Genomic DNA, 144,179 nt, shown 5'->3' with positions numbered 1-144,179 from the left:
TTTAAATCCTATGGCATTCAGAAAAGATACTGGCATGGATAGAGAAATGGCTGACAGCCAGGAGGCAGTGAGGAAGAATAAACGGGGCATTTTCTGGTTGGCTGCCAGTGATTAGTGGTGTTCCTCAGGGGTCAGAATTGGGACCACTATCTTTCACATTGTTTATCAATTATTTGGATAATGGAATTGATGGCTTTGTGGCAAAGTTTATGGATGATACAAAGATAGGTGGAGGGGTAGGTAGTGCTGAGAAAGCAATGCAATGCAGCAGGACTTAAGGCAAATTGGAAGAATGAGCAAAAAAATGGCAGATGGAATCGTGTTGGGAAATGTATGATGATGCATTTTGGTAAAAGGAATAATACTGCAAACTATTATCTAAACAGAGAGAAGGTTCAAACATCAGAGATGCAGAGGGACTTAGGAGTCCTCATGCAAGACTCCCAGAAGGCTAATTTACAGGTTCAGTCTATGACAAAGGTGGCAATTATAATGCTGGCATTTATTTCAGGAGGAACAGAATATAAACGCAAGGAGATGATGCTAAGCCTTTATAAGCCACAAGTCAGGCCACACTTGAAGTACAGTCAACAGTTTTGGACCTCATATCCCAAAGGATATGTTGTCATTGAAGAGAATCACAAGGATAATTTCAGGAATGAAGGGATTAACATATGAGGAGTGTTTGGCAGCTTTGAGCCTGTGCTCACTGAAATTTAGAAGAATGCCGGGGCATCTCATTGAAACCTACCAAATGTTGAAAGGATTAGATAGGGTGGACGTGGAGAGGATGTTTCTGATGTTGGGTATATCCAAAAATTGAGGGACAACCTTATAGAACAGAGACAAGGTAGAATTTTTTTTAGCCAGAGAGTAATGGATCTGGAATGTTCTGCCATAGACTGCGGTGGAGGCTAAGTCCGTGGGTATATTTAAGGTGGATGTTGACAGTTTCCTGATCAGTCAGGGGATCAAAGGATATGCCAAGAAGGCAGGTGTATGGAGTTGAGTAGGATCCAGGATCAATCATGATAGAATGGAAGAACAGACTTGATGGGTTGAATAGCCTAATATTGCTCTCATGTCTTGTGGTCTAAAATGCTATTTTGGCCTTTACTATCAAAGAAAATGAGTCCCTCCATTTATATTGGGCTTTGGTGAGAGCATGGCTGAATATTCGTGTAGATGTCTAGTTATACTTGCAATGAAAATACATTAGATTAATTCATGGGCTGGTGAGTTTGTCATGAGCGGTGCTCAAGCAGTTTGGATCTTTACTCAAGTTTTATGGAGCTCATTGAAACATTTAACTTTTCAACTGAGCTAGATAAGATCGAGTCAGGTGATATTTCTCGTAACTGGGCTGTCTTGGACCCAGTGATGCAATCTGAAAATGAGGCAATGACTATCCAGGATTGAAATGAGAAATTCCTTCACCCGAAGCACATGAATCTTTGCAAGTCTTATTTCAGACATAGGTTATGGACCAATTGCTAATAAATGGGAATAGCATTGGGATATTTGATAATCAGCATGGACAGGATAAACCAAAGGGCCCATTTCTATGCTGATTGCCTACTTCTCAGTGCCATCATCAGGCTCACTTTTTTCCCTTACTATTTCAACTTCCATTTTACATCTTTATCATTCAAAAGAAACATCTTCTTTTCCCCTCTTCCTGAAACACTGCATTTCATTGTGATGCCTTGGTTTACTTATCCACTACACTTACATCTTCCTGTGCAAGGACGAAAGATGCAACATCTTCTGGTATCATCCAGGTTGTAAAATACTTCCCATTGTAAACTTCTAAAGATACTCAAAGAAAACTTGAAACAATTTAACAGATTACCACTATCCCAAGCACTGAAAACTTTAGTTCCAAATTTCAACCTCTTTCCTTTGCAGCAAAAAAAAATCTTGGTGATATTTCATAAAGGAAGGATAGTGGCAATTAAATTGATGAGCATCCTTATTCATTTGCTTCACATTTAATTACAAGGATAACTTGCAGACTTTGAAAATTACTTTTATTATCCTAAGCTATTCATGCTTCTTACCCACTTTGAAAATCCATTTTCATTATGTAGACACCATTCCTCATGACTGTCCTCTGCGACTTAATAAAAATTACTTCATGTACCTTCCCCTCCTACTTTGCTCCAATTTAAAATTATGACTATGAAACATTAAATTGAACTAATTTCAAACACGAGTTCAGCTTGAAACAAGTGTCTATTAACTAAAGATGAAAGTCCTGAATTTCCATTCAGCCAATTCTTGACTGTGGGGCACCTGCATTCTCCCTGGACTCATGGAATTCAATTCTTAACAGATTTTCCACCACTTAAACTGGGAAATCACCCCAATTAACTGAATTAATCCTATGCAAGCTCAGGAGGCCCATTGATTGCAATGGAAAGAAGTACCCGAGGAAAAAAAGACAATTACAAGCTTATTTCCTTCATGATTGCACTGATATGGATGTACAAATGCCTTTGTGTTTTTACAGATTTTTTTTTAATAAGGTTCAAGTATTCTTCCACATTTATTCAAGTCAAAGACATCTCAATCTAATAAGCCTATGTGTCAGCAACTGTTAAGGCAATCCAGGTGTGCACGTATTAAATTTAAACAATGTCTGATGAAAAATATTGAATATTAAATGTTTCTCTTCCACAGATCCCATATGACCAGCTGATATTGTATAAAAATGCACTAAAATAAAGTTACTTTTCTTAGAGTCTAATTGATTGCTTTAAACTCATGACACTCAGTGACCAGATTCTGCAATAACTCAATTTGCCTAGTGCCATAGTATGAAGGCAACTTCTTCCTCAATGTTAGCAAAATGAAGGAGCTGGTCATTGACTTCAGGAAGGTGGGTGCAGTTCACACCCTAAGGTGGATTTGGTTGAGAGTATCAGGTTCTGAAGTGCAAATATCACCAATGTGCCCTGGTCCAGCCACAAGGCCATTATGGTTAAGAAATCACACCTGGACTTATTTCCTCAGAGGTCTAAAACAACTCAGCATGTCCCTGATGACTCGCCAATTTTTACAGATGCACTGTAGAACACATCCTATCTAGATAAATCACAGCTTGGCACAGCAGCTGCTCTGGCCAATACAATAAATTGTAGAGATTTGGGAATTCAGTCTATTCCATCACACAAACCAGCCCCCCTCCCCTTTCATTCACCCTGGTTACAGCTCTTGTCGCTTCAGAAAGCACCGTAATCAAGAACACCATCCCACTATGTAGCTCATAAAAAGCCCTTGTTAAAGTCCATACCTGCCTATCCAACCTTGTCATTACTTTAATGCAGTTAGACTCTGTCTCTCAAACCCTCTCCAATAGCCTTTCTAACAACAATCTAAGGATCACCATCTTCTGCTTCCCTCATTTATCCAGGCAGCCCTTAGCAGGATTTACAAACATGAGAAAAAGCCAAGAACAAATCAAAGCTAGTGGGACACTCACTTGAAATGAAAAGAAACAATTACAGACAAGGTTTAAGACTCTGGCTTTAAAACTAGTACGGAAAGTAAGGAATCACAACTATTATCCCATTCACTTTCCGACAGTACAAGGAATTTGATGAGGGTGATGCTCAAACTATGAAATAAGCTGCAGACAAGTTGAGAAGGACAAGGAAGAATTGATATATTTGTTAAACAATCAAGAGACCAACAGCAACTTTAAGTCTGCTTCTGTGCCATGGCATTGAGAAAGTTGAATTGAAAGGATTCAAGTAGAGCCTCGCACAAGAATCTAGAATAATTACAGTAAATACGGAAGCCATTCACTCCATTGGATCACTACCAGATCACTCTAGTTCCATCCAGGTGCCCTTTCTCCACAATTAGTTGCACTGCAAATAATTTTCACACCAGATGTTTTTATCCAGTTCCCTTTGAAGGTCAAGATAGGCAGAAATGTCTTTGCTTATGTCACATTTCACATCAGAAATAAAAATGGAGAAATTCAAAACAGGTTTCTGGTATAAGAGACCTGGAAATTTCACAAAAAACAAGGTAAGTCAGTCAGGTGAAGGTGAAGGTAAAAGGAAACTAGTTTCAATGCAGGACAATTTTGGAATATTGTGAATGTTTGGTTAATGACAAGAATATTTTGTGTGGTCCAGTCAAACCTGATTTGGATGATGAGCCAAGGACAGTTGTAGAGGGAAAGTGATATTGGGAACTTGGGTGACAATACGAATTGGATTTTGTCATTAGCTGCAAAAATGTGGTGAATGAAGAGTAAAAATTAGATAACTGAAATTCCACAAGATGCTGAGCCTGGGAAATGTAAACAGTATACTTTTTTTTTAAAGCATAAGAACTGATGCCATACATGCAGTGGGGCTCCACTTGTGTTCAATAACTTGCTTCAACTCAGTGGGCTGTTCAATTTTTTTAGATTGGTTATTGCACATACATTTGTACTCAGCAGCTGCAATTCAAGCAAGATACTGTAGATAAGTAACTTCCTGAATTCAAAATAAAGAGGTGATTCTAAAATATTTCATTATATCTATATAAAGAACACCCATATTGTTCAAAAGCATGAACACAAACCCAGAAACTCATCAACATTTAGGCTTTTAAAAGCAACTGGTTATTTTGATCAGACTAGGAGGCACTGAAACAGTTTATCGGTATATCTATCCAAACCCTACAAAATTTGAAACTGTATACACGCTTATAAGCATACAGATGTGCAATTAAATTCTTTAACTTGGGAGAAACATTGTTTTTCCTCTTACTTAGTGTACATTGGATAAGCAAAGAGAAAATAAAAGCTCTCAGCGCTAATAGAACACTAAAATAGCAAAAAAGATTATTCTTTGCAATACTGGAATTTAATCGTTTAATTGGAAATTAGCAATCGGTATCTTAAGCAAAATTTCCTTTTCAGTTGAAGAACCCTGCTATGGAACTTCATATTTTAAGCAATTATCGGGTTGAGTCTATCTCCATCACTCCGCCATGGACGACCCCAAGCTCAGCTGTGCAAAGAGAACTGGGCATGGGGCAGAAATGCCAATAGAAGTTCCAAAGTCCTCAACCCTAGGAGAAAAAGGAGAAATGCACTACACCTGGGATAACTTGAAAAACTGGGCCACGACAGAGGATTCTGGCGAGCTGCTGTCAGCGGCCTATGCCCCAGTCGGGATTAAAGTGATTGCATTAGACATATTGGCGATCAAAGAGTCACGAAGCTTCGAAGTTTAACGCACACGAATCACAGTGACATTAAACACAACTCACCTCGTTTATTCACTGGCATCTTTCCCCCTCGGAGTGCGGAGTTAGTTTTTTTATTGACACTAATTTTCTCCAGTTGTCGAGATGCTGAGACCCAACACAGTTCGTTTATTCCTCTTCTCACTCCCATCAAATTGCAGTCACATCACCGTCATAGTTAAACCAACTTCGTAACGAAAGCCCAATGACCACGTACTAATTAATCGAAACACGCCTCTCTCTCAAACACACACACATACATACATCCAGAAAATCCCGACCAAAACTTCAAAAAGACACTATTTAAAAATTTGAAAGAAACAATTTCCAGGTGCTTATATTATGATAATTCATTCCAGTCCAAACTCAGTAGGATTTCGCACTTCGTTTTCCTAAAGAGAAAGGCAGTCTTCGCAATATTTAACATCCAAATCGATATGTTCAAAGATCACACAATGTAATTCCCTTCCAGACAAGAGAAAGTACTTCTTTTAACAGCGTGTTACGGTTTGCAGGCGGGTGGTGAAGCGCTGAGACACAGAGCCAGGAGTGAAGATGTATGTACCGGAGGAAACAGCGACTCGAACCAGCCCGCGCCAAGCACCCCAATATCCAAAGTGATACATCTTGTATTCTTTTCGCATCAATTTCTCATTCCTGGACGGAGCTGTTCCTGGCGACTGTTGCCCACCATCCTGTGCAACTGTTTGGAAGACGTTTTAAAAATGAATCAAACAATAAATAAATATTTCCGAAAAACATAGATAAGGGGCTGAAAACACGAGAACTATCTTCACAAATGATTACTACTATCGTAAGACGCTAGAAAATCGGGAGTAACTCAGCGATGAATCCCATTTCAGAATTATTCTACAAATAACGAAGGCCAATTCCCATCGAAGATTATAACAGGTAACATATTCAAAAGCAATACACGCGAAGAAGGTGGTGGTGGTGGTGGGGAGATAAATTCCAGTTCAGATCAGGTGTTTTGAGGTCCCGGTTCAACGGGTGTAGGTTCAACACCAGCCTCGTACTCAAGGGCCAAAATATAGGCAGTGCGACACCTGCCGAGTATGTTTATTCATGATTATATTTTCCCTTCAGCTTCAGTAGGTATAATACATTGAATGATTTTTAAACGCACCTCTCAGTGAAAAATACTACTCTAATAAATCGGCCAAAGCTTGTACAAGGGGCTTTGCCGGCTCCCCGCTCTTCCCCCGCCTCCGGTTTCCACCTAATTCTCGCGCAGTGGCCCCACAATTGCCTCGGTAACGGAAAAAGCTTGCGCCGCCGTTGAGTAGCATTTGAACCTACCATTCAAATGCCAGAACTGGCAGGGTGCGCAGACTCCGCCAATTGGAGGCGCGGAAGGGGGCGGGTCTTCCGTTGTCATTGCTCGGGAAGGCGGGAGCGAAAGGAGAAAGTAAATCGGTCAGGTGATCAATATGTCTGCGCCCAGGGTTGTTGGGCTAATAGCAAACAAACGTTTTTAGATAGTTTATCTTATGTTTTGATATCAAACAACAGTGAAGTTCTTCAGCAAATGTCCACTTCTTCGCAGTCGAAGTTAGAGGATCTTACTCAGGTATTTTACAAATGATATTATGATGTTGCTAATTCATGAAACTGTGGCACTTTTACTATTTGGATATATTTGATAAATATGTTGCTGTTACTCTGTCGCTGTATATGTTTGTACATTGCATACGGGATGCTTTGCAGTCTGACGCCATTTTGAATAGATAAAGATACATTTCTAATTTTAAGTCATAAAAAATTGTAGGCGGCGAGAATGGCAAACAGCGGTACGTTGTTTACACAAGATAATCAAAATAAGAATCCCAGCTTAAATGTGATGGAAATGCTCCTTGAACGGTTTGAGCGCCTTCCAGAATTGGACAGGTGAGTAGCTTATCCCTATCCACCAAAATGTTTAACGGTGAGTGATGTAATAACAATTGTCTCACTATAATGGTGTTAAATGTTTTTTTAATACAAAATGGTGGTTGATTTACCTTTTCTAATAGTATATATGTAGCTTGTGACTTGAGTAATCTTTTTGTTTGAGGAAAGACACCTTAACTAGCCTTCCTTTGTACTAAAAAGTTAGTCCTTTCCTGGGCAGCAGTGTCTTAAGTCTCAATGCTGAAGCCTCCACTCCACCTGCATGAATTATGCTTCCTCTAATTTAGTATGATATTTTTGATTGAATTCATTCCTGAAATGCAGATGAATCATTTTTCCTTGGACATTGTACCAATTGGAGTTAGTGATGGTGGGCCAAATATGAGAGATTTCTGCAGTTTCGCCAGAGAGCGTTTCTCATCTTTACACTAGATAAGCAATTTCAAGGAATGATGGATAGGTAACTTTTCTGTATCTCAAGAAGACAGAAAGCATGGTCATCTCCAGAAAGACAAACATCCCACAATGTGTGATCAAGATCGGAAATACGAACATCAAACAAATTAACAAATTCAGATATCTTGGCAGTCAAAAAACAAGTGATGGCAGGTGCAACACAGATATCAAATACAGAATAACAATGGCGAAAGAAGCTTTCCAGAAAATGAAGACTATGTTAACAGACAGAAAGATGAGCATGTAAACTAAAAACAGAATACTGCAGTGCTCCATTTATTCTATCCTGACTTATGGAAGTGAACGCTAGACTGTTTCCCCAGCAATGAAAAAGAGACTAGAAGCAGCTGAATTTTGGTTCTACAGGAGAATGTTAAAAATATCATGGACCACACACACATCAAATGAAGAAGTTCTCAGAAGAGCCCAAGCAGTTAGATCTCTAATACCAACAATAAGAGAAAGACAACTCAGATTCCTAGGACACATCATACGGAAAGATGAACTAGAAAAACTCATACTCTCTGGAAAGATCGAGGGGAGCAAACCTAGAGGAAGACCTTGGCTTATGTACATCAAAAGCCTAGCCAGGTGGCTACACATTGAGGAAATGGAAGTCATCCAAAGAACAAGAGATAGATCTGTATGGAAAACCGTGGTCACTAATGTCCGCATTGGATATGGTACCTAGACAGACAGACAGCTACTCTTCCAAAAAATTTGGCGGTACAATAAAGAGTTACAAGGACACTCTCTTTCCTTACAATTCAAGATTGACCATTAAACTTTACAAAATAATTCTGACAAATAAGCAATGTCATACCTAATATTCTTGATTACTGAATGAAGCAATTGAGTCATCAAAGAATTTTATCACAGTTTCCTGAAAGCCATCTGACTTCTGAGTGCAACAGCAAGCATTCAGACTGTACATCGTTCTCAGTATGAAGCTCTCGAAATAGTCAAGAATTGAGAACATGGGACTTGATTTTATTCACGACTGTGATTTGTGCAACTGCTGACTTGGGTTATTTTGCGACATGATGTTATCTGTGAATTATACAGTGAATGGTAAATATGTTAGGTATAGCATTTTTCGAGAAAGTAGCAACTTCCTGGTGGCATGCTATCATTGATGATGCCTCATCTGTTACACAAGCAAGAATGTTGGTGATCGGAATGTCCTTCTCTGAAAAATTGCCCGAAATATTGACTCCCCCTTCGTTATCTTTCGAGTCCCCTTATAAATAACAACTCTTAACCTGTGCTTTTATATTTCATGAAGCCAACTAAGCAGCAGAGGTTCATTGCCTGGCAAAGTTGGCTCATTCAACTGCAGAGCAGATTTTATTGTCCAAAGTATGCTGCATAGATCCTAAGAATCTACCATTCTCAGACCCTATCTATTCACCCATGAACAGAATTGTCGCTGAGCAGAATTGTTTTAATTATTTGATCTGAAGACTTGTATGAAACCATACTCAGAACTTTTTGTTTACCTGGGTCTGAGTCAGTTCTTCTCCAATTGTATGGGGCTGTCCAGATTTGTCATTGAGCAATGAAATGTTGTATGAAGCATGCAAACATAACTGTTTTGTTGCAAAATCTGTCAAGCATGTCTTGAAGTGTTTTTTATCTTTGAAGGCTTTCACAAAGTAATTGAAAATAAGCCAGCTTCTTGGTTGCTTTATTTGAGTGTATTCTCTTCAAGTGTTCATAGAGCTTGGATGTCATTACTTCATTTGGAAAAGCATTTTCACACAACAGGGGAAAATGTCTACATTTTGTTTGTTCAGTTTGCTTCTGCCATTTTGCTATGGAATGATAACTACGGTCAATTGGCTATTGTTTAAGTCCAACATTAAGTGCTGTGATCAATAAAGGGGTAAGTTACGACATCATCATAGTTCAGGCAAAACCTGCCTCTGCTGGGGCAGCAATATCTAAGTTGGGCCATGAGCTAGAGAAATGTGATCAAGGCCACATGAAAGATTCTGAGCTGTATCTCGTTAAACACCGTATCGTAATTCACAAGAGTTGCATCACTGTGTAATTAGTGTACAGGAATCGTACTTGCAAACACTGCACTACAATAGTGAACGGCAATAATGAATGGACTGGGCCCAGAAATAACACTTATTTCTTCAGTCCAGATTTCTCATGAAATGCCAAGTACAGCAGTTTCACATTGCTTTTCAACAGCCATAATGCACTTCAATCAAAGTCTAAGAGAGCGCTGGATTAGCAAGAGATGAGGTGATTACACATTCATTGTAATCAACACAAAGGCTGTGTACAAGAAGGGCCAGAGTTGCCTCTACTTCCTGAGGAGACTGAGGTCCTTTGGAGTATGCAAGCCTCTTCTTCACATGTTCTACCTGTCCTTTGTTGCCTGTATAATCTTCTGTACAGTGGTGTTCAATGACATCAACACGGGTGATGCCAACAGGCTCAATAAACTGATTAGAAAGGCTGGTTCTGTTATAGGAATCAAACTGGACACACTGGAGGCTGTGGTAGAACAAAGGACCCTATGGAAAATCCTGGCAATTCTGGAAAATGTTTCTAGCCCTCTGCATGTCACCTTGACGGAACAGAGGATCACTTTTAGTAATAGACCAAAACAACTGCGCTGCTCCAAAGAGCGCTGTATGAGGTCATTCTTGCCCATGGCCATTAGGCTCTATAATGAGTCTAGGGAATATCCAGGAATGAATGACACCACCCTCCCCCTGTTACACAGTTTGAGGTAACTTTTTTATTTCTTATTGTGACTCTGTAATTTCCTTTTGGATCAATAAAGTATCGAATCAATTATGAGATTCAAATGCTTATAATAAGTAATTCATTTCTTAAATTAAGCCTACAGTCCCTCAATTCCACCCCCTCCCCCCGCCATTGCTACTGAACGCTTCCTACCGCCTGTTGGGTCAGGGGCAATATCGTCCACTTTGGGAACCACTGTACTATGTGGTAAGGTTTGGGAAATTGTAGAGGAATAAATAGATAGACTTGTGAGTATAAATCTACAGATCATTTAAAGAGCCATATACGGGAGACAGATTTGGAGAAGAACTGACTTACATAGTAAAAAGATTAAAATGCTTTTGGTGGGGGGGAATACTTCCTTGGAAAAGGGGATCTTTCTGCCTGAAAAAGTGGCAGAAAAATCTCACCACATTCTTAAAAAATTCATGATGTGGATTTCAAGTGCTTTTATCTTCTAAGGGTCAAAGAGTCATAGAAAAGTGCATCTGCTTTCATTTTCTGCTGAAAAATACCTACAAAAGTATGGAAATTGGTCCATGTTTTTCAGTGTCTGTGAAGTTTTATCATTAGGGCCACAGCCAAGTTGGTAGTAGAACTTCATTTTGCTCAGTCTCTCTGCTACAGACGATGAGTCAATAATGACTTGGACTTGGCAGCAGTATGCACAACTGCAAGCATTGCTTACGAACTACAGTTCCATGACTGAGATTGAAGTGACTTTGTTTCTAGAACTGAAGCAACAGATGTTGAACTACTTCCCACTAAGAGTAGTCAAATTCGAGAAAAATTCTCATAATTTCCCTTCAAAAGACAAAGGCTTCTGTTACATTGAAAAAAGGCTGTGTTGATGCTGCTCTCTCCATTTTACTTGGTGGTCTTGCTTGCAAAAATCATATCTACTGCGATTCATGGAATAATCCTTGAAATCAATTTTTCTGCAGCAGATAGCAAGTAGACCTCTCTGTAATTAACACATTTGCCTCCTTTCCTGAAGGAAAAGAAAATCACAGTTATTGCTTCTGAGGTACATGATGTTCCCAGATGTGATAGATGAGGCTATAGTTGTATGCTTGAAGCCTCCCCAGGAATGTTATCTGCTCCTGGAGTCTGTTTGATTTCCAGCTGACATGGGATCTTTTCAACTCTTGTCCACACCTTAGACTGACAAGATTAAACTAGTTAGTGCTGTGGGGTGGAGTAAAGACGCTGCTTTGACAGTCTTTATTACACCTTGCAGTGGATGTTAACGGAATTTATTTATTTAGAGATACGGCGCTGAATAGGTCCTTCCGGCCCTTTGAGCGACGCTGCCCAGCAACCTTTGACAATGCCGATTTAACCCTAACCCAAACACAGGACAATGGACAATGACTAGTTAACCTACCAGATACATCTTTGGACTATGGGAGGAAACCAGAGCACCCGGAGAAAACCCGTACATTCCACTGAAAGACGTACAGAGCTATAATAGCGTTGCACTAACTCTTAAGCTATGGTGGCATTAACTGGCCTTGTGTTCTTGATTTTTGGCTCACGATGGTGTAATCCCTTGAGAATTTGGCTATAGCTGGTCTTGACAACTTAAGAAACCTTACAAGTTGTAATAATCCACAGGTTGCTGGATCTCCTATGCTTTTTCAGCTACCACTTTTTCTTTAGCCTGTGTCTTTCTATAATTCAGAGACTTCCAACCGGTTTTAAAAGAACAAAAAAGCTTTCCAGTTGGTTCTTTGCCTTTCTCACGTCCAACAAGAATTGGAAGACCACCTGTCTACAGACTACTGAACCTGCCATCTCCAACGCCAGCAGGCACAGATGCTCCCAGACCACAATCCCTGCTGCCAACCTCAATGGTTCTAACTATCCTGAGCAGGTTCAGAATCTGGACTCCACTGCCATGATTGCAGGTTCTAACAACTCTGGGCACTTTCAAAGTGCCTATTCTATAACCTCCAACTCTGACTCCAGCCTGGATCTTGACCGACAGCACCTCCAGGCTGGGCCGGGATCCCATGTCTCCCCTTCCCCCACTACCACCCCGCAGTCCCATGTTTCTCAGGGTCCCACCATCAGATCTTGGGTCCTCGGAGACTCCATCTTCTTCCCACCCCACCTTCCCTGAAAACCCCAACCCTTCCCTCTCCTCAGACACTACCAAACCTCTTTTTCCCTTTGACCTTCCCCTCTCTGAGGCAGAACTTTCTGTCCTCAGGGCCTCACCTTTGCCCCCCTGCACCCACACCTCAGTAAGTTCCACTCCTGCCATGACGATGAGCTCTTCATTTGCCTTCTCCGTCTCCATGTCTACTTCTTTGGCAAGGACTCTCCAGCTGGCACTGATGACCCCTTCTGCCATCTTCAACCCTGCTCCTCTTCCTGGACACCCTGCTCTGCTCTGCTCTGCTGCCTGCTCTGGATCTTTTCATTGCTAACTGCTGACGAGACATCAACTGTCTCGACTTTACCACTCCTCTCTCCTGGATTTTTCCATCCAATGGTACTGTGGGGGTACCTTCACTGGACTGCAGACATTCAATAATGCAGCTTTCCAACAAGTTCCAAGGGTAATTGAGAATTAGTATGCACTCAATGGCTATTTTATTTGGTACAGGAGGTATGTTCATAAACTTCTGCTGCTGTAGCCTATCCACTTCAAGCCTCAACATGTGCATTAAGAGATGACCTTCTGCACACTACGCATGATTATTTCAGTTATTTTCGCCTTTCTGTCAACTTGAACCGGTCTGGCCGTTCTCTTCTGACCCCTCTCATTAACAAGGCATTTTCACCCACAGAACTGCCACTCACTGGATGTGGTTTTTTTTTCCTTTGCAGCGTTCTCTGTAAACTCTAGAGACTGTTGTGAGTAAAAAGCCTCAGGACATCAGCAATTTCTGAGGTACTCAAACCATGCCATCTAGCACCAAAAATCACTCTATGGTCAGAGTTGCTTAAGTCACATTTCTTCCACATTCTGAGGTTTGGTCTGAACAACAACTGAATCTCTTGACCATGTCTGCATGTTTTTATGTATTGAGTTGCTGCCACATGATTGTGTGTTTGGAAATTTGCATTAATGAGCAGGTTTACTTAATAAAGTGGCCACTGAGTGTACATTGACTATTCCAATGACATTTGACTCTTGTACATTAATAGAAGAAAATCAGTTATGTCCTGATTGAGCCTACAGAATGTTCTCCCTATAAATGAAAAGAACTCAAGCCTGAAAGAAGCAGCAAAGACAAATTCTGGTAGAATCCACAGATCTCCAGCCACAACATAGGACTACTTGCCCGTACCCATTCCTGAAACATAATGTTGTAAAGCTTTTTGTGTATTAATTGCCATGAGAAGAAATTCATAAAGTCACGAACTTCAGATTAATGATGCTTCTGCCACAGTTGATTTATCAGTTAGTTTCTGCTAATTGTTGATGCCCCAGAAGCAATTTCTTTCATAGTAGCTCCATCTGGACAGTCCTTCCAGGTGAGCAACACACATAGAAAGCTGGAGGAACTCAGTAAGTGAGGCAGCATTTATGCAGAGGAATAAACAGCATTTCGGACCAAGACACTTCATCAGGACTGGAAAGATTCCTGAGGCCATGGATTGGCACGTCAGAATGGAAATTGGAATTAAAATGTTTGGCCACCAGGAAGCACTGCTTGTGGCAGATGGTACAAGAGGTGCTCGTTGAAGCAGTCCCCCAATTTACGACATGTCTCACCAATGTAAAGGAGGCTGCATCAGGAGCACTGGACACAATATATGACCTCAGCAGATTTGCAGGTGAAGTGTTGCATCACCTGGAAGGACTGTTTGGGGTCCCAAATGGAGGTGAGGGAGGAGGTGTATGGGCAGATGCAGCACGTAGACTGCTAGTGAGGAAGGACAAATGGACAAGGAAATCATGGAGGGAGCAATCCCTGCAGAAAATGGGGGGTGGGGGGTGGCGTTAAAGCTATGTTTAGTGGTAGCGGAGACAGCAGAATTTGAGGAGGAAAATGTGTTTGTTGCAGAGGCTGCTGGTGTGGTAGGTGAGGACAAGGGACTCTATTACATCAGTGAGATGATGGAGTGAGCGCGGGTCATCAAGGGCCCCACTATCCAGGCCATGTTGTGTTCTTGCTGCTGCCATCAGGAAGGAGGTACATGAGCGTTGGTTCCCACACCACCAGATTCAAGAACAGTTATTACCCTTCAACCATCAGGCCTCTGAACCACTATGGATACCTTCACTCACCTCAACGCTGAACTGATTCCATAACCTATGATCTCACTTTCAACGACTCAACAACTCATGTTCTCAGTATTATTTATTTATCGGAATCACTGGCATGTGATTTGTTAACTTAGTAGCAGCAGTTCAATGCAATACATAAAATTGAAGAAAAATTAAAATAATGATAAATAAGTAAATCTTATTCAGTATTCTTTATACAGTATACGTATATTGAATAGATGAAAATTGTGCAAAATGCAGAAATACTATATATTTAAAAAGCGAGGTAGTGCCCAAGGATTCAATGTCCATTTAGGAATCGGATGGCAGAGGAGAAGCTGTTCCTGAATCGCTGAGTGTGTGCCTTCAGGCTTCTGTACCTCCTGCCTGATGGTAACAGTGAGAAAAGGCGCAAGCCCTGGGTGCTGGAGGTCCTTAATAATGGATACTGCCTTTCTGAGACACTGCTCCTTGAAGATGTCCTGGGTACTTTGTAGGTTAGTACCCAAGATGGAGCTGACTAAATTTACAACCCTCTGCAGCTTCTTTATTTACTGATTTATTTAATTTATTTTTTTTGTATTTACACATTTTATTATCTTTTGCACTTTGATTGTTAGTCTTTGTAGTTTTTCCATTGATTCAATTTCATTTTTTGTTCTACTGCAACAAACCTAATTTCAGGGTAGTGACATATATGTACTTTGACCATAAATTTACTTTGAACTTTTGGAGGAGCAACATCTCATATAGTGCCATGGTAATCTCCAACCTAATGGCAGTAAGATTGATTTCTCTGACTTCCAGTAACTCTACCCTCTGTTCTTCTCTCAACCCCCCCCCCCCCTCCCCTTTGTTATTCCTTATCCCTCTGGCCTTTCTCTTTCCCCTTGCTTGTCCTCGGGGGATCTGCCCATCACCTTTACCTTCCTCTGATTCTGCACCTCTTTCCATTTAGTTATGGTTTATTGTCCCCTCCTATCAGATTCCTTCTTCAGCATTTTACCTCTTCACCAATGACCTGTCAGCTTCTCACATCACCTAATTGTTCTTTCAGTGAAAGCATTCCATTATTTAGGGTATAGGGAGGTCCTTGGACCAAATTTATTCTGCACTGCACAAGCCATATGAAGACATTCTTTAGAAGATAGCCAACCACAACTATACATCAATATATTAATAACCAGTTTTGATAATAAATGCACAACTCAATGAAACTTGAATTTTACAAGAAGACAGTTGATCATTTATGATACTGTATGTTAGGTCTGTTTATACTGATGTTGGCTAAACTGCTGGACATTTGCAAGAAATTTTTATTCCAAATTTTATTCTGAAAGAAAATACATTTAGCAGAGTAATATTAAGTGAAAATTAACAGAAGGAATTGAATAATCCTTTAGACTTATTTTAATTAAATTATATATTGGATTTCAAGCAATTAAAGTTCTTGAATAATATCTGGAAAAAAATAGTTGATTTAGACATAAAAATTAGCTGAAAGAATGTTACAGAACTGGTTGAACCGAAATGTGAAAATGAAGGCAACAAAATAAACTTCATTTGTAACAATTTATTTAATGGAGATAGGGATAACAATCCACTTTTTAAAATAATGTGGCATTCAGTGACTTCTCTGAACTCTATATTGGCAGGGACCACCCCTTAACAGAACTGCACTGAATTGTTCCCACAACCTATGGACTCACTTACGAGGTCTCTTCATCTCATGTTCTCAATATTTATTATTATTATTTTCTTTTTGTATTGGCACGGATTGCCTATTGTACACTGGTACAATCTTTCATCGATTCTATTATGGTTCTTAGATCTATTGAGAATGCCTGCTAGAAAATGAATCTCAAGATTGTATATGGTGACATATATGTACTTTGAAAATAAATTTACTTTGAACTTGATAGAAGTGATACAGAATCAGTTTCACCTATTGTCCAGTAGTTTCCCCAATAATGTCAATTCACATCTATTTTTGAATCATAATCAGGTTTATTATCACTTGTTTCATAGCAGCGGTACAATGCAAGACATAATACAATAAAAATAAATAGTGCAAAAAAGAAGTAGCAAGGTACTTCTATCTTTATGGCTTAAGATCAGTAACAGAAACTGAATTGGGCTTTAAAAGGGGAGGGGTTACATTTCTAGTCAGAGAAAATGCCACAGCAGTGCTCAGACTGGCGGGCTCATCTACTGAGGTTGTACAAGTGGAGCTGGGGTTATAAAGGGATGACATGTTAATTATATTATATTATAGACCACCCAATAATCCCCAGCATTTAGACAGCTGCAAGAAAAATAACCTGACAGCAGGTGATTTTAACTTTCCACACACTGACTGAGTTCCCATACAGTAAAAAGGATGGACGATATAGAGTTTGTCAAGTCTGCTTAGGAAAGTTTCCTTAATCAATATATATATATATAGAGGTTCCAACAGAGAGAGCACAATATTGGATCTCCTATTAGGAATAAGACAGGGCAGGTGGCAGAAGTATCTGTAGAGGAACACTTTAGATCTGGTGATCATAATTCCATCAGTTTCAAGATAACTATGGAGAAGGATAGGTCTAGCCCTCAGTTGAGATTCTAAATTGGAGTTAATAACTCATCTGGGGTGATTGATAAGTTTGTGGCCTAAGGTAGAAGGCGATGAGTTATTAACTTCAAACTTTCTGCATCATCACTCAAAGAGTTGACCTGCATGTGCATGTAATGAGAACTGTATAACTCGTCTCCTTCTACCTTAGGTCACGAACTTATCAATTACCCATCTGTGGACACTTCCTGGAGGGCCGAAATCCGTATGCTCTACGACCGCTGGACTAAGTGTGTAAATGTAGGAGGGGACTATGTTGAAAAATAAATGTGCTAGGTTTTCTAAAATTGACTCCTTCTATCTTAGGCCACAAACTTATCAATCACCCCTCATATGTGGTACCTTGTCAAAGACCTTCTGACATCCACTGACTCTCTTTTGTCTGCCCTGCCTGTTATTTCCTCAAATAATTCAAACAGATTCAACAGGAAAGATTTCCCCTTAAGGAAACCATGTTCACTTTGCCAATTTTATCATGTGCCTCCAAGTACCCAAAACCTCATACTTAATAATGGACTCCCAACATCTTACCAGCCACTGAATTCAGGCTTATTGGCCTGTAACTTCCTGTCTTTTCCCTTCCTCCCTTTTTAAAGAGTGGAGTGACATTTGCAATTTTCCAGTCAACCGGATCGACTTAGGAATCTAGTGATTCTTGGAAGATCACTACTATTGACTCCACAATCGCTTCAGCTACTTCTTTCAGAACACTGGAATGTAGTTCATCTGGTCTTGGTGAATTATCAACTTTCAGCTTTCCAAACATCATCTTAGTAATATCAACTACACTCATTTCGGCCCCTGACACTCTCGAATTTCATACTGCTGGTGTCTTCCACAGTGAAGATTGACTCAAAATAAGTTTGTCTGCCATTTCTTTGTCACCCATTACTACCTCACTAGTTCTACTTTGCAGTGGTCTGATATCCATTTTTGCCTCTCTTTTACACTTTATGCTGGATATCTGAAAAGACCTTTTGGTAATGAATTAATTTATATGAACAGTATGCAAGACAGGTTTTTCATTGTATATTGGTACATGTGACAATAATAAACCAACTTACCTATTTTCTCAGAAATATTAATCATTAGTGTGAGACGTGATACATTTTGACTTTTTTCAAAGTTGAAACTTGTAAATGAAAAAAAGGTTTATTCTTTTTCCCTCATCTACAGAACATTTTTTGTCTATGGACCTTTCTACCTTGGGATAAATTCAGCACTTGCTGGTTTAATTGCCAACAGTTTCTTTCGGAGAGCTCTCAATATTGCACAGGCTCGTTTTGCATCTAGTTTGCCTATGGCAGTCCTTCCATTCCTGTCAACTGTAGCTGGGTATAATGCTGTTGTATCAAAACCTTTGCTTTCAGGTTAGTAAAGACTGTTGTTTATTTAAAATTACTAAAAGATATTTTCAAAATAAACTTTATTCTGAGATATTCCTATTTTTAGTGCAGGGGTATTTTTATCAGTCTTGTGCGAATATAATTTTGATTCACATTTGTGCTTTGAATAAAGGAAAAAACTGCCATTTCTAACCAATATACACATTTGCACTATGTTACAGATTTCCCGTAATACAATGTCCCTTTTTTTTTGTGTGGGCTAAGAGGGGTGGATAAAGAAAGGAAACAAAGGAGAAAACTAGCAACTTTGGGAATGGGGACGGGGGGGCATCATTTAAAGAATGATATATATTGCCTGCATCAGTTGAGCAACTGCTTCAAAATAATGCCGAGATCGTTGCTGTAAACCACCCTATTTTGCAATTAAGTTGAAACGGTTACTAATTTATTTGTTTAGGTGATCTAAACTGTCCCACATGTGCTCTAGTTAGAGGAGGATTAGTGGCATCTTTTGGTGGAGGCTTATATCCTGTTCTGTTGGCCTTGCCTATAAATGCTGGACTTGCAACAAGGTAAGGACAACCATACCATTATAAAACCTTTCTTTCTGTAATAACTGATTTGATTCTGTAGTTACCTCCTCTGCCTACATGCAAAGGATGTGTTTGATTGCAATATTTTTCAGTCCAATATCAAAATTAACTTGCTATATTGCAAATAAGCATTTCAATCATTCATTATGGAAAAGAAACATGCTCCTGTACAACATCCTATTAGTTGAATCGAATTAAGGTATCTTTGACCACCCCCTCCCAACTCACTATATAGAAAGTGAGATTCCTTCTGCTGTTGTTAGATGATCTCAGGATGGTTTATCATCCAAGTAGGATTTCCCTGGAAATAAAAAAAATCAGCAAAATCACCTCTTCAAAGCTGGATTTTTTTTTTGTAGTCCTATGGTATTTCTGTGGTGCAGGACTATTTGTTTCTCTGTAAATTGAAGTTCCATTGTAATTGAAATACTGTTTTCCAGGCTATAGAAAATAATAAGCAAGTGTGAACTCAAGCATCCACAAATCAAAAGCACAGAAGGAAATGGGAGCAGGAATAGTCATCTGGCCCTTCTATCCTCCTTTACCATTCAGTATGATCAGAGCTGATTTATACTGGCCTCAGTTCTTTCCTGATTGTGCCAGATTCCCACAGCCACAGGTCCCCCAATTTTTCAAAATAATCTCTCCATTTCAATTATTTGTAATTAATAAATTTTAATAAATAGTTATTTTTACCAGCCTCCACAACTTTCTGGAGCAAGAATTCCAAAAATTCACCACTCACTATGAGAAAAACATTCAATGTACCTCCATTTTAAATGACTGGCTCCTGATCTTGAAAGTATATCCCATTGTTTGAGAATATGCCACTAGTCAAAGTAGTCAGGAAACATGCTGGGTAAATGAGCAAAAGTGTTAATTATGTGAAGGCTAATATAAGCACTGTTTAAGCCAACCGTGACATAATAACCAAACAAAATAACCATTATTGGATAAAATGCAAGAAATGTATTATGCTTGCAACAGAACAGGAGCTACCATCATGACCTGAGAAAAGCTTGAAAGTAACTTGCCTCTTGGGCTGTAGATGGGGAAGACAAAGTAGAAGAGACTATATTTAAGTATTTACATAGACACTGGGACTAGCATTTGGCAGATGTTGCAACATTTTCGTTCACTTCTTTAGCTCCTATTTGCAGAAGATTGGGCTTCCCTGTATTTATTTGTTAAACCAGACTTAGGAATATTTTTCTTCTCTAAATTGAAATGTACACGTGTTCAGTAGCTTATTTTCTTAATCCATTTTGTTTTTGTTCCAGGTACAATACAAGCCCTATGCCAGAAAAAGGAAATATAATAAGATTCTGGATTGCTCTTTGTCAGCCATTTAAGAGAAAAATAAGCTATGTGATAATCCTTCAGACTCTCTTTGGATTCTTCCTAAGTTCCAAGCACTATGCAATTTACGTGAAAATGCTTGAACTTCCTCCATCCCACATAGATTCCGAACATTAAAGGAGGAAAATATTTAACTTGAATATTTGATAGCATATTATCATGCATTATTCAGTTCTCACCTGGTGTTTAATAAATTTTAATGATTTGAGTAATAACAGTACAATCAATTAAATTCTTATCAAAAGACAAGAAGCAATCTTTTATACTCCATGGTTTCAAGGCGACTAAATGCTATATCAGTGACAAAGGAAGTAACTTCGACGTTCTGCTACCCACAAAAGGTGAACATGTAATATAATAAAATCTTGGTTGTGAACCAAAGCCTGCATTGTTAGTACAATCATCAAAAAATTCAAAGAAGCAATGCTGGTTTCCTTGCTGGAATGGAGAAATAAATTTCTAAATTTGTAATATAATAAATTTAGTAACACAAACATTTCTGTTGTAATGTGATATTCACTTTGAGTTTCCCTTTAGCTAAGAGGGAGACTTGTTCTGCAGATCCCATTTGTCAATGCAATACAGTCCCTATCCCTTGCTTTCTATTCAGTCTCAGTTAAATCTTTACCAAACCAATTGGTGTTGAATTGTTAACAGGGGAGCTTCCAGTGTTATAAAAATTACTGTCATTAATTCCTTATTTTTTCCTCTAATGTGACTGGCCTGCTCCAATTATTATTCAAGCAGTCAAAGAGACAGATTTAAAATTAAACCACCGACATTGGATTAAATAATTATTGCCCCCATGTCTGTGATTTTGAATTAAGATAAAAACTTTCCATAATGTTATTACCTAATTAAAGATCATTTATTTTTCTGAAGGTGATTTTCCACAGGCAGCCTTAACAGTAACTATCTATTTAAAAATAAAATACGGAACTAAATATGGCACTGGTGCATGTTCTGAAACTTGGAGTAAAAGATTTTATATCACACTTTTAACGTCTGTTAATGCAAGCAAATATTGGAAGATTTAATTTATAATGTAGTCATGTCCACGAATAACATGGATAAATAATAATATTGAAATCTTTATGGATAAATAATAATATTGAAATCTTTTCAATACTGCATCAGCCAAGTTTTAAGAAAAATGCCAACAACTAAGGTAAAGATGCCAGAACTCAATGGCCAAAAGATGTAAAATGCCTAGTAGATATTTGTCTTCTTCTTTGTATCAGTAATTCCAATGTTACTTGTATAGGTGTGAACAACAAAAGTTAATGCAACTTATTAAGAACATTAAAATAATTAATATAATTGTTCACATTTCCAGGTTGAGTATGGATTCAATCTGGAAAATTAAATATTTTGAGTAACCAGTACCATTCTCTTCCTGCTGGTTGGTTATGAAATGAAAAGTTAAAAGAATTCTTCATATTCTTCATTCTGTTAAAAAGTATCTTTCTGCATTTCTTCTAGCTCCACTCACAACAGCACATTAATGCAATCTACACAAGCAAAGTGATAAACATTTTGCATTTAATATACATGTGTGTGAACATCTATTAATTCTAAACAAGTTCCAAGTTGCATAGTACATTAAAATATGTTTATGCTGTCTTTAATACAAAGAAGGAATGGAGTTAACAGCTAGTTATGGCAGAACAAAAACAAAAAGCTGGAAGAACTCACTGGTCAAGTAGCATCTTTGGAGATGAGCAGTGTATGTCAATGTTTCTGGTCAAGACCCTGCATAAAGACTAGGAAGTAAAGCATGAAGCAACATGGGAACAGGATAATGGGAAGATGGAAGCAGAGGATGTGTTGGGACAGAGATTGGTAGGTGATAGGTGAAACAAGACAGCGATAGTGTGGTTACCCAAAAATGGAAAAATCATTATTCATAACACTGGATTGTAAGCTTCCAAAATAGGATGTGTATTGTCTTATAAATTTATGTTTGGCCTATCTTTAACAATGGAGAAGGCAAAGATGGGAGAGGTCAGTGTGAGAGTAAGAAAGAGAGTTGAAATGACGTGTCTGGAAGCTCAAAATGCCCATTGAAAAGAGCGCAGGTGATCTGTAAAAGTCATCTATTGAACACTTGATTTTACTGATGTATGAGAAGCCACATCACGAACACCCAATGGAAGAGGTGCAAGTGAACTTCTACCTCAAATGGAAGAACTGTTTCGTTTCCTGATTGGTGGTAAAGAGACAGGTGTGTTACCCCATCTGCAGTTGCTAGAGGATGGGGAAGGTGGATAGGGAGTGATGAGAAGAGTCCTGAGGAAAGCAGAAAGGGAGGGAAATAGTGGAAGATGTGATTGTGGTGGAATAGTGTTGAAACCCTCAGAAATGAAGAAAGAGATGTGTTGGATGCTGAGGCTGGTGGGGTGAAACTTGAAGGAGGAGGACGTTGCAGAAGCAGAATGCCTCATCTTGAAATCTGATGCAGCGGAGACTGAGAAAAAAGGATGACATTTTTACTGGAATCAGGCCGGAGGAGGTATCATTGCGATAACTGTGGAAGCTGATGGGTTTATAGATGAGACCAATGACAAGTCTACCTCCATAGGTGGAGACAGAGATCCAGAAAAGAAAAAGTGTCAGATCAACCAGGTGATATTGAGTGCAGGGTCGCAGTTGATAGTGAAGGTTTTGAAATTGACAAATTGTGTACAAGTGCTGGTACCATCACTCCAACTTCCAGAAAAGCATCCACTTATGTAAAAGACAAACATGGTACTAAATATAATGTTTTCTATTAATATTTCTCAAACACCAACATGATCTATAACATATCTAAATAATGTTACCTAAAATCATATTACCTTACAAATGCAACCCAAAGATGGATGTGAAATTGATTGATATTGTGTTATTGTATAGCTGCTCCCACAAGGATATTAAATACCAGACTAGATGTGGCACAGCTAGTATACTCATCTCCTCAGCCCAATGACCTGGGTTAAATCCTGACATCAGATGTTCTCTGTCAACATCTCCCAGGTTCTAGTTTCCTACTATCTCTCTAAAACATGCAGTTTGGGAGGCTAATGGATAATTATAAATAGTCCATAGTTAAGTGGCAGAATCTGGAAGGAGTTTTTGGGAAAGTGGGAAGATTAAAGTGGGATTGGGGTAGGATTAGTGGTCCAAGAAAGGAAAAGGAATGGCAGCAACTTTACCCTATATTTTGTGCAATGAAGGTACTCTTAGTACACATCAGAAGATTAAGTCACTTTTTTCTCTCCTCCTAATCCACCTAGTTCTAAACCCAACCATATTCCCGATGCATCCTATTATCCTGTTTCTTTCCCTTCCTCCACCCACGGCCAACTGCCTACCACCAACACAGTTCTCCAACTCAGTTTCCTCCACTTCCCACTATTCCCATCTGCCCACCTCACCTCCCTTATTTGTTCTGTGCTCTCCTTTCTCATTAAAGTCCATCATCTGCAGCCCTTTATCGCTTCCAATCACCTCCCAGCCTATTACACTGTTTCAACTCTCCCCTCCCGATCCATCACTCATTTTCGCCCTGATCTATGTAACACTTCTCAGCTCAGGAATAAATTTTGATAATGTGTTTTTGGGCTGACTGAGTGATCTGGCACTTTTGTCATTTCCAAGGGAACTCAGAATGGTTGGGAGTGGAGTATGTGGCCTAATTGTTGAGCTTGAACCCACGATCAGCTCCATTATTCACTGATTAAGGCGTCAAGCAAGATAGATATCAACGAGGATGAGAGTGGAAGTCAAGTGGGTGTTTAGAGTCGTTTGACCAGACTGCCTCCCCCTCTCGCTCGCTGCTGCCAGAGGAAGGTGCAGGAGTCTTGGGTCTTGGAAAGGTTTGATCGGCGCAGTTTGTGGATTGGACTTGTCTTTAGAGGACTCTGCAATTTATGTGTTATGTGTTTTTGGTTACTCCATTTTTATATTGCTAATTTGCACAGTTTTGATCGCGGCATTTCGATGTGGACTGGTTCTGCGGCCTGCAGTCAACGAACAACACAGCGCTGAATTGAACTGAATTGAACTACACTGCACATTCCTAGTCTGTTTCAAGGACTCTGCAGTTTGCTGTTTAATATTTTGTGTGTTATGTACTTGTTTTTTTTTGCAGTTTGCTCTATTTGTTTTGTTTTGGATGTTAGGTGTTTGATATTTTCTTTGAACAGATTCCACAGTTTCTTTGCTTCATGGCCGCCTGGAGGAAGATGAATCTCAGGATTGTATACTGCATGCAACTTTTGATAATAAATGTACTTTGAATCTTTGAATTTTGTTTCATTACTTCTCCTCACCTCTGTACTATTTCCCCTGCATCTTTCTGTCTAGATGAAGGGTCTCAATCCAAAATGTCAACAATCCATTCCCCTCCACTGATGCTGCCTGACCTGCTGAATTCCTCCAGCACTTTGTTTCTTTTTTGCTCTAGATACCAATATTTACAGTCTCTTGTGTGTTCATGCTAGCCTAGCTTCTCACTGCCCAGCACCTGACACCGCTGTGACAATGTGTACTGAGTCACAGTAAAGCTCAACACAGCCCATAAATGGCGACATCTCCCAGCAGGCTGCCTGCATACAGCTCCAAGTCCGTCTTGTAATTCATCTTCACTCCACCTAAATGGGTCACCACGGTTTTCAATACTGACTCATTGTCAGTTCCTCTGCAACACACACAAAATGCAGGAGGAACTAAGCAGGTCAGGCAGCATCTATGGAAATGAATAAAAAATTGCTGTTTCAGGCCAAGACCCTTCATCAGGATTGGAAAAGAAGGGAAAGTAGTGGTAGGCAGCCGTTGATCCCAGGGGAATCATGGGTTTGCACCTCTGGTTGACTGTGTCCTCTCTAGGGTGCAAGCCTGGGCAGGAAAATTTGAAGAACTGGCAGCGGGATCCCCCTCTCCGCATCACTGATGTAGTCCAAGGGAAGAGCACGCACCGATACAGCTAGGCACTAGTATTGTCACAGAAGTTGCCAGAGTGAAGTTATAAACAACATTGAACTGCCTTAGGGACCCCGGTTCTAGATTTCTTCCTCAGGGTTTACTAGCGAAGCCTTTCCCATGGGTGGGTATGGCTGCAAGGCAATGTAAGTTTAAAATCAGAGTTTTCCTTCTAGGCAGACTGTGTCCAAGGCTGGCAAGTCCCACCTGCTTGAAGAAAGACTATTTATAGGAAAAACGTAAGTAAACTTTGAGAGATTGACCTGATTTGTAAATTTTGCACAGAAACGTAAAGTTTTCTACCACTGATATTAATGAAACAGATAGACAGCTGAATAAGAAGATGGGGGGAGGGAAATGATGTAAGAAGCTAGGAGCTGATAGGTGGGATGAGTAGAGGGTTAGGGATAGGAGAGCAGAGTTAACTGTGGGAGAAACTGAAGGAGGAGGGGGCACCAGGGGGAGGTGAGAAGAAGAGGAGTTAAGTGTGGGGCCAGGGTGGGAAATTGGGGAAGGAGAAAGGGGAAAAATTACCAGAGGATGGAGAAATTTATATTTATGTTTTCAGGCTGGAAGCTACCCAGATGCAATATGTGGTGTTCCAATCTGAGAGTCGCCTCATCTGGTCAGCAGAGGAGGCCATGGAGTGACATATCAGAATGTGAATGGGGATTGAAATTAAATGGTCGGCCACCAGGAAATCTGTTTTTGTGGATGGAACAAAGGTGCTCGACAAAGTGGTCACCCAATTTATGTCAGGTCTCACTGATGTAGAGAAAGCTGCAACCAGAAGCACCAGAAACAGCAGACAAGCCAACAGATTCGCAAGTGAAGTGTTTCCTCATCTGGAAGGACGTTTTTTAGAAAATTAGTAAGTTTTTCACAAGAACAGGTCATAATAAAGCTTGCCAAATTCCTGTTCACGTAGTGTGCTGAAATAACTTGAGCTTAGATTTGAAAGTCTCTTAGGCATTACTCTCAACTACACAACTAGGTAGTTTGTTCCTTGTGTCAAACTCACTGTGTAAAGAAATGCTTCTTGATGTTAGTCTGAAATCTCTCTTTAACCGGTCTCCAACTATGACCCCGTGTCCTTGATGATGGATTAATTTTAAAGTAACAGCTTACTTATACCCTTAATCATTTTGAACATTTCTATCATATCTCCTCTCATTCTACATCTACTTAGACTAAAAAGATGTAATTTTTTCAATCTTCCTTCATAGTTCATACCCTGCAGACCTGTGATGAGTATAGTCGCTCTTTTCTGAACTGTCTCCAATGCCTTCATCTCCCTCATAAAATATGGAGACCAAAATTATACTCAGTACTCAAGGTGTGGCCTCACAAACACATTATATAGCTTAGGGAGAACTTCTCTAGACTTGAACTCCACTGAGCACATAATATAGCCCAACTTTCTATTAATCTTCCTAATTGCTTCTGTGCATTGTCTAGATGTTGAGAGTGATGAGTCTACCAGGATGCCTAAATCCTTCTCATACAGTGCAACTTCTAACTCAAGACCCCCCACTGTACATTAATATCTAATATTTCTACTTCCTATATGTAATATTTTGCATTTACTTACATTAAGTTTCATCTGCCATTTATCTGCCCACATCTGGATATTGTTTGGATCTAATTGTATTTATTCTGCTACCTTAATGTTATCAGCCCGTCCTTCTAATTTTGTGTCATAAAAACATAGAAAATCTACAGCACAATACAGGCCCTTCAGCCCACAAAGTTGTGCTATACATGTCCCTACCTTAGAAATTACTAGGCTTACCTATTTTACTCTATTTAAATATTAAATAGCCCTTTATTAGAGGGCTCTATAAAGCCACTCTCTGAGTAAAAAACTTACCCCTGATATCTCCTCTGTACCTGCTCCCCAGTACCTTAAACCTGTGTCCTCTGCAAACTTTACTAGTTTACTTGTTATATGCTTATCCAAATCATTAATGTAAATTAGAAACTGCAGCAGCCACATATCTGATCCCTGCGGAACCCCACTTCTAACATCTTCTGGGTGTGAAAATGATCCTCTCACCGTAACTCATTGTTTTCTGTTTTTGAGCCAGTTTTGCACCCATTTGCATGCCTTACCATGAATCCCTACCTCCTGTAATTTGATTGTTAACCTCTTCTTGGCTACCTTGTCAAATGCCTTCTGGATGTCTAAGTAAGTGACATCAACTGCTCTATTTTTATCATAAATTTTATTTGCCTCTTCATAGAACTCCAGCATACACATTTCCCCTGCTATCCGAAGGTAGAGCATTCCAATGAAATGTTTCGTAAGCCAGAATGTCATGAAGTGAAGAAGCAATCACCATTTATTTATATGGGAAAAAATTGTGAGCGTTCGCAGACCCAAAAAAATAACCTACCAAATCATGCCAAATAACACATAAAACCTAAAATAATAGTAAGATACAGTATAGTAAAAGCAGGAATGATCTGATAAATACACAGCCTATATAAAGTAGAAATAATGTACGTACAGTGTAGTTCCACTTACCGGAATTGGGAAGACAGCGAGCACACTGATGATGGTGTGTTAGGCTGAGTCATTGGAGATTGGGATGGTGGGAGACTGGGGTGTCATCTCGTCGTCGTCTGTTTCCATCAGGGCAGGAAGGTCATCTTCTTCTATGTCTGCCTGCCCCGATGTCCAAGGTCGAGGTTCATTGTCTGCTGTGGCTGATGTGGAAGGCTTGACAAACATCTATAGATGCACAGTGCTGGCTTTCTGCTAATATGCCTGTTCTTATCAACTGTTTTTCCACCTCATTATTAGTAGTTCCATTATCTTACCTCCGATACACATTAAACTTACTGGTCTTAAGTTACCAGGGTCAGTGCGATCACTCTTCTTATGTATCAGGAAAATATTAGCCCATTTCCAGTCCTTGGGGATTTCACCAGTCTTAACTGACTTTTGATTTCTAAGATCTCTAAGTCACTTAAAACAACCTTGTTTTCTCTACACTTACTGGCATATTCACCTGCAAAGATGTTAGCAATATGCCAGTAAGTGTAGAGAAAACAAGACCGTTTTAAGTGACTTAGAGATCTTAGAAAATGAAGTCCTGCTTCAGCTGAAAAGGCTGAAAGTTAATAAATCTCTGGAGCCAGACAACATATCCAAGGGTACCTAAAAGAGGTCTGTGATTACATATACAAAGACCTAACATGTATTTTTCAAAAGTCAGTAAAGACTGGTGAAATCCCCAAGGTCTGGAAATGGGCTAACATGGGTTCAAAGGATGTTCACGAAAATGACCCAGGGATTGAAAGGCTTTTCATATGTGGGGGGGGGGGGTATCTCATTCAAACCTGTTGAATGCTGAAAGGCCTAGATAGAGTGGATGTGGAGAGGAGTTTCCTATAGTGGGAAAGTCTAGAGGGCGCAACCTCAGAAGAATGGGACTTCCATTTAGAATGGAGATGAGGAGGAATTTTTCTAGCCACAGTGTCATGAATCTGTGGACTTCATTGCCACATGCAGTTATGGAGATTAGGTAATTGAGTGTACTTAAAGTGGAGGTTGATAGATTCTTCATAAGTCAGGGTGTGAAAGGTTAAGGGGAAATGCTGCAGAATGGAACTGGATCAGCCCTGATCAAATGCTGGAGCAAACCGATGGGCTGAATGTCCTAATTCTGCTCCTCCTATTTCTTATGGTTTAATATGCTCAGGATGAATGCAAGAGATTCGGATATGCTGTGGAGTCTCCTCTTCACCCTTTCTAATACCATCACATCCTTTCTAATGGATGGAAATCAGAACACCACAAGGTGGGGCCCAACCAATGTTTCATATGGCTGTCGCATGGCATCCTTGTTCTTACATTGTGTCATAGTCGATGAAGAGAAGCATTTCACATAATTCCTTCAACACATTATATATGTGTACTGTCACTTTTGGGGATCACCACTATGTGCCCCATTAGTCCCTCTGTCACCAGAGCTCCTTACCACTTATGTCCTGGTCATAATTGAACTTCCAAAATGCGTAACTTTATATTATTGCTCCCAACTTACCAGCTGATTAATAAAACATTGCAGCCAAAAACAATCCTCCACACTATCAGTCAAATTGATGTTGAAACAATGGCACTGTAGCCTGAAGGCCAGCAGATATTTGCAATTGTCCATCCAAGCTCTTGGGAAAATGCCTGATGAGGAAGTTCAGAGTCTAATGCTAATCTCCCAGTATATCCACACAGGCATCACCTTCAACAATGTCACACACCCAGCTACACCAGAGAGGTCTTTTAATTGTAGCTATAACTTCTCAGACTAATGAAGGTTTACTGTATTCATAAACAAGAAATTTATAAATTCAGTTTTTTGGTACACTAAATGGGTGCTACATTCATTGTTTTTGTTAAAACCATAATTTTGTTTTTTTTTAAATATTAACTCGCATGTAATAGTGGCCTGATGGGACAATAAGGCATGGTTGACCAAGAGGGAAGTGATCCATAGAACCATAGAACACTACAGCACAGTACAGGCCCTTCAGCCCTCCATGTTGTGCTGACCCATATAATCCTTTTTTAAAAAAGTACTAAACCCACACTACCCCATAACCCTCTATTTTTCTTTCATCCATGTGCCTGTCCAAGAGGCTCTTAAATACCCCTAATGTTTTAACCTCCACCACCATCTCCGGCAAGTCATTCCAGGCACTCACAACCCTCTGTGTAAAAAAAACTTACCCCTGATGTCTCCCCTAAACTTCCCTCCCTTAAATTTGTACATATGCCCTCTGGTGTTTGTACATATGCCCTTGTTGCCATTGGTGCCCTGGGAAACAGGTGCCGACTATCCACCCTATCTATGCCTCTCATAATCTTGTAGACCTCCCAAGTCCCCTCTCATTCTTCTGCACTCCAAAGAGAAAAGTCTCAGCTCTGCTAACCTTGCTTCATATGACTTGTTCTCCAAACCAGGCAACATCCTGGTAAATCTCCTCTGCACCCTCTCCATAGCTTACATGCTACCCTCTACAAGTCTTACATGCAACCCTGACAGTGATGCTTGTGGATAAAGGTGGAGCTCAGAAAGATATGCCTTTCAGAAACCGTGGGCAAAGAGAAAATAAAATCAGTAACTCAACAGGGATTTTTTTATTCACTTTTCTTTCTGGACACTGTGAGGTTTGTCCATTTACACTTTCAAGATCTGATATTTCCCCCCCATTGATCTGAGAAATTATATCAATAGGTAAACATCCCACATCAGGAAAAACACCAGAGGTTCCAGCACAGGCTTGCAAATAACTTCCTGATGCATGAGACTTCAACAAGAAATGGTCACTAGTGAAATACAGCCTATGGAAAGCACATTTTCAACATAGTATAAATTATAAAGAAATGGTGATATCTGCATCAGAATTAAAAGTTTAAAGAAAATATATTCTATACTCGTAAAAGTCAATTTCATTACTAGAAAGTTCACTGTTTGCTTTTAAGAGTTAAGTTGTTGCTTAAAAAACTCACTTATTCTTGAGTGGCCCCATTCTATGGGGAAGTAGGGCAATCTTGACAGTTTTCCGATTTCTATGACAAACTATGTACGCGTATACACTGAAAATTAATGTTGCAAGTGCCAATTTCCTCATTGTTAATCTTAATATAAAATCTGGGTTAATAAATCCCAATCTAGTTTATGTCATCAGTTTTGAGTTACAAGAGGAAACTAGATAGGTTGGGACATATTCACCCTTTGCACTTAGGTGATTTTATAGGAGGTATAGAAAATAATAAGGTGCATATATTAGGGATTATTCTGGAGCTATGATTTTATGGATAACAGATAATAGTCAAAATGAAAACCTGTTGACACTTTAACATTGATTGATAAGGCTAGTGAAATGAATCTCTGTATGGGACCTTCTGATTTCTCCCACTGAAACTATAAAGGGGAAAGACAGTGGATGAATGTTCAAGTTAATTGGCAGTCAATGACATACTGTAATAGAAAATCAGAAACACCAAAGTTAGCCAAATATTGGAAATAAATCATTTAAGAAATAAAATTGCAGAGTGAAAATAGCATAGGAGATGATAATCCAATCCAGTGCTTCCCAAGCTATACATAATCTGGCTGACAGAATTCAGAGCTCAACGCCATCCTGCCATGCATTGTTCTTTAGGTTGCAAGGTTGTCGAAATGTATCCGTAAACAATTCTGCCACTGGGAGTATCCACCTCCAACTGACACATACAAAGAGCAAAACAGAGCACAGAGATGACACATGCCAAACCAACATCTATGCAAATTCACACCACATAAAAATGATATGACATAAACGGGATATTGACTTTGATTACAAAATGAAAATTTGCCAAACTGCTCTTTCACAGTGTAGGTGGAGTAAACCTGCTGAACTAGCCATGCATCTTAACCTCAACCCCAAGTAAATTATTAAGAGAAAAACTCATTGGTAGCTTGAGTCTTTATTATGAATATGCTTGTCTGTAGTGTTACAGTGCCAACCATACATGAGCAAAAATATTTAAAATCTTTTATTTGTCATTGACACTTGCCCAACTTTGAAAAAAAATCTCACCTATTAGAAAGACATTTGGGTGGAAGTTAATCTTTGGTTAGCAGTGATAAACAGACATATAAAGTGACAGGCACACATTGTACTCACTGTTTTAAGTGCTACAAAATGTACAAATTATTGCATAATTTCCATTATATTGGAACTCATCTTCATACAGTTTATAAACAAAATAATGATAGGTTTTTACAAGCTAAAATATTGCAGTATCAATAATGAACCAACATTGGAACGAAATAAGTTTATTGTAATCATTTAAATGTTAATGGCAGCGAATTATAATACTTCAGCTTTGTAAAATGTATTTTAATATAGCAACATGTAGCTTTAGCTTTTCTTACATTTTAAGTGAACATAGGATTTTCAGTCCAATGCAAGTTATCATTGAAAACATTTTCCCCATATTATCACATCTGATGTTCAGCCACAAAAATATTTTGTGATATTGGTTTGTAAAAAGACCTCTCCCAGATTTGTAAAATTTGTATTTAGTACTTGAGTTCAGTTTGTGGTACTTTTGCTGAGCATCAGCATTCTCAAAGGAAGCACATTCTCTACCCATATATTTGGATGAGTGATCATTTTATTCCAAACTTGTTTTTCCTCTTCTGTGGAATCCATCCAGTCTACTGCCAATCCATAGCTTTTACCTGTCCAATAACAGAAGTGGTCAATAAAGAAAGAATAAGAGGTTTCAACCTCAGTTTATAAATGCACAATATACTAGAGATTACAAAAAGCATCAGTTAATTAATTGTCTTTCCTTGTAACATAATGATAAACTACATTCCTACAGTGCTGTTATTCCCTATATCCTCTTACAATTTACAGTGAAATTATGTTGCTTGAAACTCTTACCTATACCAATCTAATTTCAAATGAATTCCCTACCACTACTCCAAACTCTTTTTTAAAACAAATTACAAATTGAAATCCCTGATGTGTACATTTAACAAGGCCTACAACTGAAGGCAGTTAAGAGTGATAACAGAATAATTATGATAGTTGCAGTGGATAATGATGAAATTCAAACGATTTAACATCTTAGAAGCCATTACCTGTGCCAAGGCCAATCCTTATTCCTCCAAGGAAATGATTCACCAGTTTATCATGGTCCCAGACTGAAAGTTCAACACATGCATCTTTGAGGTCTTCAGGCTCAAAACCATCATAAACCATAGTGTGATTGAAATTGGGATTTCTGCTTTTCTTTACAACCCGAGTCTTCTGTCGGCTTTTTCTGGTCGTGTCTGGAAGAATGAAACTTGTAGAGAGGAAAAGTCAATTTGATTAAATTAAAGTGTTCATCCAAACTCAAACATATTGGTTTACTCTCAAAAAGGAATTGCCTTTGGCATAAGCACTCAAAAATTACGAAAAGTGTAAAGTACATAACTGCAATGATGCTTGGTTAACCATGGAAACCTGCTCTCAGCCAGTTAAGAATCAATTGTAGCCTAGATTTTGTAGAAAGACATTAGCAACTTCCTACATAATGATGAGCATTTCCCCTCATAAATACCAACAACAGGATTTCTGTGCGGACGTGGCAGTTCCAAAATAGCAGCCTCTATTCACTATTTATTTTTCTAAAATTACAATTATTATGCATCAAACTGTTTATTACCAAAAAGCTAAGTGCTCTGCAATTCCCTCACTATTTCCAAATATAATGCATTTTCACATATGTAACAACCTGGGAAAGGTTTCACTGTTAATGTAATGGTCTTTCTGTAGACGCAGTGTTTGGGTTACGGTTAGAGATAATGGGTGCTTTGAAATATGAGCCATCCAATGAGGGGATTGTATTTTTCTGCTGTGTGCCTGACACCGAGGTGGTCTGGGGCTTTTGTCCGGTGGGACATGGAGAGAGAAAATGCCAGAAAGGAGAGGTCATAGACACTTGGAACGAGTGGACGTGGAGTGGGGCAGGGAGTCGACAAGGCTCAGGGAACTCAATGGAAGATTGGTGAAAGGGGAACTGTGAGCTCCAACTTGTATACATTAGTCTGTTTCATTAAAATGGGCTCTTTTCTTTTTGTTTTTTCTTTACTAACCCTTTAGTCAAATTAAGAATTATAAAGCTAAATAATTTAATTGCATATGGTGTACCGTCTGTTATTTCGTGGTACTGCTTTGCAACAAATCACACAGCATCCACACAAACAGGGGGTTTTGCACCTCACAGGGCCAGAGATAGTCTTCCCTGGACTTACACAGCTGACAGAACCTGAGGGCTACACATAAAAATGCTAATTCGATTTTTCCTAGCAGGAAACTTAATTTTTTTCCCCAATTGCTTTCTACCACCTCTGCATAATATGTTTTAATTTTTTTTGCTGTCTGCAAAAATTTAAGTGAAAATAGTTAATTATAAATTGGGCTTTTTCCTAGTTTGCCTGAGAATATTTTCATATCATAGGCAGTTCAGCCAATCTGTTAAGATTCTCACTGTTGGATAACAACAATCACTTTGAATGTGCCCAAGAGAAACTAATTACCCCTTCAGAGATGATTATTTCCTTCCCGTCAATGGCAAATGTTCTCAGTTTGTTATTAGCACAAATTCAAGCTCCTTGGAAATAAATCTCATATATACAATTATAATCATTCTTTGTAAAATAATGTATTAGATGGAAAAGCTTTATAATAATTTAATGTAGAATACAAAAATAATCTTATTACCATTTTACAAATGGATCCAAACGATGTGCCCTAATTTGCGGTAAATTAGTGGCTTCCTTCACCCAAATCTGAACTTCACCTGTTTTTTTCCCTATGGCCAAAAATATCAGTATTTATATTTAATGCAAATGAAAATAACCATGCATTATCAGATATGAAGGATAAAATACCTTTGTGTCCCTGTGGAATATAACGGAAAGCCACTCTTAGGGTACCTTTGTTATCACTTGTATAAGAGGTAATTGTCTGCAAAGAATTATGAACAAGAGGATCATTTGGTCAAAATAATTGAAATTATATTTTTCCATGACATAGCAAAACCTATGTACAACATATATAAGAATGCACTGATCAAAGTACTCTTCTAAAAAAGTGGTTTAACTTAATGAGGAAAGTAACAAAAGTATAGAATTGCTTTTTTTTTTAATATAAACTTAGAAAGCTATGTTAAAAACAGCTAGTTAGCCGATCTCAACAATGTGATTCTGCAGATACACAATGACTCATCTATCTGCATTTTGTTTCTTCGCTATCATGAAGTTGAAGCAGATAGACTCTAGTCATCTATCCTACCACTCCTAGAGCACATCTTGTTCATGCTTTCTTTCCCAATTCTGAAATTACCCTAGAAGTCCCTCAAGGGTTTATTCCTTTTCTTTGTTACAGTGTTTTACTTTATTAGCATTCTTTGGAAAATACAGTTTTACAGAAAGCTTGCAGAAAATCTAAAAACTGACTGAAGAGAAAACAATTAGTGAAGAAAATGTAGATAGCCTTTATTTGGAAGCAAGACATTTACAGGGAACAGTAAATACATACTTAGGTTTTATATTCACGAAGGGGATATAACTAGTTCCCCAACATTTTGAAGAGATTAAGTTAAATCTACATCAGTCGAGAAATAGTGTTAGGAAAACTGAATACTCCAAGATCTGATAGTTTGCAACCCAGAGAACTTAAGGAAATGTCCCAAGAAATAGTAGATGCATTGGTGGTTATTTTCCATCATACTTCAAACTTTGAAATAGTTCTAATTTATTAGAGAATAGCTAATGTGACCTCAACATGTAAAATAGGCAGAGAAAAAATAAGGAATTATATAGCTGGTTTGGATTACTAAAAATTATATGATTATACAGAATGGGAGAGCAGGCTCAAGGGACCAAATCACCAACCTGTGTTCCCATTTTCCAAGTTTCTGTTAAGCAATGTGACTCTGTAATTCAGCTAATCTGTGCCACTTGACTGCATAAAATTAATGATAACAACCAACTGGCTTTCCAATACCACTCTCAAGCCTATAATTCCTTCCATGGTGTCTGCTTGCTTGTCAAACGTTTGGACATACAGGCAGTCTCCAGTTCACAGAAAGGTTGCATTCACAAGAAATGTATGTAAGTCACTATCTTTACAAGTCAGTAGTCTATTTTCCATAACAACCCATATTATATTGCTCTATATACACTACTTATGTTTCATTTTATTGAATAACAACCCTAACAGTATCAATATTTAAGTTAATGGAACATATAGTGTATCCAGTCATTACCGAATATCATGTAATATTTTATTATTACAGCTTAAAATGGAGTACTTGCATGGTCAGATTTCTATAAATCAGGTCATTCACTCAATCATAACTTGGAGCCCATGTAATTGAACTTTTTCTCATTGTCCTGGGCCAAACTACTGGAATTCTTTTTTTAAAATAAATTTTTTTAACTGAATTTTCAAATGGTTACAGAAGGAAAAAAAATTATCAACCCTTCCCCCCTCCCCCCTAACATATCCCTGTAGAAAGAGAAAGAAAAGAGAGAAGAAAAAAGAAAGAAAGAAAGAAAGAAAGAAAGAATGCCTGGATATCAGAAGATCCCCACATGCTCTATGGAGTTCATAATAGCTTTAGTATATATATTTATTTCTTTCCCCAAATAACCAATAATTTTATCTTCGGAGAACCTATATATTTAATCCTATCTTTTGTAAATAAAGGCACCAAGTTTTCAGAAATATTTCATATTTATCTCTTAAATTATTAGTAATTTTTTCAAGTGGAATGCAGCTGAAAATTTCATTCTTCCAACGATCTATACTTAAGTATGAATCCGATTTCCAAGTAACTGCAATAGCCTTTTTGGCTACTACCAACGCAATTTTTATGAATTCTTTCTGATATTTATTCAGTTTGGATTTCGGTTTTATCCCTTCAATATCACCTAGTAAAAATAATGTTGGATTATGTGGAAGTTGTGTTCCAATAATTTGTTCCAATAAAACTCTTAAATTTGTCCAAAAAGGCTGAATTTTAAAACAAGACCAAGTAGAGTTTAAAAAAGTACCAATTTCTTGATTACATTGGAAACATTGATCATATAAATTTGGGTTTCATTTATTTATTTTTTGTGGTGTCATATATAATTGATGTAAAAAATTATATTGCACTAATCTTAGCCAGACATTTGTTGTATTTGTCATACTGTCAAGACATAGTCTTGACCAATTTGTTTCTTCAATTTTAATATTCAAATCAGTTTCCCATTTTTGTCTTGACTTACGAATTCCTTGTTTAATTGCCTGTTTTTGAATCAAACTATACATACAAGAAATAATTTTTTTAATTTTTCCTTTTTGAATTAAAGTTTCTATTTCATTAGGTTTTGGCAATAACATTGTTTGACCCTATTTATCTCTTAAATAAGCCCTTAATTGGAAATAACAAAAAAGTGTTGTTTGATATTTTGTATTTATTCTTTAATTGATCAAATGACATTAATATACCTCCTTCAAAACAATCTCCTATATATCTAATCCCTTTTTGAAACCAATTGTATAAAAGTTGGTTATCCATTGTAAAAGGAATAAGTTTATTTTGAATTAAAGGTCTCTTTGCTAATAAAGATTTCTTTATCTCATCATCAACATTTATCTTATCCCATAAATCAATCAAATGTTTTAATATAGGAGATTATTTCTTTTCCCAAATCCACTTAGATTCCCACTTATATATAAAATCTTCTGGTATATTTTCTCCTATTTTATCTAATTCTATTCTAATCCATGCCAGTTTATCTTCATCAAAAAAAGATGCAATAAATCTAAGTTGATTTGCTTTATAATAATTCTTAAAGTTTGGAAGTTGCAACCTTCCTAGGTCAAATTTCCATGTCAATTTTTCCAACGATATTCTTGACATCTTGCCTTTCCAAAGGAACTTCCTCACACATTTATTTAACTCTTGAAAAAACTTCTGCGGTAATTGTATTGGTAGTGTTTGGAATAAATATTGTAATCTAGGGAATATATTCATTTTTACAGCATTTACTCTGCCCACTAATGTTATTGGTAACCTCATCCATTTATCAAGATCTTCTTGAACTTTTTTCAATAATGGCAAATAATTTAATCTATACAAATTCTTTATATCATTATCAACTCTTATACCTAAATATTTTATACCATTTATCGGCCATCTAAATTGAGTTATTAGTCGACATTGACTATAATCTCCTTTAGTAAGGGGTAGAATTTCACTTTTATCCCAATTTATTTTGTAGCCTGATATTTTCCCATATTCTTCCAATCTAGAAGATAATTTACACAGTGAATACAATGGGTTTGTTAAATAAAGCAAAACATCGTCAGCAAATAAATTAATCTTATACTCCTCCTGGTTAACTCTGAAACCCATAATATCTGGGTCCGTTCTAATTAATTCAGCTAATGGTTCTATCGCCAACACAAATAAAGCAGGTGATAATGGACAATCTTGTCTAGTTGACCTTGTTAACTGAAATGATGTTGAAATTTAACCATTTGTCACTACTTTAGCTTTGGGATTAGTATTTAAGGTTTTAATCCATTTTATAAAAGATACTCCTAATCCATATTTTTCCAATACCTTAAATAAAAAATCCTATTCCAATCTATCAAATGCTTTTTCTGCATCTAAAGCAACTGCCACACTCATTTCCTCCCTCTTTTGTGCCAAATGAATTATGCTAAGTAATCGAGTTACATTATCTGCCGATTGTCTATTTTTGATAAATCCTGTTTGATCCGTATGCATTAATTTTGGTAAGTATTTAGATAATCTATTAGATAAAGTTTTTGCTATTATTTTATAGTCGGTATTCAACAAAGAAATAGGTCTATATGATGTTGGCTTTAAAAGATCTCTATCTTTTTTTGGCAATACTATTAAAATAGCTGTCGAAAAAGATTCTGGAAGTTTATGCGTTCTTTCCGCTTGGTATATTAACTCCATAAAAGGAGGAATTAGTAAATCTTTAAACTTTTTATAAAATTCGGGTAGAAAACCATCTTCTCCTGTGGATTTATTACTCTGAAGTGATCCTAGAGCTTTTTCGACCTCTTTTAATGTAAAAGGCATATCTAATCCCTTCTGTTCTTCCGAATTCAATTTTGGAAGAGTTATTTGTGATAAAAACCTTTCTATCTCGATATTATCATTTTGTGATTCTGATTGATACAGTTCAGAATAAAAATTCTTAAAAGTTTCATTAATTTCTAAAGGTTTATAAGTAATTTTATTTACACTTGTTCTAATTGCATTTATCGTTTTGGAAATCTGGTCTGTTTTTAACTGCCAAGCAAGAATCTTGTGTGATCTTTCACCTAGTTCGTAATATCTCTGTTTAGTTCTCATAATTGCATTTTCTGTTCGGTATGTCTGAAGTGTATTATATTGTAACTTCTTGTTAACAAGTTGTCTACGTTTTTCTTCTGTCATATATCTTTGAGATTCTTTTTCTAATTTTGTAATCTCTTTTTCCAATTGATCTATTTCTACCATATATTCATTCTTAATTTTAGAAGTATAACTTATTATCTGGCCTCTCAAATATGCCTTCATTGTTTCCCATACTATAAATTTATCATCAACTGAATGTAAATTTATATCTTAAAAAAACTGAATCTGCTTTTTCATGAAATCACAAAAATCTTGATGTTTTAATAATATTGAATTAAATCTCCATCTGTAAATCAATTCCTCTTTAGTCATCATTATCATTGTCAAGGGGGAATGATCTGACAATATTCTTGCTTTATATTCCATATTTTTCACTGTCTTGAATATTCGTTGATAATAGGAAAAAAATCTATCCTTGAATAAGTTTTATGTCTATTTGAATAAAATGAGTAATCTCTTTCTTTTGGATTAATTCTTCTCCATATATCAATCAAATTTAAATGTTTCATCAATGATAAAGTTAATTTTGCTACTTTTGATTTTGTAACAATCTTTGTTGATCTATCTAAAACTGGGTCTAGACAAAAATTAAAATCTCCACCTATTAATGTTTTGTCATATGCGTCAGCCAAATTCAAAAAAGCCTCTTGTATAAATTTTACATCATTTTCATTTGGTGCATAAATATTCATAAGAGTCCATAGTTCTGAAAAAATTTGACAATGTATAATTACATATCTCCCCGCAGAATCAATTAATACATTTTGTATTTTAATTGGTAAAGTTTTATTAACCAAAATTGCAACTCCCCTCGCCTTTGAATTAAATTAAGCTGCAATAACATTTCCAACCCAATCTCTCTTTAATTTCTGATGTTCTATCTCTGTTAAGTGTGTTTCTTGTAAAAAAGCTGTATCTATTTTCATTTTCTTAATGTATGTTAAAATTCTTTTTCTTTTCACCGGTCCATTAAGCCCATTAACATTAAAACTTTAAAAATTCAGTAAATTAGTCATTATTTTAAACAGGGTTACTCCAGTCTATAGTAATACCTGACTTTTCAACTTTCGTAGTACCTTGGGGAATCTTTTTAAGATTCTTCGTGTTGCTATGTGTCTCCCCCCCCCCCCTCCCCCCCGATTGTCCAGGCAAAGAAAGAAAGATTAAAGAAAAATAGATTATAAAGAAAAAAATAACAAAATACCCCCCTACTAATGTTGTGAATTAAAAAAAACACAACATTACCCCCCTCCGTTGTACGGGTCATGGCAATTGCCATGATTACACATGTGAATCCCATAGCAATCGATCCGAAGTTCCCCCAGCTCCCCCATAACATAAAAAAGTATATATAAGAGAAGAAAAAGTATCACTACTCTCAATTAATATTTCTCAAATTTTTACCTTTCTCCCCCTGTATCATATAATTAAGAATATATTTAAGTATTCTTCTGTCCTTAAACATTAATCCGTTTCACTTTTAAATCTTTGGCTGTGGTTAGCGAATATTTGGGAGTTCTTGTGCAAATTCTTCTGCATCCCGATAACCAGTAAAAAATCTTCTTAAATAGAACTGTGAAAATGCATATCCTATGTAAGTACAGAAGGACTGATTCAAAATTGCACACCAACTCCAAATGGAATTAATTGATTCCAGTAAAAGTGAGGTGTGTTTCAATGATTGGGAGCAAGGCCACTGCCTTCTATCTGCAAGACTGATAAAATTTTCAGAGGCAAGCACTTAGCTGGAGCACTTCGACTGGGGGCTGCAAATATAGAGGAATGTGCGTAGTTTTCAGCAGCAGGCATAAAGTTAGCAAGGACACTTGTAAATCTCACACTCCATTTCAATGATGGAGAGTTTGTGTGGTGAGGACAATAATTCCAACATGATTGCTTTGGCAGTTTTCCACATGCCAAAGGAAATGAAGCCCCATATACTTGATTGGAGGTTAAAAATGACGCTAATGCAGTAATCTGTTGACAGGGTCACAGAGTTATAATCACACCAAAAAAAGGCCCATCTTGCATATGCCAAGCATTTGATCTTACACTCACTTTCAGGGAGGATGCATATTAGGAGCCCCATTGTCCTATTTGCCTGCACTGAGCAAACATCACAACATTCTAAGGACTGATTCAAAATTGCACACCAACTCCAAATGGAATTAATTGATTCCAGTAAAAGTGAGGTGTGTTTCAATGATTGGGAGCAAGGCCACTGCCTTCTATCTGCAAGACTGATAAAATTTTCAGAGGCAAGCACTTAGCTGGAGCACTTCGACTGGGGGCTGCAAATATAGAGGAATGTGCGTAGTTTTCAGCAGCAGGCATAAAGTTAGCAAGGACACTTGTAAATCTCACACTCCATTTCAATGATGGAGAGTTTGTGTGGTGAGGACAATAATTCCAACATGATTGCTTTGGCAGTTTTCCACATGCCAAAGGAAATGAAGCCCCATATACTTGATTGGAGGTTAAAAATGACGCTAATGCAGTAATCTGTTGACAGGGTCACAGAGTTATAATCACACCAAAAAAAGGCCCATCTTGCATATGCCAAGCATTTGATCTTACACTCACTTTCAGGGAGGATGCATATTAGGAGCCCCATTGTCCTATTTGCCTGCACTGAGCAAACATCACAACATTCTAAACTTTTCTTATCTATGAACCTGTCCAACTGTCTTTTTGACATACTTTTAACCATTTAAACCTGACCCTGATTACTCTGATGACTCACTCCATATACCCACCATCCTTTGCATTAGAATCTTCCTCAGGTCAACTCCAAATCTTTCCCCTCTAGTTTTAGACACTCCTGCCTTGGGAGAGAGACTGCGACCATCCACCTTCACAATGCCCATCGCAATTTAATAAACCTCTACAAGTTCACCCCTCAGCCTTCTTTACTACAGAGAAATAGTCCCAGCCCATCCATTCTCTCCTCATGTCTCAGCAACATCCTACTGAATCTTTCCTGCATCTCTCTAGCTTACTTACATCCTTCCTATAGAATGGCAACCACTACTGCACAAAATATTCAAGGTTCAGTCTCACCAACATCTTATCCTATTGTAACATGACATCACAACTCTTGCGCTCTGTTGTGAAGAGTTAATCATCACTACTTGAACTAACCTACTGGCTAAGTTCAGGGTGATAGTAAAAATCACTTCTACAACATGGCTGCAGTTCTGCCTGTAAAGGTCGACAGATCTCTGTCACTTTTGGTTTAAAAGCTTTATTCTCTGGTTATGATGTTCATCAGAAAACAGGAGCTCTGGGTGTGACCTCCAATAAATACCTTGGAGATGCACTCTCCTGGCAAGAATCCATTCACTCCTCCTTTGAGATCCTCTGGCAAATCTGGTTTACCTTCTTTTGCTCCTGTGAAATGCTGCATACTCTGAAGGCTGTCCTCGAAGGCATTCAACATGAAGAGGGCATAGTCTTAAGGTGCTTGGAAGTAGGTACAAGGGGGATGTCAGAGGCAAGTTTTTCCACACAGAGAATGGTGGGTGCGAGGAAAGCACTGTGAGTGAAGGTGGTAGAGGTGGATACAATAGGGTCTTTTAAGAGACATGGAGCTTAGAGAAATAGAGGGCTATGCAGTAGAGAAATTCTAGGCAGCTTCTATAGTAGATTACATAGTCGGCACGGCATTGTGGGCTGAAGGGCTTGTAATGTGCTGTAGATTTTCTATGTTTTGTTTAAGGTAATGGATCATGTGTTCTTACTAGATCCACACTAGATCCACTCATGATTCCAGCCAACAGTAGCCTGATCTTTTGGTTGATATTTGGAGATCTGCGGCTCATAATCTGGTAAGCTGAAGGTATCTGAAAAACTTGTGTAGCTGCTGTTAAAATTTTCTTTAATATGCTTAATCCACATACTGATAAGCACATAATCATGACATAATTTCATACTGAGCCTCTAAATGACCATGGTGATTAATAACATCCTGTATGTAATGGATCAGGTAAAACAGGTGATAAAGGTTATCAAAAAAAACATTATCTGTGGAAAATACTACTCCACTTGTTTGCAGTAAAGTACAGGTTGTTCAAAGGTAATAAATAAGTTCTGTTTTTACAGAAGACCATACATTGATTGTGTTCATGTCAAAAAATATACAAAAATCAATATGGTAACCAAACCCCACATTGTAATGAAAGGTACAAAAACACATATAGTAGATTTATGAGAAAGAACAATTATTACAAGTGGAAAGAGAAACTAGTTTTACTGTTTGTAGGGATGAACACATGTCAGGCTTATGAATTTAAAAATATTATGGGAGCTCATTAATACGTAGGGATGCCCATAATCAGGTGTTCGTAGCCCAGGGCCAGCCTGTGATGGGTAATGTTAAATGCTTTATTAATTCAGTGATGGAATATTATTTACTTTGTATCATTAACATGCTTATGTAACTGAGTTTCTATTTCTGATAGAAGTTACATAACTGGAAAATATGTTTTAAAATTGAAGGTGACCAATATTTTAAGCATTCTGAATTAATATTTAACATTACAAAAGTGCATTGTTTTGAATTGTCTTGTATATTTTAAATTATTTCACTATAAATTACCCTTGGTTTCAGGTTGTACCATTCCATTTGCTTGCTACTCCAATCCCACTTTTCCAGTTCTATGTCTACTTCACCCAAAAAATTATTTCGTCCAAATGTGTCATTGTGCCACACAGAAAGGTTCAGAGTTTGAGCCAGCAGGACATTCTTTTCAACTTTATACTGTAATACAAGAGAAACAGAACACAGTTAGAATGGAAACAAATAAAAATAAACATTTATTGTCACTAGTTTTATTGCTTATCAGCAGCTTATTCTTAGATACTTGTTAACCACTAAACAATTATACATCAAATGAAAATATACATCAAATATTCTTCAAAACCCACGCATGTTTAGTGCCAATTAATTTGTATCAGTTTGTCTCAAATTTGTTAAACAGAAAATACTACATTAACTGCAACTTTAAAAAATAATAATCATGAGTTCAGAAAGAGTCACAGCAAATACTGTGCTCCAGGAGTTATTACATAATAGCAATAACATGTGGACCAATTATTCACAGTTATGAATTTTAAAAGCTCCTTATATCTTTTTAGATCTCATGAAACAATTTATGCTGGATTTCTGGATATGTAGCAGTAAAATGAATCTTTTCTTAGCCTTCTTCATCTCATCATCTTTGTTTCCCTTAGTGATAAACGGACATTTAGGAAGTAAATGAAAATAACTCAGGGCAAATCTCCTCCATTCAAAATTATAATGCCATCATGCTTTCCAACACACTTTGTATGTGTGCACAAGTAACATCCGTCTTCAACTCATCATAATTTGCCTGCAAGAGCACAGAACATCAAACAAAAACTGGACTACAAACAGGTTTCTTGTTTACAGACATCCATAAGTTGATCATACGAGCTGAAAAAAATAACTTGCTCTTTATGGTAACCATACCTCCACAGTATGAATGGCATGAAAGTTTTTAATATTTATTAATATAATTATGGAAGTTCATTTGTATTAAGTTTGGCATGTGTAACTTGGAATGTAAAACATTCAGCCTCTGAATTCTGGTCCACCATATTATTAGTTCATCATTAAACTGGTATCTTCAGTTATGTATCTTGTTTTCTTTCGTATATCTTGACACTCCAGCTTTGCAAAAAATTCAGCTAATTTAAGGTCCTTCTGTGGGTGATAGCTCCACAATCACTCACGAGAAAATCACTTAAAAATTGAGGATGTAGATTGTGTAGCATCAATAAAGAAAAAGTTGACCTTTCATTTCAATATTCTGATGAAAGTTCATTGATTTGGAATGTTCCTCCTTTCACAGCTGTTATCTGATCCTTTGGGTACTCCCTACATTTTTGTTTATAGTGAGGTTTCTCACAATCATAGAATTTTGCCTTCTCAAAGAGAGCTACCCAATTTCACATCGAAAGAACGCAAATTTAAAGTATCTCAGATTATGCCCTTTGGCTCTCGGATCTCCAGCCTGATGTTACAGTACAGAAACTCAAAAACAGTATAACTGGTCTTATGATTAATCAAGCCTAGTCTGAGATTCAATAAGATCAGAAATTATTTTTTATATCATCTTCCTGACCCATATCTATATTCCTTTATTATCTTCCATGGTCTCTGGCCCTTAGTTTTGAATGAGCTAACTGGCCAAACAGCCACTTTTCTGTGGGGCAGAGCATTCCAAAGATTCATGATCTATCTGATTGTGGTCAGAGTCTAAGACAGAAAGTTCTAACTCCTGAGAATGCTTTGCAAAAGGAACAGCATCTCAGCACCAAGCACACTTCAGAATTTTAAGCATTTCAATGAGATTATGTCCAATGATTCAAAGTATATGAATCTTTCCTGCCTTAATTTTTCCACATGACATCTTACAAATCAAAAGAGTGAACTTTGGCTACACCACAATCTCATAACAAATATCATTCCTTTCAAAGTTCAAAATAAATTTATTATCAAACTACATACGTTATCGTATACTACCTTGAGAAACATTTTTGCAGGCATTTTACAGGAATATAAAGAAACACAATAGAAATTACAAATAATAAAATACACCCACCACATCTATATGGAGCCCTCACACATTAAAGTAACATCCATCACCAAGATCCCATCATCCAGGTCATGTTCTCTTCTCACTGCTGCCATTAGAGTGGTACAGGAGTCTCAGGACTCACACCACCAGGTACAGGAACAGTTATTAACCCTCAACCATCAAGCTCTTGAGGGGATAACTTCACTTGCCCAATCACTGATGTATTCCCACAACCTATGGACCCATCTTCAAGGATTCTTCATCTCATGTTCTCAATCCTTGTTGCTTATTTATTGATTATTATTATTATTATTATATTTCTCCCTCCCCCTTTCTTTCTGTACTTGCACAGCTTTTTTTTGCACGTTGGGTGTTGTCCATCCTGTTGGGTGCAGTCTTCCATTGATTCTATTGGTGTTTCCCAAAAGAAAATTAATCTCAGGGTTGTACATGGTGACATATATGTACTTTGATAATATAGTTACTTTTAAGTAACTTTTAACTTTGAACAAAGAACCAACGTGCAAAAACCAGATTTTGCAAATGAGGCTTCGGTAACTCCTGCCCAATGGTTGTAGTGAGAAGAGAGCATGGCTTAGATGGGTGAGGATCTTTGACGATGGGTGCTACTTTCATGTGGCAGTGTACCATGTAAATGTGCTTTGCTTGTGAAGGACTAGGCTATATCCACCACTCGCTATAGACTATTCCATTCTTGGGCATGGGTGTTTTCATACCAGGTCATGATGCAACCAGTTAAAATACTGTGTATCTATAGATGTTTGTCAAAGTTGTTGGCAATATGCCAAATCTACGCAAACTTATAAGAAAGTTGAGGCACTGTTGCGCCTTATTTGTGATTGCACTTATTATGTGCTGGTCCCAGTACAGATCCTTTGATAATGCCAAGTAATTAAAAGCTTGCAACCCTCTCCACCTCCAATCCCCTAATGAGGACTGGCTCGTGGACCTCTGGCTTCTTCCTCCTGTAGTTGATCATCTGCTGTTTGGTTTTGCTGACAGTGAGAGGTTGTTGTTGTGGCACCATTCAATCAGATTTTCAATCTCCCTCCTTTATGCTGATTCATCACCACCTTTGATTTGGCCAATAACAGTGGTGTAGTCAACAAACATAAATATTGGATTGGAGCTATACTTTCCCACACAGTAATAGGTATTAAGTTCATAAAGAAGGGAGCTAATCACATGGCCTTGAGGTGCACCTGTGCTGATGGTGATTGTGGAGATGTCGTTGCCAATCCATACTTACTGGGGTCACCAGTGAGGATGTCAAGGATCCAGTTGCACAGGAAGGTATTGAGGTCCAGGACTTGGAATTTAGTGATGAGTTTCATGGAGAGGATGGTGTTGAATACTAGGCTGTAGTCAATGAAGGACAAACTGATGTATGCACCTTCATTGTCCAGGTGTTCCAGAGCAAAGTGAAGGGCCAATGAAACGGCATCTGCCTTTGACCTGTTGTGATGGTAGGCAAATTGGAGCAGATCCAAGTTACTCCTCTGGCAGAAGTAGATGTGCTTCATAACCAACTTCTTCAGGTACTTCATCACAGCTGATGCAGGTGCTGCTGGATGATATTCATTGAGGCAAATTGTCATTCTATTCGTAGCAGGTGGGTACCTCAGACTGCTGAAGTGCGAGGTTGAAGACCTCAGTCAACACTCAAGCCCACATTTCTTCAGTACTCGGCCAGGTGTGCCATCTGGGCCAGAGATACTCTCCATGGATTCACCCTTCTGAAGGGTGCTCTCACATTGGCCTCAGAGACCGAGATTACAGGGTTTTCGGTGGCTGTGTGAGTTTACGTAGGTGCCCCATGTTCTGTCAGTCAAAGAGAGCATAAACTGGATTGAGCCATCAGGGAACAAAACCTTGTTCTCATTTATATTGCTTGGTTTTGCTTTCTAGGAAGTGAAGTCAGGAAAATTAATGCTTAATATAGCACCTCAGGTTCAGGCTTACCAATAATTCTGTAATTGCAACAAGAGCCACAGCGCTCTCTCTAACCAACTTGCAAAATAGGCTGAAATAATTGCTTGCTCGTCCAGTTAATTTTTCTGTAATCCCAGTTTCTTAGCATCACCAGAATTTAACTACTTCTCTAACTTCCAGAATTCAAGGGAATACAAATCCTGCTGATGAAAGCAGTGTTAAATTTTAATTCCAAGATCCAGCATTACTCTGGTAGACATGCAACATCACCCAAAAGTATAGAGACTACTTCGGAGTTGCGTCACAACCATCACACTCTGAAATTTGTCTATGATATAGCAGTAGTAATATAATTTTATATAATTCTTAAGGTTTGGGAACAGCTTCTTTCCAATTGTGATAAGACTGCTGAACGGATCCTGACCCGGATCTGGGCTGTACCTTCCAAATATCCGGACCTGACTTACACTAACCTTACTTTCACTTTTCTATTTTTTAATTATGATTTATAATTAAATTTTTTATTATATTTACTTCGATTTGTACTTCAGGGAGCGCGAAGCACAGAATCAAATATCGCTGTGATGATTGTAACAATTGTTTGGTGACAATAAAGTAAAAGTAAGTAAAGGTTCACAAGAGCACCAATACTTTCAAAGATGAAAATGTAATTACCATTATTGATATTTATAATATTTCACTTAAAATATCATCTATAGCTAAACAAAGTTGAGAAAAATGATGCCTGAACCCCTTACTCTTAGTATTTCATTGTAGACTGGACTCAAAGTTTTCTTCTTCACTGTTGTTTTCTTCTTTCCCAATTTAACTTTATCTGGAAGCAGGTAGCTTTTCACATATCTGAAAGAACCAGAGACTATTGATGAGGTAAGACTGAATAGTAGAGTTCTGTGGTTTTCTTTCTGACCTGCTTGAGTTTGCATTTTCACTTTTCTCATTCTTTAACTTAGTCACGACAGTTAGAGGATAGTGCTTAACCCATTACGTTTAATCCATCCAGTTTCATCGATTCTGCATCCAATTTTTTGACACTTGGTATTTTTGCCTCTGATGCCCATATTTTTAGAAAAATATCCCCACACCGTTCTTTAAGGTATCATTTACCAGTCTGAGTTTGTATCTCATTCATTCTATACTCAATGTATTTTTTTTAACCTTTACTATTCCTGTAGTATTTAAATACATCTATTAAATGACTTTGGTATTGATCTTTTCAGGAAAATAAAGCACATCACTCCATGCTTGTGTTGCACTTTTGCCTCCAGGTCTTCACCGGGCTCTGTCCCTGTAAAATGTCCATAGCCTAGACAGTTTGCAAGTTCGAGATGCAAACCATGGTACCTGGCAGATATCAGTAGGAGACTAGAGGATTGGAAAGCTTTAAAAACCAGAAGACAATTTTTAAAAAATATCAATAAAGGAAAAAAGATGAAATATGAATATAAGATAGCCAATAATATAAAAGATGACAAAAATGTTTTTCAGATACATGAAGAATAAGAGAAGAGTGGGCAATGTAGCACTGGAAAATGAATTTGGAGAACAGTAATGGATAACAAAGAATTGGTCAACAAACTAAATATATTTATTCAGCCTTTACTGTGAAAGACACCAAAGACATGCCAAAATTTGAATGAGTCGGGGGGGGGGGGGGGGGGTTGCAAAAGTGAGTGAAGTCACTATTATTAAGAAAAAGGTGCTTGGGAAGCTGAAAAGTCTGAAGGTGGATAAGTTAACTAAACTGAATGCCCTACACCCTAGGATTCTGAAAGAGGTCTCTGAAGAAATTGTGGAATCATTAGTAGTAATATTTAAAGAATCACTAGTCTGTAATGGTTGCAGTGGATTGGAAAATTGCAAATATCACTCCACTCTTTCTGGGGGGGGGGTGGTTTGCAAAAGACAGGAAATTGTAGGCAAGTTAGCCTGACATTGGTAGTTGATAAGATATTGTCCATTATTAAGGACTTGGGATACTTGGAAACATATGGTAATAGGCCAAAGTCAGCATGGTGTTCTTAAAGGGAGATCTTGCCTGACAAATCTGTTGGAATTCTTTGAAGTAAGTTACAAGCAGGATAGACAAAGGAAAGTTAGTGGATGGTTATTTGCATTTTCAGAAGGCCTTTGACAGCGTGCAACACAAAAGGTTGCTAAACATGGCAGGAGTTTATTGTTTTATAAACAAGCTAGAAAAAAATTGTCTGACTGGTAGAAGACAGAGTGGGAATAAGAGGACCTTTTCTGGTTGGCTGCTAGTGACTAGCAATATTCCACAAAGGTCAACATTGGGTCTGCCACTTTAACATTATATGCCAATAACCTGAATGAAGGAATTGATGATTTGTGGCCAAGTTTGTGGATGATACAAAGACAAATGGAGGGGCAGGTGGTGGTGTGGAAACATGGAGTTTGCAGAGGGACTTGGACAGATTGGGAGAATGGGCAAAGAAATGGCAGATGAATACAATACAGAGAAGTATATGGTCATACGCTTTGGTAGAAAGCTTAAAAGTATAGACTATTTACTAAATGGGGCAGAATTCAGAGGTGCAAAGTGACTTGGGAGTCCTGTAGATTAACTTGCAAGTTGAGCTGGTAGTAAGGAAGGCAAATGCAATATCGTCATTTCTTTTGAAACAAGTAGTACATAGAAGCAAGGATGTAATGCTGAGACTTTACAAGGCATTGGTCAGGCTGCATCTGGAGTACTGAGGAGTTTTGACCCCTATATCTAAAGGAGGATCTGCTGGCATTGTAGACGTTCCAGAGGAAGTTTATGAGAATGATCTTGGAGATGAAAGGGTCAACATGATTTCTTAATGGCTCTGGGCTTGTACTCACAGGAGTTTAAAATATTGAGCGAGAGATCTCATTGAAACCTACCAAATATTGAAAGGCCTGGATAGTAGACATAGAGAGTGTGTTTCCAGTAGTGGGAGAGTCTAGGACCAGGGGGGCACTGCTTCAGAATAGAAGGATGTCCCTTTAGAAAAGAGATGAGGAGGTATTTCTTGAACCAGATGATGTTGAATCTGTGGAATTCATTGCCACAGATAACCATGGGGGCCAACTCATTGGGTATCAAAGCACAGGTTGATAGATTCTTGATTGGTATGGATATCAACGGTTATGGGAAGAAGGCAAGATAATGAGGTTGAAAGGGAAAAAGAAAATCAGCCATGTTTAAATGGTGGAGCTGGTTCACTGGGCTGAATAGCCTAATTCTGCTCCCATATCTTATGGTATTATTAACTTTAATTTGGCACGTAACCTTATTATAGACATTTGTTAGGAGTCATTTGACTTTTTAAAAAAAAACATGTGGAATGTATACTATTTTTACATACTGATTTTAACATTTACCTGATACAGATTAATCTGTTTCAGATTAGCACTGTAAGTCCAATGACACTTGGACCAAAAACAATTGTCCTACTCTAGAAGAAAGGCATTGTTTATAATAATGTGGCTTAAAATGCATAAATAATTTTAAGGAACAGTTCAATATTTAGAAATCTTGATTTGCAGAAGTCTGCAAACAAACTGGTGGAAATGATCACAGACAGCCTTTGATGAGTGGCAACAATTTAGAGGAAAAATTTCCAATGATTATATACATTCCAATCACTTAGAATTTTCCACCCTGAATAAGGGCATTGAGGGTCACATTTCAGACCTATGCAAGTCTGACTAAACTATACTGTACATAGGATTCATTTTATAGACATCACCAAAAGTACCCTGACACCACATTTAAAACAGGACACATAGCACACAAATAATGTTAAAAAGAATTAATAATATTTTAAAGAAAAGAATACTAACGGATCAGATCGATTTTTCTTCTCATCAGCAGCAGCCAGGTCTGAACAACGTACAACAAATATATGGAATTCCTTCAACTTGTCTACGTAATCCAATGAAAACTGAATTTTCCCTCTGACATCAATATTTCCAAATTCATTGCTGTAGATGCTCATTATACTTCCACTAACCTGTTAGCATTAAAACAGTTGACAATTAAGTAAAGGACTATATAATAAAACATGAAAATAGTTATACAGATTGACCAAATACAGTTTCACAGATTATTCATCTATTGTTCATTTAACAATACAAAATGTGGATTTTCCTGTTGTTTGTTTTCCCTCAAACATCTTCAAATTTGTTTTTCTTTGGAATTATTTAAATACTGAATAATGAGAAAATAGCAATTTTGAACAAAGTAAAATAGCAATTGTATTCAAGGAAAAAACATTCTGCAAGAGGGAGAAAGGTAATGTAGAGATATTTTCTGCAATTGGAACAGTCTTACCACTATCTAATGACAAATCTTACCAACTCTCAGCTGCAACAATTACACTTAAATGGTCTGTCATTCTCAACTTTAACCTCTCAAACCTGTATTTGACATCTAGTTCCACATTACTTTTTTCTATGTAGACCTTTGCCAGGAAACATGGCACTTCAGTTCTGCATGGTTAGTGAACAATGCCACAAATAAGATGTATACATAACACAGTAAATTCATGCCATATTAGTGCACAAACATGAAAAGTAGTGGAATATGTGCAAGTATCGTGATGTTATATTACTGCAGTGAATTGTAATCCTTAGTAGGTGCTAAGCAGAAAGCAAACAAGGGTGGTAATCAAAGGAATAGCCACATCACAGGTCTGGCATTTTAAGTTTAACTTAAAAAATTCCATTGCTGCGGACAAGTTGATCGTTCACACACACTGCTTTAGCGCATAGCTAGTAAAAGCGGGTTACTGGTGGGAAACAGCTATCTTGTAACCACTAATCTGAAATAGTTAAAAGCTGGGTGGAAGCGAGGATGAGGTTGGTTGAATATTTCTGCTCAATTTCCTGATCAGTGAAAAGTTAATTAGTAAAAGCATTATGATGGAATACATACAGAGGATCTGGATGTCATGCCAGGTGAGCTGCTAATGTTTGTTAGAGAGCCTGTGATTGTTCCATACTTGTTCATCTGGTAGCTCCTTTCCGACATGGAGTCTGCATCACCATTCTAAGGAATTCCACAGTAAATAATTTATCAGTTGCATTTCAATACTTCTGTAAAGTGATATGCTCTACAAATTTATTACTAGAAACCTGGTAAACTCAAGGATGATATTTTAGAAGACCATTTAAAACTGATCCATTTTCCCTCTCAGCACCAATCTCCTACCTTCTCCCCATATCCCTTCATGCCCTGACTAATCAAGAATCTATCAACCTCTGCCTTAAATATAGCCAATGACTTGGCCTCCATAGCTGCCTATGGCAACAAATTCCACAGATTCACCACTTTCTGGCTAAAGAAATTCCTCATCTCCATTCTAAAAAAAAACAGCCCTCTATTCTAAGGCAGTGTCCTCTGGTCCTAGACTCGGAAACATCCTCTCCACATCCACTCTATCAAGGACTTTCAACATTTGATAGATTTCAATAAGGTCATCCCTCATTCTTCTGAATTCCAGTGAGTACAGGCACAGAACCATCAAAGACTCCTCACAGGACAAGCTGTTCAATCCTGGAATAATTTTCCTGAACCTCCTTTGAACCCTCTCCAGTTTTAGCACATCCTTTCTTAGATAAGGGGCCCAAAACTCACTCCAAGTGAGGCCTCACCAGTGTTTTATAAAACTTCAACATTACATCCTTCCTTTTATGTTCTAGTCCTCTTGAAATGAACGTGAACATCGCATTTGCCTTCCTCACCACCAACTCAACCTGCAAGTTAACCTTTAGGGAATCCTGCACAAGGACTCCCAAGTCCCTTTGCACCTCAGATTTTTGAATTTTCTCTCCATTTATGTTATTTCTTCTACCGAAGTACATGATCATTTCCCAACACTGTATTCCATCTGTCACTTCTTTGCTCATTCTCCTAATCTGTCTAGGTCCTTCTGTAGCCTCTCTACTGCCTCAAAACTATCTGCCCCTCCACCTATCTTTGTATAATTTGTAAACTTTGCCACTGCCACAGTCATATTTGCATTATCCGAGTCATTGACATATTTCAGCAAGTCATTAATTCATTTGATTATATTAGTTCTAATATTCCCATAGGAATTAAACCAACATAATCACAATTATTGGCTGAAACATAATTACATGTTCATTAAATCTCTTTAGAAAATGTTCCAAAAGCAACTGCAGTAAAATATTAAAAGGCAAACACGAGGAAATCTGCAGATGCTGGAAATTCAAGCAACACACACAAAATGCTGGTGGAACACAGCAGGCCAGGCAGCATCTATAGGGAGAAGCGCTGTCGACATTTTGGGCTAGTAAAATATTGTCAGCATGTAATAAATTTCTTAAATTGCCACTGCAGCTACAAGACAAAGCCTTTAGTAACTTCACTCTGCCCTATATAAACTGATTACTACTGTCTTTGTGCACACAAAAATAACTTTCAGACTTGTGGGTTCTAAGGTATTTGAGAAGTGTTTAGAAAATGGCTATAAGCAATTGACTTATTGAATTGAGAAAGCATTATATTACCTGAGACTATAAAGGCCCCTGCCCACTAAAAAAAAAAGGAAAATGTCATGTTTCCACTTTGGTTTCACATTTCAATATCCATTCAAAAATATACCTTAAAGTGCATTATTCATGCAAATAAGTTCCTGTTAGACCTTGTTCTTTGTGTAAATATTGAAATAATTTCTGTTCGGCACTGATATGGTTCAAGTATAATGAGGTGAAGGCAAAAAAAAAGTAGTCAACGCTGGGAATTAAATGCAAATAAGTGACATTGGCACTGAAAAGAAATTGTGATGGGGACCAAATCCAGTTGAAGAATCCTGTAAGCCACGGTTAATGTCAGGACTTGATTAGCACTGTGAATCAGAAATTTAATTTGTAAAATACCAGTAGGAAACCACAATAGGAATTCTTGGGTGGTTGAGGAATGGAGCTTATAGCCACGTGTGTAAGGGGAGGAAGTAGGTGCAGATCTCAGTCATCACTGAAGTGAATAAACATGATCTGTTTGCCGTATCTCACTAAACTAAAGCCTATTTCAGTGTGGGATAAAGACTGTGAGTAGGAGTTATGAGTGCCAAATGACTCAATAAAAGTAGCTCTTCATTTTTTCCTTACCTCAGCAAGTGCAGGTACTGACTGGCTCAACCTCTTCAACTTTTTTGAATTCAAAGGTGTGTTCTCTGGAGAAACTGGAATGTTGGAAACTAAACAGCAAGTACAAACATATCGTGCAATTATTTTTTTTATTCTGTGAAGCAATAGGAAGTAACTTCATAATGTATAATTTCTAGCACATAAAATATCTCATTAGAGTGAGTGTATTTCCAAAATATAACAGCCCCATGGTAGTACTTTGATAATCCTGCCGATTTTTCCATTCTTGAGAACAAATGATTTATGTTTCTCCAAATTTGACCTCCTTTGAATCATCTCTCTCTCCACATCAATGACAAAGCCCTAGTCTGATTAAAAACCTCTTTCTAACATATATTTAACTTGATACTTGTAAATTTTTAAAACTTACAGGTAATGACCTATGACATGTATCAGAAAATCTTAAAAGATTACACGTGTAAAGTCTATTTTAAGGTTTTTTCCTCGAATTTGAAGCAGGGTAATTGAATTCTAATACATGCTCAATTAAAAAACATTTTACATGCATTAAGAAAACAATTTAAGGTTTTTTGGCAGATTGCTACAATTGGTAATAAAAATACAAGAGGTGTAAAAACCTGCGGCATCTTTGGAGAAAGAAAGAGTTAATGGTATTCAGTGTACTCCAGTGAGAAGCAGTTTCACTTGTTTCAACTTCTGAGGAAAAAGTTGGACTATCTCAGTTTCTCCAGTGGAAATGTATAGAAAGCAGCTGGTTTTAGACATCATTGTGAGATCCTCAGTAGTAAAAGGACTATTTAAACTACCAGCAGATGCAGGCTGTGAGAGAGTGTTTAAGGGAGGACAGAACAAGTCCCACCCACAAAATAGCTAGAAAAGGGGACAACTGGCCAAGTTGCATCCCAAGCTGTCGAATATCTAAGCATTGAAAAGGTTATTAAAAAGAAAGTATTTCAAACATTTTACTGAACAAATGACAATGCTCTAAAACCAGGTGTTCCCAACTTTTCTATGCCATCGACCAATACTATTATTCAGAGGGTCTGTGGACCCCAAGTTGGGAACCTCCTGCTCTAAACCAGGCATTTCCTTTGGTCTTTCACAGGCACTCCACTCCTTTGAAATGAGTGGGAAAGCTGGCCTGCTTGTACATGCCTTGAAAATGTACTACAACTTTGCACTTCCATGCTAGAATCCATGAAAGCCCAGTTTCAGAATGCACCAACAAATCATTGAAAAGCCAACTGCAAGTTCAGAATTTGTGTTGCCAGGGAAATTTCAAAGTTGCTCTCATTTCCTGGCAAAATCTGGATCATTATTTCAAGTTAGTGAAAGGTTACTCATCCAAAACAATTAATCTGTTTCTCTCTACACTTATTTGCAGTTTAACGGCTTTTGCACAATAACTATCTGATAATTGGCAAAATATTAATGGTAACATGTATTTTAGTAGAACACTGTAAATCAGACCTTTCCCCTCAAAGGAGGATTGGGAGATGAAGAAAGACGATGAAGAGTCAAAGGAGCTGGCAAAGAGAATAGCAGAGAGAAAATAGAAAAGAGATAATGAAAGGGATGCTGGAAATCGTCAGGAAGAATTTAGAAGAAAGCAAACTTCTCCTTTTGCAGCAATAGAGCCTTGTGTTGTAAGGAATAGAGCCACTGACAAGCTAAAAGCCATATCACTACACTACCAGACTGTCAAAGAATGATTAATTCTGATCTCCAAAAGCAATGGTACAGTGCTCAAAAAACTGTCATAAATCTAAATTAACTAATACTCATTGAAATTCCTTCCAACCATTCCCCTGTATTGAAATGCATGGGGAAAATACACCTTATTCAAAGTCCAATACAGCATAGTACGTCCATGTACATTCCCAACACAAGTAGAAGGGGACCTTCACAACTCTGTCTGTGCTCCCTCACTCAACTCCATAAGGAGTTCAATGTGAGCAACAACCAACAAACTAGAACTTTATACTTGTGTATCTGTGTGTCCAGGGAGGACAAATCAACTGTACAGAGCGGAGTTACAATGCTATTCTGCACAGCTGCTGCTATTAAAATCACGCAATTGCTCTGCTAATGTATCAGTACTTTCATTAAATCCTCTCAGAATGGTTACTCGTCACAGACGCAGAAGAGATTGCTCAATAGTCTAATGACATGGGGGGGAGAGAAGGGGGGGTGGCAAGATAGAAAAAAAGATCCACAGAACCTAACCCAGCCACAGAACATAACGTGTCATTCAATAACTTATTTGTTAATTCAGAGCAACAGCACAAGCCTGATATTTAAACTTCATTAAAAATATATTTACCATCATCAGCACTGAGGACAACTTCTTTGTTCTTCGAATCCAATGTACTTGGCACTGTGAAACAAATACAATACTGCTTGCATATCATTACGGAGTCAAACAGGTAGTTTAAGCAAAATAAGTAAATATATAAATCACAACAGCCAGGTTAGCATCATATTCTTTAGTTACCTTCGGTCATAAAATAAATGTCCCATCAAAACTTAGAAACCTTTCCATCTTCACAATGTTCACCAAGTACAATAATTATTCATGTGCATTAAAATGGAAATGTCTTTTTGACGTAAGCAATTTCTAGGTACAACTTAAACTAACAATTTTAGAGTAAACATTTCACAAAATGTTAATTTAAAATGACTGAATTTGTTTTAAAAGTCAGCTCAAGGAAAACAAAGAGGTAGGTCAGCCAAAATCTGATGAGTAACTTGTAAAATTTTGCTAAGGTACAGAGTTGGGATACCCAGTTATAAACTGCATAACAATTTTGCTTGATGTGACAATTTTAACTAGTTTATTAGAGAAACTTTTTTGGAACTAATGTTAAAGAAAGTTTTGTTTAACAATTAAGTCTTGGAAGTATGATTAACAGATGTAAATAATTCATATACAAAGCTTACTTGAGTCAATGGAATTGAGATCTTCCAGACTTTTGTAAGTGTCCTTAGCTTGTGGATTTCTTCTCCTAACCACATGAGTTATTTCATCGTCACCTGTTACAAAGGAAAATGTTTAAAATATTGACAGGTTGAAAGAACCGTGTTTAAAAATTTACTTTATCATTATTGTTTAAGAAAGTATCAATTTATTTTTGCATCCATGGAGGAATTTGTAATAAAACATGTCATCAATCTGGACCCCAGGGCCCTGGTAGATCAATTACAATGCTATTGACTCTGAAGCAGCAACTGCTTTGGCAACTCCTAGAACACTATTCTCAAAAACAAATAAGACCTATATGCCCGATACCTAAAGAGATCAAATCACACTGAAGCCAATCCAGTTTACAATTGGAATCTATGATCTTTAGCAGTTTTGTGTTTTAGCAAATATAGACATTGTGTTCATGGCTCTGGGATCCAGATAGCATTCTTAGATTTCTCTTGAATAAATGAAATCCTTAGTGAAAGATCCCCATGAGACCTCGTTATATTCTCTTGAGAACAGAATACAGATCAGGTCAGAATTTTGTGTTTTGACATGCACATATTGTAACTTTCCATATTTGCTTTGCAAGTAAATTTGGAAGGTGAGGAAATATCACCTTGGGGGAAGAGGTACTGATACTTCTCCACGTGTACCAAAATGCAAGAGTTCTTGAATCTGACATCTAGAGCCATGATTGCAAGTGTAGCAAAGCTAGAATCTGTATATCCCTTGTGCAAGTACAATATAAACAGGGGGTAGACAGATGAGAGTGTGACTTGTGACAGGAAGCATTTAGCCAAATTTCCCAAGTTACATAAACAATCTAAAATGGTTATTGTGTGTCATATGGTGGGGGAGGGGTGGAGGAAATAATTGTTAATTGCATAAAACCAGCACAGTGCAATTTAACTTCCAGACCTAATTGGTGGATGCTTTTCCATATTATGATAACTTCCCTTAGGTAAAATACTATATTATCTTACTAACTCACACAATTTGTTGATGTAGAAAATTAGAGGATCACCTGTTTTTAATAAATTCATAAGAATAAATAACCCCTCTCCCTCTCTAAGCCCTAATAGTATGGCAGATTTTTAACAAACCAAACCAAAATGAAATCAAAAGAACATTCAAGTCAAGTCAGGGAAATGACAATAGAGAAGCACGAATCTGGGGAAGGGTACAAGGCCGCCTCAAAGGCATTGACCATACCTTGGAGCTCAATACAGCCCATCGTGAAAAAGCGGAAAAAATATGAAGCCACAGTCACACTACTTAGGTAAGGCAGCTTCTTTAAACTTAATCAACAGAGAAGAATTACTCTTTCAAGGCACTGTATGAACATGGTACTTGCACTATTTAATGGTCCAATGGTAAAGTCTTGTGAATGTTTTAAATTTATAGCATTAAGAAAGCAGATAAATAGAACTCATCTTTATAACCTCACTCAAGGCAAGATCTCCCATCAGTAATAAAGTGTCATTCCACTCTCACAAAGGCTTGAAAATATAATTTTTGATCAAGGAGGAATTGTACTATATCTAAATCACCCATGATATCATCCAACTTGCAACAATTGTGGAAAGTTTATTCTTAAGAATCATGGCAAATCTTTATTCTCCCATCATGCTACCATAAAAAAAGATAGGTGACTTTATTTTGGTAAATTAATAGGCAATTAAACAAGAAACATGATTTATCCCATTCTGAAATTAACCCAAGATGGAACTGAAGTATTTCTTTTCCAAGTCATTTAAACATAGCACCCTTAGCAAATCCAAAATCTACAAAAATCAAGAGATGATTGGTGGAAATTTAAGATCAGCTACATCCAAGATAAGCAAATAGAAAATGTTAACAGAGCAATTAAGAAAAAGAGAGAATAACCCATCATGCCAATAAAAATAAATGCTGTTGCTCACTGAGTGAACCTCTGGTTTGCACATTCAACTGGTTATTTTCCACTGAATGACTTGAAAGCATATTGTTAGCTTCCTGCTCAACATCATGACGATTTTTGGATCTGAGGATGTCGATGGGTATTTCATCTGAATCGCCATCACTTTTCTTGAAGGTGCTTGATCTAGTAATTCCAGATGGAAGATTCAACCTAGGCCCAAATTCATCTTGTGATTCAAAACCTTCCTTATTTTCATCCAAATTTATTTCTGAGTCTTCATTATACATAGGGCCTTCATCACTCTTAATAGGCGATATTTGCTCTTGGAAAGATACATCAGTGTTTGGATTTGATTGGATTGCGCTATATGGCAAGTCAAAATTATTAAGTTTCTCCTGAGAGATGACATTTTTCTCTGCGACCCTGGAACCTCCTGCAAACAAAGTAAGATTTTCTTCATTATCACTCAGAGCATCAGAAGTTTGTCTCATTGGTAATTTTTGATCCTGGTAAGATAGACCAAATGATTTTTGAGTGATCTGGATTCTGTTGTCCCCTCCTTTTCCAGGAATAGTTTCCTCATCATTATACTTGATTAGATTAGAAATGGCTGGTCCATCAACTGATTTGTCATCCCTGAGCATGAAGAAGTGATCCTTTGTTGGGATAATTCCTTCAACTTCATTCAGTTCTATGTCAGTTAATACTTCACTTTCATCCTTTTTCAGAAGTGGTTTTTGCAATCCAATATTTGGTTTTGGTTGATAAATGTTACTTTCTTCCCCTACCTCAGTGAAATGATCCTGAGGTATACTAGAAGTAGGGGAAAGCCCATCTTCAATTGGTGAGGTGGGTGTTTTTTTAAGTTTGCCTTGAACTTCTTTGGGTACTGTGGGAAGAACCTTGGGGAAATATTTGGTGTTTAGTTGTTTCTTTACTCCTTCAGTTTGATTTTGTTGAAGTTTTAGCATTATTTCTTTAACAGTTGGCCCACTATTGCTCTGAGGATTTGTGCATTCATTTTCTGTAGGTTCATGAAGAATTTCAAAGTTAGAAGGTTGAGTAATTTTCTGATTATGTTCAGAATTCTGTGTTCTCAGAGGCTGTGGCTCTAGTGGAAAACCTGCCTCAGTTCTTCTCGCCATTTGTGCATTCTGATGATTGTTATTCGGTGTTTTAGTCAATGTTGACTGACCACCGTCACTATTATAACTATTAACTCCCTTGTCCCAAAATTCTTTTAAGTCTGTGAAATGTGTGTTACTTAAAGAACCATCTGATGTGTCATATATTCTTTTCTTGATTGAAATTATAGTGAAAGGTTTGCCTCCTTTAGGAGTTGTATTTGTATCATTTGCCTCCAAATGGAGGTTCATCTTAGTTTTACTTTCTTCTTTGCTTGACTTTTGCTCCACCTCTGGTACATCGACATTTCTACTCCACTGTGAAGTATTGCTGTATTGCTTGTCCTGTTTGCTGGATGGCTTCGTCGTTTCAATTTTGCCAAAAGCCATGTTTTCTGCTGAAACTTCCCCAATCACAGGTTTATTTTCAACTTGCTTTTGTCTTTGTAATACTTTTTCCTCACCTATGGCAGCTCTTTGTTCTTTTTTATTTCCACTTAAATTCTGTTGGTTCAATTCAACATTAGTTTGTTCTTCCTTTGTTTTGTTCTGGTCCAATTTGTGAACTTCTTCATTGCTGAGAAATGTAGAGGGCTTAGCTTCAATGGGATTATTTCCTTTGTTTTCTAATGGTGCCAGTCTGTGATCAATTGAACACAAATCAGTCACATTTTCTTTCATGAATGACCTTCCAAACACTGCACTTGCAAAAGCATTTTTCTGGTAAGAAGTCTTGTCTTTTGGTGAAGATAATTCAACAGTGGAAGGTATAACCTTTTCATCTTTGTTTCCAATTGTTGCCAGAGTTTTAGTTTCTTCTGTGGTAAAGTTTGTTTTCTCCAAACTTGATTTGGACTGTTGTGGACTATTTTCAATAGTTGCACCAGGTAAAATGTCAATATCCTGTGACGGTGATTCAGTGTTTTCAGATTCTTTACCTGTAATTTCTTTCGTGACAACTCTCCTTTCCTCTGTGAAGGGTTTTAAAGTCAATGGTTCTTGTTCTGATTCTTCATTTTGCTTGTCGTTTAAGAACTGCTGTTTATCACTGGAATGGTGGTTCGAAATTGGAGATACTGGATAAGAAATGTCAGGAACAACTTTTGTTCCAGTTTGACTTTTCTCCTCCAAAAGCACTGATTCCTGGATTGCAGATTTATCAAAAATGTTCTTTTTTATGGGAGTCTGAACCTTTTGTAACTGAATATCATTTTCTTCTTTCTTCTCAGTTTCAAGATTTACATTTAGCAACAATTGGGGTTCTTCTGTAAACAAAGTTGATTCATTATGTGTACACTCTGCATCTGGCTCAGGAAGTACAGTCTTTAAAGGTTTCAGTTCGTTTACTACCATTGTTTCAGATGGACTTTTCTCTTCTTCAAGTGTTACAGATGGTGTTTCTTCACTCCTGGTAAACCAATCCAACACCTTTGATATAGATTCATCAGTTGCCTTTGTACGTTCACTGGTATATTTTTCAGGCATATGAGACTTTGAATAATGAGCTTTAAGTTGTTGTTCTGTTGGTGCAGTCTTGGTGGGAGGCACTGCAAAATTAACCCTCTTACCTTCGATTATTTCTGGAGGCTGCTGATCAGACACCCAGGAGGACGCAAAATCGGTGTGAGGAATCTGCTCATCTACAATGAGACAAATAGAAGAATAAATACTGTTTCATTTGCGTAGATTTCAACTGCTAGATTACTGAAACACAGAAGCAAAAGGTTGTTATTGCCTGATGAACGTTCAAAACATGCATAACTTAACCATTAAGTGACTTACTGTCTTTAAGATGCAAATACAGTACTGTGCAAAAGTCTTAGGCACATATAAAAAAAATTATGTAAAGCAAAGATGCTTTCAAAAATAATGAAATGGGAAGTTTTAAATATCAAAAAACTGACTATGAAGAGCAGAAATCAGTAAAAAAAAAACTAAATCAAATTAATATTTGGGGTGCCCACCCTTTGCCTTTAAAACTGCATCAATTTTAGGTAGAATTTGTGCATTTTTATAACAAAATCTGATGGTAGTTTGCCCTGAACATCTTGGAGAACTTGCCACAACTCTTCTGCAGACATGGCTATCTAGCTTGCTTCTGTCTCCAGGTAATCCCAGAAAAGCCTCAATAATGTTGAGATGGGGACTCTGTGGAGGCCATACCATCTGTTGCAGAATTCTTTGTTCTTTTCACTGATGGTAGTTCTTTATGACCTTGGCCATGTGTTTGGGGTCATTAATTTGCAGCAGAACGAAATTGAGGCCAATCAGACACCTCCCTGATGGCATTGCGTGATGGATGAGAATTTGCTTGTACTTCCTAGCATTGAGGATTCCATTAGTTCTGACTAGATCACCAACTCCTTTTGCAGAAGTGCAGCCCCAGACCTACAGGGAACCTCTGCCATGCTTCATTGTTGACTGCAGATACTCATTCATGTAGCACTCGCCAGCTCTTCTGTGGACAAAGTGCCTTCTGTTGGAGACAAAAACTTGAATTTTTAACTCACTGGCTCAGAGCACTTGCTGCCATTGTTCAGCACCCCAGTCCTTATGTTTTTATTCATAAGTAAGTGTCTTGGCTTTGATTCCACTTTAGAAGAATTACTTTTCGTCAGCAACTCTTCCATGAAGATCACTTCTAACAAGACTTCTCTGGACTGCAGAGGGATGTGCTTGGGTTTCAGTGAACTCAGAGCTGATAGCAGTGCTGCACCTCTTCCAATTTAGAAGGAACATCAGTTTGTGCATCTCTTGTCCACTGCACTGTTTCCATGGCCAACCACCGTGCTTCTGGTTTTCAATCCATTTCTTAGTGCTTCTCCTGAAGAGCTTGGTCAGCACATCTTGAAACTCACATCTGTTGCAAAATTTCAGGTTGGGAGAGACCTTGCTAATCCAGAATGGCCAACTTGTGTCTTATTGCTATGTTCACTCTTGCCATGGTGTAAAGATTGATGATTTGAAGGCTAAACTATCACATCTGCCACACCCTCACCCTTTAATTTGATTCCTTCTACATCTGTTTCTGTTTTAGTTAATCATTTTAGTTTATTCAGGTCATTATGTCATTGATCATCAGGACCTGGTTGTTATCAATGTTTAGTCATACACTGGGCTATATACCTACAAAGTAATCAAGTTTTTATTTGAAATTGATTTATTACTTAATATGTTACTTTCTTAAACAAAATACAAAACATTCTCTAATATTTAATTTTTTGGGAAAATTAATATTTGGAAATCTAAAATTTCTTCTCATCTACTGACATTATTACAGAAGACAGAAAATAATTATCCAAATCAAATTTTTTATTTAAAAAATCTAGGATGCCTAAGCCTTTTGCACAATATTGTAGAAGCACAAACGATAAACATTTATCTGTTAATGTTGTCAACACCCTCTTCTTGGATGGTTCTAAACAAAATACAACATTAATTCACAATTAAAATATTACAAAAAACTCATGCTCTTTTTTTAAATAGACTATATATACATTCTAAGCAATGAATCTTTGATATCAGTTAACAATCAACAAAACATTTCAACTATACAACATCTTAAATGAAGCAAAGCATTGCGTTGTTTCACAGTGACATTGTGAATTGAAAATGGCAGACTGGTAACTCATGACGATGGTAAAAGAGTTTAAATTCAGAGATGATCAAAGGGCCAGAGCTAGAATAGCATGGGTGTAGGCCAAATAAGGTAATAAAGAGGCATTTTAAAAAGAGGGTGAAAATTTTTAAAAGTTGAGGAGTTGCTCAAAAAGGAGCCAATATAGATCAGTAGACAGAGGACTTAGGGACTCAAAAGGTATAGGCACCCATATTTTGGTAAACGTCATATTACAATGGTGGAACAAGAGGTCAACTAAGTGTTGCAACAAGTCTGGGAATGCACAAGTGCTTGTGCTAGATTTTCACGGTAAAATAAGCAAGGTTTAAAAAAAAATCAGGCAAAATGACAGCAAGGTAGAAATATGCAGCTTTTTGGAACAAGCATGGACCCACTAAGATGGAAGACATTGTAGAAGAGCTGATGGGGGCTATTGAGATCAGCCATGTCAAAGCTTTTAATCTATTTGAAGTGAATGAGAGGGTACAATTTACCCACCCCTGCCACAAGATCTTTTCTTTATTACTGACAAAGGGCCATTGTAGAACAGGGACAGGGCAGAATATTGATCAGAGCAATTCAAACCAACTAGAACAGACGATGGAGGTATAGACAAAACTCAAAAATGCCAGAAGCACTCAGTTAGTCAAGCAGCATCCCTAGAGGGAGAAATAGTCAATATTTCAGGTCAATTACACTTTATAAGAATTGGAAAAGGAGATTTTTAAAAAAGTGCATCATAGCTACGCAGATTTCATGACATATCTCAGTGTTAATAAAAGGTTAAGGGTGGAGAGGACAGAAGGAATATCTGATAGGATGCAGGCCAGTTGCCAACTTATCAATTCCTTGAACTCTTGGAAGTCAGAGTCCAATTTATATTAAAAAAAACAAAATATCCATCAACATTTGCAAAGAGATGATCTTTCAAAAAAAAACTGGTTACCTGATACTATTGAATTCCATAGAGGTCCCTGGGTCTGTGATATGCCCAGCCAAAAGATAAAGTTTTGTTCCTTAAACTTGCATTATTCTGACCTCTCTACTTTTGGCAATATGAATGTTTCAACAATGTTCAACATAAAGTTGAAGAGTAGTGAATTATCTTCACTCTGGGTTTATTGCAGCCCTCATACATGATGGTTATCTGCACAACATCGGTGCACCTATCACAATCATTCTCTTTATTCTATTCACTCCTCCCTCTTTTTGCAACTTTCCTCATTCATTTAGTTTTGAGGAAGGGCCATTCACTGAAACTTTGCAGTTTCTCTCTCCACAGACGCTGCCTGACATTTTGAATGCTTTTGGCATTTACTAATTTTGTTTCAAATTAAAAGCTTCTACAATCTTATTCCACGGACTGCTAGATATTTGACTAGTTACGGCTAATATGCAATTTCTTATATAATTGTTACTTAAAGATATAATGGAACTTTTCAAATTTTATCAATGAAGACATCTGTGAATTTGATTCTGACAAAAGTAAAACGATTTCCTTATTTGAATTCTCTTTGTAACCTCTTATCACATCATAAGCAACAAAACAGATCATGAAATAGGCAAAAATTAGTTGGCAATATTATTATGCAATACCAATACATTTATAAAGACAAATAACATTACCAACTGTAATAACTTCCCAGTCTCTAAGTACATGATTTAAAGGACTTGTACTTAAACTTCAGCATAGATAGATGTTCAGTTCAATAAGAAACAGGAAAGTAAGTTACCCCAGATGTAATCAAAGAAGATTTCTTTGTCTTGCAAGGCATCAATTCATTGACATAATCATGTGGCCACATTTGCACATAATTGTACTAAAGATACTCTGGCAACATTTGTCAACCAGAAAATCTTTCCAAGCAAAGGGATCACAGTTATCACTAAAAGCTTGTTGCTCATGACTAATGGGAGACTTTAAAACTGAAATATGAAAGAGGGAACAGAATCATACAAACCCAGAAAAATGCATGAAAAAAATGCATAAAACTGTAACTCTCATTTAAGTCTGGAATTAATTTTTTTTGCCAGGTTGGTTAATTTGATTCATCAATTACTACAGTTCTGTTGCTTGTAATTTCAAGAAAAATATGGACAAGATGCATTTTTAATGCAAAACCTGGGATTCATCTAGACCTTAGCAAGACAAAGAGTTTGATTTTGTTTGAAGACACTTCTTCCCAAAATTCCACACTTATGCTTCTAGATAAGAGTTACATACCCAGAAATTTATCCCAAGTGCTAAAAATGATACAATGAATCTCCAAGACAAATGCATGTTGATATTATTTTCCGGGATAAATTTTCAAGGTAGCATTTTTTAAAAATATATATATAGACCCAACTGTTACCTCATTTGCCTCATGCTTTAGGCACACCATTTTCAAAAACAAATGTGGTGATCAATTTACAGATGTGATTGATTGCAGAATGAAGAAGTGAAATAATGATACAAAAGATAAAGCACACATGCAGGTTATCATTATAGAAAAGATGATTCAGAGAATATAATGGTGTTGGAAATAAATTGTAACTGTCCTTTTCTTTAATTTGAATTAACATTTTCCTAACGTTTCCAATAATTTCCTAGAATACATCAGTAAAGTTATAAGTTTTTGGATTTTGAGCAGATTTAATCAAATATCTAATCATACCAGTAGATTTAGGAATGATTGGCAATAGTTTCTGTAATAGATTTCTTACCAATACTGTAATGAGAGGAATTTGATGGAGAATTCGATCTTCGACTAGATTTCTTTTCCATTAGCATCTCACCTGTGTCCAGTTCATGGATTTGGTTTGTTAGCTTACTAGAACTTGAATGTGGTAAGTAACTATCTGAATAATTCTGTGGATTTGAATCTGTTGCTTGGATGGACTGGAAGTTTGTGTTTGACATAGAATTAACCTCTTGATTCAGATGCATGAAGTCTGTTTGTAACTCAAGTGGTAGATGATGTAAATCAGAAAACCCACTATCTTCTGGTAGAGTTTCATTTTCCTCCATAATGTCCACACCAGCTGTATCCTCTTCATCCATTTCTTCCATGTAATCAGTGTCTAGGATACTACCTTCACCTATTTTGGAAAGTTCATTGACATCATAATGTTCTTGTGTCTGAGATATTCTTTTCTCATCTACATTTGTTGAGAATCGAACTTGTTTTAATTTTTCAAGATTATTGCTTGCAAGAGATTCTTCATTTGCCATAGCTTCATTTAACTCTGTAACTCCTTCTGGAATGGTTTGAGAAGCAGGAACCTTGTTTCTTGAATCTTGGACACCAATCCGCAAGATTTCAGAATCATTGGAGCTTGAACTTGGGCTACGTTTCAATATGCTTTTGGGAGTTGAAGAATTGTTATATAAACCATTCCAATTTTTAGATCCTGATGCATCACTCAGGTTGTCACTGGGGACTTGCAACTTGGAAGAAATTGTTCTAGGCTTTGGCACAGGTCGCGTTTCTGAATTATTCTCTGCAGGGGAATGTTCATTTGTGGGAAAATGTAATCTGGACACATTATCCTTTGGGTGAGATAAACTCTCTGGAAGAAAAACAAGGGTATACAAGGGCAAGGATAAAGGTAACCGCAATAAGGAGTCTACAGTAATAGAAACTAACCAGGAAAGAATCATTTTATAATAGTTATAATAATTGTATATAAAGATTATAATTTAATCATTTACACACAAAAAATGCAGAACATTTATACAGCTCAAAATTGAAACAGATTTTAGAATGATGTAAAGAAACTAAATTATACAATTAAAGAGAATTATAGTTTCTACTTGATAACAAATATTACTTTTATTAGAGTTTCTAATGCATAATGGTCAAATGTGGGTGCTTGTGCAAAGCAAAATAGCACATTTCAATTAAGTTAATTAGAAAATTGGTAAAGTTATATTGAATGTAATTCACTTGTTCTTTTAAAATTCCATTTACTTGAATGGTTATGTTTATTCAGATACCTTAATTAAATTAACCACACATTTAAGAGAGAAAGCCTTGGCTAAAGACAACATTTTTCTTAGTCAACAAAATTAATGAAAATATAAAGGTGATTGCACAAATGAGCAAGGAATAGCATGTTTTTTTTAAAATCACTTTTCCATTACAGATTGCTCTCAATCATGTTTTTTTAAACCATGATTACAAAATTATTCTTTTCTGGGTGGCATGGTGGAGAGCTTGCCTGTGATTACCAGACCATCTGTGATGGAGACTGCTGTCAGCTTCAATGAAGAGGTCACACTAAAGGAAATATGTTCATATCTGTACCACCCTTGAACATTCTATTCCCCCAACCTTCATTTATTCATTTGCCTACTTCTCCTTAAATAAAACTCGTGCCTTCATTTTTCAGTTATCCAAAGGCCCCAAACACCCAGATCTCTAGTACTGAAGCAAAAAAATACGACAACCAGTTATTCAACCTGACAGTGACAGTCACAGCCACTGCCACTACCTCCTATACCAACACGCTGTACACAGTAGTGGATGACCTTCAGGCAAGATATGTACATTAGGAGTCATCTGAGACTACAGGTTTGCAGCTCAGTCACAACAAGAGTAGCTGGAACACTCTGGAGAGCAAGTTCTAACCCAATGGATTAGGGTGAGAAACCCAAAGTTGAAGCTGATACATCAGGTATTTGGACATCATCATACCTGCCCTAAATGTCCGTGTAAAACATCAAGGGAAATTCAGCTCTAATCTTACACAAGTGCTTATATAGAACCTAGGCACTAACCCTTCCAGCACAAGTGTCCAAATCCAGAAAAATTATTGTTACCCATCCATGATAGAGTATATGACAGTTGTGGTTTCAGTCTCTATTGCATAAGTGAGAGAGCTATCTAATAATGTCAGTCTCTTATAATGGGATATGAGATTGCTATGGTGCAACGTAACTTGCACATGGGGTGATGCCCCAAGTAGAAATTTTCTCAAGCTCTTGCAGCATGGAGATACTCAAACTATGACTGTATTCAGTAGAAGGACGTCCTCATATGAACCATAAGTAATGATGGAAAATCTAGAGGGATTCCTGCACAGTACCTTTTTTTCTTCCCTCTTTCTCCATCTGCTGTGTGGAAGGAAAGGACAGTGTGAGAAAGACACTGGAAGCCAAGTGCAAAAAGCATCTCCGAGTCTTTGGGGCACAACTTGCAATCACCACATACCTGAGCAATGCTCAGATTTTTGCAAGAAATCAGTGCTGAAACACGGCATCCACTCCTCCTAAAGACACTTGCATGAACGGTAACACAGAATTAATTCACACGGACCTTTCTGAATTAATGTCGCAAGTAATGAGAAGCAAGGCTATAATGTTGGGATTATAACTCATCAAAACTGCAAACCAGGATATTGAAACCACATAAATAAATTTCTAGGAAGTGTGTTCCTTCAAACATCGTAAACTTAATTCAGCAAACAGAGCATCAAGATAATTCCTAGTTGGTTTTCATTGCTGCAAAATGTTCATAAACAACCAGCTGGAGAAGTTAACAAGTAACGTGTATTTGATTTATCTTGCTTTAATTGCTTCAGCAATTTACAAAACAAACAATTTTCATGGATTGCATTTGGCCAGGACAAGACACTACTGACAATCAGTTTAACCCATCTGTCCACTGTGCACAGATATTACAGCTGGAGTAATAATGTAATTTTTTTTTGCAACAACAAAGGTCTACAAATATATACTGTTGTACAAGTTGTGCCAGAGGGTTGTTTCCATGCTGACTTACTCCATCCACAAACATAGTATCGGTGTGGATAAATTAAACCAGAAAACTATCTTGGTTGTTGCTTGATTGAAAAATAATCACTGAAGAGAAGCATGCACACCAACAGCTAGATCAACTTGAATTCATCACTAATCCATTGATTTGGGCAAAAGGAACATTTTCCATTTCCAGTAACTAGTCACGTTGATATAAAACAATACAGACATCTTTAATTGATTTTCTCGTTACTAGCATGGTGTAGTAATAACATCCAAGACTTGAAATAATTTATGCTCAACAATAATGCTACACAAAATGTATTGCTCAAAGCCAATATGATTTGCAGTGGTATTATGCAGCTAAGCAAACCAAAGCAAATATCACCTGATAAATTTGCATTGTGGATTAGTTCAGTGAATAATGGGTGATACAGTAGTATAGCAATTAGCACAACACTAAGAGCCAGCGATTCAGGTTCAATTCCAACTGCTGTCTGTTAGGAGTTTGCACGTACTCCCCCGCCCACGTGGGTTCCCTCTGGGTGCCGCAGTTTTCTCCCACATTCTAAAGACATACTGGTTAGTAAGCTAATTTGTCACATGGATGTAATTGGGCTGCACTGACTTGTTTGGCCAGAAGGGCCTGTTAGCCTGCTGTATCTCTAAAGAAAATACATTTTTAAAATAGTAAATACTTTCACACCGAACATTTCTTTTTCATCCTTCTGTTGGTTCCAGTGAAGCTACACCTAATAGGTTCCAGATGGCTGGAGCTTATCCAGATGAGTAATTTGTGAAAGCACCTTCAGCTATAATTTGTAACATTATAAACCAGGCATCAGAATAATGAGTTCCTTAATTGGTTACTAATTTTAGTCATGAATAAAATATTTTAAATGTTCACAATATTGATGAACTTGGATTGTAAAGATGTGCACCTATGGTTTCTACCTTTGTTAGAAAGGTGAACAGGATGCAGAGTAAAATCCAAAAAGATAACAGGAACTCAAAGGAAGAGAAAAAACATACAAGGATAAAATTGCATCTAAAGTAAATAAGATGCATAAGCAAATAATCAGAGAGGTAGATGGAGGAAGAAGCAGGGAGAGAGGCGGAAATAAGCAAACAGCTCAACAGAACACAAAAGACAGGTACAAGACTGAATAGAGAAAGGAAAAGATTATTAACACCGTACTACCTAGTACATTAAAGAGCTTTCACAAATCACACTTGAATGAAGATCACCTATTGTTCTAAATTCAGACCCATCAAACAACGGTGCAGCAAATTTTATTTTGAATGGGTAAGAGCACAAGCAGAAGGTTGTGGGAGGTGTCTCATGTCTAATCAGAAAACTTTACAGACTATTTTTTATTAGCCAAAGTACGATTTGCCAGAACGTAACTGTGAATAAAATGTATCTTACTTCATTAATAATGCACCTAAAGAACACAGGTACCATTATGAAAATGCTTGTAATCAAATGCAAGATGGATAGTCCTGCAAGTCAATGATTAAAAAGTATAAGGCAGTTTTAGCTCTTCAACATTGTCCAAAGTTTGTAAAAAGCTTTTCATGAATCACCAATTATTTGAAAGAAAAAAAACATTTAAAGAATTTGGTGAATGTAATTTCCTGATAATTAGCCAAGTAAAATGATCGTGTGAGTGAATGAATCTAATTATTTTTGTTCGTGCTATTCTAGTCCCACATGCTGCTTGATAATATTAAAAACACACTAAGCGATAATGTGCAGTGGAAGAGATGAGAAAATCCACTGCCTTATGCACAAAACAAGACTCATTTCAACCTAGGCATTTTGGGTCAAATTTGTTTGTTGATATGCTGGTAAGAATATATGTTTGATTAAAAGCATATGTCACAATTTCTATACTTTTGTTTGAAAGTCACTGCTCTAACACAATCTGAAGTTCAGGGTATAGATGAAAAATATGTATTAAACCATTATTTTGTACATACGTGCATGAAAATGAAATTAAATAAAATATTTCACTACGCTTGGGAACATTTAGGTTCAAGAAATTAATTAATTGTGATTTGAAACTAGCTGAAGATAACAAACGTTGAGACATTCCAATTCAAAAAAGCACCACAAAGCCACAGCCAATTCCATAGATTTTTGCCATATGCCCCATTGATCAGGAAACAGACTAGAAGGAACATGGGTCTATCAACATCGAATGCTTCTGCAAATGATCCTTGAGGAATAGATGCTGTAACTGTTTCTTACAAAGTCAGCAATTAAATTTAATGAACCAGCCAGTTTTGTGAAAGTCACTTCCCACTCAGTTTGCATGTATTGGAAGGGGGAAGGGGGTTTCTTCTCCTATTTAGTTTTAAAGGTTAGTGGTTTCATAATGGCCCCAAATTTGGGTTAGTGATAAAGCACTTACTATTTAAAATAAAGCTCTCAACAAAGATTTAATGATCACTGTAGTGGAGATTTCTAATATTCCCCCAGGAGTCCTATCAAGGGAGATTCAGAGCTGAGCAAACACAACAAAGATTCCCTCAGAATAATCACAATTTACTTTGTTTTTCAAAACTCAATAAGACCTTCCTTCTATTACTTTAATTTCTTGGTGGATTTTTTAAATTCACATCAATTCAAGTCACTTTTCACTGAGGAAGCCATTCAGCCTGGAGAGGAGCAGTGAATCACTGACAACTACTTCAGACTTCTGTAGTGACCTTCACCTGCAGAAGTCCCCAAATCAGTGCCACTTTATGGTGTGACGACATAAACACAGTTTGCATTGAGCTATTGACTTATACAAACAAACACAAATTACAAACTGTAAATATTACTCTGTTGGTTGAAAGATCTGGAGTGAAATAAACCGAACTTCTAAAATGTACAAACGTAGCTAATTGGAAATAGACATTATTATATTTTCAATTAAAAACTTGCCAATATCTGTAAACTCAGAATTATTAAGTATAGTGTTTTGATCAATTCATGACCTATTATGGGTTGCTATACATGATAATCAAAATATTTCTTTGGTTAAAAACAAGCTGAAAATGCTCTCAGCTAGATTTATACAGAACAGAGAATCATCAGTTGCATAGCACCAAAAGATTCAATATAAATTCAGGCTATGATTTATCATTTTGTGTTGTGTAGCACAAGACCATAAGATATAAGAGCAGAATTAGGTCACCCCAATTCATCAAAGCTCATTTCATCATTTTCCCTCTCAGCCCTGGTCTCCTGCCTTCTCCCCATATCCCTTCATGCCTTGACTAATCAAGACTCTATCAACCTCTGCCTTAAATATACCCAATGACTTGGCCCCTACATCCACCTGTGGCAAAGAATTCCACAGATTCACCACCTTCTGGCTAAAGAAATTTCTCTTCATCTCCATTCTAATAGGACATCCCTTTATTCTGAGGCTGTGTCCTCTGGTTTTAGACTCCCCAACCATAGGAAACATCCTCTCCACATCCACTCTATTGCGGCCTTTCAATATTTGATAGGATTCAGTGAGGTCACCCCTCATTCTTCTGAATTGCAGAGCCATCAAATGTTCCTCATATAACAAGCCTTTCAATCCCAAATCAGTTTTGTGAATGTCCTTTGAACCCTCTCCAATTTCAGCACATCCTTTCTTAGATAAGGGGACTAAAACTGCTCACAATACTCACAGGTGCTTTATAAAGCCTTAACATTACATCCTTGCTTTTATATTCTAGCCCTCTTGAAATGAATGCTAATGTTGCATTTGCCTTCCTCATCACCAACTCAATCTACAAATTAACCTTTAGGCTGCACAAGGACTCCCAAGACCCTATGCACCTCAGACTTTTGAATTTCTCTCCATTTAGAAAATTGCCTACACTTTTATTTCTTCTTCCAAAGTGTATGACTATATACTTCCCAACACTGTATTCCATCTGCCACTTCTTTGCCTATTCTCCTAATCTGTTCAAGTGGTTATTCAGCCTCTCTACTTCCTCAAAGCTACCTGCCCCTCCACCTGTCTTCATATCGTTCACAAAGTTGGCCACAAAGCCATCAATTCTGTCATCCAAATCATCGATATATGATGTAAAAAGCAGTCCCAACACAGACGGCATTGAACACCACTAGTCACAGGGAGCAAACCAGAAAAAGCTGCCTTTATTCCTACTCTTTGCCTCCTGTCAATCAGTTAATGCTCTATCCATGCTAGACTCTTTCCTGTGATACCATGGGCTCTTAACTTGTTAAGCTGCTCCATGTGTGGGTCTTCAAGTATATAACATCAACCGATTCTCCTTCATCTATCCTGTTGTTTCTTCAAAGAATTCCAACAGATTTGTCAGGCAAGATTTTCCCTTGAGGAAATCATGCTGACTACAGCCTATTTTATCATGTGCCTCCAAGTACCCCGAAACCACATCCTTATCAATCCACTCCAACATCTTCCCAACCACTGAGATCAGACTACCTGGCCTATTTCCCATTCCTTCACAACCATGCCAGAATCAACTGATTTTTTAAAAGATCATTACTAATGCCTCCATAATCTCTTCAACCACTTCTTTCAGTACCCTGGATGGTGCTAAATATTCTATTCAAGCTATCACTTACACTGAAATATAAATAGGAATTATATTAAATTATTGCACAGTTAACCCATTATAAAATAATGTAGCCATCCTTACTGGATGCTTTTGAATAGGGTTTGTCAATAATTACAGCTGAACCAAGGTCAAAAGGGGTAATAAGTTCTTTCCTGGCACATGCACAAAATGCACAGTTTAGGAGCAGATGACCATTGCACTCAATTTTCTAACTTTGATGCTATCAACCATAATGCTCACCTTATAGAATGATTATGTATGCAACAAAGGACAACTTTCAATATCAAATTCCTTAAAACTTCCATAAGAGAACTTGAACAACAAAACTGTGACTCCAGTGATGAACCAGAAAACTTGCATTGCATAAAGTGATCATAGTTAGTTCAAGGTGGTGTAATTGGTGACAGCATAAATGCAGTACACATGTGTCGTTTCTACCTGACAGCCAAGACTGGGATTTCACTCGTCAATAAATATTGACATCGAACAGTCATGGTATATTCACCAATAAATCCACAAAACCAAACTGAGACAGCTGCATTTAAGAAGAACTACTTTCTACAGCATAAATACTTCATCTAACTTAAAAAGAAAATTATCTTTACAGAGGGATTATTTATCCAAATGATTTATTTATAATTACCCTGCATTGATGTCACAGATGTTGACTGCTTTCCAACAGATAGTGGCAGTCTCTCTTGTTCATTTGGATAATCAGTTGACGAGAATGATTTGTTGAATGGATTTTCTCTTTGCTAAAAAATAATTGTTCCAAATTATGACAATGATTCATTAAACGCTATTAGAAAATATATGAGAAATGCTTCAAAGTGTAATCAAGGCAACACAAGTTCGGAGTTGTTACAGAAATTTGCTTATTTAGAATCCCATACAAATACCATTTCTCAATTCTTCAGGAAAGGTTTCACTTTGAAAAGAAACAGGAAAAATATGTGCAGTATTAGATTTACACCACGTGTACTGCTTACTGTTGAGGTCAAAAAGTTCCACTTCAGTCTATCCAAACACAAGACCTTCTTCCATATATTTACAATATCTTTTAAGTGATGCTTTGCGAAGTCTTTATGAGCAAGGATATGCTTTTTTTTTTAAAAAAGTGGTACAGGTTCTGTAGATCTAATACTGAGCATCCACCAGGTAACACCATCCCTACTGTAAAGTATGGTGGAGGTAGCATCATGCTATTGGGATGCTTTTCCATAGCAGGGACTGGAAATCTGGTCAGGATTGATGGGAAGACAAATGCTGCTAGATACAGAGATCCTGGATTTTTAAAAAAACTGCTAGCCTCTGCCAGAAAGCCTAAACTGGGGAGGAGGTTCGTCTTTCAGCAGAACAACATCTCAAAACACGCTGCAGAGCAATCATGGAGTGGCTTCAAATCAAGAAAATCGATGTGGTGGAGTGACCCAGAGTCCTGACCGTAACCTGATTGAACATCGCTGGCAAAATCTCAAGATTTCTGTCCATTGCCACTCCCCGAATAACATGGCACAGCTTCAGCAATTTTGCAAAGAGGAATGGAGTAAGATTTGCCTATCATGTTGAACAAAGCTTAGCCAAAAAGACTGTAATAGCTGTGAGAGGTTGTTCAACTAAGTAATGAGCAGGGGGCGAGGGACATGTCAATTAGCAAATTTTCTGTTTTTTCTGTTTTTGGGCTTTACTGTGAAAGACAGCGCGTGATTCACAAATAAAAATTCTCAGTTTAATTGATCAAAAATCCCTGGTTGCAATACTCATTTATGTGAACAAAAGGCTGGGGGCTGAATCTTTTACACTGCACTGTAATAGCAAGGACAAATAGAGAACAACTTTGTTTTTCATCTAATGCAAGACATGCAGGGCACCAGAGTGCATCTCTGTGTCTAACACTGAAGAAATCCTTCAATGAAGTGTCAAAGTAGTTTGCATTGCTAAGCTCTAAACTTGAACCTATAACACAGCAAAATTAAACTTATGTAAAAACATTCTGGAACATGAAACAATTCTCCATCTTAAGATCAAGTTAAAAGAAACTGAGCTAATATAACAAAACTGTACAAAAGATTTCTAAGTCTTCTGAATGAAAAGTGTATCTAGTATCATCAAGCTAAATGATGTTGATTGTCAGGAAAATACGGCTTTTGCTTTTCAAAATGTGTGTCCTAACCCAACTTAACCAATAAATATATATCCCCCTGCCACCCCACATACAATGTTTACCTATACTGAGAGATGAGATGGAACTAGCTGCAATTGTAAGCTGGCTATACTTCCTATCAGGCCTCTCACTTTCATGAGACCATCATGTCACCAACCTTCATTTCAAAAAGAAGTTTAGATTACTTTTATTGTGATTTTCCCTTGCACTTTTAAATTACTATTTAAATAACTTTTTAATCCCACAAATAATTTCCCAACTTTTCAAACGTGGGCGATTTGAAAAGGCCATTAAGACAGTGTGTACACAAGGCCTAGCTGGCACTTGTGCCCTAGCGCACCGTATGGGAGAGCCATGGTGACAACAACAGCAGTGCATCAAGAATTAAGCAGTCCCAAAACTTCGCTTCAGCCACGAACCTTATGTGGGGGCACTCAAGTGCCACAGGTCTGATCGACAGAAATTGGTTCACTGCTTGTTTATAGCTTTTATTTGACTGTTTATAGTTCTGTTTCCAGTCTGTGGAAAAGGTGAAAGGCCTTCAGGCAGTACCACCGATGGCCAGAAAAGCTCAGTGCAGCTGCAGATTGATGCAGGGAGCTCATAAGGTGCGAATCAAGCAGAGCTTAATCTGGCCCAATACCTCAATCTTCACAAGAGAAAGTCTGTTTATTCATATTTAGACAATCTTCCTCACTACCAAGTTTAGAATAGGCTTTTTTTTTTAATATGGGGGTTCACATCCTAATATGGATCACCTGTTGCCTCATTATGCTCAAATCTGAAAAGATTTGATACACTTACATTTCAGCTGCACCTGAAACAGAGATGAACCTACGTCAGCTTCTGATTAGTCTGCAATGGACAATCAGCATTAATTGCATAAGAATTCTAGCACTCTAGTAAAAATAATGTTGGATTATGTGGAAGTTGTATTCCAATAATTTGTTCCAGTAATACTCTTAAATTTGTCCAAAAAGGTTGAATTTTAAAACAAGACCAAGTAGAGTGTAAAAAAGTACCAATTTCTTGATTACATCGGAAGCATTGATCAGATAAATTTGGGTTTAATTTATTTATTTTTTGTGGTGTAATATATAATTGATGTAAAAAATTATATTGCACTACTCTTAGCCGGACATTTGTTGTATTTGTCATACTGTCAAGACATAGTCTTGACCAATTTGTTTCTTCAATTTTAATATTCAAATCAGTTTCCCATTTTTGTCTTGACTTATGAATTCCTTGTTTAATTGCCTGCTTTTGAATCAAACTATACATACAAGAAATAAATTTTTTAATTTTTCCTTTTTGAATTAAAATTTCTATTTCATTAGGTTTTGGCAATAACATTGTTTGACCCAATTTATCTCTTAAATAAGCCCTTAATTGGAAATAACAAAAAAGTGTTGTTTGATATTTTGTATTTATTCTTTAATTGATCAAATGACATTAATATACCTCCTTCAAAACAATCTCCTATATATCTAATCCCTTTTTGAAACCAGTTGTATAAAAGTTGGTTACCATTGTAAACGGAATAAGTTTATTTTGAATTAAAGGTCTCTTTGCTAATAAAGACTTCTTTATCTCAACATCAACATTTATCTTATTCCATAAATCAATCAAATGTTTTAATATAGGAGATTCTTTTTTTCTATAGGGATATGTTAGGGGGAGGGGTTAAGGGGAGGGGGGGGAGTGTTGATATTTTTTTTCTTTCTGTAACCTATTTGAAAATTCAATTTAAAAAATTTATTAAAAAAAGAAAAGAATTCTAGCACTCTCTGTTCACTTCAGGAAAACAAATCATTGGGACCAAAGACTAATGCAAACTTCCTATTCAATTCAACTACCATCTCCTTATTATCTATTATTAATTAACCAAATTTACTTTTTGGCTACCTTTACCATATTATTTGAATTTATCCTTTTGTATCAATGTTAAATCATTCTACTAATACATATATATCCGTTTCCTGGTTCTATAATACAAATGGAATGCTATTCTGTATCTGCATAACTATATAGTATATAGTCATCCTGCTACAAAACAGATCCAATTGATCCATACCAACCAAGATTCCCATCTAAACTACCGTAGTCACAGTTGCTTAAGTTTAGTTTATATCCCTACAAGTCCTCATGCATGAACTTGTCCAAGCATATAAATGTTGTTAATGTACCTGCCACAAATAGCTCCTCTGTCAGTTCATTCCATATACTGACCACTCTCTGGGTGTAAGTGTTACCCCCTGAAGTTCCTACTCACCCCATTTATGCCCCCCATCATTCTATACACCTTTCTACAATCACCACTCATTTTCTTAAAAATAATGCTTTACAAATTTAAGCAGTGAAATATTTACAGGTAATGTACTATGTGTCCTTTCAACAAACTCATTCAAGTACTAAGTTACAAGTTTCCCTCCTATTTTCCCTTCTACAGATCAAATGATTAGCAGTGTTAGGACAGACTCTCTAAGTTGAGCAACCCATGCAGACCTTTAGCAAAAAACTGAAAAAAAAAGTATTTCTTTCTGGGATGGTGATTAGTCCAAGCAAATCCAAGTACTAAAGCCTTCTGAACTGCACATCTCACAGAACATTTGAAATATCGACATGACTGTAATTTATCATGCATTGCCACTATTGTCACAAGCTCAACGGTCACATCACATATCAAGTACGTTACCTGCCACTGAGGAGCAATACGTTTAACATAACTGAGTCTGAGCCACCAGGAAACATACCTTTCCCAGTGAAGGGGGGTTCTTCTTTGCCATCTGTTGCTGCTGCTGAGTTGCGTTTTCTCTTTGTGACACTGCACTGAAAATGGAAAGGGAAAGTTCTTGCACCTCCAAAAAGCAGTGCACGAAACTTAACTCTGCATTAAAACTAACACCAATTGATTTATTACATTCTTGCACAACTTAGCCCACCATTTACATTATCATTTTTATTTCTGTCCCTTCCCCAAGCTGCTCATCTCTGCTCCTCTACAGTTTCATTGACACCTCTGGCCCTCCAATTCCATGTTCTTATTACCATGCTTCAGGAACAGCATCAGTTAGTGTACCATGAATAGAAAAAAACTTACAGCCTCAAATATCTTTAAAAAAAACAAGTAAAAGCATCTAGTTATGCAATCTAGTGCAATCAATTATTTTCTACACTCATCAATTACAAGGATGTTGCCTGGATTGGGGAGCATGCCTTATGAAGACAAGTTGAGTGAACTCGGCATTTTTTCCTTGGAGTGATGGAGGATGAGAGGTGACCTGATAGAGGTGTATAAGATAAGAGGCATTGATCGTGTGGATAGTCGGAGGATTTTTCCCAGGGCTGAAATGGCTGTCACAAGAGGACACAGGTTAAAGGTGCTTGGGAGTAGAAACAGAGATGTCAGGGTTAAGTTTTTTTTTACTCAGAGAGTGGTGAGTGCGTGAAATGGGCTGCCAGCAATGGCGGTGGAGGTGGATATGATAGGGTCTTTTAAAAGACTTTTGGATAGGTACATGGAGCTTAGAAAAATAGAGGACTATGGGTAACCCTAGTAATTTCTAAGGTAGGGACGTGTTCGGCACAGCTTTGTGGGCTGAAGGGCCTGTATTGTGCTGTAGGTTTTCTGTGTTTCTATGTTTCTAATTCCTTTCCATCAGGTACAATGATACAATGCGACATGGCCACAAAATTCATAGATAGATCAACAGGCAGCACTTAAAAGATTGTTAACTTAGTTAAAAGTTAGTTGGTTTATGATCAATAAGTAATTGCATATCAATGATTTACCACAAACACCATATTACATGCAAGGTGTAGAACTTTACAGCATTGTAGCAACCAACAGAGGCCCTGGAGATCACCTGATACTGTATCACATATAGCACAATGTGTCATTTTACCTTTTTTTATTCATTGAAACTGCAGGTGTGGAAAATTATTGTTTGGAAGCATGTGCTCATGGCATAGGCAGTGCAAAGTCTTTTACTTTTGTTTAGATTTACAGAATTTAGCTCCAGATATTTTGGAATTTCCAGTTAACAATTTTTCCCTCAAAAAACGTTACAAAACAACTTAAATCAATCACAGCATTTCTTACTGCTAATGGCAGCCATTTGACTCAAGTAGAAATACCTGTTTCAAAAAGTTTTCAATTTCAATTTTAAACTATTGTGGTGGTTTGGTTGGTTCCAGAGAATTCATGAAGGATGTTTGAAGATGCACAGAAAACTGAACAGATAAGAAACCATCACTATAATTTCACTTTAACTGGTTAGGTTACCAGTTTGTTGTTGCTTTTCGAGCATCTCTGGGGACTCTGTTTTAGCAACCTCAAAGGAGAGGGCATAAGGTGCATATAAATTTCATTTCAGGTCACATAATCCTCCTGAACTGGAAATATATCTTCATTTCTTTAGCATCACTGTGTCCAAATCTTGGACCTCCCTTTATGATAACACTATGGAAGTGTTTTTGCCAAAAGGTGCTTTGATTTAATTAGGTGGCTCACAATCAATATGGACAATAAGGAGAGGCAAGGTATGTTTGCCTTGCTCGCAATGCACACATCATATAAATAAATAGATTTAAAAATATATATATATTGAGTTGACCTTGAATGTATAAATCTCAGCACATGCTGTATTCAATCAAGATTCACGCTGTTTGATAATATTTTAAAGTTCACCTTTTCAAAAATTTGCATAAGTGCCCCTCGCTGGAAACATCTGCTTGATAAAAAGAGTGATATAAAAGATAGAAATACTGAAGATTAGCCACTGTCTGTCTCTCTGACTGAACTGCTCTAATAGCTCTGACTAAAGTAGTTTACATCCAGTTTATAGACAATACCTATTTTTAGGCTCTTCTAAGAATAAAGAAAGCTCAGGTGGTATAAAAATATCACCCGCAGCATTTTTTGAAAAGCTGTTGGAGTTCTCTTTGGCTTCCTTCATCTGGAGACGTTCGTCTGTGAATGGAGATAGTGTATATTCAGGGAAATACAGTAACAATTGAAAAAATATCATATACTGAAAATCTAAATTAAAAACAAAAACTGATGCAAACTGATACAGCAAGTCAATCAGCATCAGTAAAAAGAGAAACAGATTAAATATTTCAAATTGATGACCTCCAACCAAAAACACTATTTTCTTTCTAACCACAGATGAGAGATACTGAAGTGACACTCGTACATTAAACTGAATTTACTTTTAACCTTGATATTCACATTTATTTCTTGTAGGCTACCTGTAATTCACTGGTTTTCGCGGGTGTGATATAAAACAGTTTTACCCATAGATGCAGTTTCAAAAGGCTCTATCAAGCAGAACAGAGCTATACAAGGCACACAATTTCAAAACTTGGACACATTATTAAATGGAACAACTTCAACTTTCTCTTTTTCTATCATTAATCCAGTAGGATCATTTATAGTTGATTTTAACATTAAAATATCTGCAGCACAATCTTATAAAATTTACATAATAAACTGGATATTCGAAGAAGTAGACTGCCTATATTAACTTTAATACATGTACACAACTGCAACATTCAAAAACAATGTTCACATTACAGGGGAAAATGTAACCAGCTGGTAGATTTACTCAAAATATTTAAGAAGAATATTTCAGAATTCATAAATGGGCAAGACACTGTGGGCATAATCATGCCCTGTTCAAACTTCTTTTACACCAGGTTTGTTCTTAGTCAATGAATGGGAAGACTATAAAAGTAATCAAGGAAGCTTACAGATAGTCTTGGGTTTCTTCCTCCGCATTGATGCTGCAATTAGCTCAGCTCCATGTAGTGTATCTCTGTGCCTCCTTGCCTTCGCTTTATAAAACCACTCACCAGTCATATTCTTTCGTTGAATTTCATTACTAATTTGCAATTGACTAGAAAACATCAAACAAGAAATAATTAATTTTGTTGAGACATGGGCATTCTGAAGTTATGTAAGATAAATTCATAAAAAACAATTAACAGCACATTGATGATGTCTCCTCATATAGTGGCGAAACATTTGCAAGTAAATTGCCAAGACCGGAGAGCAACTCAACCAAACCATCAACCACCCGAGCCACACATTTTCCAAATTATTTCCAAAAAAATTAAAACAAAAATGCTGGAAACAAAATGAGCAGGTCATGTGGCATGTATGGAAAGAAAAACAATTAACCATTAATGTTTTTGATACTTCAAGTTTACAGCTTTTCCTTTTTTCATTTCAGATTTCCAGCATATACGTTTTTTTTAAAAAAGAACTTCATAATTAATCTCAACAGAAAATGCTGAGCTTACTCACTCAGGAGAGCAAAACTGAGAAAATATTTCACGTCAATAAGTTTTGCACTGGAGGAAGAATCAAAATGTGCTAAGAGAAAAATAATTCTCCTCCTGAGAACAAAAGTAAAGGGCCTGAGGAATGATTAAGTAAGTGGTGATAAAATACTTGATAGAAGGAAAAGCAAATAAGAGGAAGTAGCTGGGATAATAATCTTTTATTTCTCCAATCATGAAGTTACACAAAGGGTTTTGTGGAAATTGAGGTGAATCGATGGGTCATATGACAAAGAAGGATATAAAGTCATCAATTAGTAAGTAGAAAAATTAATGGGAGCTAATAAATCCTTTAGACTGGGTGGCCCACAAAGTAGCTTTAGGTGGTGGCTGCAGAAATAATAGTTTAATTCCGAATAGTTTTCCATGATATCCTGTATTCTAAGAAAGAGAACGCTCTCATTCTGTTTATTTATTTATTTTAAGCAACTGCACAAACTGACCTTTGCACTGAGCAGTAAGTTTTTTTCCCCATACAATGCCCGAAAACTGTGTGGCACTCTAAATGTGTTTTTTTTTTGTAATATGCATACTATGAATATTTAGAATGAAAATGGAAAAATCACATATTTTAGATTGCTTACCAAAAAAATCAGGATATCAGAATTTTTCCACATCAAATACAAACCACAACTGACAAAAGTAAACAACGTCAGGCAGCCAAAGCAAATGACAGGCACAATAACAAAAGACAAAATGTTTTAACTAGACAGCAGTGGCGTTTTAGCAGGCCAAAAGTGTGGCGACACTTGTGGGCTCCCCAACACACTGTTTATGAACAATGAGCAACGGTATTGACATCCATTTGTAATAATTAGCAAGAGTGTTGTAACTTGAAACACCGACATTGCGAATGCAGTGATGATGTAAAATGTTTCAAAGGTTGGGATACCTTTATTATTTAGAAAATTTATGGATTTTATACAATTATATTAACATAGATTTCAAAATTGTATTAAACATCATATAAAAGTAAATTCCAGCAGCGTGGCAACAGAACTACATGCGAGGGAGAATTTCGGTTACTGTGTGGCCACACACCTTAGAGGGAACAGTAGTGAAGATATCCAGCTCCTTGACCACAACCCCTATGCTAATCCTACAGCCACATTTACCATTTGCAAAAATTGTTTTATATATGAAAACATTTAAAAAAAGACACCCACTTCTTTTCACTTAAACTTTTTAAATATTTGATCACTGATTCATTTTGAAATGAATACAGCCACTCTAGTTACGCTAGCATTAAACTGATGGGTCTGGTATTAAAAACAACTCAACCATTTATGAAAGGTGGCAGAACTACCAACCAGTTGGCCTTCCATCAGAACTGGAGTAAATGAAAGAACGTTAAGGAAATGGTAACAAGACACAAATAAAAATAGGATTGTATAAAATCAATCTAAATTTACGGTATGAAATCAAGAAGATAAATATGTGCTTTATTTGTTATGTGTACATCGAAACATAAATGCATACTTGTATCAAATCAGAAAGGATTGTGACGGGGACTCCACAGTTTCCACATTTCTGGTGACAACATAGCATACCCACAACTCACTAGCCCTAACCGTATTTCTTTGGCATGTGGGAGGAAACAGGACCATCTCGAGGAAACCCACAGAGTTATGCAGAAAGTATACAAAATTACCGACAACGGTGGGAATCAAACTCTGACTTTACAGCATTGCACCATGTTACCTTGCTGCCCACAGTATCATCACACTTGACAAATCTCCTGGAAGTTTCTGATGAGAAGACTAACATGGATGTTGGCTCAGATATTAAACAAATGCTGAATGGGGTCGGCACGAAGTCTTCTGGCCAAACAGTAAAGACTACCAAAGTGAGATGGCAAAAGTGAGTTTATTTTCAGCATTTCCAACTAGTTATTCTCAAGTCTCAGTCCTAGCACCTCCTGAACTTCAGAAACAGATTGACGTGAATCTTTTTGTAAAGGAGCAGTACAATGAAATGCATGGTAAATAAACGGAGAGGAAAAACACAGAGTTACATGAAATATGTCTATTAAATTGTACATTTAAATTAGTGGTGCCAAAAAAACAAAAATAAAAAAAGGAGTGAGGTAGTGGTCATGGTTTCAATGTTCATTTAGAAATTGGATGGTAGGGGGAAGAAGCTGTTCCTGAATCGCTGGGTGTGTGCCTTCTGTACCTCCGCCCAACAGTAACAGTTCGGATGCACAGTTTGAATTAGTACAAGGGATGGAATAGCAGACAGTGTGAAAAGGAAGACAAGAAAGTAAAATGTGAGGGAGAGAAACGCAAGGAAGTATAGTTTCTGAAATTCAATCCCAATGAAGTCTTCTCGGAAAGTCGAGGGCCATGTGCACACATCACTGAATTATACATTTAATGCATGTGATAAGTGTTACCCTGCTATCATACACAACCTAGTTTATGATGCACTAAAGGAATTAAAGAGAAATTGTTATAAATTTAGATTCAATTATGAATTGTCCAATATTTTTTCAATCTTATTTAAACTTAACTGCATCATGAGAAGATGTGTTAATTCTGATCTCGTGTCTGCTGTAGTTCATATGGTCAGCAAAAATCAAAGAAGAATTAATGCAAAACTTACACCACAATCATTCCTATTGTTCATTGTAATTTGATCATTTTTAAAACCAATGAATGAGGGTAAAATTTTATATATAAACAGCCAGTCCATGCATAATTTGTAATGATCACAAGACTGCTTTCAAAATTGTGGTCCAGTGCCCAATCTTTCCCTTAAGTTAAAATGGAACCAGAAACTTAGCCTCGGGATACAAGGTGATAAAGAAATCTAAGCAAGCTTCAAAAAGGAGTATAGTTAATCCAATAACCAGTAGAAGAGCAACAGAGCATAACAGTGACTTCTCTTCAGCAGCAAATGAGACAAATTCTATTTTAGTACATAGAGGATCACAGAAACTAAGTTCTGGGATTCTGCACAATATTTCATATTAAACCTGATAGCCAAGATAGTCATTTTATGTACATGAAAAGTCAAATATCTCTAGAATAAATGGCAGTAATAATGGTTTTCCAGTTGTTTCAAGCCTTTTGGAATTTGCCAAGGTACACCAGTCGGAAATCACTGTGGCTTAGCTGATATATTCTTGGAGTCAGATACACACTCGTGCAACAGTTTTAATATTGTCCAGTTGAAATTATAAAAGCAACAAAAAAGACATACACTAGAAATCAGAAACAACAGGGTGAGTACTTCCATCACACTTAAAGGCTAGCCTGTTACAGAATATGTTAGAGTTGCAAATTAATCTAAAGCCATAGATTACAGATTGTCTTTCATCTTAACCATTACCATCTTAATATTTTAATTATTTCCACCATAGATGCTTACATGACAGCCTCATGGGTTTTGCCGGATAACATGGGGAGATGCAACTTGGGGACAGTCAGGGCCTGTATTCCCATTTTTACATTTGAGGAGCAACACCTGATGTTTACAATGTAGGTTGTTATAGAGTTATGAGCTATGAACAAATCTTCAGGCCTACATCCATAACTAGAAGTTCAATCTTTGCAATCTATTTCCACTTCCTAGCACCCCGATCACTGTAGGCAACGAGGATGATGCATTTCATATTACACAGTTCCCTCCTCACCACAGCATTAACAAAGTCCCTGAATTCCTGCTTTTCCTTCAGAAGAGAACACGGGGCAGAATGGGCATATGGATTTGCCAGCATTCACATGAAGAGATTGAAGATTTAGATGAGGCAAGGATTTATGTTTCATCCAGAGAGTTGCAGGAGTCTGAAACTCATTTCCCAAAGTGGGAGTGACGGTAGGTGCTCTGTCAGCATTTAAGTAGTTTTTAAGATAAGCATTCAAAATGCTAAGGCATAAAATGCTTCTGGCTGAGAATAAGAAATGGGATTTCCTCTCCAATTAGGTTCCCTCTTCTTCAGCCCTTTGTTTCTTCCACCTACCCCCTCCCAGCTTTTTACTTCATCATCCCTCCCCCACATACCCACTTTCCCCCTCACCTAGTCTCACCCACCATCTGCCAGCTAGTATTCCTTCCCTTCCCCTCCCCTCCCCCAGCCTTCTGACTCTGGCCTCTGGCCCCTTCCTTTCTAGTCCTGATGAAGGGTTTTGACCCAAATTTGTCAACTGTCTATCACCCCCAATAGATGCTGCCTGAGGCACTGAGTTCCTCCAGCATTTTGTCTGTGTTGTTATGCAGAGAGTTACTTGATAGCTATCATGAAAATGCTGGGCTGAAGGGCATGATTCCATACTGCAAAACACTCTTTTTTTAAATCAACACACATAATTGAAAACTTAAGTTATAATGGAAGGACAGTATTAATCCATCACTCATGAACCTTCATACTCAGTTGATTCATTATCATTCAAATCAGAACTAAGGGATTTCTTTGCACACAAAATTAGAATACCGTACTTGCTCAAAATCAAATTTCCATTGAATCCTTATTCTGCCACAGACTTCCTTATTTTGTTTGCCTCCACACAGGCTTAAATACACAACCTGAGCTCTGACAGCACATTGCTCTGGCTGTCACAAGGTTGCTAGACATTTATCTGGTTGTAAAAAGGAGGCATCAATGGTAGGTGCCCACAATCAGCCCAGGTACTCCAAATGACCATTGTTCCTCTCCTAAATGCTTCTCTATCACAGATTCCCTTTACTGTCTGCCTGACTATAAACTGGCTCCTCTCCTCATAAAATGCAGTACCTTGATATCTCCTATCTTCTGCCCTTGCAGTGTCAAAATGTAAGCTAGTGCTTGACGGGCTTGGGTATAATAATGAAGGGCACAATTATCACCTTCACATTAACTCAACCGTCGCTGGGATTCAGCTTCTTGGCCTCTTCATACCTGCTGCCTTGTGTTTGGTGCTGGGATGGGTGCATTTGCTGAAAGTGATATACAACCTCGCTGCAATTTGTATGTGATTCTGCGGACATTTAGAGAATGTTATTAATATTTTGCTGTGCCCAAAACTTCATGAAATTTCTAACAAAGCATTTTGCAGCTGAAACTCTACAAGATTAGGAATTCCCCACCTGCTTCACTGCCTTCCCCCCCCCCCCCCCACCCCCCGAACACACCACAGGATTGAGATACAGCTTCTGGCTTTCTGCTCTTCTACTTGTAAATTGAAAGTGATCTGAAGGTTCCTGCAGAGCCTGGATCAAACACGATTTAAATCCAAGTGTAATCTGAATTGACTACAACATTCTTTGAAATTAACAAATCACAATTTAAAAGAAATGGACCCTGAGTATTGGGGTCATAATTGTTCTAATCATACAGCTCAGCTTTTTGTCACTCCTATAATTCTGCATCTCCTTCTTTCAGCCATTGAGAAAACAAAACCGAAGGCTGTAAAACTGTCAAAAGATCATTTAACTCTGTTCCTTTCCCCAATGATGCTGCCCAACTTGTGAGCAGCTTCAATATTTTCAATCACTATTGCAAGTTTCCATCATCTGCAGTTTTATTAAGTTAAAAAACAACTACATCAGACTTTAAACTCAAACTCCCACTGCTTTCTGTGAATGTAGACTCTTAGCAAACTTTTTAAAAATACTTCAGATAGCACCTTTTTCCTCTGAACATGAAATCCACAAACCTGATACATCTTCCTATTAAATGTTATTTCATATATTTTATAAATCAATAAATCAGTAAGCAAATGTATATTTTTAAAATATTACCGTATTCTTGTATCTTCCATTTTTCTCAACTCTGCATCTCTCTGCAGCACCCTCAAGATTTTCGCCTGCTCCTCCTCCGTTAGGTGACTTAGATCGATCATCTTTCCAGCTCGATCAGAGTACTTGGTAAATGTGTAATTTCAAATTTTATTTCAGTTTCAGATTCTATGGCATAGAAGAGAGGTCTTGATTCTTTTACATTTCTCTACTAATATTGTAACTTGGCCCTCTTTAAACTGCAGGTAACAGGATAGTTTCTAAATCTTTACAAGGTAATGTTATTCTACTTCCTCTTCTTGAACATCGAAAATCGTATGCAAAAATAACTCCTTCCTTTTTTTATTGCTTCAGGCACAAGTTCACAATGATGCAGTTTCTTCTGTGCACCCTGCACCTCGATGTTCCGGATAATATTCAACAGACTCTGAAACACAAAAGGTACAGACAGGTGTTACCACTTAAACAAGTGTTTTAATGATCTAAAAGTTACTCCTTTAAATTGAAGCTCAAAGATATTTTCTCAAAAGAAAATTCAACAGTGTACTGTAAATTTCAAAATATTCCTACCATACTTAAGTAAATAATTTTGGATTTTTTTTATTAACTACTTAATTATTTGTCTAATTAAAATAACCAATTTAATTCTCTCTGTCCCACATGCAATTATCTAAATAAACCAACCAAGTGAATAACTCAAAAAGAACACCACTCAGTCAACTGTGGTTATCATGAAGCCCAAGCAATAGACATGGGGGAAAAGGAAGTAGAAATCTCCGCAGAAACAGCTCAAAGTAGGAAATCACACCAAATACCCATGCTTACCTGGTATGGATGTTAGTTGAAATCTTGCTCCTCCTTTGGATCCTGGTGACACCTGATGAACTAAGGCAGAGACATTCAAATATTAAAATTGAGATAAACCAATGTCAAAGTTGTCATAATCAATGGATACAACTGAATGGCAAGTATCTGCAGCATTCAAACACAGTTAAAAATCTACTGAAAGTAAAAAATAACTTGAAGTACTTAATATTATTAAATAATTTAGCTTTAAAATATGCTGAGGAATACTGCCAATTAAGAAAAACTAATTAAACAATTAAGTTAAAAATTGTAAACCATCTGGCCACTTGAGCCATTCTTATCACTATTCAAATGAATGAAGTTGTTTTCCTGTGTAAGTCTATCCTGGCATAAAATTTGCTGACAGAAAGAGCAGATTCTCCTGCACAAGTGCTGAGAATACACCTTAACTACACTAAGAGTCCGCAAAAAGTCCTTGATTGAAGGGTAGTCACGAAAGCCATCAGTGTGGAGTACCCAAAAGTTCAGACCTTGCACATATGGCAGAGTTCCAAACCTGTGAACACTCTCAAACTTCTCTAGTAAAACCCAATCTGTAGCTTACTGGCTGGTTTATTGATTCCCAGAAGGCAGAAATCAACAGCATCCAGGGAAAGCCCTACAGCATGAACTCCCTCTGAAAAGAACTAAAATGTCTTCTCCTAAAATAATAAACTGCAGGAACAAACTCCAGTGACTCAGCAAACAGGGAAAATGACAGGTTCTGGGACCAATAAAGCTCCTGATTATTTTTCACACACATCATATAAATTGTCACCAGCAATTCCATTGTGTTGTTAAAGGAGAATGTTGTATCATCTTCACAGATAAAGTGAAGTGTAACAAAATTAAACTGTAATAAAATTACTAAGTAATCGAAAGAGTAAGAGAAAGAGGAATCGATAAGTATCAATAGAGGGAAAAGTACTTAGCAAACTAAGGATGGACAAAGACATTGAACCCCATTCTCTGCATCCTATAGTTCTAAAGAAAGTGGATAGTGCTGGCTATTTTCCAAAATGTCATAAATTCTGATAGATCAAAAGCAAATTGAAAAAACAATGATTATTAGAAATAACAGTATACTTAGAAAAAAATCACAATGGGATTAGGTTGAGCCAAAGTTATTTCAGATAAAGGAAAATTGCACTTAAGAGTTTGTTCAAAATACTTGACAATGTAACTAGCTGTATAAAGTGGAACCAGTGGTTGCAGTATATTTAGATTGCTATTGGATAAGGTAGCATATAAAAAAAATCAATGTACAAACTATGAGCCTTGGAGATAACAGCAATATATTGACATAGTTAGAAGGTAGGTTAACAGGGAGGGGAAATAGTACAAATATTAGTGTCCAGGATTAATATTGGGGCCTCTGCTATTTACAAGTGATGCACCATCAATAACTCATGCTGAGACGTAGGAAGCGAGATATCGGCTTTTATTGACTGGAAGAATGAACAACACTACATCCTGGGGAATGAGGCAGGGCAACAGGTCACAGTCGCCTTTATACAGGGGTCTGTGGGAGGAGCCACAGGAGCAGTCAGCAGAGGTCTGTGGGAGGAGCCACAGGAGCAGCCCAGACAGGTATATCTAGTTCACCACATTAAGCTATGGACAGATTCTCTGGGGTCCTGCTGGTGGTTACTGTCATAACTTCTGTTACCTACCATCTTCTTTAATTGGAAGTTATTTGCACATCTACAGGGAGCTGCCTCTGGCCACTCACCAATCTCAGCCCGCTTCTACTGGTTTACTGAAGAACTTTGCTGCATTGCTAAGCTCAGCATGGATCATCACCGTACGGCCTATATTAAATTAAGAGGCAAAGCATAAAAGACACAGGCATATAGATATGTTAAGCAAATAGATGAAATATTGGCAGATATGTAAATGGAGGGGAATAGTGAGAATGTCTACTTTGATAGGAGTAGAAAAGTAGTTATTTCTTAATTGTGTGACATTAAATGTCAGTGTTGAGAGGGACTTGGTGTCCTCTTACAGGAACATTTAATATGCAGGTACACCTTGCAATTAGGTGACAATTGAATATTTTCCTTTTTGCAAAGCTGGGGTGGGTGTGTGCAGTACAAGAATACGTCTTCTTGCTAAGAATATACAGGACTTTGAATAGATCTCATCCTGATTAATGCTTTCGGTTTTGGTCTCCTTATTTAAAAGACATATATACACTAATGCAACAAACATTTCACCAGATTGCCTCCATTCCCAGACATGAGCCTGCCCCATGTGCCGAGGGTTAGTCAGCAAACTAGAAATTCAATCTGTCTGGAGACTGCCTGTGCCTGTGAGGGTACCAGTAACATGGCGGTGACACCAAAGCCAGTTTATCTTTTGGTAGTGCATGGCTAGATCTTGGCTTGGGAACTCCATTCTCAGTAGAGGATACCTCAGAAGGCACAGGTGATGGGGGAACACTGACTGTGTCATTTGATCTTACCAGAGATTCTGCAATCATTGTCTCAGAATCCTGTCCCATCTCTACAGCTAAAACTGGATTGGTCACTTTGTAAACAAGAGAAAATCTGCAGATGCTGGAAATCCGAGCAACACACACAAAATACTGGAGGAACTCAGCAGGCCAGGCAGCATCTTTGGAAAGAAGTACAGTCAACGTTTCAGGCCAAAACCCTTGCCTCCAGAAATTTGTGTGTGTTGGTTTTCAGTAGCCTCGAGAAGAGGGCAACAGCTGATCAACATGCCTTCTCTGGATGTTGTGGTTACTAGTTTTCACTGTGTATAACAAAGGACCAGTTTGTGTCACCACTATCACAGGTATCCACTTTGTCCCAGAGATGTAGTTCCAGGCAATTACTCTCTCTCCTGCTGTGAAACTTCATACTTCACTTTGGCACATTTCTCTGCTTGGCTCTTCTGTTCATTTAGTACAATCTGTTTTGTGTTTTGGGGTCGAAGCAGGTTAAGCTGGATGTGAAGCTGTCAGGGCAGTGGCCAGAGCCATTTTGGTGGTGGGTCGAGCTGTGTTGTGGTTTGTCCGCAAGAAAGTACTGAGACGCTGGTCGAGGGATCCACCTTCTGCTGAAGTCTTGAGGGCTTGTTTCATTGTTTGTCTGAATCGTTCAGCAAGCCTGTTCATGGTTGGATGATATAGTGCTGACTTGACGTGCTGAATATCATTTGCTTCCATCAATGCCTTGAACTCTTCAGACAGGAACTGTGGGCCATTGTCACTTACAATCTGTTGATGAAGCCCAAACCTGATAAAGATGGAACGTGGCATCCCAATGCAATTCTTAGATGTAGTGCACTTCATGATGGCAATATTGGGCCATTTGCTGTGTGCATCCACTACAACCAAGAGCTTGTGGCCTTCCACAGGTCCCTGCAAAATCTATATGAATCTTCTGCCATGGTTCTTCAGGCCATTCCCATGGATGCAAAAGAAACAAGCTGAGGAACATTTCTCACTCACTGACAATGTAGGCATGCTTTGGCCTTCTCTTCAATGGTTACATCCAGAAATGGTGACCAGAAATAGTTGCGTAAGATTTCTTTCGAGTGCACTATGCCAGTGTTCTGCATGTAGCTCATCAAGCTCTTGCTTCTTAGTGATGGAGGAATGACAACACAGTAATCCAACTGGAAACATCCAGCTTGGAATGCGACCTCCTCCCGCTGACTTGGTAAAGTTTCCGTTCCATGGTTGGCTCTCCTTTCCATTCATGAGTTACCACGTTCACCACCTTACACAGAAACATAGAAAACCTACAGCACAATATAGGCCCTTCAGGCCAACATATTGTGCCAAACGTGTACTTGCTTTCTATTTTTCTAAGCTCCATGTACCTCTCCAGGAGTCTCTTAAAAGACCCTAGCATATCTGCCTCCACCACCATTGCCGACACCATGCACTCACCACTCTCCACATAAAAATTTGCCCCTGACATCACCTGTGCACCTACTTCCAAGCATCTTAAAACTATGCCCTCTCATGCTAGCCATTTTAGCCCTGAGGAAAAGCCTCTGACTATCCACACAATCAATGCCTCTCATCATCTTATACACCTCTATCAGGTCACCTCTCATCCTCTGTCGCTCTAAGGAGAAAAGACTGAGTTCACTCAACCTATTCTCATAAGGCATGCTCCCCAATCCAGGCAACATCCTTTAATTCAAACAGGGTCAGTACGCGTGTGCTTCTGGACTTGCACCACAGTTAATCTGAGCTGTATATGCTTTCTTGAAGTAAAAGATCTTTTTTGGGGATGGCTCTGGAGTTGTAACAACTAAGGGAATTCTGGACAGTGTATGAGCATTTGAATGGTGCTTAGACTTCCTGTACTTTATATTGTACCGATATGCAAATTGAAACAAAGCCTAACGTTGCATTTGACGAGCAGCCAGGTTAGAAAAGCCTGCATGTGGATGAAAGATTGAAGTCAAGGAGTGATTATCCTTTAATCAAAGGTCAATAGAGCTCACACTTGTCCTTCCAGACCCTTGGCCCATATTGCTCAAGTCCTTGTAAGGTAGCATCCAAGTTTTGTAGGAGCTTACGCTCAGTTTTCCCAGTAATGGCGAAGTCATCCAAATAGCTTTGCTCCTCTGTCAAACCCCTCAGGATCTGATACATCGCTTGGTGAATAAATAGAGAAACTGAGGCGATACCAAACAGAAGCCTTTGGTACCTGAACATTCCTCACTACTGTCAACAGTTCCTGTGACTGTGGCTCCACATGCATCTGCAAGTATGCTAGACAGAAGTCAGTCATGCTAAACGTCTGTCCTCCGGCCAATCCAGCGAAAAGGTCAACAATGAGGGGAGGAGGATATTGTTCAGCTGTAAGAATCAGTTCAATAGTTACCTTGCAGTCTCCACAAAGCCAAAAAGACCCATCCCTTTTAAGGCAGGAACCACTAGTGTTGCCCATTTACTTGCACTCACTGGTTCCAATACCTGACTCTGGACCAGTTTTTCCAATTCATCCTTTACCTTCGGTTTGAGGGAATATGGCCCAAGGCATTTGAGTGTTTTGTCGGGCTTAACAGTGGTTACCGGTTTTCCATTAAATACTTCTGCATCTTTCTTCAATACCTCTTGAAGACCAGTGCTCCTATCAATCAATGTGCCAGTTGAGTTTGAGCTGCTTCAGCCCCAGGGTCCAGAGCCATTGAGTAACTAACTACCCTTAACAATGTACAGTGGGCGTTTGTTCATTAATCTCCACTGCTCTCTTCACTGGAACAACCTCAACAGTTCAAGTATTTAAAGTCAACCTTCCCCTTCTAGCATGAGATGCTGCAATTTCTCCTTGTAAACTATCTTTGACACTAGCAATACTGCAGCATCCATGTCCACACGAAATCCTCACTGTGGCCCAATCCATCTGCAGGGTCAACCAATTATCGTCTTTGAGTCCTGAAACAGATGAAACATGCAAAGCTTCTTCAACCTCAGAGTGAGAGTCACTCAGTCCATCCTCAGCATGCTCCATCTTGTTCACGTTACTTTTCATTTTTCCAAACATCATTCTTCTTTATTACAGTGTTTCAGATAGACTGTGTCTCTTTACTTTTACAGGCACACTCAATACATCCCTTTTTGCCACAGGTTCGGCAATTAAATCCTTATCCCAGCATTCTTTTGATGAATGCCCAGTTTTGACACAGTGGTAACATTGTTTGCCAATAGGTGTCTTATTCTTAAAATCAGTAGAAATTTTTATGAACTTGGGAAGTTGCACTTAGTAGCTCCACTTCTTTAGCTACTATCTCCACAGATGTATTAATCTCAATTGCCTTCTGTACTGTTAGTCTTTCTTCTGAAATGTTAGCAAATGTTTTTGAATTGCCTCACTCTGCAGGTCATATATGAGTCTATTATGTAACATGTCATTCAGCGACTGCCCAAATTCAGTTCAGACAATTGCTTCAGTACCGCCACAAAATGTGAAGTAGACTTAACTTCGTCCTGATTCCTTTTAAGAAATTATGTCCTCATTTGGCTGATTGACAGACTTAGCAGGTTGCACTGGACTGTGTAATAAATTGTTTCTCTACCCATCACAGTCAGAAAAGTTGGAGCATGAATATTACCTGAAATTTAATTTGCCAGTGCAAAATATTCAAATCTTTCAGTATATGAACTCCATTGCTCCATCGTTTTATCATTCGGCCCCACACTACTAAACATTATCACCATTTTTCAAACTCAATTACAATTCGCAAAAGTTAACTAGTCTTATCCGACTCTCTCCTCTTCTCTTATGTTTTATTTGACTGTTGCGTTCTTGTTCTCTCCCTTTGGATTCTTCACTCACCACACTTGCTGCAGTGGTTTTCTTGTCGCTCATGCACGTTACACCACCAGCATTGCGCGCTGACATTTCTTGCCGAAGGGAACAAAACAATAAATATTGCATGAGGAATTGCCACCTCAATCGCTAGTTGCTATGTTTCTGGTTCTAGGAATGCAGGGGGCTGTGAATAACACACCTGAGAGATGGAAAGGTGAGGAACAAACATGCAGTGTTTATTTTGCCTGTAAGTCATCTACCTAGAATGCCCTCTCATATTATGTTCAGTACATAGCATACAGGAAACATGACAGCAAGTGTAAGAGCCAAAATCTACATGAATACATAACACACTGAAACAGTAGTTAGTCTTTTTTATAACTTTTTAACTACTCCAATGGAACTTCGGCTAATTGGGACAGCCGCTTAATTGAGCAAAAAAGGTACTGGTCCCAGTATGTCCCAATTAACCAGAAACCACTGTATATGCAAACTATTTTGACACTATTTGTGACAACAGTGGAACAGTAACTGCTCTACGGTCCAAGTGATATTGGAGATAAAGACATTGTACATGTTGGGTAACATTATCAATGTGTGAATGGAAAAGGTTAGGAATAGATTTAGTAGTTGTAAAATAGTATTTAAAAAAGGCACAGTGGTATACCAACAGAATTGATATGAACCACAATCTGCAACCTTCTACCAAATCCTTCACTCCACATTATCTTCAAACATGAGGACCACCTGTAGCTGAATCTAGAAAAGCACATCAGGAGCTGCACTAAACCGACTCGACTGCAATGTGCCAACTTAGTGAAGCTACTAAAGCACTACTTACACACCAAGCCATGAAAAGACTTTGCAATAGACAGAAACAGGCCATTCCAAAACCAACAGATTAAGGCTCTGACACATCAATTTATAGCCAGTTGCAGGCAATTAAGCAACATGCATACATGCTGAATTGGTGAGGTGAGTCAAGAGTTACCAACTTTAACAAGAAAACATGATTCACTGAGTATGGCACCAAAAAGCATTAAATTCAGTTGAAAGCATGGGAAAAGTATCTCCACTGGAAGGATTCATGCTTCACACAAAGGAAAATGACGGCTGGAGGCTGACAATCTCAGCCTGAATGTATCATTATTGGACTTGGAGTTTCTAAGGGCACCCAAACTTCTCATGTCTGATTTCAGATGAAAGCTGCTCATAATGCCACTTATTCAATATTGAACAGCTGGTTTTGGAACATCTGTTTCATCCTTCAACTGGACTTTGTTTTCCAATTTGATCCTCTACGTCATATATGTCAAACTCAAGGCCCGTGGGCCAAATCCGGCCCGCGGTGGAATTATCTTTGGCCCGTGAGATAATATCTAATTACTATTAAAGCTGGCCCCAGTAATCAAAGCGCCTATGGCGTATGATATGGCTAATGCTGAGTTTATTCAGTACCAGGTTTTCAGGGTTTTTAGTGTTCATTCGGTTTCCCTGGTTTATTTCCTGAATATCATTAATGAATAATTTTTTTTTCCATTAGAGCTGGCCCGCCGGTATATTGCATGCACCACTAATACTACAAATCCCACAATGCACTGCCAGTGCATTGCTCGTGCTTGCCTTACTCTCTCATCAGCATCCTTATGGCGCTAGTCACGTGTGGTCAACTTTCAGCTATCCCTCACCCCAAAAATGGCTGAACGAAAGGTGGACTTTGAAAACAGGGGTTTTCAAGGCAGGTGGGAGGCAGAGTATATGTTCGCAGATATAAAGGGCAAACCTGTTTGTCTTGTGTGCGGAGACGGTGTGGCTGTAATTAAAGAATATAACGTAAGACGACACTATGAAACGAAACACCACGACAAATACAAGCATCTGGACAAGAAACAGAAGCTCCAGAAGGTAGAAGAGTTGAAAAGAAGTCTGGCGTCACAGCAGGCTATGTTCACAAAAGCCAAAACACAAAGTGAGGCTGCTGTAAAGGCTAGTTTTATTATGGCAGCAGAGATCGCTAAATCAGCCCGGCCCTTTACCGAGGGAGAATTTGTTAAAAACTGCATGATGAAAGTTTGCGACGTCGTGTGCCCAGATAAAAGGCAAGCATTTTCAAATGTGAGCCTGAGCAGAAACACCGTTGCTGACCGTGTACGTGAGCTTGCCACCAATCTACAACAACAGCTGGTGGGGAAGGGAAGAGATTTCATCGCATATTCCCTTGCTGTGGATGAGAGCAGGGACACTTCTGATACTGCCCAATTGTCAATTTTCATTCGTGGAGTGGACTCAAGTCTGTGTGTAACAGAGGAACTTTTGGGATTAAGATCAATGCATGGCACAACTACTGGAAAAGATCTCTTTGAAGAGGTATCCAGATGTGTAAATATAATGAGGCTGCCTTGGGATAAACTTGTGGGACTGACGACAGATGGAGCGCCCGCGATGTGCGGTCAAAAGAGTGGATTGGTGGGCAGGATCCGGGAGAAGATGCGGGAGGAAAATGGCACAGGTGAGCTGACAGCTTATCACTGCATCATACACCAGGAATTGTTGTGTGGCAAAGCCTTGAAAATGGAACATATAATGAGCACCATAACACGAGCAGTTAACTTCATAAGAGCCAAAGGTTTGAATCACCGCGAGTTCAAGTCGTTTCTGGAGGAGTTGGGTTCAGAATATAATGATTTGCCCTATCACACAGAGGTGCGATGGTTAAGCCAAGGAAAAGTGCTGAAAAGATGTTTCGAGTTGCGTGAGGAGATCTGTCAGTTCATGGAAAGCAAAGGGAAAGACACAACAGAGCTCCGGGATAAAAAGTTGCTTTGTGAAATGGTGCTTCTGTGTGACATCACGAGCCATCTCAATGCGCTCAACCTGCAGCTTCAGGGGCGGGGTTGTGTGATCACAGACATGTACGCTGCAGTGAGGGCTTTTAAAACCAAGCTGCGCCTGTGGGAGACGCAGATGCAGCAAGAAAACTTGAGCCATTTTCCGTGTTGCCAAACTATGAAAGAGCAGGTTTCTACCGCAGTGTTCCCACGTGCAAAGTTTGCTGAAAAACTTAGCATACTTGGTGCCGACTTCACACGGCAATTTGCCGACTTTGAAGCCCAAAAAAGGTTTGAACTGCTCAGTAATCCATTTGCAGCTGACGTGGAAAGCGCACCAACCAACATACAAATGGAGCTGATCGAACTCCAATGTAGTGACACACTCAAGGCAAAGTATGACTCGGTGGGCGCTGCACAGTTTCTACGTTTCATTCCCGACACAATGCCCCAGCTGCGTACCCAAGCTGCTCAAATGCTCGCTATGTTTGGCAGCACATATCTGTGTGAACAACTGTTCTCTTTGATGAAGATAAACAAAACATCACACAGGAGTCGTCTTTCTGATGAACACCTTCACTCAATTCTGAGGATTTCCTCAGCTCAGAGCCTGACTCCAAACATTGATGAACTTGCATCCAAGATGAGATGCCAAGTATCTGGCTTAGACTAGTGTGAATCACAGAGTGTTGGCCTGTGGAAAAATGTTTTCATTAGAAATTACTCCGGAAAAGCTGCAGATAAAGCCATAAGAAATAAATGCAACTGATTTTTTATTTATTTAATGTTCAATGTTGTTTTTGTAGGCAATAACCTAAGCTTTGTTAGTTCCAGGTTAATATGTGTAATAAATTCATTTCAATAAGTTTTGCAATTAACGCTGAACCAGTCCGGCCCTCGACTTGTACCGATTTTTAAATTTTGGCCCACTGTGTATTTGAGTTTGACACCCCTGCTCTACGTCATTCAGACTTGCTCTCCTACAATGGCTCAGTAAACTTAACAGGAAGTTGAGCGACTGCATCTCCCTTTTGACTGGAATCAACACCAAGTTCAATATTTTACCACCCCCTTTTCTTTGGGAAGTTAGCATTTTCAATGTCCAGTTGTTCAGTGCCATTTCCCCTATACCGTTTTCCTTTTTATTTGCTCAGTTATCTACTTTGCAATTTCATCTCTTGGTTTTATTTTAAACTTTCTTCCCTTCTCAACCCACTTTAAGAGTCTGCATTTCTTAAAATGCAAAATTGTTTGAAAATGCATCAAGTTCTGGGGAAAGATCATTCCCTCAAATGATTTTAAACTTTTATGAGTTGGATTTACGAGATGCTGTTTAGTTTTGTGTTGTCTGATTGAAAATATACCAACTACTGAGTGAAATGCAAGTGACGACCATGCCCGGGGCTATTTCATGCCATTTCCTGACCAGTTACACTTGATGCATATGACACGATATCAACATCAGATACACATTGCATTACATCATTTCCTTTGCAATGCACACAGATACAGTTGATAATTTCTGGGATAATTTGATCCTCATAGTACAGTAATGAACTGGAACTCCACTGGATATCATACACATTTTAATCATTGTGTCACTATCCCCATCACCATTTCATCAACAACATCAGCACACACTGACTAACCCTAATGCACACACCTATTGGAGGACTCCCACCACAATCTCCTCACTGATCTAGCCACTTCTTTGATTTCCAACCAAGTCTCAGCCCTTTATCTTGGTCAATAACTCTACACCTAAATGTATTTCAACCTTGTAGGACTAGGCAAAATGAAATTCCTTGTTGTTTCTCTTCTAGTTTCCAGAAAACACTAGTTAACATTAATGCAGAGCCAATAGTATTTCTCAATAATGCACTCAGCTTTGGTATAGAAATGATGGAAAACTGTTCCTGTTTAGATGAGAGAGGGAATGTTTCTATTCAGTCCTGATGGTGGTCAGCAGTCCAAGTAGAAGGTTATGATACAAGTTACCTATTACTAGAATATTCCTGTGAAATTTTACAGATTGAATAAAATTCACTCTGGCCACAGACTTATTTAACTGCAAACATTTGTGGAATTTAAAATGCCGGGCATTTTAATTGTGTAAATATTTAAACAACTTGTTGACTATGTAGGAGGAGACAATGTAATCTGTGATGAGTAATCAAAATATTTCATAAATTACACCCATAAAATTCTTTCAATCACTTAAGTTCTTGCCCAAAGATCAACTCAAAGTAAAATCAAATTTTTCAAAGTATAAAACATAGGTAAAAGGAATGATAGCTCTCTCTAAAACTACATTTTTAATGCAGTAAACAACAGAAAACATCCCTGCCACATTATTACACACAAAAAAGCTATCAAACAAAAGTTTATGAGATTTGTGTGATTATATTGTCACTCTCCAATACATCCTATTACAGATACATCATATAATTCAGTGGTTAATATAGCTTCCCTTGGGACAATTTGGTAATCAGCATAGCTTGCTGTAAAAGCAAGATTTCCTGCAGGATTATGCTTTGCAAAGCAGCCTAGTTTATAGGCCGCAGTCCTGTGATGCGGTGTGTGCCTGTTAATTAGTACAGTTTACGAATTTATAATCTTTAGGAGGCTAAAGGAGTTGAAATTCTGCCACCTTCATGAATGTGAACAGAACAAAAGAGATGGTTGTTGACTTCAGGAGGGCACAGAGCAACCACTCCCCGCTGAACATCAATGGATCCTCCGTAGAGATCATTAAGAGCACCAAATTTCTTGGTGTTCACCTGATGGAGAATCTCACCTGGTCCCTCAACACCAGCTCCATAGCAAAGAAAGCCCAGCAGCACCTCTACTTTCTACGAAGGCTGAGGAAAGTCCATCTCCCACCTCCCCCCCCACCCCATCCTCATCACATTCTACAGGGGTTGTATTGAGAGCATCCTGAGCAACTGCATCACTGCCTGGTTCGGAAATTGCACCATCTTGGATCGCAAGACCCCGCAGCGGATAGTGAAGTCAGCTGAGAAGATCATCAGGGTTTCTCTTCCCGCCATCACGGACATTTACACTACACGCTGCATCCCCAAAGGAAACAGCATTATGAAGGACCCCATGCACCCCTCATACAATCTCTTCTCCCTCCTGCTGTCTGGGAAAAGGCTCCGAAGCATTCGGGCTCTCACGGCCAGACTATGTAACAGTTTCTTCCCCCAAGCTATCAGACTCCTCAATACCCGAAGCCTGGACTGACACCTTGCCTTATTGTCCCGTTTATTATTTATTGTAATGCCTGCACTGTTTTTGTGCACTTTATGCAGTCCTGTGCAGGTCTCTAGTCTAGTGTAGCTTTCTCTGTGTTGTTTTTTTTTTTAAGTAGTTCTGTCTAGTAACACCATGGTCCTGAAAAACGTTGTCTCATTTTTACTATGTACTGTACCAGCAGTTATGGTCGAAATGACAATAAAAATGACTTGACTTGAAGGTTTGATTTAAATAATCGATGTATAACACGGACTGTCTATAATTTTAGCAGGTGCATAAACTTCAAGAAGAATGTTTGCTATCTGAATCGAATAATTGCAATTAAAAAATCCAAATATCTACAACAGTGACTGTGCCCAAAGTCATGCAAAAGAATTCACTTAATTTTTGCTCTTTAAATAAAGCATTGTTAAACTAGCAAAGAATGAAATTGGGAAACAATAGAGTATCAAGCAAGCAAACCTACAAGAATCTTGCCCCAAACCATACAGATACATTACAATTTTCCCCACCAGTCTTACTCTGTTCTCTCCAAGTATCATTCTAAAAGGTCATAGGAACACTCATCCTATATCAGCTATCAAGTCAGCTCTTACAATTTACAATCAAATATCATTCTCACTTGATGTCAACATGCAGAAACTTTGCAGCAAAAACAACACTGAAATATGATCAGGAGTCAGAATTTTATCCCCCTCTCTCCATTGTTGAAAAACACCAAAGCCATTTCAGAAATGCTGGCAGCAGATGTGTTTAACAAGTGTCCATCACAATAAAAGCTGCCTAAGTAGTATTAAAAAGAAATTAAAGCTTTTGTTTTGTAAGAAAATGGCAAGTCATTATTTGTAAGAAATGCATAAATGTCATTAATGTCACATGGAAAGGATTACTCGCATGTGAAAATACCACAACATTTAATAAATTGTATAAATATAACCAAGGCAATCTATGTCAAGCAATCCATATGCAAAAGTTAAAGTTGATTAAATTAGGTTAATCTTGGGAAAAAAAAATCTCCTACTTTAGCAGTCATAAGGCTGGATAACATTAAATCAGATGAAGACAATTATTTCACTTAAAGCTTAGATTTTATGTACTGGCTGCCTTTCTTCTAAATGTGGCACTAGATGACCTTTCTGAAGGACACTTTACTTAAAATGCGAGCAAGCAGCATTAACCCGAGTCAAATGATTCTGCTTCACAACTCCCCTTAGCTCAGAATTCCCAAGTTTCCATAAGCAAATTATCAAGTGGATTTATTGGGGCAGGGGATTTGATGCCATTGATTTCTTCTCCCTTTTTCTCCTGAATTCCTCCCAATACAATCTCCAAATAAGTTTGTGGAAGGTGGGTGCTTAATCACCTCTTACAGCCTCACTGCTCTCCAAAGTTCCATCATCAAAAAGACAATCTCCCACACTTGTACCTTTTCATGAATAGTCCCCCATGCAATGTTTAATTGGGCACTCACAAAAGTATAAGCCTTTGTAATTGACTCCAACTACCAATTCTCTCTTGATTGACACCCCCCAACAATCTATCTTCACACCAGCTTAACGAAAAACATGCAGGAAAAATGAGATAGACTGACTACAGTTGCAAAAAGCCCAAAAGATATGCTAGTTCAGTCAGCATCTGATGACTTTTTGATACAATTGGCCATTTCTGACACAAACTGGAAAAGCCAGTAATCTTGGATTGTTAAATTCAGTGTTGGGTCTTGATGTAATATACCCAGTCTGATTATGATGAGGTGCTGTTCCTTGGCTTTATCAGATTGGCGTACACCAAAGTAAGAGTAAAGTGGAACAAAAAAGCCTCTCAGAATAGATTTAAAGTTTGAGGGAGGTGCACAGGTTTTGGCTTTAGATGAGAGGCATTTAAACCATTAAAAAAAATAAAACAATGCAGCCACATGGGTGATAACAGAGTTCAACAGGAAGAGATAAAGATGTTAGTAATAGCAAATATGATCAAAGCAGGAAAAAGAGTAAAAATTTTAAACTCAAACATCCTTATTAGAATTCATAAAGCATTTGCAACAAGATTACTGAGATAAGTAGATACAAAGTGATTTAATGCCGTAAGTAGAGATAAATGAAAAAGGTTTTACGAACACGGGTGAAAGCTGATCAAAGATGGGATAGTCAGGGTAGTTGATATTTTGACTAAGTGGGAAAGAAAGAGGGGAAGTTGTGTTAGTCAGAACAATGCAAGATAAGTGTTTGAAAGGAATTTAGCTCAGAAGAGAATAAAGCTGTATCATTGAAGGTGGAAGTAAGGATAACAAAGTCAGAATGTACTGATGATAATCACTTTCTCTCCTTAACAGTAGTTATACCACCAGAGCAGGGATTCCCAACCTGGGGTCCACAGACCCCTTGGTTAATGGTAGGGGCCTATGGCATTTAATAAAAAGGTGGGAACTCTTACACTAGAGAAATAATCAAAATAGAGGATTGCCATGAAAATTCAATAATGATGAAGGATTCCATCTTCCTGTGGAATGTTGAAGTAAAATTGGCAAAGAAGACCTTGAGGGTGAAAAGGCCTGACAGATTATAGAATATTGTGAGTAGGCTATTTTAGATCAGGTCATGTGCAGTGGTATAACATTAATGTTATATTTAAATGATCAAGAATAGGGCACATATTAAACTGAATTTCATATAAATTTTGAAAGCAACAAATTCAAATCAAACTGGGATCATAAACTTAAATAGAGGCATGATAGCAAATTGGAAAAGATACATTGGGAAATTAGAACCCATGAGCACAGCCTCAATATTTGTTTTTGCACTATTTATTTTTCGTAACTTAGTAATTTTATGACTTGCAGTGCACTGCTGCCACAAAACAAAAACATTCATGACATATGTCAGTAATAATAAACCTACTCTGATGGTAGATGAAAAATCCGTTTCATTCTTTTCAGTGATTTTATTTTTCAGTGGAAAGTATGGTCTCATTAAGAAAGATAATCCTAACAAAAGTAGCAACGGATAATCATAGAAAAGGCTTATAAAACTGTAAAATCAGCCTGCAAACTAATGTTATAGTATGTGTGATCTGTAGGCTTCACATCAGTAGCATATCAATGCTGATACAAAACTACCAGTTCATGACTTTTCATCCAAGTTGAGAAATTTCAGAATCTATTCAGAAACTTGAGCACAAAAATCTAAGCAGACTTTGGATGATTTTGTCTGGTCACATCAGAGAAAATGAAAGATCTGAGATACAAATCTGATCAGGGGAATTAGCCCCAATGAAATAACCATTACTTAGCTCGTACCTAATGTCACTAACATCTGCTCATTATCTTGTTTCAGTTTAGCTACCTTCATGCTCAAAATAATCAGAATCATGATACATGGCAGGTCTGCCTTTGGTGTGATCTTTGAAAGTTGATAGATCCAGGCCTAGAATTCAGAAAAGTGAGAGAAAATGCAGAAACAGGTTGGACATTAACCGTGAACACTTCAGTGCACCAGCTCTGAGAGGTTGCCTTGGAAGAATGAAGTAAAAATTCAAACCAAAGTTCTCTGCTGCCTAACTCATCTCATCTTCAAAACTTGCTCTGATATTAATGAAGGGGAGGGAACTTTGAATCGAGACAGTGCCTCAGCTATTATATTATCAATATATAATCCTACTGACATTCTTGATGGTAAGTACTTATTACTAACTTTCTGGCATTTACAGTACTGTGGGAAAGTCTTAGGCACCCTAGATTTTATTTTATATGGTTTCAGATAATATGGCCTCCACAGAGCCCTGATCAACATCATCGCGACGATCTGAGATTAGCTGGAGAGACTGAAGCAAATGAGGCAGTCAAAGTATACAGAAGAACTGTGGCAGGTTCTCAAAGATGCTTGGAACAACCATCAGCCAATTTTCTTATAAAACTACACAACAGTGTACCTAAGAGAAGTGTTGCAGTTTTAAAGGCAAAGGGTGGTCACACCATGATGCACCATCAATAACTCACGCTGAGACTTAGGAAGCGAGATATCGGCTTTTATTGACTGGAAGAATAAACAGCACTACATCCTGGAGAATGAGGCCGGGCTCAGGCCTCAATCGCCTTTATACAGGGGTCTGTGGGAGGAGCCACAGGAGCAGTCAGCAGGGTCTGTGGGAGGAGCCACAGGAGCAGTCAGACAGGTATATCTAGTTCACCACATTCACCCCCCCTTTGTTTAAAAAAAAAGTCCCCAAGTATATTTACAGGTTAAGTCTATCAGGTGGTTGAATCGTTCGCTGCGATCTACGTAGCTCCGGCTGCAATTGCACAGGTGCCGGAGGTGGTGATGGCACAGGTGCCGGAGGTTGTGTTTGCACCGGAGGCGGAGAGTGGGTTGGTTCTGTCCCAACTGGAGGTGTCAGGGATCCCTCGCGTGTGTGCGAGGTCCCCGGAATAGACGCGTACGAGATGCCCGGTACATGAGCGTCGTGAGGTTTACTGCTCTTTATAGTGTTTTTTATATTTTAAAAACTCGGTTATTTTTGAAAGCATCTTAGCTTTACAGAATTTTTTTTATATGCGGCTAAGTTTTTGCGCAGTACTGTGTATATGCTTATTTCACAGGAAATGAAATCCAGATATATCCATTTACCATTATCAAAACAGTCTTAGTCTATTCATGCACTGACTTCCTCCTTGTGGTGAACTACATATACCTGTCTGGACTGCTCCTGTGGCTCCTCCCACAGACCCCTGTATAAAGGCGATTGAGGCCTGAGCCCGGCCTCATTCTCCAGGATGTAGTGTTGTTCATTCTTCCAGTCAATAAAAGCCGATATCTCGCTTCTTACGTCTCAGAGTGAGTTATTGATGGTGCATCACTCCTTCACAGTTTAAAAGTGACAAATGCAACTTTCGATCTGAAACTTCCAGACTTCATCTTTTTGTCACAAATGGCACTTCATACTCTACAATTTCAAGGATTTAATATTTCTGGTTGACGGTCAATTTTGCTGCTTATTTTCAGACCCCAGCATGGAAATAAATGGGTTACTGAAAAGAGGAAGTGGGATGACAGAAAATAAATGCAAATAAACAAAGGGCGAGTTTCCAAACTAATTTGATAACATCCTTTTGGTTTATAGCTCCATATTTCAAGTAGAATTTAAAGCAGCCAAGCTGTAAGTAAGTGTTCTCTTTTGCATATTCACGCAGGGTAAGACCATGGAAGCCCTCTGAAGATGGTTTGTCCCTGGACCTGATCAAAGTTTTGTTTGGGATATCATCTGACCTTTTCTTTTATATACACATGTAACTTAGTCATTCAGAGCATGGTTAAAGTTTGTATAACACCTGCAATAAATAGACATATGATTACAATGCAGAGAGTATTAATTCAATAATTGTTTAAGCACTGGATAACCTAAGAAACAACCACTCTCTCTCTTCTCGCCAACCTTGAAGTACAATAGTTTGCCTGAGTATTAAGAATGTGGTGTAGTATAGGACACTGACAGAAAATGTCATTCATGGTCTTATTAAATGGCAGAATAGGTGCAAAAGGCTGAAAGAACCATTGTTTCTCCTAATTCTTAATGCTTCATGTTCATTCTTGCTTTGCAGATATTTTTTAAAAGTCATCTTGATGAGTAATGGCGTGAGACTATTCTCATTTAAAGTAGAGCCTTTGACTACAAATCTTGTACCAGTAAGCAGGGACCACTAAAACGTACATACAGATAGGTGGTGAAGTAGGGATACCAAGGAGGGACAGTGCTTCCTTTACATGCTGTCGCAGTCTCCGTCACTGTTCCGTTCAACACCACCTTGTGTAGTCTTTCGTGGAGAATCATAGATTCACTGATGACAACAGAGAGCGGATCTTTGAAATCCACCTATGGCCCCTTGAGATCTTCCTGCAAGTTGTCAACAGTGTTGGAAATAGCAGACATTAAAGAAAGCTCAAACTTATTTTGTTTAGCTTAAAGAAAATATGTATAGTGACTCTGAAACAGTGGGTTAGCATTGCAGACCTCAAATTAAAATTCAGATGTTGTTTCATTGAACTTGATGCAAGGCAAACCCAATAATATCTGGAATGTCTAGGGACACCTTGTCACTTAATTGTACCCTGTGAATCTGAGGATATCAAGCAAAATATTTCAAGCCAGTATTTATGAAACAGAGGTGTTTTTCAATGATATTATTACCGAACTTCAAATTCCAAAAGGAAAAGTTCTTTACATTTTAAAAGCCTAAGCACGTCATTGCTGATAACATTATAAAAATTGATCTACAGTGAATGCATGGTCATTTGCATAACCATACAAAGCATTAATGTTAACCAGACAATGAATACATGCAACCTATAATTAGTATTTTTAATTTGGCATAAAGACACCAAGCCTTGCCTTATCCACTTCCTCAATTTTCAAAAGATGTCCTCCACGTGTCAGTTGACTAGACTGTGGGAATAACCTATTATTTTTATTATATGTGCAGATGCTCACTCTCATGTCCCATTTTCACTCATCCCTTACGGCAATCAGTCTAGATACGATAGGGGAGAAAAACAACCTAGATGGACATCTTTCATTCATGAATATTGCCTCTAAACTAAATGAGGTCACAGCCAACAAAGCACAGACATTTTTGAGTCTATACTAAAAATGCACAGCTACAACCACCAGTAAACGAGGTATCTATTTGATACCCTTCCCATTCATATTTATCAGTAATTCTTCAAAACTACAATCAAGTGGTTAATCCCCATTCAGGTGCAGATCTCCCACTTTTTGACAGAGTATTATCACAATTGCCCAAACAACCTCTGCATTACAGGAGAAATGCATGCATTCTCAGAAAAAAAATCTGTATCAGGATTTATCATAACACATCATCTATGTGTACATCCAGAAAAACGAGCCTTGTTTATTTGCTTATTTTTGTTTCACATAAATCCTGACAGTGAATTTTATCAGGGCAAATTTCCATTACCTAAATGGCCATAACATGCAAATCACCTGTACTTAACTCCTGTTCTCAATAGTCTCATGACCAAAGCCCTGAAGTCGAGTTGTCACTCTTAGCAAAATTATGTAAAGGACTTCATCATCATTTTACATCACCACTACAAACAAGATGGCACTAAAATGCTACATATTTATAATGAGTTGTACCACTTAATGTCATTCTTCTGCCTGAAGCAGTTCTGTGGTCCAAATCCCAGTTTAATATGGGTTAGTAGTTTGATTGGTCACATGGGTGTAACTGGGTGGCGCACAATGTTCCCTCCAATTTGTAATGATCAGTCTGCACAAAAATCTTGTGCTGTGCAATTTTTCCCCCAGTGACAACAACATGTGTACACTGAATAATTTCTTCAATAAAAACAGTACAAATAAGCCAGCTCTAAAATCTGCAGGCAGGTCATCATAAACTCCACGATGTTAACACCTTTCACATCAGAAGTATGATTGTGAAGTATACTGACCATGCCAACGAGGGAGAGGGTGACAACCTTTTGTCCGTAGTTTAAATTCCTTTGTGTGCTAGTAGCAAACACACAAATGCACACCTTAGAGGGAACAATTGATGGTGCAGGCCCATTGGGCAAGAAGGGCTGTGCAGAAGTCTTAGGCAAATATTTATTCATTGACATACAGTGCAGAGAAGGCTCTTCAATCCACGCCAGCCAGAAAATTTCCCAACTGAATCCTTACCTAATCATATGACCAATTGGCCTACCAAATAGTAGGCATTTGATGGGAGGAAGCCAGCACTGTGACGGGAAGAAAGTACAAACTCCTTACAGGGATGATGGGAATTGAACCCGGGTCACCTGTACTGTAAAGCATTGTGCTAACCACCATGCTACCGTGCCTAAGACTGGGGTGCCTAAGACTTTTGCATGGCACTGTTGTAAATTTTGTGTATTACACTGTACTGCTACCATAAAGAAAAACAAGTTTCATGACAGGTGAGTGATGATATTGCGGACTGCAAGTGAGAAGTGAACAGGGAGAGGGAAATCATAGTTGGGAAAAGGGGAAAGGAGAGGGGAAGGAATGGGAAGCATCAGAGATGCATTCTATAATGATCAATAAATCTATTGTTTGGAATCGAATGACCTTGCTTGGTGTCTCAGGACTGGGTGTGTCTGCACCCATGCCGACCCTCCCTGCCCTGTCCTTGGCACTTCTTCTCTGCCACCCATCCAACACCCCTCCCGCCGCGCTTCACCCTCACCATTCCCAACATCCTTTGCTCCCAGCGATTTACAAACTCTCTACTCCACATTGACAAATACAATACTCAGTAAAATCCTTAGTCATCTGAGCTATATATATATGTGCCCAAGACTTTTGCACAGATCTGTATGTGCGTGCATGCACGCAAGCAAGCAAAAAAAAAGTGCAGCCCCCATAAACTCCCTCACCCCTCCACTCTGGTATGCCAGGTGTGCATATTGAAACGGTTTCTTCTCATTTTACAGCAGTTTTCCCTCATTTATTTTGGAGAAATGGTTAAGTATCTTATAATGTCCCTTTGTAAGACAAAGTATTTTTAATTTGGTTATTTTTTTAGTTCCTCATCTTGAATGTCATCTATTATGAAAAATCTGATTGCAAAACCACTTCTAATTTCAACTGAATTTGTATCAAAATCCATTGGAAATATTCTTAGCTTCAATATGTTCCAATAATCTAAACCATTTACAATAACCTTATTGAAGGTAATTTAAAATTAAAACTGCAACTAAGGAACACAGTTTTTTAAAATAAAAGATGAGTCAATCACGGCAGAAAGCTTTTAAACCCCATAATATTTAATAAAACACGAATTCCTGTGCTGATCTTAACTGGTTCCTCACTTTTTCTTTATTAACTATTATTCCTTTCCTAAGTATACATACAGGACTGTGGTACCATTACATGCAAAAAAATGAGTTAATAATGTAAAATATTATCTGCACGATTCTTTCATTTGCAATTTTGCAGGTTCAGGTACATTTCAATACTTGTTCTGTTGAAGGAGTTCCTCCTATAGAAAGCTAAGAAAGTGAACAATTTATTTATCCACCTACTGATTCATTCCAATAGTTACAAGTGCTTTTGTTCGGAACCATTCTTCTTTCGACAGACAACCAGACTGCAGAGAATAAATCTCTAATATTAAGTTGATGCTGATGGCATAGAGAATAGTTCTATCACATGTCCAACAGCTGCTTTTCATTTCACTAATTACAAATTGTGTTGGCACTTGTCTGGAAATGTCTGATCCTGTGATTTCACAATTCAAACCAGACTCAGACCTGGTGAGTATTTGTATAGAAGATCTCATATCATGTGGATAGTCAGAGGCTTTTTCCCAAGGCTGCATGGCTGCCACAAGACAGCACAGGTTTAAGGTGCTTGGGAGTAGGTATAGAGGAGATGTCAGGGATTAAGTTTTTTTATGCAGGCAGTGGAGAGTGTGTGGAATGGGCTGCCAGTGGCGGCAGTGGAGGCGGAAATAATAGGATCTTTTAAAAGTCTCCTGGATGGCTACATGGAGCCTAGAAAAATAGAGGGCTATGGGTAAAGCCTAGGTAGTTCTAAGGTAGGGACATGTTCGGCACAGCTTTGCGGGCCAAAGAGCCTGTATTGTGCTGTAGGTTTTCTATGTTTCTACGTTTCAGAAGAAAACTTGGTGCAATTTACCTGAAGAGAAAATGGTGTGTGTACACACACACACACACACACACACACACACACACACACACACACACACACACACACACACACACACACACACACACACACACACACACACACACACACACACACACACACACACACACACACACCCCCACTTGTGTCACCTATGATACAAAGCTACTTTCAGCATCTAAGTTGCCAAAAGGTCACAGCAATCTCAGGACCTAGTCAGACTTTGAATAGAGTTGCTGCCACACATTTCCAACAACCTGGGTTCAATCCTGATCTCCAGTCTGACTCTCTAGGGTTTGCAGCTTCTGTAGGTTTCCTCTGGTTACTCCAGTTTCCTCCCAAGACATGTGGACTGCTAGACTGCAGATTGTCCTTAATGCATAGGTGAGGGGTAGAATGTGGGGAGTTGGGGTGGGGGGGGAGGTTGGGATTGGAAGTGGTGGTGGCCATGAGAAGAGGTCACTGAATCAGAACCAGGTTTATTATCAGCGGCATGTAATGTGAAATTTGTTAACTTAGCAGCAGTAGTTCATTGCAATACATAATCTAGCAGAGAGAAATATATAAATAAAATAAAACATAATAAATAAACAAGTAAATCAATTATATATATTGAATAAATTAAAAAATGCAAAACCAGAAATATTGTATATATTTTTTTAAAGTGAGTTAATGTCCAAAACTTCAATGTCCATTTAGAAATCGGATGGCAGAGGAGAAGAAGCTGTTCCTGAATCACTGAGTGTGTGCCTTCAGGCTTCTGTATCTCCTACCTGATGGTAACAGTGAGAAAAGGGCATGCCCTGGCTGCTGGAGGTCCTTAATAATGGACGCTACCTTTCTGAGACACCGCTCCCTAAAGATATTCTGGGTATTTTGTAGGCTAGTGTCCAAGATGGAGCTGATTGGATTTACAACGTTCTGCAGCTTCTTTCGGTCCTGTGCAATAGCCCCTCCATACCAGACAGTGATGCAGCCTGTCAGAATGCTCTCCACGGTACAGTTATAGAAGTTTTTGAGTGTATTTGTTGACATGCCAAATCTCTTCAAACTCCAATTAAAGTATAGCCGCTGTCTTGCCTTCTTTATAAATACATCAGTATGTTGGGACCAGGTTAGATCCTCAGAGATCTTGACACCCAGGAACTTGAAGCTGCTCACTTTCTCCACTTCTGATCCCTCTATGAGGATTGGTATGTGTTCTTTTGTCTTACCCTTCCTGAAGTCCACAATCAGCTCTTTCATCTTACTGACGTTGAGTGCCAGGTTGTTGCTGCAGCACCATTCCACTAGTTGGCATATCTCACTCCTGTACGCCCTCTCATCACCACCTGAGATTCTACCAACAATGGTTGTATTGTCAGCAAATTTATAGATGGTATTTGAGCTATGCCTAGCCACACAGTCATGGGTATAGAGAGAGTAGAGCAGTGGGCTAAGCACACATCCATGAGTTGCACCAGTGTTGATTGTCAGCGAGGAGGATATGATATCACCAATCTGCACAGATTGTGGTCTTCCAGTAAGGAAGTCAAGGATCCAATTGCAGAGGGAGGCACAGAGGCCCAGGTTCTGCAACTTCTCAATCAGGATTGTGGGAATGATGGTATTAAATGCTGAGCTATAGTCATTGAACAGCATCCTGACGTAGGTGTTTTGTGTTGTCCAGGTGGTCTAAAGCCATGTGCAGAGTCATTGAGATGGTGTCTGCCATCGACCTATTGTGGCGATAGGCAAATTGCAATGGGTCCAGGCCCTTGCTGAGGGAAAAAAAAAATGATGGAGGAATGGAATTGCTCTGTGAGCTAGCTTCAGCATGGCTACTGTCAATGTTATAATGAGTCAGCTGCAGCATGTTTAATTGGTTTGTAGATTAACACACTGAAACACCTAAATCAGCATCTTTTTAAAAGAAAATAGATCACAAATAGAAAACAATTGGTTATTGGCAAATGTGTAAACAAGTACATTTAGATAGAAGCAATATTATGTTTTAATCAATGAAAAATTATTCATAGTTCATTTTTATATCGAGAGTTGAAGAACTTCTCTTGAATGTAATTGAGTTTGCTCTGACAAGTTATGTTGGATAAAATGTGAATCTCGCAGGAAATGCCAAACCAATTCAGTCAGATGGAAACCCATTCTTGTGCACAAGAAGTCATTATTTTAATTGTACTCACAGTCGACAGCTTCCATGCTCACTATTGATCTCCTAGGTTCACACTCAATTTGGTCACATCTCCTGGTGCGAACCTGGAGAGTGGAAGAGACTATCTTCAGCAGATAAGACCCTTTGCATTGGCACAACCCTCACATGAATCAGACCATGTTCTTCTATTAAATTGCTGCTAAACTATTTTACAGCCAGCAAAGCATTGTCTCTGGCTTAGGCTGCTCTCAAAATATGCATTAAGTATGTAGCAAAAAAAGGCAGCAAAATAAGTTGTAGAACATTAATGTATTGCCAAACTGCTACAAATGGTCTGGCTGGGTTAAGGTAAATTGCAGAGCCAAGTGAAGAGCATTACAATTACAAGATACTAAGAGTATTTGAACATTGATCTTGCAGGAGCACAAAACCCTAACATTAATTCCAGGATACACTATTTACAGAAGAGATTCCCAAATTTAAACAACTGATAAATGCTTAAGACACAGAGAGGAATAGCTTGAGATCTCATTTAGGCAAGGTTGAGGAGCAAATAAAATTTTTCATGCCTTACAAGGAGTATCATGCCCTTAAAAATGTTAAGAACAATCTCCAGCCCTTGGCAGTGGAATTGGAAGAGTGAATCCAAAGCTCACTTTAAAGTAATGACTCTATTTTTATACCTCTCATGACATGGAGGTCACTTAACTCAACAAGTCTATCCTGATTCTCAGAGTAATCCCATTCCACTGTTTCTAGTAACTTGTTGTAATTCATATCTGTCTACTCCACCCAGAAAAGTTTTGAAGATGAAAAGCCCAGCACATGGGCATACTGGGTCTAAAAGTGCGAATGCAGTCAAGTAAAACAATGTTCTGCCCCTAAAGGCATGGAGGAATGCATTCATAACTCTGACATCACAAGACTAAAGATTATTGGAATATATGGATATTGGAGATTAAAGTTTTGGTCACGAGAAGAGGATATGTAAAATTTTAAAATCCACTACTAAAGCATTTGGAATTGGAATGCAATTTGATTGGCAGTTGGGGGAGAGGGGTCATAATTGCAAAGCCAAAAAAAGCTAGCATAAAGAAGTAAATCAACCTCAGTCTGAGTTTTGGACTATAAAATTTATAGAAATTGGAAAAGTATAAACAGTAGCAAAAACATTTGACTTCTCACCTAACCTCAGTGGAAAAGCCTGCTTGCCTTTACCCTATCAATACCCCTCATAATTTTGTACATCTCTATCAAATCTCCCCTCAGTGTTCGATGTGCTAGGGAATAAAGTCCAACCTATTCCACCTTTCCCTATAACTCAGGTCCTCAAGTCCCAGCAACATCATTGCAAACATCCCATCTAAAATTATTGAAAATGCCACAAAAGTCTGATAACAGGTGCCTATGGCTGTGGATCAAATTAGCTGAATTTCATCAACATACAAGATGGGCTTTCAGCCTCCTCCTCTAGCTGATAAAAGGCAAATTACAAATGGATCTGATCAGGAAGAGAGAGCCAATAATGTATCCATGGAATAAACTGTGCAAGAATACTAGAAATACATGGATTCCAGTAATAATCTAAAGTCATTGAAGTTATACACGAGTGGAGATGAAGGAATTATTTAGCCTAGCGAAATTATCTTTTCATCAAAACCACAGCTTTCCTATCAAAGCATGCAAATGCTTCTTATAAAGTATTACTTCCTTAACCCTTAACCAGGATTTTGTGTGTTCAATATCTTGAACTAATCATTGACAAATTTTATCACTATTTCCAATCAAGGTATATCAGTTCTCTTTCAGCTTGCATTTTGACACTGTTTCCAAATGCTTAAAAAGTTGTGAGTAGTCTATACTTCAGAAGAATATTTGAGAAAAGGAAATGTTGCTGTATGGTAGAGCATGTGTTTTGGGCAAGGTTTAAATACCCCTTTTTCCTTTATTGCCGAAAGATTTGTTGATGCATTGAAGAAATGGCATATGTTGACTGTGCATCTTAAAAATAAATCTATAAGTTATTGCAATCACCACATGTTGAGGATGCCCAAGTCTTAATAGATTGAGGCTAGGGGAAAAGGAAAAAGAAACATAAGAGTCGACTATCATGCATTTCCTTCTGGGTAACGTGATGACCAACTAAGTCAAACTTTGACAACAGATCACCCAATTACATCTCAACAGTTCACTTGCTACAAGTATACACTTGTAAATAAGTAAATCATGTAGGTGATAATTACTATCCAAAAAGTTTTATTTAGTAACAAAATAAAAACAAGAATGCTATAAAATTTAAGCATCAATCTCTGGGACAAGCGTTAGACTTGATGATTTATGTTTGTCAGCTCACTCAGATTGTCTATATATTTGAAACATTCTAATCATGCACACTTTGATATAGGTTTTATTTCAACTTGGTGCCTTTAGACAATCCCTGTGAAGCATTAGTGGGCAAGGCTTTGTTAATGCCAAAGATTATTTGGAATAAGAACAACAAAATGCTGGAAATCATCAATCAGGCACCATCCAGGGAAAGAAAAAGTGTTACCACAACATTTCATAAGAATTTTTAAAAATCACCAGAAGTGGCTATTTGGCATAGCTCATTTTCTTTTTTATCAACACTGTTCAACTTATTTGATATTTTTGATTTCAACCATCTACAGTAGCCTGCTAGAAAAAGCTCCGTATTGAAAGACACACAACTATCTGGAGTTTTTCACAATCACAGGACATCCCTGACTGTTTTATATGTAACAGGGCTTTGCATGACTGACATTTTATGCACATTATGTTTAAAATGGTACGTGGACGATGACTATAATCTACCGTGATGTTGATTGGGTGCTACACATTGGAGAAAACATTTGAGAAAATCCTCTGGCTCCAGAAAATAATCCCTGGAATTTACTCTTCCCTTCAGAGAGCAGGTGGGACCTCAGTTTTGTGTAACAACAGGAAAGCAGCACCTTTGACATTGGGCCATTATCTCTCATACTATTCCAAAGGGTCAACACATATACAGACTCGAATAAGACTTGTCATTCAACTCTGACACAAGAATGCAACCAACTGAGCCATGCCTAACAAAAAAGAATATAAAAATATTGTAAGCTTGATGCATGTTCTCTTCATGAAAAATATTAACACTTCTAAATGTCCTTTAAAGTCCAAAAAGCTTTGGGATCTGCCACTACATTTATTTCTACCACTTACTGTGTCCCAAATCTTATAAACAAATTTATGGTATGAATGTTGGATTGTTAAAAACATCCTTTGATTATGGAGAAATGGGTAACTTGCAAGGCTAGTCAAACTATCTGCAATGTGATTCCTCAGTAAATATTTGTGCTCAAATTTACATCAGTTAGATGTTATTTAACACAAATCCACATTCACTGTAGTTTCACCAAACACTCTAAATTAGCCATTAAATATGCTTGAGTTTCAAGTATAAAATTTAAGCTATTTGAAATGCATATTACACAATACTGTAAAAGATTTGTGTAACTGTAGTTCAAATATTTTCACTTACACAAGTTAGAATTCCCAACCACCCACCAAGATGCTAATTGGGGTCATTACATCCAATAAAATGTTATCAACAGATTGGTTATAAAACTAATTAAACCTTAAAAAGACTAAAATGTAATTTTGTTAAAATACATTTCATATCATTCATGTGATCATTTCCAAAATTCTAGAAAACCTGACGTTAATTTTAAATGTTCCTGAAAAAGAGTCTTGATAATGTTAAATCAGGTTCAACTAGTTTTACACAATTCATAGCTAGCTGCATATCTAGTTTCCACCCCAATGTGAATGACTGATTCACTTTACTGTAATGTCATAGAATGTCAATTAGTCATACTCAGAACATGTGATATAAAGTTAAACTAAAATTTGCCAGCTGTCTTATCATATAAACAGCAAAGTCTGAAGAACTTAAATTTAACTGGTTATACAATCAATCATACAATTTCACATTAAAAATAAGTTGTCAGAGAACAGGTAACTATATGCTGCCATGTGATTTAATATAAAAATACTGTACAATCTTATAACTATTTTGTGCTATAAGATTGTACAATATTTTCTATTAACTCACTTTTATTTTAAATACTACAAAATGGTTATAAGATTGTGAAGTATTTTAACTAAACTCCTAACACAGACTACGTATCAGCATATAAAAAATGAATAAAGTATATTCTAATTTTTAGTCAACTCAGAACTTTGTGATGTAAAATCAAATCTATAGATCCAAGAATGACATTAAAAATAACAAATAAGGATACCCTAAGAATATTTTTCTAGTGAAGCTGGTAATCCCATAACTGTAGAACAATAACTACGGTAGATAGGTTTATAAAGTTAAAGTGTATTTTTATTAGTTGAATAAAATTAGCTCACAGCTATATTCAGCAAAAGAACAAATGAATTCCACATCACTAAACCCATCGAACTTTAGATTTTTTCCATTCCCACATTATGCCTGAATATTGAAGAAAAAGGATCTTTCTCATGTCCACATTCTTACGCATTAATCAAAAAGAAATTTAACACACTTTCCTGAAATAAATTGTACTCAGAGAAATGCAAAACTGCAATTAGAAATAGCCAATATCACAGATATGCTCAAAACAAGTAATGTGATTCTATTCTGCAATATCTTAACACCTCCCATACCATTCATGGAAAGCTACGCCTGGCCCAAACTCCCCAGATCCATGACAATAAAATCTTAACTCCAGTATAAAAAGTGTTGTCATATCCAAAAGCAAAAGTCCATTTCAAAGTACAGTTTCTTTAACATACAGACATAAAACACTCTGCTTCTCCACAACATCATTTAAATGAAATATCACAAACATCTGTGAAATTACTGATGCTGTTGTAGGGATGATAGTGAAGAGCCAGGAAACCAGAGTGCTCAATTCCAGGCACGAGGTAGAAATTACTCTCTTTGACATCAAAGCCTTATAAATCTAAGTCAATGTACAAAAATGAGAAAATTCTCCCATATCTGGAGACAAACTTTGCAGAAAGCAGAACTATTGTGTCTGTTGGAGGTCAATCATTCAGTCCCAAGACGTTAAATTTCCTAAGGCACTGTCTCAGACCCAACCTTCTTCAATTGCTTCATTAATGAACTTCTTTTCATTGCAAGGAAAAAGTGGAGATGTTTGCTAATGGTTAACATTGTAAATGGAATTGAACAACTCAACAAATTAACCAGTCCAACCAGTCTATGCTAGTTTACAGATTGACAAAGGCATTTTCCAACAAGATGATCTAACCATCTGTTCTTAACATCAGCTTTGTCAAGTTCTCCATTGTCCCATGGCCCCTACTGACCCCTAACTCAATCACACCAGCCTCATAAATACTAATGGATATGAGAGGAAGTCAGAGATTGGTTATTCTGACTCACCTTTGGTTATTCAAAAGCCTTTCCAAGCCAAAAGTCATGGAGTATGAGAGAATATTCTTCACTTGCTCTAACAACTCTCAAAATATTTTTGACAGCATTCAGGTCAAAGCAACCTGCTTGATTGGTACTTCATCAACTAAAACAACTTTAATTTCCCCTGATGTTGGTTCAACAGTGTCTCCCTAAACCACAATCACAAACCAAGTACAGCAAGCCCACAGGAACACCACCACCACTTGCAGGATTGCTTCCAAGTCATGTACCACACTGAGAATACTGAATATCACCAAACCTTCGTTGTTGCTGGGTCTAAATCCAATAAATCCTCCTCAACGGCACGATGGAAGCGTCTTCACAAGGGGGGCTGTAGTAGTTGAAGGCAGCTCATCGCCTCCTTCTCAAGAACGGTTATCTTACAGGCAGCAAATGCTGGCCAAGACAATGATGCAAGATTTTGCAAAACAAAACTGTAATAGGTTCAAATATTATATTATATTCACTTACACTTAATTTATATATGAAAAATTACAACACTCTAACATCCCGCCCCGGATCGTAATCAACCAATGCAGAGTTAATAGGCTCGGAGCCTGGGAGCCTGGGATAGGACCTGCAATCAAAGCTTACAATTTCTTTAGGAAGAAATGTTATCAGCAAGCTACGTCAATGTATCTGTTGGTTTGATTTGTTCATTTACACGAGTTAAATTAATGTTTTGAAAACGGGCAGGTTTGATAAACTGTCTTCTGCTGTCAAAATAAAACACTGGAAAAATAATAGATCATGAAGATTCCGTTTCAATTTAAAATTAAAACGCTACCAGATTCACAGAAAATGATCTCTTCTAATACATAGACAACATGCGATACGGGAATGGTACCTGGGAGTAAAGTTAATACACTGTACCTCGGGAAAGGAGTTTCTCTTTTGTATATCTAAAAGCATAAAACGTCATTTATTTTGCCGTGGCTTCCTGGAAACTGCGATTATTGGTGTCTGAAGAATTCGATGTCGAGAAGACAACGTACATGTATCACTCACCCTCAATTATTAAATAGCAAATCACAAAGCAGACTTAGCTTTGGCATTTTATGATTCCCGTTTCTGTTTATCCTTAAGTCTGCATGCTTCCTTCCGACCAACATTATTCCGCGCAACTATCAACATTACTACCGTTCAGAGGAACAGACTATGCAAAGACGGACTCACCAGAACGCACTTCACTGTAATCCGACAGGAACTTTTAAACTGGTCTGAGTCACAAGTGCCACCCTTCTTCAGAGTCAGCGTGCGAGGTATTATACATTGAGCTAGTCAAGACGGTCCTTTAAACAAACTGTTGTAGTGCAGTAGTCCAGTGCTAGCAACCTAAAGTTTCCACCCTGTAGAGTAAGTAACGCGTAGCATTCCTGTCATATACCGAAACTGGGCAAGGCCGTGTGCAAACAAAGAAAAGGAATCCGGAAATGGGTTCTCCGCTGATGTCAGCTCTCAAAGTAAACCTTTATACACCAACTGTTCCAGGAATGTGAAATAATAGAGATTTGCAGATGCGCTCCTTTGATTCGGAACCAGATGGTTTCCGACTGCAGCTGCACTGGTTGGTTTTGCATCCCAACTCTCTGATAGAGTCATCGAGTCATAGAAAAGTACAGCTCAGAAACAGGCCCTTCGGCCCATCTAGTCCGTGCCGAACCATTTAAAATATCTAGTCCCATCGACAGGTACCCAGACCAAAGCCCTCCACACCCCTCCCACCATGTACCTATCCAAACTTCCTTCAAACATTGAAATCGATCTTGGATGCTCCACTGGTGCTGACAGCTTTTTCCACACTCCCCCGAACCTCTGAGAGAAGAAGTTCCCCTCATGTTTCCCTTAAACTTTTCACTTTTCACCCTTAACCCATGATATCCTGTTGTTGTCCTTTCCAACCTCAGTGGGAAAAAACCTGCTTGGATTTACCCTATCTGCACTCCTCATAATTTTGTATACCATTACCAAATCTACTCTCACTCTTCTACATTCCAAGAAATAAAGTCCTAACCTACTGAATCTTTCCTTATAATTCAGGGCCTCCATCCCCAGCAACATCCTTGTAAATTTTCCATGTACTCTTTCAACCTTTTTTACATCTTTCTTGTAGGTAGGTGACTAAATCAGCACACAATACTCCACATAAAGCCTCACCAATGTCTTTTCCAACTTCAACATAACATCCCATCTCTTGTACTCAGTACTTTGATTTATGAAGGCCTATGTGCCAAGAGTTTTCTTTACAACCCTACCTATCTGTGATGCCACTTTCAATGAAGTATGGACTTGTGTTCCCAGATGCTTTTGTTCTACCACACTCCTCAGTGCCCTAATGCTCACTGTGTAAGACCTACCCTGGTTGGTCCTCCCCAAAGTGCAACACCTCGCACTTGGTTGTACTAAATTCCATTTGCCATTTCTCAGCCTATTTTTTCAGCTACTCCAGGTCCCCCTGCAAGTTCTGATAGTGTTCTTTGCTGTTCACTACAACCCCATTCTTCATGACATCCACAAATTTGCTGATACAGTTAACCGCATTATCATCCAGCTTGTTGAAATAGATGACAAACAAGAATGGACGCAGCACTGATCCCTACAATATTCCATTGGTCACAGGCCTCCAGTCAGAAAGGCAATTATCTACTGCCACCCTCTGACTTCTCCCACAAAGCCAGTGTCTAATCCAGTTTACCACCTCAGCTTGATTGTCAAGCGATTGAACTTTCCTTATCTACCTCTCATGCAGGACCTGGTCCATGTAGACAACATCCACCATCTTGTCTTCATCCACCTTCCTGGAAACTTCCTAGAAAAACTCTATAGGATTGGTTGGTCACAACCTACCACATACAAAGCCATGTTGACTATCTCTAATCAGTCTATGTCTATCCAATACTCTTATATCTGATCCCTTAGAAATCCTTCCAGTAACTTTCACACTACTGATGTCAAGCTCACCAGTCTATAATTTCCTGGTTTGTTTTTAGAGCCTTTTTTAAACAGTAGAACAACATTAGCTATCGTCCAATCCTCTGGTACATTACCTATCCATAAGGATAATTTAAATATCTTTAATAGGGCCTCTGCAATTTCTGCACTTGCCTTCCACAGGGTCTGAAGGAACTCATTGTTAGACCCTGGGGATTTATCCACACTAGTTTGTCTCAAGACAGCCAACACCTCCTCTTCTGTAATCTGTACAGGATGGATGCCCTCGCTGCTGCTTTGCCTCATTTCTATAGACTGTCCATCTCCAGAGGAAATACAGATGCAAAAAATCCATTTAAGATCTCCTCCATCTCTTTTGACTCCACGCATAGATTACCATTCTGACCTTCCAGTAGACCAAAAGTGTCCCTTGCAATCCTTTTACTCTTAACATATCTGCAGAATAATTTAGGATTCTCCCTCACCTTGTCTGCTGCAGAAACTTTATGTCTTCTTTTAGACCTTCTGATTTCTTTATTTAGTGTTCTCTTGCATTTCTTATACTCCATAACTACCTCAATTGATCCTACCTGCCTATATGTACTATGCATCCTTATTTTTTTCTTTACTCAATATCTTTTGAAAACCAAGGTTCCCTAAATCTGTTACTTTTACCTTTTATTCTGACAGGCACATACAAGCTTTTTACTCTCAAAATTTCATTTTTGAAGGCCGCCCACTTACCAAGTACACCTTTGCCAAAAAAACCTGTCCCAAACAAAACTTGCTAGATCTTTCCTGATACCATCAAAATTGGCCTTTCTCTGATTTAGAATCTCAACCCTCAGATCAGACTTATCTTTGTCCATATTTACTTTGAAACTAATGGCATTATGATCACTAGATCCAAAGTGTTCCCCTATACACATTCTTGTCACCTACCCTGTCTCATTCCTAATATAAGATTCAGCATCTCACTCTCTCTTGTTGGAACCTCCATATATTGATGACCTAATGCCCTTCCCTTGACAACATTGGTGGCATGGAGAGGGGAGACTTGTAGCTTGGGCAACTGCCGGTCTTCTGTATAAAAAAAAACCTTGCCCAGGCTTGCGCCCTGGAAACTTTCCAAGGTGCAAATACGTGGTCTATTGAGACTAATGAAGGCCTACATATTGATGAAACAACTTTCCTGAATACATTTGACAAACTCTATTCCATCTAGTCTTTCTGTAGTATGGGAGTCCCAGTCAATATGTGAAAAGCTAAAATCATCTTCTTTAATGACTTATGTTCCTTGCAATAGACAGTGATCTCTCTACATCTCTATAAGATGAAGCATCTTGGCCCGAAAGGGTGACTGTTTATTCCCCTGCACAGATGTTTGGATGTGAACAAGATGTTCTCTGAATATTTGTGGCAATGATCTAGGAAGAGTGAAGCAATTGAGGAGGATGCTGGGTAATAGGGAGATTTTTGGCAGACCAGCACTTCATCCCATGGAACATGGATATGTGAGGGGTGTGTGGAGCATAGAGGTGTTTAAAATTATGAGAAGCATGGATAGGGTGAATGCACATTGTCTTTTTCTTTTAGGGAAGGAGAACTAAAAAGTAGAGGGCATAGGTTTAAGATTTGATGTGAAATATTTAAACGAGACCTGAGAGACAACCTATTTATGTGTCCATGTGGAAAGCGCCACCAATGGAAGTGGTTGAAGAAAATACAATAACAATACTGTATTTAAAAGACTTTTGAGTACTTACATAGATACAAGGGGTACACAGGGATACAGGGCGAGTACCATGGTCAAAATGGACAAGTTGGGCAAAAGAACCTGTTTTCTTGCTGTAATACTCTGTGACTATATGGTCAAGTTGTATGTCACATTGATGTAGGCATGAGCTCTTGAACAATAAATAAAATTTATTTATTTTGGTGTTATTGGCAAGAAACATTTATTGCCCAACCTTAATTACCCTCAAGAAGTCAGTGGCAGGGTGCAGTTCCTCTGCAAAGGTACTCTCATAATGCTGTTGAATAGGGAGTTCCAAGATTCAAATACAACAATAATGAAAGACCTGCAGAAATTTCCAGTTGAGGATGGTATGTAACTTGGAGATGCTGTTGTTCCCATAGACCTGTGGTTAGTCCTTCCAGTTGGTTAGTTGCCTGTTTTGGAGGTGCTGTCAGTACCGTGGTAATTAAATGCAAGTGCAATTTGTAGATGGCGCATAGTGCAATCAATGTGAATGGCACAAGGGTATAGTTTAATCAGGGAAGTAGAAGGATGAGTGGAGGTGATAGTGTGAGTGCTTATTACCATTGATGGCTTGTAAATTGAAGATATTATGGGCTAAACTCAAAATGAAATGCAAAATGGAGGAGTAGATATGAGAATACTGCTACCTTCTATATGGCACTGGAATGATCCTCCCAGTAAAGACCAGCTCTGTTTCCCCATAGGGTTAGAAAATATATTGTGTTCTCATTAGTTGTTTTTGCACCACTTTGTCCTGCATGAGAGTTTATTAGTGAATGTCACACAATGTGCTTGATGGTACAGCTGTCATGGTCAAGTAGTTTACATTGCGTACAAGAGACAAGAGATGGACGTGAGACTTACACCATTGAAAAATGCTTCCTGGGATATATAGAAATTAGACGTGGCTCCTATTTCATTGAGATTAGTGCTGGATAAGTGGGAAAATTGTAATGAATTGAGTAAGGTATGAGAACAAAATAATGGTGTTTGAAGGTGCAGTCAGTCAGGTGAGCTCATTGAACATCTTTCAGCACCGTATTCATGTCTTCGTGACTTGATTCTTTATAATGACTTTCAGGGCTACTTGTCAATCAACTCCCATGACTGTCTGGAAGGCTAATTAGATTCCTGCTGACTCAAGGCCTCACTTCATTTCCACTTCGTCTAGCAAGGCTTCCTTGCGACATCAAGAAACCATGGACTAGGATCTCTATCACATTGAGGTTCTTCACAGACCCGAGGTCATTATCAATTGAAGTTGAAGTTCTGTTAACATTTCTTTCAGCCACAATTCACAATTCAGTCTGAAGTTCATGCTGGCCTTAAGCCATGCCAATCACTCTTGACGTTAGTCTTGTATTGAAGAATTCAGGCAAACACACTATTGTTAGTATTGGTCAGTTAATGCAATCATTCAAGCTTGTAGCACATTAATATGCAGCCTATGTCATTGTCAGAATGAACAAGTTAATTCCTCATTGTGAACTCCATGGCAGCTCTTAGAGGCTGTAAAATTTGATTCCCAATCCTGCAAATAACAATATAATATACATATATTACTGAATGCATTGAGCATTTCTAGATCATTTGACCAGTATAAGTAATGTCCCAATTTATTCTGCTTCATCAATGGTTCTGTTGCTTTTATCCATGCAAAGGAATCTCAAAAATTATTTCTTTATTTTTACATGAGTGATGATTTTGGTACCATGTTATCCTTCATTTCTTAACCTGCCTGGACAGACAAATGCACATCAATTTTTCATACCAAGTAGTACCTAAAGCCCTTCAGCTTTCTCTTCCTTTGATGAGAATTGATTATCCACTGCTGACTCCACAAACCAGGTTAAGAACCAAGGATAGAGCTTGCATTAATCCATGACTACGTCAAATCTGACAACACATAACCACACCATGTGTGTGTGCTTGGCTGAGTAAGAGGTTGGGAATTTACCATGAAAATGATCCTCAGCAAGAGTCAAAAACACCACAAAATCAGCTTAGAAAATCTGAAAAACATTTTGAGAAGCATCCTTAACATCCTTGCACCTATTATTTTTATTGTGTGATTTATAAGAGGATTGGAAATTATTTCCTTGCACATTTGAGTGCATCTCCATTAGATTATGGGTTCCAACATCTTTAAAGTAACAAACAGCCAGATGGAACAACTTTCATCCATTAATAATTGGCTTAAGTTAGAAAAGTTATTTTTTGAAGTAAAATTCAACCATGCCATAATGGTTGAATGTACCATCATTATAATATTTTGTTCTTTAATTAATAGTGCTTCCAAATAATACTTTCTCTCTTCTTATCTGATCTAAAGATATTTGTTAACAATTAAGCCTCAATTTTAATATGATTGGAAATGTAAAGCGCAGGAGCCAGTACAAGAAGGGAACACTCTCAATAATGCCAGCATGAAGAGCAGAAGATTCTTACTCCCCAGCTTTTATTGCATAACCTGCTGTTGACTCCAGCCTGAAGGAAATGGAGATGGCATTGAAGCCATTGGATGTAACAATGAAGTTGGAGAAAATACCCTGAAAGAGTCCTTGAGAACATGCAACAAGCTTTCGCAGAAAATTAGGGGATGCTCATGAGGATGTGGGAGAGTTTGTAACAAATACAATAAAGTGAAGGAAGGAAAGCCTGAATCAGAGGGTCTCCAAAGTTTCTTTACAAAGCCCACCATACTCCAAAAAGAAAGCTAAATTAACCAAGGCAAGTTCTGCTCCCCTGTTTTGGGGGCTCTTGTTACCGTTCACTATTATGTGGTGAGACACAAATTATTTTGTAATTTTAAACCAATTGTCTGCAAGTTTCTTATCCTGCACCATTTACGTATGTCGAACAGGCAGGAGAATGTTTGAGGTTTAACCCCAAATGGCAATGGGTCTCAAGAAGGTCATTAACTTGAAGTGGTAACTCTATTTCTCCCTCCACAGAATGCTGACTATACACTTGCCATTTTATTTAATATTTCCAGCATTTACAGTTTTTTTTTTCATTTTACCTTTTTTCATTTTAAGTTTTCATGTGCTAACTTATGTTACTGATCAAACACTATAACTGTATATTATGTTTATGATTCAGCCTCTCTGCATACATATGTTGTTTTTTTAAAGTAGACATACTCCACCCCCATGTTTTGACAGAGAAATTTTATCCTACTGGAATAGAGACTTAATGTGTTGCTGTACATTGCAGAACAAACAAAGAGATGAAAGGCCTACTTAGTAATGTGAAATCTGTGATTATCCCTCTGCTATACTACTTGTTGGTACATGCAATGCCAATGTATTCTTCAGAAATATAAGCTTTACTTTACAATTGCAAAGACATGCGAAATCCTACATAATTTAAGTGTGAGTTTCATTATGGAATTTGTTTCTTCATCACCTCTGTATTCCCCACATTTATTCCTATATGTAAAAGCAAAAATACCGTAATTGCAGGCCATATTAGATTTAGTAATGAGCTGATTAATAGCCTCATACTAGATTTACCTAATAAATAACCATAATATGATCAATTTCAGAGAAGTGACCAAAGTGAAGCAAGGCAAAAAAAACTCTCAGTCTCAGGATCTTGGAAAACACTGACTTCCATGCATTTAAGAGACTGTCAGAAGCATTTGCCAATTAGCAGAATGACAGTTGGTGAGAATCATAAGCACAAGGGATTCTGCAGATGTTGGAAATCTTGAGCAACCCACACAAAACTCAAACTTCTATGGAGTTTCTATGGAGGGGAACCAACAGTCAGCATTTTGGGCCAAGACCCTTCATTAGGACAGAAAAAGAAAGTGAAGAAGCCAGAATAAGATGGTGGGCAGGGGACAGGAAGCAGTATAAACAGGCAGGTGATACATTCTGGTTCTCTACTCACCCTTTTCTCTTCTTCTCACCTGCTTATCACCTTCCTCTGTTTCCCCTCCTCCCTCCCTTTCTTCCATGGTCCACTGCCCAGCCCTATTAGTTTCCTTCTTCTTCAGCCCTTTATCTCTTCCACCCATACCACCCCCCCACCCCAATTTCTTCCCTGTCCATTACAACACCAATCTTGGTGTCATCAGCAAATTTGCTGATCCAGTTTACCATATTATCATCTAGATCACTGATGATGACAATCCACAATGGATCCAGCACCAATCTCTGATTCACACCACCAGTCACAAGTATCCAGCCAAGGAGGCAACCATCTACTACCACTCTCTGGCTACTTCCAAAAGCCAATGTCAAATCTAATTTACTACTTCATCCTGAATGCCAAGTGACTGAACCTTCTTGACCAACCTCTCATGCTAGACCCTGTCAAAAGCCATTCTAAAGTCCATATAGACAACATCCACTGCCTGTGCTTCAGCAACATTGCTGGTAACCTCATCAGAAAACTCTGTAAGATTGGTTAGACATGACCCATCATGCACAGAGCCTTTGTAATGGCTGAACAAACTAATGCTGCTGCTGGCGACCACATGGGTAGTTACCTCCAATTTAATCCAATAACAATGCTCAAAAAAGTTGAAGCAATGTATTCGATCCTTTATTAGCAACTAGAAAAACATAAAATCTTGAAGCGATGCAACTTATGAAACTAAAACTAGGGATATTAAACATACTTAAGTGGACTTCATCAAAGTTAAGTAGAGTTAAGCAATTTCAAATGTAATTAATCAAAATTAAGCGGTCAACAAAAGATATGATACCCGACAGTCCCCAGTTCTAAAAACTAACCAGAATAAGCATGAATACATGACTAATTCTCTTCACTTTTACCACATGACTAGCTACCATAATAAACATAATAGCTGCAATGTAATGCCCTGGTTCATATTTTTTACTGTCATGCTGTTCTGTATTTCATTTTGTGCTGTTCTGGGCAAGCTGCTTGTTTTGGGTTGCTGTTGAAGATAAGAGATAGGAGAATTGTGTGCTATCCAATTTGGATGGCTGGATTAAGGGGAGGTTTCCCTGGTGAGGGTCACTAAGGTTGGGCTTGGGGTTTTGATTAAGGAGAGAAGAAGAAAGAAGACACCAGAGAGAAGAGGTCGTAGGATTCGACTCGGAGCGGGACTGTGATTAGACGGAGCCCGGGGTGAGATTGAAGGAAGATCGGCGACAGGGAAACCGTGAGCTCCAGCTTGTGCACATTAGACTGTTTCACTAAAATGGGCCCTTTTCTTGTTTTGATCTTTCTTTACTAACCCTTTAGTCAAATTAAGAATTATAAAGTTAAATCTTTTAATTGTATGTGGTGTACTGTCTGTTATAAGACCATAAGACATAGTAGCAGGATTAGGCCATTGGCCCATTGAGTCTGCTCCACCATTTAATCATGGCTTTTTTTTCTCCTCCTCAACCCCATTTCCTGCCTTCTCCTCGTAACCTTTGATGTCATGTCCAAACAAGAACCTATCAATCTCTGCCTTAAATACACCCAATGACCGGGCCTCCACAACTGCACGTGGCAACAAATTCCATAAATTCATCACCCTCTAGCTAACGAAATTTCTCCACATCTCTGTTTTGAAAGGACACCCCTCTATCCTAAGTGCTCTCTTGTCCTGGACTCTCCCACCATGCGAAACATCCTTTCCATATCTACACTGTCTAGGCCTTTCAACATTCGAATGGTTTCAATGAGATTCCCCCTCATTTTGTGGCACTTATTTGTAACAGGGTAACAAAATCACGCAGCATCCACACAAACAGGGGGTTTTGGGGTGGGCTCACTCCTTAATCTCATACGTTTGGCAGGGCCGGAGATTGTCTTCCCTGGATTTACACAGCTGACGGAACCAGAGTGTTTTATTCTGAGGGTGTCGTCTGGGATTGATTTCATTGAATGCTGTGTGATTGCCCTGAGCATTGATCCAGTGGGGTGTGTGTTTAAGTCTGAGCCAAACTACTGTCCAATAAAGTGATTAGGATAAGTGGTTATGGATGCCTCAGGAGTTGAGCAGTGGTGTCAATCCAGGGAGTTACTGGTAACGAATGCATGTGTGTTGACTGGGGTAGACATTCGTATCCCTGATGAATTACTAATTCAAACTTTAATTACTGTTAAAGCTGGAGGAACAGTTACAATTGTGGAGCAGAGTTTTGATAAAATGGTGGGCAAAGACTGTTTTAGTTCAGAAACTATCGGGGCCCCGGGAGAGGGCGGGGGGAGCCGTGGGCTGTGCACACTTTCCAGGAGGAGGAGAGCGTGCCGAATTGCAAGCCGAGTCTCCCCTAGCTGGGGACAGAGACTTCAAAGACGGTGCTCTCGTTTTTGTGGAGCAAGGGGAAACAGTGAAGAGTGGGACTTCTGAGTTCGTATCAGCCCTTACCTCCCTGGCAAATAAATGGCCCAGTGCCCAGGCAGAGGGTCCTCACTATCGAAAGCTGAGAACATTCTCTGGGGTGAAGCCCACCCCTGAGGGGGAAGAGGAGTGTGAGACTTGGGTGGAGCAGACCTCTCAGTTGTTAGATGAGTGGCAGTGCTCTGATGATGTAAAATGACAGTGATTGCTTGAGAGTTTGGGTTGCTGACGTAGTGAGAGCCATAAAGGCACTGAACCCCTTTGCCACCTGCGGCCTACATGCAAGCACAAGAAAAGGTGTTTGGCACGAGGGGAAGCCCAATGGAGCTCATGATGGGGTTTCAGAACATGTGTCAGGAGGAGGGGCAGAAGGTTTCTGCCTATATTTCTTGGCTGGAGAGGCAGCTAAATTACTTGTGGCATAGAGGGGCTGAGGTGGATTAGTTAAGGATGGACCAAATAGCAAAAGGCACCCAGTCCCAGGACATGATCACTTTGAGACTCCAACTGCCTCGTAAGACGCTCCCTCCCCCCATTTGTTGAGCTGATCAGAGAAGTACAAGAGGAGGAGAATGCATCGGAGGTGCAGGAGAGCTCCGTCAGCAGAGTACTATCCTCGGTAGTAGCCTCCTGCATTGAAGTGGTTGTATAGCCCACCCCAGGGAGTGGTAAAGGAGATCGTGGCAGAGTTGAGAATGGAGGTGTCCTGGTTGTTATCAGCGTGCCACCCCCCCATACGATGGAACTGATAGAGAGGCGGACCCCTAAGGGGACAGACTACACTAGCAGCTGGGGTCCTGCAAGAAGAGGAGTGGCCGGTATGGTCTGTTATCACTGTGGTAAAGAAGGACACTTCAGGCGAGGGTGTGAACGATGGGAAACTCCTCAGAGAGTGAGCCCTCAGGTGCCTAAGCAGAGAGAGACGTTGGGAAACTTAGAAGAGACCCAGTGAGGGGACGGCCTGGCATCTTGGGGGGGACACACGTTCCCAGCAATATATCAAGGAACACCCTAAAGCAAAAAACCATATTCCTGAAGGCTTAGTGAGGCCAAGCTCCAGTGTATCACTACAGATAGAGGGTATTTATGCTAGAGCCATACTTGACACAGGGTCGCAGGTCACTTTGCTGTTCTGTTCATTTTACAACCGGTATTTGATGCATTTACCATTGGCGCCACTCAGTGCACTAGAGATCTGGGGTCTTAGTGCAGGTGATTATCCGTACGATGGTTATTTGTCAGTGAAGCTGGAGTTTTTGGAGGCAGATGTGGGAGTGGCTGAGGTCTTTGATACCTTAGCGCTGATTTGTCTGGACCCCATTGAGAGGGGCGGCATTTCAATTTTTGTATGGACCAATACTCCTACTGTGAGGAGGCTAGTGGGAGCCTGCAAGGAGAGAGCTGGAGAGAGCTTTCTGAAAACTTTGTCCGCTTACCTGGTGTTTCGAGCTGCTTTTGAGGAAGTGCGTGGCTGCACTGGGCCGGATAATGAGCTTAGACGAGGGACTGTGTGGTTCACCCAGTCAAAGCCAATCATGTTACAGCCCGTGGAAGTAGCAAGAGTAATGGGAAACCCCAAATTTCCCAGAATGCCTGAGGCAGAGGCCCTCTTGATGAATGCTCAAGAAGACCACGAAGAAGAGTTGGACTTACCTGCTGGGGTACTGGTGAGCCTGAATTGCAGAAGCCCTCAGGTGAACAGGATGGCCATGATTGTCAAAGAGGGAGGTCACCTTCAAGCGGGGGATGTCCTTGGCGCTTCTCTTCCCGATGACAATAATGTCTAGTGTTCCTGTGAGACAAGCTGGGGAGAAACTCTCTTCGAAAAAGGGAAAGTTGACCGCTGAGTCAATCAACTTCTGGGACTCCCTGGTACCTACAGGTTGGAAGAGAAGGTTTACAGAGAGATGTTGAAACTGGAAAGTGTCTTTTCCACTGACGAGTTGGATGTGGGTTGTTCCAAGAGCACTCGCCACACTATCGGGGTGACCGAGGAGAGCCTGTTCAGAGAAAGGTCACAGTGACTGGCGGTGGAAGGCATCCGGCTGCATTTGTGGAAGCTGAAGGAAACTGGAACCATCACCGAGTCCAGAAGGCCCTATGTGTCCCCAGTAGTGATGGCCAGGAAGAAGTATGGGAACTTACGGATGTGTGTAGACTATTGGACTCTGGTCCTGAAGATTGAAGACATGCTGTCCTGTCTGAGTGGTGCAAAGTGGTTCAGTGTGCTGGACTTGAGGAGTGGATGTTACCAGATCCCCATGAGTGAGGCTGACAAAGAGAAGACGGCATTTATATGTCCACCAGGAATTTTCCAGTTTGAAAGGATGCTCCAGGGCATATCCGGAGCCCCTGCAACCTTCCAGCAGATCATGGAGAAAACGGTGGGGTATATGCACTTGCTTGAGGTATTGGTGTATCTGGATGCCCTCATAGTGTTTGGGTCCACCTTGGAGGAACATGAAGCGAAGCTACTGTAGGTGCTGGGCTGCCTGAAAGCCGAAGGCTTAAAACTTTCACTGGACAAGTGCCAGTTCTGCAAAACATCAGTCAACTATGTTGGGCACATAGTCTCACAGGATGGAGCAGTTACGGACCATCTAAGATAGAGGCAGAGATCACATGGCCAAGGCCCCAGACTGTGAGCGCTTTGCAGTCATTCCTTGGGTTCTGTGGGTACTATCGGAGAAGGGCTATGCAAAGGTGAGTTACCCTTTACATCATCTTCTGTGTGGTTACCCTCCCTTGGGGAAGAAAGGGAGGAGGACAAAAGGAGAGGAGGGTAAAGATTATCATAGTCCTTTGGAGCCTTTTGGACTGAGGTGGGATGCAAAATGTGAAGAGGCCTTTCAGTTGCTGAGATACTGACCCAGGTGCCTGTGCTGGCTTTTGCAGACCCCCGATTGCCGTATGTACTGCACATGGATGCCAGCCGAGAGGGCTTAGGGGGTGTCCTGTATCAAGATCAGAGCACAAGGTTAAGACCTGTTGTGTTTGTCAGCCGGAGCCTGACATCCTGTGAGAAAAACTATCCCACGCACAAGTTGGAGTTCCTGGCATTGAAATGGGCAGTGATGAATAAGTTGAGTGACTACCTCTGTGGTGCCAAGTTTGAGGTGAGGACGGACAACAACCCCCTAACTTATATCCTGGCCTTGGCAAAATTGGATGCCACAGGCTGGTTGGTGCTGTTGTCTGCCTATTCCCTAAAAAGTCGTTCCACAGTCAAACACAACATGAAGTTTCCCTTTTCTAGGATAATAAACACCATGATTGGAATATTTTAGACTTTCACATCACTGTATTCCAGATCCTCTGCTGACAGTCTTTCAGCATAACCTTGGGAGATGACATCTTTCATGAAACTTGTATAGTCAGCGTTAAATGACAAATCCTTTTTGAATCTCGTCCTTGAGTTCAAAGCATGCTACTTGCAATCTTCCTGTTATTAGTCATGTTAACATCATTCTTTCTCAGAGGTAAACTAATCTGCCAGTGACCACTTATCAGTTTTGCAGAACTTGCCACCAGCTCCATGAATTTGTGGTCTTCTTTCAACAAACCAGACTGTCCCTCTTGAATGCATTCAGGGGAATCTGTCTTGAATTGCTGCTGCCAAAGCTCATCCAAGTTCAAAACTGAGATCCTGTTAACTGTCAGCTCTGGCCGTGAACAGCTCCCCCCATCACCATTGTCTCTTTTCAGTGGTCCATTCACAGTCCAACTCAGCATTGTTCTGATTGCACAGGGTCCATCATTAACACTGTGAATCACTTGCTATAGCTCCGAAGCTTTAGACACATTTGTCCCTATCAGCAGTTCAATATCTGAATCTACTTCTAGCGAATGAATATGCCTCAGGTGAGACCATTCCTGAAGATGCCTCCGACAAGAAATGTTCCCTTTGTGGACAGGCATACTTTCTTGTGTACAGATTCTTGGGAGTTCACACTAGTGACACCACTAAGTCAGCCACTTCCAATCCTGGAATGACATAGCTACTCACAACTTTCTCTTGACCCATGGTGTATAAGGGAATATGTATTCTTTTTTCCTTTCAGATTGAGCTTGTTCATGAGGCTCATGGTACAGAACACTGCTATACTTTCTCGATCTACAAAATCACCACAGTCTCATCATCCTTCCTAGACTTCACCTGAACTGGAACTATAGGAAGGTTACGATCATGTGCCATTAGATACCAGGGCATTACTTGCTGCTGGGTTTGATTCTTTCACAGCTTGTTTTGAATCTGCACCCTTTCCTTTAGAGTGAAACCTCCAGTGAACTTTTCGAGAAAATAGAGACAGTCGCCATAATCATCTATCTTGTCTTCAATACCATTCTTGAAAGCCCTCATAAATGAATGATATAGCAATGCATTGCCCTTGAGATTTGAATCTCTCTTCTAGGCAGAGATGCAATGCATTGTTGTTGCACCTCTAAGCTTGCTCTTTCCTTTCATGTTCTTATGGCCTCCAGTGCAGCACTTAGACCTGTATCATCTGAAACACGACTGGCATCATACTGTAAATTAATGTCCTCAGTAGCACCTTGTGCTATAGCATATGGCATAGGTTCAGAGTGCCTCCTTAATGGAGGCTGGTGCAGAGTGAACACCCAGAACTACCCCTTGGGGTCCAAACTCATGGCTCATAGACATTTGAGGAACAGATGTATACATTGACATCAAGTATCTTGGATTTTCCCTATGCCATGTCAACATAGAAACTCTCACCTAGAACGATCCTGCCAGAGCAACTTTAGCACCCACAGCACTTGAAGCCTTCAGCACTTTTGCTTTGGCCATCTTGGCTGTAATTTCTTCCTGCAACTTAATCTGCTCCATCTTTCTCTGCAGATGCTCTGCCTTTTCTTCCAACACATGCTTATCCCACAATATTTGTTGCCTTGTGCATAATTCAACTAAATCAGCCATTGTTCTATTGCATGCCAAGGAGGTATCACATGTACAAAACACTCTGCTAGCAATAGAACCTGCCGTACATACGTAAGAAGCACTGTCTTCAGGGTGTACATCATCCTGAAAATCATTAGCTTTATGCATAGTCAAAGTATGCTCTGCGGCTTGATAAATATTTTCATTCACTCCAACAAATCAAACATATATTTGTTGCAGCCATTGTTCAGCCTCAGCTGTGACTGCATTAATACGATTCTGAATATTCACAAAGCTTTTGGTTTATTTATCTTGCTCTGAGATAGGAATTAAAGACAGCAACACGATATGTTGCTTAGCAACATCTTCACGAAGATTTTTCAAACTGTCCAAATGAGACTTCACTCGCAAGACATTTTACTTTTTAAAATACTTCTAATTAACGGTATTAAATCATCAATCTTGTTAACAATTTTATTATAATTCTTTTGAACACTGTCAATTCTACTCGACAAAGCTTTCCCAATAAGTTTAATTTCTCTTTCAGTCCTGACATCAAGGTCACTGCTTTCAGCTTGATTTATGTTATTCTCCAAGTCCGCGAACTAGACAAAACAAAAGCATTCAATTCAGATGTTGGCAATCAAAATACTTCTGCATTTCAACAGAACCGAGTGCCGAACTCCTGTGCAAACATCACACTACAATGAAAGCTAATCCAAACTCTGTTCCAGACCCAAACACATAGCATGAACCAACTAAAGGTTGCTACTTGCCACAAGCTGTTCCTGACAGAGGCGCCTCTAATTCTGCAGACATGTCCAAATGTTGATGTTCATTTGGTGCAACTGTTGAAATCTTATGTTGACAGAATGTAACAGCCAATTGCCATTGCTGGCGACTGCCAGGAATTGTTATCCTTGTGTAGACACAATCTCCAATCAATCCAGTAATGAAGTTTCAAATGTCCAAGGACTTTATTCGATGCTTTATTAGCAACTAGCAAACATACAGTGTGAAGTGATGAAACTTATGAAACCACAAGAAGTAAACTAAATGTACTCAAGTAAACTGGATTGAAGTTAAATAGAATTAAGCTATTTCAAATGTAATTAATCAAAGTTAAGCAAAGTTAAGTGGTCAACAAAAGGTATAACCACCTGATGGTCCCTAGTTCTAAAAACTAACCAGAATAAGCATGAATACATAACATACTTTTTTCATTTTTACCACACTCTCACCCATATGACTAGCTACCATAATAAACATAATAAATGTGGAATGCAGAATACAATGTGGATTGAAAACAGATGCATGGCCCCCACAGCTATATTGACTATCCTTAATCAGTGCCTGTCTTTGCAAATACTTACAAATCCATTCTCTTAGAATACCTTCTAGTAACTTACCCACTACTGATGTTGGGCTCACTTATAATTTCATGGCCCTTCTTAAACAATCAAACAACATTACCTATACTCCAGCACCTCACCTATGGCTAAGGATATTATAAATACCTGTGCCAGGGCCCCTGTAATTTGTGCACTAGCCTCCCACAAAGTCCAAGGGAACCCCTTGTCAGGCCCTGGAGATTTATCCACCCTAACTTGCCTCAAGACAGCAAGCCCTTTCTCCTCTGTAATCCGTTTATGGTCCATGACCTCACTGCTATTTTGCCTCAGTTCTAAAGGCTCTATGTCCATTCCCAAATAAATAAAGATGCACAAAATCCATTAAAGATCTTCTCCATCTCTTTTGGCTCCATCATAGATGATCACCCTGATCCCTTGTGATCCTTTTGTTTTTAATATATCTGTGGAAGCCTTTGGGATTCTCCTTCATCTTGTCTGCTAGAGCAACTTCATGTCATTTTTACATAGCTCTCCTGATCTCCCTCTTAAGTATTCTCTTGCATTTCTTACACTCCTTATGTACCTTATTTGTTCCCCACTGCCTTTACCTGTGATGCACCTCCTTCTTCATAACCAGAGCCTCAATGATCAAGTTTCCCTGAACCTGTTGTGTTTGCCTTTTATTCTGAGGGGAATATACAGACTCTGTATTCTCAAAATTTCGCTTTCAAAGGCCTCCCACTTACCAAGCATGGTTTTGCCAGAAAATAGCCATTCCCAATCCACACTTGCCAGATCTTTTCTGATACCATCAAAATTGCCCTTTGTCCAATTAAGAATCTCAGCCGAAGACCAGACCTATCTTTCTCCATAATTATGTTGTGTTGGCCAGAAAGAACTATATTCTATAAATCAATAAGTTCAACTGAATCAAGGACAGTGGAAGCAGACAGGCTAATTTTCTTTGTTCTTGCCACATGCTTGGGGATAGAGGCTGCCATTTTGTGAAGACACTCTATTCTCCATTTTGTGAGCATGACATGCTTGGCTTCATCAATGTTTGTGAATGTTGGGGTTAATGCCTGCTGGAGTGATTCAAGTTTGTTGCTGATTGAAAACAAAGAGCCATAAATTATCGACTGTCACTTGATGGGAAGAGGACAATAAATAAATGCTGACTTGAAGCAAAGCCAATAACAAGGTGTTAAGGGTCAGACACATGACTTGTGGCCAATGACACTGGAATGTAATACTTGCATTGATAAGGAATGGAAATAAAAGTGGATGCTTCGTGTGTGCTAGCAACAGTAACTTCGAAGAATAAACATCACAGATACAAGCACGAGCCACCCTATGTGAAGTACATGGCGAGTGAATTGGGACTACGTGGAGTGCCTGGCCAGCGTAGACTCCTTTGTCTGGGTTATACCTTTGCTATTCTTTGACTATTCGGGAGGGTCAGGGATACTTAGCGGGTGTGCACACAAGGTATTTAGTGTATGTATTCACATACTTGTTAGTTTAAACAACAAAGGTACTTGTTGGTTTAATACAGATCTCTCTGTGCCTCACTGTGTAATTCTTACAACACTTGAAACTAATGGCATTATGATCACTAGATTCAAAGTGTTCCCCTACATACACTTCTGTCACCTGCCCTGTCTCGTTCCCTATGATCAAGCATCTCATTCTCTCCAGTTGGCACCTCGATATATTGATAAAAAAACTTTCCTGGACTCAGTTGACAAACTTGATTCCATTGAGCCATGTTACTGTCTGGGACACCCAGTTAATGTGCAGAAAATTAAAATTAGTTACTATCAAGATTTAAAATTGCACTGGTAAAGCACAGTGATGACTTGCTGGTAGCAAACAAAACTACTAACTGCTTTATTAATCACAATTTTTATGATAAATGATCACTGCAATCAAGAGCCTGTAACTTTCCTTTCTGCCAAAAGCTTTTGCTCTGGCATTTTTGCAGTATGAACTGAAGTCTCAAAGGTGCAGAATCATTGAGGCATGGGATGTATGGGCTGAATCGAGGCGGTGGGGCCCGGGCCCAAGAGCTAGGAACAAGCCAAAGCATGGCCAATGCTGGAGTAGATAGGGCCGATTCAAAGTGACAGGGTCGGGGAGGTGAGGTCCAGGCCTGGAAGTGAGGAACAAGCCAATGACAGACCAAATGATGCACCAGGCCAGATTGGAAAGGTCAGGCATGGGCCAAATTCAGGCGATGGGCCCCATGCCCAAGAGCATAACAACGCAGTAGGGCCCAGGGCTGAGAGTGAAGAATGACCTGAGCTTTGGCTGATTTAAGCAATGGGCCCAATTGAAAAGTTCATTGTGTCGGGACCAGAGGAGAGGAACAGCAGGTGTTCAACTCACTGCTTCGTGGAGCTTACTTATCTCTGTGTGAAATGAGGCTGTGGCCTGCAACTAACAGGCTCCTGGATCAACTGTGATTGACTTCGTGGGCTGTGGACTAATTTTTGTGAACTTTAGTCTGAATGTTATTTGCTTACTTTTATCGTTTGCACAATTTGATTTCTCTGCACATTGACAGTCTTTTTTAATGGGCTCTATTGCTTTTCTTTGTTTTGTGGCTGCCTATAAGGAGACAAATCTCAGGGTTGCATAGATTATACATGCTTTAATAATAAATGTACTTTGAATTTATCACAACCTTATATTTCTTCCAACAACCTGTGATCTCTCTACAATTTGCTCCTCTAAATCCCACTGGCAATTGGGTGATCTATAAAATTATCCCATTATCATGGTTATCCCTTTCTTATTTCTCAGTTCCACCCATATAACCTCACTAGATGAGCTCACCAGTCTGAGCTTTATTGTGATATTCTCCCTAACTAGTTACACCATCCCTCCCCCTTTAATCCCTCCTGCTCTATCATGTCTAAAGCTCCAGAACGTTGAGCTGCCGGCCCTGCTCCACCTGTAACGAGTCTCACTAATGGCTACAATGTCATAATTCCACATACTGATCCATGCTCTAAACTCATCCACCCATTCCTACAATACTCCTGCATTGAAATGGTTGCAATTCAGAATATTATTTCAATCAGCTCAACCTTTCGATTCCTGTTTTTGTATGTAGGCTTGCAATGTCTTTCCCCACAACCATTCCACTAGTTGCTCTGGCACTCTGGTTCCCAATTTAGCAATCTAACCCTGCAATTCCAGTTTACCCCCCAGTGCAGCACCAGCAAACCTTCCCACAGGATATTAATCCCCTTCCAGTTCGGGTGCAAATCGTTCATCTGTATAAGTCACATCTTTCCTGAAAAAGAGCCCAATGAATCAAACACCTGAAGTCCTTCCTCCTGCACGATCTCCTTAACCTTATGCTAAAATGCATTATCTTCCTAATTCTGGCCTCACTAGCACATAGCATAAGTAGTAATCTTGAGATCACAACCTTAGGGATCTTGTTCTTTAATTTATCACCTAACTCCCTGAATTCAATTTGCAGAACCTCATCTCCCTTCTTGCCTATGTCACTGGTATCAACATGGACCACAACCACTTGCTGCTCACCCTCCCACTTAAGAATGCTACAGACTTGGCCTGAGATGTCCCTGACCCCGGCAGCTGGGTAACAACATATCATCCAGACCAAACAACATCAGACCAAACATCAGAATGGGAAAGAAATGCAATCTAAGTGACTTTGTGAAATGATTGCTCGACCCAGACAGGGTGGTTTAAGTGTCTCAGAAACCACTGATAGCCTGGGATTTTCATACACAATAGTCTCAGACCATGGTGCATAAACAAAAAAAACATCCTGTTAGCGGCAAGTCTGTGGATAAAAACACCTTGTTAATGAGAGAGGTCAGAGGAGAATGGCCAGACAGATTCAAGCTGACAGGAAGTCAACAGTCATTCAAATAATGATGCATTGTAACAGTGGTGTGCAGAACAGCATCTCTGAACACAACACATGAAACTTTGAAGTGGATGGGCTACAACAAAAGACGACCACGAACATACACTCGTGGCCACTCCTGTACCTAATAAAGTGGCCACAGAGTGTACTGTATATCTCCAGTAATTCTGATGTGCATCTATTAATCAACCCCTTTTATATGCCAAATGCTTTAATACTTCCAGCACATAATTATGTGGTCAAATGTGAAAAAATGTAAACATAAAATCTCCCGAGAATGGGTCTTATCTCAGAGTGCAAACATTTCCCACTTCACGTATGAGGAATTTGCAGATATTTCCTCCCCATTTACACTCAACAACACAGTGCTTTATCAGCTTTATCAAGGAATTCTTTGAGTTCAGTTACACGTAGTGGTTTCCAATAAGTAAAACTTGGCAGTGTCAGGGATTGCAGTTCAAAAACAAAATATTTAGCCCTTTTGTATCGGCAACAGTTCTTTAAAGGAATTGTTTTAAATTGCAGATAGGGCCAATGAAAAATCCACACACACAAATTCTGTATCCTGATATGAACATCAGTACAAGAAATAGAAGCAGGAGTAGGCCAATTGCTCCCTTGTATTTCTCTGTCATTCAATAGCTCATATGTTAACTCAGCACCATTTCCCTGAACTGATCCCCTATCCCATTCCTTAATATTTCAAAACCTATCAATATCTATCTTCAACATACATTGAGCCCCCAAAGAAGTCTTGGGTAAATAACTCCATTCAATATTTTCTGGTTGAAGATACTTCTTTTTATCTCTGACTTGAATGTCTGATCTCACAGACTATGCCCAGCAGTGCACAAGTGATGGACAGTACTACTGTAGACAGTACAACTACAAAGTACAAGTTTGTGCTTAATATTGCAGCACTCCATTCTTTTACAGTGATAAATGTTGGATTAGGTTCTAGATTAAATTTTAATTTTCTTTATGGTTGCTTATATGCTCGTATAATCACCTGTTTGTAAATGTTCAGTGGATTTTCAGGAATTTGTAGAATTGCTGTATTTTCTGCAGCTTCTTTGTCTGCAGTCTGTGCCATTCCTTAAATCAAAAATAGGTTTCTCTTTCACAGAATTCTTAAGGAATTTCTTATCTGTCTAGTTTGATCTAGTTTTTACAATAAAACAAGCACGACTTCTTCGGTCTTTTCTCTATCCTCTCTCATCGGTTCTTATAGTAGAGAGAGTTGGTTACTGTTATTTCTTCGTTATGAACACCTAATAAAACAATTCAAAGGTTCATTTATTACCAAAATATACAACTCTGAAATTCTTCTTCTCCGGGTAGCCATGAGACCAAGAAAGACAAGAAATTCTCTTGTCCTCACCTACCACTCCACCAGCCTCCGTGTCCAACATATAATTCTCCGTAACTTCCACCACTTCCAACGGGATCCCACCACCAAACACATCTTTCCCTCCTCCCCACTATCTGCTTTCTACAGGGATCGCTCCCTATGCGACTCCCTTGTCCATTCGTCTCTTCCCACTGATCTCCGTCCTGGCACTTAACCTTGCAAGCGGGACAAGTTCTATACCTCCTCCCTCGCTACCATTCAGGGCCCCAAACAGTCTTTCCTGGTGAGGCGATACTTCACCCGTGAGTCTGTCGGGGTCATATATTGTGTTCAGTGCTCCCGGTGTGGCCTCCTGTACATCGGTGAGACCAGTCGTAGATTAGGAAATAGCTTCGCTGAGCACCTACACTCCAACCTGCAGAAGTGGGATCTCCCAGTGACCACCCACCTTAATTCCACTTCCCATTCCTATTCTAATATGTCAACCCATTGCCTTCTCTACTGTCGCAATGAGGCCACACTCAGGTTGGAGGAACAACACCTTGTATTCAGTCTGGGTAGCCTCCGAACTGATGGCATGCAGATTGATTTCTTGAGCTTTTGATAATGCATCCCCCCTCTTCACCATTCCCCATCCCATTTTCCCCCTCTCACTTTATCTCCTTGCCTGGCCATTGCCTCCCTCTGGTACTCCTCCCCCTTTCCTTTCTTCCATGACCTTCTGTCCTCTCCTATCACCACAAGGTTGTGTATTGAGCCCCATTCTCTACTCCCTCTTCACTTACGACTGTGTACCTGCATTTAACACCAATACCATCATCAAATTCACAGATGACACAACAGTGTCCGGGTTGATCTCCAACAGAGACGAATCAGCGTACAGAGCGGAGGTACAGAACTTAGTGAGCTGGTGCTCAGAGAACAACCTGTCTCTTAATACAGCAAAGACTAAGGAGCTAATGATCAACTTTGGAAAGTCACGGGATGACGAGTACACTCCAGTCTACATTAACAGAGACATAGTGGAGAGAGTGTTCAGCTTCAGGTTTCTGGGAATACACATCACAGAAGACCTTACATGGTCCACTAACACCACAACAATAGTTAAGAAAGCACAGCAACGCTTGTTTTTCCTCAGGATGCTGAAGAAAGCTGGTCTACCTGAACGGATGCTGGTGACCTTTTACCGCTGCACCATAGAGAGCATCTTAACATACTGCATCTCTGTGTGGTATCTCAGTTGTACAGCAGCTGATAGGAAAGCACTTCAGCGGGTCGGCTCTAGCCCACAGAAGGTCATCGGGACACAGCTCCCAGCCCTGGAGGACACCTACAGTTCACGCTACCTAAGGAAAGCTACAAGCATCTGTAAGGACAATACACACCCATGTAATCATCTGTTTGAACTTCTTCCAGTTGGCAGACATTATAAGATTTTCTATGCCTGCACTTCCAGACTGAAAAATAGCTTTTCCCCCAGAGCTATAATTGCTCTGAACCAATCGATCCAGCATCATCCATAAATTTGTTATATTGCTACTTTTAATACTGGTTTTATGGCTATCATGCATCTGAGTTGCATTTTTGTACTGCTGGACATTGCTTGTACTGGCTGGTTACTTGATTTTATTTATTGTTTATTTATTTTATTTGTTGTTTTATAGCATTGAGTACAAGAGTTGCAAACTCATTTTCGCTGTATTGGTGTATGACAAATTGTACTATGCAATGACAATAAAGATATTTCATTTCATTTTCATTTCATCAGACACCCCCTTCTCCAGCCCTGTATCTCTTTCACCA

At 38.5% G+C, this 144,179-nt stretch overlaps 4 protein-coding genes across 12 annotated transcripts in view; 2 read left to right on the top strand and 2 right to left on the bottom strand.

Moving 5' to 3' along the window:
• The window catches only part of LOC140726699 (disks large homolog 2-like), a 797,667-nt gene extending 791,142 nt beyond the window's left edge, over positions 1-6,525 (bottom strand). For both annotated transcript variants that reach the window (XM_073043428.1, XM_073043429.1), the window contains exons 1-2: positions 6,401-6,525; positions 5,278-5,956 (exon numbers count right to left, since the gene is read on the bottom strand). In XM_073043428.1, the coding sequence (XP_072899529.1) occupies positions 5,278-5,404 (127 nt within the window). In that variant the 5' untranslated portion in view covers positions 5,405-5,956; positions 6,401-6,525. The remainder of the gene's footprint in view (positions 1-5,277; positions 5,957-6,400) is intronic.
• A 137-nt stretch (positions 6,526-6,662) lies between these two features.
• tmem126a (transmembrane protein 126A) lies at positions 6,663-24,815 on the top strand. Its single transcript, XM_073043427.1, has 5 exons — positions 6,663-6,844; positions 7,043-7,161; positions 18,405-18,598; positions 19,032-19,146; positions 20,448-24,815. Exons 1-5 carry the CDS (start codon positions 6,803-6,805, stop codon positions 20,641-20,643), a joined length of 666 nt encoding a protein of 221 aa, XP_072899528.1. The 5' UTR covers positions 6,663-6,802; the 3' UTR covers positions 20,644-24,815.
• A 7,132-nt stretch (positions 24,816-31,947) lies between these two features.
• Positions 31,948-121,260, bottom strand: sytl2a (synaptotagmin-like 2a). Of its 8 annotated transcripts, XM_073043420.1 has the most exons (22): positions 121,031-121,257; positions 120,114-120,288; positions 90,164-90,223; positions 89,342-89,765; positions 83,030-83,175; positions 82,130-82,247; positions 80,029-80,104; positions 75,755-75,866; positions 67,482-68,327; positions 62,725-62,796; positions 60,055-60,465; positions 58,105-58,197; positions 57,488-57,541; positions 55,165-55,253; positions 52,967-53,080; positions 51,874-52,043; positions 48,783-48,885; positions 44,067-44,228; positions 34,929-35,004; positions 34,759-34,849; positions 33,132-33,337; positions 31,948-32,723 (listed from the first exon to the last, which is right to left on the bottom strand). In XM_073043420.1, the coding sequence occupies exons 4-22, from the start codon at positions 89,440-89,442 to the stop codon at positions 32,575-32,577; spliced, it is 3,189 nt and encodes a 1,062-aa protein (XP_072899521.1). In that variant the 5' UTR covers positions 89,443-89,765; positions 90,164-90,223; positions 120,114-120,288; positions 121,031-121,257; the 3' UTR covers positions 31,948-32,574. The 8 variants fall into 8 exon arrangements, with proteins under 8 accessions (XP_072899521.1, XP_072899516.1, XP_072899517.1 ...); XM_073043415.1 differs by having other exon boundaries at positions 60,055-62,796; positions 121,031-121,260; XM_073043416.1 differs by having other exon boundaries at positions 60,055-62,796; positions 120,114-120,250; positions 121,031-121,260.
• Positions 98,120-100,173, top strand: LOC140725956 (general transcription factor II-I repeat domain-containing protein 2-like). The gene has a single exon (XM_073041873.1). It carries the CDS (start codon positions 98,161-98,163, stop codon positions 99,964-99,966), a length of 1,806 nt encoding a protein of 601 aa, XP_072897974.1. The 5' UTR covers positions 98,120-98,160; the 3' UTR covers positions 99,967-100,173.
• Positions 121,261-144,179: the final 22,919 nt, after the last annotated feature.

Source organism: Hemitrygon akajei, chromosome 4, assembly GCF_048418815.1.
Source record: "Hemitrygon akajei chromosome 4, sHemAka1.3, whole genome shotgun sequence".
In the NCBI taxonomy this organism is placed as follows: Eukaryota; Metazoa; Chordata; class Chondrichthyes; order Myliobatiformes; family Dasyatidae; genus Hemitrygon; species Hemitrygon akajei.
The sequence above is the reverse complement of the archived record's forward strand: the minus strand, read 5'-3'. Positions and strand labels throughout refer to the sequence as shown.

What these genes read in the sequence shown, in the direction of transcription:
- LOC140725956 (XM_073041873.1), top strand. Translation starts at nt 98,161, where the DNA reads ATGGCTGAACGAAAGGTGGACTTTGAAAACAGGGGTTTTCAAGGCAGG.
- tmem126a (XM_073043427.1), top strand. Translation starts at nt 6,803, where the DNA reads ATGTCCACTTCTTCGCAGTCGAAGTTAGAGGATCTTACTCAG. An exon ending in CGCCTTCCAGAATTGGACAG is followed by an intron (nt 7,162 to 18,404) that starts GTGAGTAGCTTA and finishes CCTCATCTACAG; the next exon opens with AACATTTTTTGTCTATGGAC. An exon ending in ATCAAAACCTTTGCTTTCAG is followed by an intron (nt 18,599 to 19,031) that starts GTTAGTAAAGAC and finishes TTATTTGTTTAG; the next exon opens with GTGATCTAAACTGTCCCACA.
- sytl2a (XM_073043415.1), bottom strand. Translation starts at nt 89,442, where the DNA reads ATGATCGATCTAAGTCACCTAACGGAGGAGGAGCAGGCGAAAATCTTG. An exon ending in GCAAACCAGAGGTTCACTCA is followed by an intron (nt 58,198 to 60,054) that starts GTGAGCAACAGC and finishes CCTTTGTAACAG; the next exon opens with GTGACGATGAAATAACTCAT. An exon ending in TCTACAATGAAATACTAAGA is followed by an intron (nt 44,229 to 48,782) that starts GTAAGGGGTTCA and finishes CTTGTATTACAG; the next exon opens with TATAAAGTTGAAAAGAATGT.